The following is a 121,896-nucleotide window of genomic DNA, read 5'->3' on the forward strand; positions in this document are numbered from 1 at the left end:
GCCCCAACGCTGCCCTATATTGCAGCCACCAGGAATCAGCCAGGCTCAGCAGGCCAAGATGTACCAGGGTCAAGATAACACAGGGGAGATAACAAACTCTGGGGGCTGAACGTGACAAATGCCAGGAACATAAACTATGGCAGGCTGTTCTGATGGGGTGTTTGCCTGTGACTCCTGTCTTTGACTAACTCATGATGAAAAGGCCAGCTAGGGATGAGAGGTCAGAAGAGTTTCTTCAAGGTGCTGTGCCCACCGTTCTCCCAGGAGATCTTTACTCAGATCACCGGCCATCTGAATAAAGCTGCTTCTTAGAGATACATTTCCTGTCTGTCCTCACTGGCATCTGTAGTGCCAGGCTGGTGCCCCTGGACCCTGGTCATTTCCGATAAGAGCACATTCGTTGTTCACCAAGGAAGCTCCTATTATGTGGTCACCATGCATGATTCATGCCCTGGCAGGAAAGAGTGTCCTCAGGAAAATGGCAATATCTAGTCAGCCTAAAATCACCAATTGTCATTTTGGTTTTTAAATCAGCATATTGGGGATTTAGTTCATGTGCTAAGTTCAAGAATGCCCCCTCGCGACAGAAGCTTACAGTCTAATCCCAGAGCCCCTGCATATGTTCTCCTCACGACAAAGGGCATTTTTGCAGACGTGATTAAATTAGGATCTGGAGATGGAGATTCTCCAGGTGAGCTCAGCAACTCACAGTGGTCCTTGTAGGAGGGAAACAGCAGAACATGTGATCATGGACACCAGAGGGTCAGAAAGGACCGAAAAAGCTACAAGTTTGGCTTTGAAGACAGAGGAAGAGGCCAAGAGCCAAGGGACTGCAGATGACTTCTGGATTCTGGAAAGGCAAGGAAACCAATTCTCCCCCAGAGCCCCAGCAGGACTTAACCCTACAGATTCCTTGACTGTGGCTCAGAAAGACTGATTTTTGGACTTCTGATTTCCAGAACTCTAAGATAGTAAACCGGGGTGCTTTTAATCCACTACTCTTATGGTAATTTGTTATAGCAAGCAAAGATATTAATCATTAACAAGACTAACAGTCTTATAACCTCAGGGTGAACTAAAAAATTAGATTTTTAGAAGATGAAAACTGTGTCCTGGATCTAGGATCCTCATTTTCTATCTGCTGTCTCCTCTGCCTTCTCTCTCTCTCTCTCTCTCCATGATATATTCACAGCCTGAGAAAACAAAAAGTAGGAATTCATTCTAGAATTGTGTTCTTTACTTCGGGTATTCAGAAATAATAAACACATTATTTCTATAGAGTTCACCAAATATCATCAATTACCTATAATAAAAGAAAAAAGAGAAGTTCAGGATTTGAAAAATTCACCAAAACGGATGTCACACATTCCATTTACTAAATTTCCTCTGGTTGGCCCCTAGCAGAGTATCTCTCTGCCTAATTACTCTTATTAAATTTTAATAAGCCCAGTGAGCTGTCCACTCCATCTTAAAATCTGAAACCACAGACTGAAAGGGGGCATGCAGAGTGGCTGCTGAAAGAGATCTGGTATCAGCTGGAAGAAGCAAGAAAACATAACCAGATGCTATAAACGAGGTATTAATAACTCTTCTTAAAAAACACACCCCAGAATTTCGGAAGAAAATTTTAAAAGACAGCAGCAGCCTGGGGCCTTTCAGTGAAGAGTCTTTGATTCCTACACACCTGAGCACAGAAATGCATTAAATCACAATGCAGTAACTGAGGATTTTATGAGAAACCTAAGTTATTGATATGGCATTCAACTGTGGTTTTTACAAAGTCCTTTTATTTAATTATGTTTATTAAGGTAATGTTGGTTGATGATACTGTATATATTTTAGGGGTATACGCTCACACCTCTACAAGTGGATGCTGTCACAGCTCACCCTCCACCATCAAAACCTGTAATTGTAGAAAGAGACATACTTTCAGGTTTAATAGGATAAAATCCCTTAATAACTCACTTAGTAGGAAACCGCTCATTCCCAACTCTGCCAAATAAAATGAAGTGTTAAAATATTATCACATTAATTCCACTACCCTTGAGTCATACTGAGCAATCAGAATTTCTTTTATTTCCTATTTTACCTTTTTTTAATTCTTAAGAGTTACAAAGATTGAAGAAATCCTAACATGAAAGGCAAGAACCCCTTTAATTCATTGTGTCCTTCGTGGATCAGCCAACACGTGGGAAATGACTTGAAGAAGCAGCATCTGAGGCAGGATTTTACTTTTTTACTTCTCCCAGAACTTGGAGAGATTCCCTGGCAAAATCTGTGAAAGAGACTTGATCCTGCTTAAGAAAGGGAAGGAAGGCATAACAGAAAACACTGACCTCATCAGTTCTCCTTTCTTGAGACCCTCAAAGCCTGGCGCCCAGAGGTCATCAACACAGCATGCAGTCAGAGGTCACCTAAAGTCAAATTTCAAGAACTCACTTTAAAATTTCAGCCCTCAGTACAGACATTTTCCAAATGAAAGTTAAGACAATTTATGGTCCTCAGGATGACCTAATCCCTTTTAAAGGAGAAGGTGAAGTCATATTTTGGCATAACAGGTCTCTATCACCCCAGCCCTGAGTTTCTGCAGGTAAGGAAAAAGTTCATGAACTGAACTCGGGACTCGCTGGAGGTCAGCAGAGGGCTCGGCGATCAATCAGTAACAAGACCTGTTAGACAACACGGGCATGATTCCACAGCTGGGAGTCAAACCATGGTCATCTAGATTCTTATCTCTGAATTTTATCTCCTTGAGCATCACCAGTAAACCTGGTACAAGAAAACAGGTGAACTGTTTCCCAAGCTTCAAACCCGAATGAGAATAGGAGTGAAAATCAGATACCAACTTTGTGTGCAGATATGCAGGCATTTTATTACCCCTCCTTCTCGGGCTTACTGACCCCTCCCCATCATGTCAATCCCAAAGATGATGGTGGAGATCCCCTTATGTGTCCATTCACTCACAATCCATTCATACCATGCAACCTTTTAGGGATTCTTCTCTGTAACCAAAAGATCTGATCACTGAGAATACAACAGTGAATAAACTCCACTTGGTCTTTGCCCTCAAGTGACAGAAATATTGAATGAAGAGAGGAAATGACAATAAAATGGAAAATGTGCTCTGACAACTATAATATGAGCTTTAATGGGGGTTTCTAGAAGGGGCTGCATCCAATGTGGGCTGGGAAGCAGATGTGGGTGTTATCTACTGAAGTTGGAAGTTGGAGGCAGGGAATCTTAGGAAGACAAAATTGCAGGGGAAAAGCTAATTATGGGGTGTGCATGGGGTACTTATGTCAGTTCCCTTGCAGACCATGTGGGAGCTTATAGAGTTGATCCACAGAGCAATGAGGAGTCTTTGAAGGTTTTAAGTAGCCATGTGCTCTCAGCAGGGACACATTCAGAAAGCCAGCTCTGGCTGCAGCACAGGGCACTATGCAAAGCTTAAGACTTTCTAGAAGGCCGCAGAATCTCTCACAGAAATCCCTCACAGCATCAGGTTGATAGGTAAACCCACCCAGGTGGTCTGCTGACTTCGGAAGTAGGCTTGGTGATGCTGGGTCTAGACTACATTTTATATAGTCATCTGTTGCATAATGGGTATCTTAGGGTATCATTCTGATATATCCTTGCAAGTCAAACCCACTGATAAATGAATTTCCTTGGTCTGTATGGTGACTATTATTGCTAAACTTAGATGTCATTTCAAAGTAGGGCTTTCTCTATCTGCCATTTTTTTTTAAACATTATCCCAACTTACAAATTCATGTTACCAGCGTAGTAACTGTTGGCATTTGAGCTTGTGAACCTCTGAGATAAAACATCAAATTTTCTTTACATTTAAATCTATGAAATCATCATCAACTTTTGGAATTTCAGCCACCATCTTGGTGACAAACCTATCAGGTGCCAGGCAGACCTTTGGGGTTCAAAGGGGAGTGTAAAACATTATCCCAGTCCCAAACAAGGGTTCCCATTTTTTGGAGAAGACATAAAAACGTAATCAATGGAATGACATCAGAACAAAATGCTTCTGCAAATGAAATTACAAAGAAAATGAAAAGGCAACCTACTGAATTGTAGAAAATATTTGTAAATCCTATATCGCATAGGGGGTTTTAATATCCAAAATAGAGAAATAAGTTATACAACTCAATAGTAGAAACACAGACAATCTGATTTTAAAATGGGCAGAGAATCTGCATAGATGCTTTTCCAAAGAAGACATACAGATGGCCAACAGGCATAGGAAAAGATGTTCCATGTCACTAGTCATCAGAAAAATGTGAATCAAAACCACAGAGATATCACCTCTTACCTATCATAATATTATAATAGCTATTATCAAAAAGACAACACATAAGAAGTGATAGTGAGGATGTAAGAAAAGGGAAAACTTGTGCATTGTTGGTGGTATGTAAATTGCTGTAGTCACTATGATATCATTATCATATAATCCAGGAAATCCGTTTCTGGGTATTTGACAAAGGAAAATGAAAACACTGATTCAAAAGACATATGCACCCCCATGATTATGGCAGTATTTTTAACAATAGCAAAGATATATAAACAACTTAAGTATCCATTGTGGATGAATGAATAAATAAGTTGTGTTATACTGCCATGCACAACTAAATGTCAGGGAGATATTCCAAGAAATTCATCAGTTGGCCAACATCATAGATCGCACTTAAACAAATGTTATCAGGCCAACATCATAGAGTACATTTACACAAATCTGGATAGTTGTACATCCCACTACACAGCTGAGCTAGGTACAGGGATCACAGTCATATAGGAGGTCTGTTGTTGACCTAAACACCATTATGCAACAGATGACTGTATATAAAAGGGAATATTATTCACCCCTGAAAAAAAGAATGAAATTCTAGCATTTGCAACAACATGGGTGAAACCAGGGGACATAATGAGAAACAAAATAAGTCAGAGAAAGAAAAACAAAGATTGAATGATCTTACTTGTATGTGAAATCTAAAAAACAAGCTCTTCAATACAGAGAACAGATGGTAGTTGCTAAATGCAAGGGTTGAGGGAGGAAAATTGGTCAAAATATGTAAACTTCAAATTATAAAATAAGTCACAGAGATGTAGTATACAGCATGGTGTCTATAGTTATTAACACTATTGCATACTTGAAAGTTGATAAGAAAGTAGATCATCAATATCCTCGTTACAAGAAAAATCATTTTCGTGGCTATGTATGAAGATAAATGATAACTAGACTTACCGTGGTGATCATTCCTTACTATATACAAAGGTTGAATCATTATACTACATACCTGAAGCTGATGTAATGTCCTATGTCAATTAAATCTCAATTAAAAAAATTCTGCTAAAGAGTTGAGTAGATCATTTCACCAGTGAAGATATACCTTGTAAAGAGGCTCAACATCATTAGTCATCACAGAAAAGCAAATGAAAGCCAAGATGAAGTTCCATTTCACACCCACTAGGATGGCTGCAATTAAAAAGACAATAACAAATGTTGATGGGGAGGATGTGAAAAAACTGGAACCTTCACACGTTGCTGGAGGAAGTCATATGGTTCAACCACTTTGGAAAACAGATTGGCTGGTTCTTTAAAAGTTAAACATAAGGTTATATGCTGCAATTCCCCCTTTGGAAATTATCCAAGAGAAATAAAATCTTAAGGGCACATGGATGCTCCTAGTCGCATTGTTCATAACAACCAGACAATGGAACCAAATGACCACTAGCTGGTAAATGGATAAACAAAATGTGGGGTAGCCATACCATGGAATGCTGAGCTGCAACACAAATGAACAGTGTGTACCATGCCTCGAGACCTCAACAGTGTGTACACGCGTTTAGTGAATGCATCAGTCTCAAAAGGTATCGTGCATGATTCCATTTCTGTGCAAAGCCTGGAAAACAGCAAATGCATAGAGATAGAAAATTGGTCATTAGTTGCCTGGGGCTAGGAGTAGCCACAGGGGGTACCTGCGAATGGACACATGGGGCTTGGGAGGTAGTAAATATATTCTTTCACTATTCTACAACTTACCAAAAATGATTTAATTGTAAAAATGAGTTAAGTTTTATGAAATTTAAAATATACCTCAATAAAGCTGTTTAGAATAATCACAGAGTGGAACTTGATTGAAAGTCAAATCAATGGTTTTAAAAAATGGTTTCCAGACTTTAGCATCAAGTCATCATACACCCCTTATTAAAAATGTATTCATCCTCAGTGTATGTGCCCTTATTTCATTACAACTAGCACGAACTAGCACATTATTATATAAACCATAAATATACCTCAAAAATAAAATTAAAAGAATAGGAGTTTTAAAATACATAAATAGGTATGTCCATACAAATGTACTGATTTGATCTCAAGGTCCTTAAGAATAAAGGACTCCAGGGGTTAGAATCAGTGAATTTGTAATAGACAACAATATGGGAAGCTGCCAGCGCTAACAAGGGATTGTGCTCTGGACAAGACCACCCACGCATAATGAACGCTTGGAATATTCATCAGTTTGAAAATCATGTCCAAAGTGACGCTGTGCTTGCATGATGAACAATGGGACATCATTCAAAACAAACCCAGCTGTTCCAAGAATGGCAAATATTCAGGAACATGGGACTGCAGACAAACTCTACAATAAATGTCAACGAGGAGCATTCAAAAGGGAAGGACAGAAAAAGGGAAGTTGAAGCAAGGAGTGATATGAAGGGGACGCTTCCTACGCCAATGTGGTCTTTTGCTTCCATTTGGAACTTGGTCCCACTCATCACCTACTGCGTCTAAAGAATTAACTGGAAGAAAGATTGTGCCAGATTATGTGGAATCATAACTATTAAATCTCTAAATCAGTTTGCTCGACCACTGATGTTCAGCCTCACCTTTTCCACCTGAAGTTTCCAATTACAAAAGCAATTTCTGTTGGCTTTGATGTTTACAGTGTGATGCTTGCAGAGAAATCCAAGCAATAAATGAATCTAAGTACAAGAGTTCTTAACAGTGAATTTTAAGAGACAGATGAAGGTGGATGAGGAATTTAGGGTGAGATCCTGAAGAGACGTAAAGCAAAATGATGGAGTTTGGACCTTTTCTGAGTAGCCATCATAGGGACAATGGCATGTTTTGTGGTTCGAGGCAATTGGGACTGCCTGGCTCTGGGGGGAATTAACAGAGCCCCACACACAGGTGAACCAGTGTGGAGAAAGATGAGAGGCAGTATTCGAACTGGCTAGAATTCCACCAGAACACATAGGCAGTGCTGGCTGGAGCTGAGGTCCTAGACCAGGAGGGACAGCAGAAAGTGAAGACTTTATAGAGCCGATGGTGACACAGGAGTTTGTAAATCTTGCTGCCAAAAATTGTCCAACACAAGGCCACAGGGCAAGCTCAGCTGAAGTGAAGGAGATGATCTACCTGCTAATGCACCAATGGGCTTCCATGGGTTAGATGGCCCGGGGTGATCTGGAGCTGTCCCAAGACCAGAAGGTGCTGTCTTCTTTAGTTCAAGAAGCCACCCGCCTCTCCTGCCCACTTCACTGCTCTCAGCAGAGCTTTTAAAAACACAGGGGAAGATGTTGTAGGACATGTTACCAATTTTTTTTGAAATGATGGAATGATCCCACTCTGGAAACATCCTCTATCTATATTTGAAGACTTTTGTAAACATTTAAAGGTCCATTGACTCCATATCCAGGGATTTGAACTCCAGCAGCCTATGGCTGACAATCATCTTCCTCCACTCTGGAAGAAACAAGACTAGGTTATTTTCAGGGCAGGATACCTTGTTCTGTCCATGCATGAAGTAGTGTGCAAGTGACCAAAAGAGATATGATAATAGAAAATAGAACGCTAATTTTCTATTGTGTTCCTGTTGTCACTATGGAATCACTCGGAAGGATATGGGCTTGGAAATCTGTCCTAATATTCCCTTTCCTTATTTGACTCTATAAAATTCTGAAGGTTTGAATTTTATTGGTAAACCAAACTGGGAAAAAAAGCACAAAGAAGAATGTTTTCTATATTACCTGGAAATACTATTTAAAATTTGAAGATGCATTTAACTACCAGATTTATTCTTCACCTCTAATACCTTTATATTTTCAGTTAGTTAATGGTGATGACCACTCAGTCCAATTGGAGACCTTGCATCTCCAAACATCTGGCATCTTACAGTCTTTACTATAGATCACGACCATAAATGTCACCTTTATCTTTCACTTTCCTTTTGTGGGTCTCTTTGTGGATAAATAGAAATATTGATACTTCCCTGCTCTAAAAGTTAAGATCATAAACCACACCACAAACATAATGGAATACTACTCAGCTATTAAAAAACATTAAATCTTGTCATTTGCAACAACATGAATGGAACTGGAAGGAAATTTTCTAGACAAAATAAGTTATAAGAAGAAAGACAAATGCAGGATGATTTCATTCATATGTAGAATATAAAGAAACAAAGAAACAGACAAGACTAAACAAAAGCAGAAAAAAAGAAACTCTATCTTCTGATTATTAGTGGAGTCATGATTTAGCTTCCTGGTTTGGAATGAGCAAAACATTCCTTTCTGGACAATATGTAATCTCAATCACTGCAAGAAAACCAAGCATTTGGCACATAATTAGATGAAGCCAATGACTGTTCAGCATTTTTGGTGACATTAAATAGAAAATCTTGACATGAAAGTCTTTATATCATTATTCTACACTTTCAAGACAGGAAATTAAACTCAGCTCTTGAAACTGTTTTTCACTACAAGACAGTTGACCATCTTCTTCCTTGAATATCCTCCCCTCTGATGTTAATAATCTATGGGATACCTCTCTCTGGCAATATGATCACCATACTACAAGTGTCCTCCAAATGCAAACCTGGAAATTCTGAAAAGTGAGCCAGTTCCAAAATGGCAGCATTCTGAGGGCTTTGCTGAGCCCTGGGAAGCAATAAAGTCCAACTCTGGTCCAATTTTGGAATCTAATAGGAGACGCTTTACCTACTGCTGAGATCCAACAGTAAACAAAATCTTTTTCATGCATAAAATGAGACCAAATGAAACAATTACATACCTATCTCAAACTTGGTATTGGATGATAAAAAAGAAACATCCTTTAAGACTTGGTAATGGCAGTCTGCCCCTTCTATAGCCTAAATGTGATCTGGGTCATCTGAACAGAGGATTGGATTAAAGCAATCTCAGTTTTGTTACAAGGAGTAGCAAGATCATATCCTCTCTGGAGGATCTCAGGTTTAAAGCACATCTCAAAGAATTCTCACTAATAAATTTCTTAGAAAATGAGCAGCTCTTATTAAAAAATCAGGAAACACACACTTTAGTGAGGATCTTAATGAGGATAATTGAAAATAAAAAAACAGTTGATAAGAACATTTTAGATATTAGAATTACTAGACACAATATAATCATTATTGAATAGATTTTAACAGACATGGTTCAAAATATTTTAAAATAGGAGCAGTAAAGAGGCACATTTTTCAAAGAAAACAATTTCTCAAAATGAAAAATATGATCATTGAATTAAAAACTCAGTAAGGATAAATATTTGATAATATTAATTATTGCTAATGATTTTAAGCTTAATAATGAAACACTGGAGAATGTCCTTATTTTGAAGAGAGGCATGATAAATCAAAGCTCATGATATTGTATCTTATTTTCATAAGTATCTAAAAGGAAAATGGAAAGAGATCAATGGATGGATGGATGGATGGAATAGGATGACTAAATCAAGACATGGAGATAGATAAATGAACAAAGGTGGATAGACGGATGGGAAAATAGATGAATAAAGCAAATATAGGGAAATATTAATGAGTTAGTTGCTTAATCTAACTGGGTGGATAGATATGTGTTCATTGAACTGTTCTTTCAACACTTCTGTATCTGAAAATTTTTCATAACAAAACTTGCCAGAAATCATATTTATAAATATATTGAGGAAATACCTCTTCTCAGTCTTTGAGTTATTTTTTTCTCCCCAAGCTCCCCATCTTGCCGTTTCTTTTCACATAGTGCTGCCTTATTCTTCTCTTCCCCAACAGCAAGAGAGAAACATTCCTTCCCACCTGCTCAGTGAGTACTGTTTGAAAGCTGCTCTTGATGGGGGGGAAAAGAACTAGGTCTTTCATCTTTGACAAAACTTATTAATAATCAACCATGAGGGGCCTCCCCGAGGGCACAGTGGGTTGAGCGCAGTGCTGTGAAGCTGTCCACAGCCTCTGCAGTGCTGGTTCGATTCCTGGCTGACCAGGGAGATTCCCACATGGGGCAGCAGACCTCTGCTGTCGTGCCTGCTGCTCCCCTCAGCAGTGCTTTCGGTCAGTCTGCCTGTTCTGTTCCCCACTCTGCCTCTGGTGAATCCTCTCACCCTCCCGCGCCTCTGGCCTGTACCCCAGTCCTTGCATAAATAAATAAATCTTTAAAAAAAATCAACCATGACTTTGACTGAAATATAGACCTCCTTTGTATTTTTTGCCAGCTGAGATTTTCATGATGCTCATCCTACACTAGCTAGTACTGAGTGTAGAACCCCGCCAGTCTCTGCCTCCTTGTACACAGGCAGATGTGCTCACACACGCTCCAGTTTCCCAGATACAGCAAATCAAAACCCAGTTGATCCTGTTAAAATGGAACAGTGAGGTGTCAAAACAGACCTCACCAGCACACGAGGACCAGATCCTTGGAAGGAATGGAGAACTCATTCACTTCTCCCCAGGGAAAAGCAAAGTAAAATTATGTCATTCTCAAACGCTCGCATAATTAAATTAATGTAAAATTAAAATCAAAATGAAATATTCCTCTTCATATTAAAAGGAGTTCACTGAAGTCATCCACGTACAAGTGGATGCTGCAGCACATTATTAAATGATTTAAAAGATTAACACAAATCACAATTTCAGTGGCCATTATGCTAGTGGAAGCAAATAAGCATACTGCCCAGAGAACAGCTCGTTGATGCTGTGCAAGGGGTAAGAAGAGGGCCACAGGAGTACCGGGCCACTCCCAGCCGCCCCTGGTGGTATGTGTGTGTGTGTTTAATTCATGAAATATGAGGAGAGGGCCATTTTCAGGAAGTGAGAGTGAGGGCTCTAGATGAGACCTATAACCTCATCTAGAATGACAACCTAAACCACAAATATTCACTTCAACAATTTGCAGCCATCTACCATGGAGGCACTAAAGCCTTGGCAGCAGGACTAAGTGGAGCAGGTCCGTCTTCCGCCCCCACAGCACAGCCTTTTCTGCCAAAACCAGATCCCTAAGCAAATGCTAAGTAAATATATGCCCCAGACTCTGAAATAAAAATGTGAATGCAAACTATAGGAGAATAATGCTCTCCAGAGCAGATACTGTAAACCTGGTTTGCATATGGAAATTATTGCTTTGCTTCTCTGCACAGCATTATGCCAAAACCGAGGTGAATAACCTCTTCCTCCCTGAGTTCCACCACTAGACAGGAGGCAAGATGGCCTCCCAAGGAGAAAGGGAGAGAGTGGTAGTGATGGAGCAGCAGGAAAGAGGAACAAAGGATTCACAGCAGGGGTTAGCAAGCTCTTTGCCTGAAGGGTCAGCTAGCAAATTATTAGGTTGGGAAAGCATGAGGGCCATCTGGACTCTGGAGCAGCTACCCCTACTCTTAACAGGGTCAGAGCAACCAGAGATGACCTGTGAGCGGGACAGCGGGACACGTTCAGACAATGCTGCATTTATAGGCAGACCTCAAAACCCGAGTTTTTGACAATTTTTATAGATCATAAAATAGCATTCACCTTAAAAAAATATTTAAGATATACAGAAACATTCTTTGTGACCAGCAGTACAATGTCAGGCGCCAGGCTGGAGGTGGCATGGAGCGTAGTTCACAGACCTCTGCTCCAGAGCATTGAGTTTCACACTTGGGCAAGAGTCAAATATCCTCAAGGATGAGTCAAAACAGATCTCAGGCCCCACCCCAGAGGTTTTGAGCCCACAGGATTAGAGGAGGAGTTGACCAATTGCCTGTCTCACACATTGCATGGAATGCTAAGCCCCCCAGACCACATATGGAGAACCACCATTTAGAAACAAGACTAAGAAGGGGGCAAAGGCCAATGGCCAGGCTAGGCAAGCAATAGTCACTGAGGTGAAACCTATGCAAATTTTGTTCACACATGAGGAGTCAGAAAATGAGGAGCATCATTGAGTTTCGATCATCAATAACTACATCTCTGTCTCTGCCTAGAAAGTCCTAGCTTCAGACATCTACAAGATATATACCTCACTTCCTGCATCTCTTTGTTCAAAGGAGACCTTCTCTGCAAGACCTGTTACCCCAATCACGTGCTAACATTGTGATCTGCCCCTGCTCCCCACGCCTACCCCCAGCCCTGCTCGCTCATTTCTCAACACCTGTCTCCTCTAGGCTACTGTGTAACACACCTGGTTGTTACGTGGATTATTTATGATCTGGTTTCCTCCCCCTCTCCCTGTTCCTATATCCATAGACTCTAAGCTCGTAATGGCAAGAAAACAGAAAAGTATGTGTTATGGACAAATACGTGTCCACCACGATGAGGTTGGTTAAGAAAATGAGACATCATTTAGGAACAGAGTTTGTGAGAAAAAGTTAATGTCTGTTTGCTCTAGAAGTAAAAACTGGTGCTTGCATTTTTGCTCATCTTTTAGTCTCATTTTTCTGGCCATTTATTTAGTTGCATTTTACAGAAGTGACAGTCCAGGATGGATATGGAAATAAAAAACAAATGAACAAACATGTTTTCCCCAGAGAATTTGAAAAACACTAGCTTGAATGACTAGAAGTGCAAGTGTATTTAATTCCATGTGATCTGGAGTCCAATTTTTTTTTAATAGAAGCTTCCACCTATGCAGTTAATGCAGCTTCCACCTATCCAGGCCATGGCACAAGAACCCCCCTTATCATGGAAACGCCATTCAAAGCCCTTGAAATAAAAAATCATTATAGATGTTTTCCCAATGTTTGTTTCTCAGCCCTTCATATTCCCCTGCACTCTGACTGCATGAATATCACATGGCAATATTTTCAATTTCATGAAAAATGAAACTTGGACCTTTGCCTGTTCCACTCCAGACGCCATACTTTTTTCTCATTGTTAACATTTAAAACTACTCATTCATCCCAACAGATTGTACATGATCTCATGGCTTTATTTAGATCAGGGTTTCTCAGAAAAGTTGGCATCAGAATCACCTGGGGGGCTTTATGAAAGCAGAGTGCTGCCCCATAAAGTCTGGCTTAGAGGTTGACATGCGGCCCAGGAACTAGCATTTCTAACAAGTTCCCTGGTGGATGTGCAAACCGTATTTTGAGAAGCACGGAAACCACCAATTACTTTGTGAATTCCATCAAAATATTGATTCGTTCAACTATTTTTTGAATGACACCTATTCTAAAATATAGTTTCACAATTTAAAAATATTTTTAAACAGATTCAGAGTAACATCCAAGCTATTTGAGAAAAGGCAACTCTTAAAGATGACTGATGCAAAGGAGGAATCTGATCTACTTCTGGCATCTCACACATCCTGGCTGTTCCATGGGTGTTGGCAGGAAAGACAGGAAGTTGGGATGACAGAGAGGGAATGAGGCCTCACCTAGCTGGAACTACGATTATTTGCGATCATGCATGGTTTAACCTATTCTAGCATAACCATGAAAATAAAGTTGGACTGTACTTTGCCAAATATTGGGTTCCCTTAATCTGAATCCTCCCCCAACTCAAAAAATATTGCTGAGGATTCAGAGCACAAAAACCTGAGCACGGTAATTTTAAGCTTTTCCATCCTCTAGCTCCCCTCTTTCCCGTGCATCTTCCCCAGAACACACCTTTGTGTTTCCCTACCCCCACTTGCATGAGCAAGAATTCGCTTTTAGACTGTATCGAACCTAAAACAAAACCAAGAGTCAGGGGCCTCCCTGGTGGTGCAAGGGGTGGAGACATAGCACTATGAAGCTATCGGCAGCCACTGCAGCTCGAGTTCAATCCCTGGCCAGGGAGGTGAGCCACATGGCACAGCAGACCTCTCCTGACTCGCCCGTTGCTCCCCTCTGCAGAGTATTTCAGTACATCTGCCTGTTCTGCTCCCCACTCTGTCTCCTGTGAGTCCTCTCACTCCTCACACCTCTGGTCTGTACCCCAATTCTTGTTTGCATAAATAAATAAATCTTAAAAAAAAACAAACAAACAAACCAAGAGTCAGGCATGTTAACTTTCACAAAAGACCCTTATTTTTTTACTTACATATTATTTATACAAATATTCTTATTTTTTACAAATGTTCCCACCCCCTCAGTGAAATGATGCTGATACACACGTGGAAGTGTGAAGCTGTACTCTCGAAATTTATATAGGGCTATAAATCAATAAAATTGTATTTAAAAAAACAAATATGTTCTACCCCCGCAGACAATGAGATTGTAAATTACCTGCAAAGAAATGGAACTAAGAAATGTAACAGCAAACTCCTCTATATTCTTTCATCTTTCCCCTGCTTGGTTATTTGTTCATTGTAGTTTCATATACTCTTAGAGAGGTTTCATTCAATTATGAAGGTATCAGCTTCCATAGAAATTGATTAGAATTCTTGACAAAATGAAACAGCTCAAAGTTTTAATACAGTTAAACCCCAAAATACCCATTTATTTTAAAAGGAAATTTTGGTTGTCAGATTGGCTTATATATGATGGAAACCCTGGATGGAAGGCTTGGAGATGGGGCGGGGGGCAGGTCTAATTGCACCTTCTGGTAGCTCATATTGTAGGGGCCAGACAGATCTGTTTCCTTAGTCCAAGGAGAGGTTTTATTAAAAACAGCTTGCATCATATAAACATCAACGAATAGCCCTTCCTTCAGAGTTGATTTGCATTGGCATAGATGCATGAAACAGTATATCCAAGGTGCCTTTTGCAGACACACATGAGTCAAACACTCAAGAAGATGGGGTGTCATGATCCATCTTAGTGAGTAAAATCCCAGGTTGAGTACATTAGCTTTTCCCATCCAAGCAACACTTATTTAGCTGGGAGTAAATAATAAGTCACCTGCAAGAGCTCACTTCCTCCAAATCCTATCACTTAATCCATCCATGGAACTGTAGGATTCTTGAGAGCTGGACATCCTCCATCTTAGGGAAGAGCTGAAACAAACGCTATCGGCATAGACACACAAGCTAACCAGGATTCCTGCACATGCAGATTTCAAATACTCCTGGGACGTGGCTTGACACAGGTGGAATCTGGCACCTTTCTAAAGGAACTACCCCGCCTGTGGTTGTTCACACCCATCTGAACAGCCCTCACACGTCACTGTCAACCTCCAGAGTTGTCTGTTACAACCACTCACCTCTGATTGTTCCCCTCAATTCAGTTTCCTTATCTTTCCACTTACAAAATTCTCAGATGGGCATGATCAGAGAAGACATGATTTCAGTACAGGTGGTTGTGCTTGGAGCTTTTGCAGGAAGACCAGTGTTGGTTTCTTCTTTCCTAAACTGTTTGATATTTCCATCTGATTGCCTTTGGGTGATCCTATCTACTGCTCCAGACTAATGCAGTGATCTCGACAGTCCTGAAGAGGGAAATCAACTCAGTGGTTAGAGTTTAATTCCATTTATTCCTAATGTTTAGTCTAGGGGTGTTTTCTGCTGCAAAATGAAGGGGATCCAGTTACTAGGTTTGTGGCAGTTTGTTTTGTAAGGTGCACAGATGATGAAATGCTAGAACCCTGTCCTTACGTGACTGATTTGGTCTTTAATTCAATCAACAGTCGCAGCATCCGATCTGTCAATCTTCCAATAGAGAAAGGTCTTGCCGGTTAATGCAATTCATGAGTTTATGAGGGAGTCTTCAACCTAGCAAGCAGGCATCTTTATTACCTTTATGACTTGATAATATGCAAAATACTTCCCAGTTAAATGTTTTATCTTAGGCTATCTCAGACTTACCATTAATCTAAGACCTTTATTACAATCCTTCCGCTACCACTTGCATGTCCTTGCAAGTAAATAAACATTCAGTTCATGTTAACATAGGGTCAATTTAATAATGTGCCACCTCTGAGTCATCTGTGCTGTCTGACCCTCATTCTTCCTCATATCTATGAATTACAACTCAAACAGGGGTTCCAGCAATGAAGCCGAGAGGTTACATTTCCATATTTTATAGGCTATAAATTGAGACCTAGAAAATTTATCCAATTTGCACATTGAAACAGTGGTTGCAAGGATTATAACCCAGCCCTCATTCTCATTCAACTTATTTGATCAAATCATATTAAATATTCAGCCAGAGTTTTTGTAGGTAGGAGAAGGAAAGAGTGGAAATAAATTCTAGTCCCAGGAAGAGAGAAAAAATATATAATATCCCCATGCCTGACCTGTGTCTATTAAAACATGTATTAAGGACAAAGATATAGTCGAAGAAGACAATTCTTCCAGCTGGATCACAATGGATCTATAACGTGGATCACAACACGTTATAGACTATCACATAATAATAGTACTATATTATAATAACATAACCCTGAACAACAATATTTTACTAAAAGAACTACATAGGCTCTTTAGTCATAAAAAGCATATTAAGGAAAGGAAAACTTAGACATCATTTTACATATATACATGTATGTATATAGAGTTGCAAGGATTATAACCCAATATGTACAACATATTGAGCAATGGAGCAGACCAGGAATGCTTGTTCAGGGGAGACACAGGAGAAGACTTCACAGAACAGACAAATGGGGGCAGATACTAATCTTAATTCTGTACATTTCATCGAAGATGACAGTCTTACATCATAGATGGAGAGCTCCTGCTGGCTGATAAACCTACAACTAGGTAAGACTGTCCAAACGCCATTCTTCCAGCTACTCAGGGAGGGCAAAGGACTCAGGAAGATCAGAGGTTTCTCCTAGTCTGAGGGATCTCACAGCTTTCAACCCACAACCACCTGCATTCTTTAAACAATGGTAACTCACCTCCTGAGGCTACAGGCCCTGGTTGACCTCTAGTTCCCAGACCAAGGTGACAGGAGACCTGCTTTGAACCCTTTTGGGGACACCAATCCCACAAAACAAAATATAAGAGAAAGTTACAAATAGTAAAGAAAAATTATTCATATTTCAAAGAATACAGAAAGAAGGAAAGAAAATTAGAGCCAGAGAACAAGGCAGAAGTGTTCCCAAAGGGAACAAGAACTATGAGCAAGAAATTAGTCAGATATTGGCCACATTTATACAATGACCTTTAGACTTTTTAAAAATTTGAGTCCATTTTTGTTTTCCTGCAAAACAATATGTGTCCCAGAGTATGTACTCAATAAACGTTTGCTGAATTGAATTTAAATTACTTTAGTTTGGCAAGATTATTTCTTTTTCATAGTGTTCAGAGGGAAAAATCATTAAATGGATTTTTGCCCTGGCTTTCATAAATGTCTGTATGGTGTTGACCCTGCTGGGGTTTTTCCTTTGCAAGTTTATGCTCCCTTCCCTGCTCTCCTATTAAAAACTGCAAGTCAGAGGGTCTGCCAGTTTCTACTGGCAAATTGCAAAGATGTTAGCAAACCTGTTAGCTTTCTTGAAATCAACCACCTTCTTCAAGGAGCCAGTTGAACCCTGATTTTTGTTTGCAAGATATGGCTTATTTTCCATTCCAGACACCCCACACAGAGAACAGAAATCTTCCTTGGAAATCCTTCAATTTCATGTTTGTATTTATGTTTAGAGTTGGCAAATGCCTTGCACATTTTCATAAACAAGAAAAATCTTGGGGAACTCTAGAACGCCAGTGGCAGAAACAGTGATCTGATCTGTCACTGGTGGGAAGGTTTAAGGCTCTATTTAAGATCCCATCAACCTTGAGAATTTCTTTTTAAATAGAGTGTTATATTTCCTTGAAAAGTTTACATCAATAAGTCAAATAAGTCATAGGTTGCGTCTTAACCCCTTGCGCCACCAGGGAGTGGCGCAGCATTTTCCATCAACAGGGAGGCCCTCTAGCACTTTTCACCAACAGATATACATCTGTTTGATGATTTCCCTTCCAATTGGCTATTATCTCTATGAGAGTGGAAATTATTATTAAATTATTATTATTAAATTATTATTAAATTATTACATATTCAAGCACTCACCACTTTTCCAAATAAGGACTGATGTCTTAAAAGACTTAGAATATATCCTAGAATTCATTCTTTCCCACTTTTTGCAGAATTACACCAAGCAGGAAAATTTCACCTTTGGAAGAGACTTCCTTCTGTGTTCTGCCTCTTTGGACATGTCACATGACCAGGGTGGGGAGAGCAGAGTTTACCTGAGAAGTTTCCCTCCAGGTTGATTTCAAGTTCTTTAAATGCAGAGCCCTGTTTTCCTTTACCAGACAAGTGTGCATTGTAATTAAAGTTTAGCAACAGTCAGAAGGGCCATCTCATCCAACTTTTAAATTTACTGATGAGAAAATCAAGGCCCAGAGAGATTAGAATCCTCTCCTGAGATGCCACAGAACCGGAATTTTAAATGAACTCTAACGACTCCAGAGGAGGGTTGGTAGCTGGTGATAGCAGGTGTTCTGCATCTTAATTAACTTTCTGTTTACCTGGGTCTCATTTTACCAACTTGTTTTTAGTTTAATCCCAGCACCCAATGAGCACCATCTCTCTGCTAGTCATCCTCCTACATCTTGGAGTAAAAGATAAATGAGTCTCCTATTCTGCCTTCAAGAACTTGATGGTTTATGGCACCCATGAACCGTATTAATATTCAAGAAAATCAAGACCCAGTGCTGATGTTCATTCATGCATTTATCCACATAAATTTCCACTCTCATAGAGATAATGGCCAACTGGAAGGGAAATCATCAAACAGATGTATATTTGTTGGTGAAAAGTGCTAGAGGACCTCCCTGTTGGTGGAAAGTGCTGCGCCACTCCCTGGTGGTGCAAGGGGTTAAGACGCAACCTATGAAGCTATCCGCAGCCACTGCAGCATGAGTTTGATCCATGGCTGGCCAGGGGCAACCCACATGGCACAGCAGACCTCTCCTGACTTGCCCGCTGCTCCCCTCAGCAGTGTATATTAGTCGATCTGCCTGTTCTGTTCCCCACTCTGTCTCTGGTGAATCCTCTCACCTCCCCTGCACCTCTGGCCTACACCCAAGTTCTTGTATGCATAAATAAATAAATCTTTTTAAAAAAGAAAAGAACAGTGCTACAGAGAAAAAGGATGAGAGGCATGCACGTGGCCAGGGCACTATTCCCGCTGGGCAGCAAGGCCTTGCTGACAAGTTGACCTTTGAACAGAGACCTGAAGTGGGTCTATGAGAAGGTAAAGTTGTGAGTTTAATGGGTATAGAGAATGAAAGTCCTATGGTGATTGAAAAGGTGTTTGAAAAGCCTCCACCATGATGAAAAACCAAAATCCTCGGAAAATGGTAGTTGCTATTATCAATAACAATTAAAAGATGACAGAGCTGAATGTAAATTTCAGAAGCATTGTTCCCACCTGGGAGCAGTGGGGGCTACAGCCTCGTGGAGAGCCAAGCACTCCCCAGTTTACCCTACAACCCCTCGCATACCTCAGACACTTCACAAGGGTGAGAGAAATTGCCTGGATGTTTCCCCACGTTTGTGTTATTTATCTGCCATATCTATCAAATATTCACTAGTCCCCAATTTGCCACTGGGCATGATCTGGGTTTTGCCCTGAAGTTACACAAACCTGGTTATGGAAACAAATGGAAAGAGATTGTTGTGTTTCTGAGGCATGAAACTAATCTCTAATTTATTTATTTAACTCACCACTGTTGACATCATTGTCTGAAGCGAAATCAAGCAGGTCTGATCCCAGCGTGTTTGCTGCCCAAAGTCAACACCATTTAAATCAATAGTGACAATAATATATTCCATTAGTATCTAGAGCCAAATATCTGTTCACATATCACTTGACACTCATTTGAAGGGTGAGGATTTTGGAGACACACTAAGTTCAGGAAGCCTTAGGGCACTTCAGTCTTTGGGGGACTTGTTTGGTATCTCTGAGTACACCCCTGGCCTCCTCTACTTCCACACTATATTGAGGTTGTTTTATCTCACCCTATGAACTTCGCCAAAGGTTGCAAGACTTAACCTGTATTTATATTTACCTAACCTGGTCAATTTAGTAGAAGTGATTATGAGTTGTTCAAGGCACAACTAATTTAAGGCCATATTTAAATGTCTAATATCAATTATGCCTTCTTTTTTATTTCAACTAAGGATCCTTCATTTATTTATTACAATACTAATCACATCAATGAGAGATCACTCTGATGACTGAGCTAATACTGAGATCCATTGTTCTAGCAAATGCTAATTTAATATCCTCCCAGAACTGGCAGTTTTAAGAAAGACATATTTTCTTAAGCAAACAAAATAGTTCTCTTCCCATTGAATAAGATCCTTATTCATATATTTGCACTTAGGACTCTCCCATTTACAGAAAGGAATCCTAGCTCTGTTTTTAGCCACTGTATCATTGTATACCTTTTTGCTCATCAGCGTGCAGACTAGAGGAAGCTTTCAAAAGTTAGACCATCTTGAGTCTCTTATAGTCTTGAGTCTCTTGAGTCTCTCACTATAAGAGAAACACAACAGGAGCCCTTCAGTACCGCAGAGCTGATTGACCCAACTGAGTTATGGTCACGACTTAGGCCAAACTCCAAAGAAAACATACACCATTATTAGTAAAAAGTCTCTACAGGAAAAGCTATTTCCCAACTTTGAGGCCTGTTGCTGTTGACTCAGTAAACTATTTGATACAGACAAACACAGGGTCTCTGGGACACTGGGCTCATGCTGCCAGCCACCTTCCCCCAGATGATTCCTAAGAGCAATCTTCGACCTCAGCTCCCTGGTCACTGACGTGGTGTTCTTAAATGAATATGGAAATAAGGAGGTCTCAGTTCACCCTACTTGCTGAGCAAATGGGTTCAATATATTCCCTTCCTAGAACCCAAAAATTCAGAGAACAGGTAATGGTCAGTATTATCAAGACAGTCCAAAATATTTCATCCTTTATTTGCAAGTACTGAATAGATTGTTCTGGAACAAAGAACAATCATTTTGTAAGAAGTAGCCATTTTCCTTTATTTCATACCTGTTGCCTGTGTTTTTCCCCTCCACTGGACACTAAATGTTTTAGGAAAGAAACTATATCTTGTTTGTTGCTGTGTCTGTACCAGCTAGCATGCTGCCTAGTTCTGTAATAATTTCTAGAACTGCTTGTTTCCTTACAATGAACCAGGAAGGGACTGATCATGAGATAAATAAATAAGGGGAAATGGAGGCTCCGCTGCTAAAAGTAACTACTTCTCAACAGAGTATTTTGCACAGAGGCAACCCCTGTCCCCTCACATCTTTTGTCAAAGGCATCCTTCCCCTCCCCTGAGAGTGAAATGGAGCGGGCCTGGTTGAGAAAGGAAAGTCTTTCCCAACTGCTGTCTCCACGGTGCATAACGTACAAACTCAGGCCATCATGTCCTGTATTGGTTTCTCTGTGGAACTGAGGTTTGTCAATGTCCCGGTGCCTTTCTGGGAAATAAAAAGAATAATATTTTCTTCAGTGCAAGAGGCTTTGTTAAGAACCCTGCACTGCAAAGGTACGATGTCTGAGGCAGAGAATGCTGCTGAGAGAACTGATGTCATATCACACCCATCCTCCAGCCATTCTCTGGCTGTTCTTTCAGACCAGCCTGTAGGCAGCCCAGTCCCTTGGGGCCCACTGAGAATGGAGTAGGGCCGTGGAGAAAGGACACAGGCCATCCTGCGCCAGGGAGCTTGCCAAGGGGGGTGGGGGTGCGCGGTGGAGCAGCGTCCTTGGAGTACGTACCATGTGTCTTAAGATGTGCTACAGCATAAAGAAAACTAAGGGGGAAAGAAAATAAGAAAGAACAATGAAGGAAAGACGCGAGGGGAATAAGGATGAAGGAAAAGGAGCAGAGGCGAGAGGGGAGAGGAAGAAAGAAGAGGAGGGAGAGCAAGATCTGCACAGAGCTGGTACTTCAGAGCCCGTATAAAGATGGCGACACAGGCTCCAAGGGCTATAGAGGAAACAGCCTCAGAAAAGTTGTCTGGTCTAAATCTCACAGGTACTGGAACTGAGACTTGAACCCAAGGCCTCTGACTCCTGGTCTTGTGGTGCTTATCTGCTACAGATACTACAGCATCTTTTTCATTTTTTTTTCCATTTGCCTTAGTTGTGCCTACTTAAAATTTCTAAGAAAGGTTTGTTGACATATGGAAGAAATGGTATGGGACAGCCACTGCTGTGATTTCTATTATCAAAAAGTTTGCAAGTTCATCAAGAGGGTCATGATTAAATACATGACAGCAGGTGTTTCCCGCAGGCACGAGCAGCTGCAGCGCCCTGCCTGGGCACAGCCTCCAAGGTATATTGTCAAGGGTAAGATAAGTGCCTCACATGCAGCCTGCACAGCTTAACCCATCGTCCCCAGGGGTGATGGCTTCGGAGCCAAGGGAGGGAAAATAGAATTGTTTCTGCGTGCCTGGTTGGATCCTGGTTGCTCTCAGCCCCAGCCTCCAGCCCAGCTTGGGCACAAGATATGAAAATCATTTGGGAATGCTCTGAGACCTCCATCTGTAAGAGGCTAGGCTGTCTCTCAAGAATGAGAGCCTGCTACATAGAACTACACAGAAGGCATCCAAAGAGAGTATGTTCCTGGAGGGAGCCATGTATTCCATGTAAACACCAGAGAATAGTAACAAACACAGAGGACTTCTCGGCAAGGAGACCAGGTGGCAGATAAGTAGCCCAGAGTCATAAGACTGAGCTGAGAAAAGTCAGTACCTTGTGGATTCCTGCTGAAATGCGGGGCAGCAGTGAGATCTCAGAGACCAGTTCTAACTATTTAAGAACGGTAGTGCTGATGGGAAACTTGATGCCAGTGGCTCAAAGACCATCCGACTGCTCAACTATGATCTTTGTAAGTTTGCATCTGAGCAATGGTGGATTCTTTGCAATACCCAGAGTTGCAAGATTCATATAGATGTAAAGGGCCAAGCCTGGGAGGGGTTCAAGGATAAGCCATAAAAGTATGTGCACCGAGAGCAATGGGCCTCTCTGGAGAGGACCTCGCCAGGTGCCAGGATTAGAGCTGTTGCGTTGAAAACACTTCAGTGACAAACAGGAGTCGTGGAGCAAACTGTATGATGTGGGATGCCTCCCGAAGAACCAGAACGTGCCCTTTTTATTGATAGAAGAATTATCCAGCATCAGTTTTAAGAGGAAGGGGAGGGGTGAAACTAAAAAATGTGCTTTGTCAGCTGTAGTTTCAGGGGTCAAGAGTCTGCCCCCAGGCACTTCTCATCTGCTCAATGACACAGTATTGTAATTGAAATTTAGCCTTAGATCTTCAGCCAAGATTTCACTGTTATCAACAAGGTGTTCCACTGATCAGCTTCTGGTGTCCCTTGCTGTACATCAGTCAACAGCCCCCCCCAGGGTGTTCCCTGTCATACCTCACAATCCATACCATCCCCAGGGTGATCAAGCTTTCTGCTCTTGATATTGAAAGGCACCTACCTGACCAGGCAGTTCTGACCTTGTATAGGAATGCAGAACCGTTGGTAACAAAAATGGTGGCCTAACAGGCTGCTTAGGATTAGCAGACCCACAAGGGCTCTGAAGACCACAATCGTGGAGGGGGTGAGGGTCTTCAGGATCATGGGGGTGGGAGTGGTGTTTGACATCTAAGGAATGAGGAGTTCTGGTTTCCTTCCCTTGTCTCAATCTGTATAATGAAGCTAGATTGGCATAAAGCGTGTGCCACAAGGTCAATTTAAAGCTCATAAAAGATCCCAAAATAACATCAGCCTGAGAGTTTTATTACCCAAGGCTAAATTTGGGGGTTTTGAGGCATATATCAGAGGAGATAAAACAAAGCTATAGTAACAGGGATGACTATGTGACTATATCAGTGTTTATCGTAGCCAAGAACTTTAGAAGGGGTTCGTGTAACAGCTGGACGAATTCATATTTATCAACAGAAATGGTTGATAGAAAGACCAAATAAAAATTTCAACAAAATGCCCTCGTGAATGATTTAATCCATTCTGACTGTCTGATTTCCATGATTTGATTTCAATGTGTGTTTGTCGTACTGTCGACACAACTATAATTACATTTTACTTAATCGGAATTCTATTCCTACCATCATAACTTTCCCCCAGGCTACATCTTAATCGTTTTGAGCTCTTACAACTCTTCAAGAATATTAACTCCAGCTTTCTTTTCTTCTATCATGGATTCACATTATTAAGAATAAATTATGTATAAGTTTTCTTCCCCTTCATATGCTGCTTATGACTAAAGAGTATTTGTAATTCTTTAAGGAAATGTTTTGTTGTCTAGGGCTATATTATTGTAATAGTCTATGATTATTGTGGACTTTGCTCAAAGCAAAGTCTTCATATATATCTTTGTCCTTAATACATGTTTTATTCGACACAGGTCAGGCTTAGGGATACATTTCAAAGATAGATGAGCCAGAGATGACAAACTTAAATCTATGGGTCAAATTTGTCCCGTAAACTGTGATGTTTTCCCAGATATTTGTAATTATTCCATTAAGTGACATAAAAATTCTGAAATGTCAAATAAAAATCCAAATTGAGGGCTTTTTTTGGGAAGAGTCGGCCGACTCTGGTCTGTATCACTTACAGCAATCATCTGCAGGAGCTCAGCAGCAGCCAGTCCCACAGCAATTTGCCCCAGTCGCCACCCAGCTCTATATGACTCTTGCAGGCCTATGAATTTGCAACCCCTGGCTTTTTAACTGCTGAGTTTACAACCGCTGAGATAAAGAATGAAGCTTATATTTGGGAGTAAGGAAGGGTGAATGAAGGACACAGTAATGAGAGTTGTGATAGCAGGAGAGCAGTAAAGTCCAGTCCGTCTGCATATGTAGGTATATTCTGTGCAAAGCACAGTGATTTTACAATTTGATATGACACCGGAATGTTCTGCTTAATGTCAACAACCATGTGGGGCTTTGCAATGACATCTACAGCCATAAAGACAGATCCAAGGGGGAAGACAAAGGCACTCTTCAGAAGAACATAACCAAGGAGAGGTTATTATGTGTCTTCTGGGTAAACCGGTGACTGGTGGGTGAAATGAAACTGACCACTGCATGACATCAAGCACACTTTAAGCTTTCTTTGCACTTTGGTTGTCTTGCTGCAAACAGATATTTTACTATGCACTGTGGTGTGAGGGTGCTATCAAGAGCCCTTGAGATCTGTTACTGGAGATTCTTTAGATTCTCCTTTAATTCTTCTGTTTTTATCACCTCACTATCATATAATTCTTTTAAGTTCACATTTAAGTGGCAGGGGATGCAGTTCCTGAGATGTGGTTCTATCCTGCTTGGCCCTGTTTGGTAGACCAGGCCACAAATCTTCCACCCACTTTTTATAGTTTTTCTGTCTTCTCTCTCTGCAGCCAGCCATTACTGTGCAATTTGCACCATGTGATCTTTACAAGATACAGCCTTTTGTTGGTTAAAAGAAAAAGTATTTCTTTAAAACAAAAGCTGATTTTTACTGTTGGAAATGCACTGGGGTGTAGCGACCAAAATGCTGGAGCTCATGGCTGTTTATGATTTTTTTCCCTCCAAATATTTACTTACAAAGGATGCCCCCCCCCCATTTATGACTGATCCAAGATAAATATATTTTTCTCAACAGCTAGAAAATTTATAATAAAAGTGACTTTGGAAGGCCCAATCTTATTTCCACTCTTGGGTTCCTCACTGGTTTTATAGAAAAATGTAAACCAGTTTTTCAAAAATCACCATTTATTAGCAGTAGTTCTATACTCTGCCAGCTCAAGAAAGCAGGGAGGGTGGACAGCAATGTCACTCTTTCTGCCCTACTCTGTCAGTCAATGACACTGACAGCAGAGGCTCTCTGATGTCTCGTGGGCACCATGATCTCTGTCCATGCTTCCATCTCTTTATCTCCCACATACAGACATGCACACACAGATGAACGAACATATACAGACATGTCTCCAGCGCTTGTCACTTGTTTGTCCACATATAAGCCTAATACAGTCTCAAGTTAATATTGAATCTGCACTATCTCAGCCTTTCCTCTTTCTATCTCCAATAAATATGGCATATCAAGCACACCCTTTTCTGAATCTTTTATCTATAACTAATAGCCCCTCCCAAACCACATTAGTACTTCTCCAGGAATGTTGCCCTTTTAGAGTCTGATTAACTAGACAAACAGGCCACAGAACTCCAGCAATCTTTCTAAAATGAAAAAAGAGACTTTTGTTTGAAATTATTTTTTTTCCCAGTAAAAAAACAGTGCATTTAATTGATGGTGACCAAAGTATAATCCATCAAAGCAATAACTGAGTAATATCTCTCTCATTCGGGAAGTCAGACTGTTGAAAAGTGTGGCATCTTGGCCACAGTTATCAGTGCAGAAATAAGTGGACATTGGTGTGAAAAACCCAGATAATGATTAAGTCAGATATAGGCCCAATGCTTAGCCAGGTGCTTGGTGGGCTTACAACAAGCATGTTTATGCTCAGTGCTTTCTGTGTCTCCCTTGCAATAATTCAGACAAAAGAAAAATTACTTTGAAATAAAATGGCAGTTCAATCAAGTACAAGTAAGGCTTTAAAGCAGATTTAAACTAAGTCGCTAGTCATAAATCCACAGAAAGGCAGGATGTTAGAAAACAGCAATATAAAAGGGGTTGGATGCTGTCAAACACCCATTAGAGACAGATTTTTATACAGTAAGAAAAAAATAGCAATACTGTGTGCAGTATTGGCTAAGGCCTGGCACTATTTTTTTTTTAAGATTTACTTATGCACTCAAGAGCTGGGGTACAAGCCAGAGGTTCAGGGCAGGGAGGGGAAAGGACTCACCAGAGACAGAGTGGGGAGCAGAACAGGCAGACTGACTGAAATACACTGCTGAGGGGAGCAGTGGGCGAGACAGGAGAGGTCTGCTGCACCATGTGGGTTTCTCCCTGGCCGGTCGGGGATCGAACTCGTGCTGCAGAGGCTGCGGATTGCTTCATAGTGCGGTGCTTAAGCCCTTGCGCCACCAGGGAGACCCAAGTCCTGACACTATTAAACCCACTGATCTCCATAGAACCGCATGGGGTAGGTACATTATGCCCATTTTACAGATGAGGTAAGTAACTCAGCCCAGATTATGACTAGATGTCACACCCAGTAAACTAGAGAAATGTTGTCTTTTCATTAGTTGATGTGACTATTTGTAAGGACTTAGAAATGTTAAATTATGGCACGTGGTACCTTTCACAGTCACACTTGGGGCTCTACCTCTAGATGTTATATTTGTAGAGGGGTCAGTGGTCTCTCTGCTATTGAACACTTGAACAAAGCAATTTAACACTGGACTTGGACTCAGACCAGGACTCAGACTCAGAGTTGGACATGGATTTGCCCTGGGGGTTCGCAAGGTATACCAGGGGGGTGGAGAAGAGAGGGATCCTGAACACCACTGATCCTCTGTCTGCTGAGCAGCAACAGTCCAGGGCGCCTTCCCCCAAGGAGACACCCACAGAAATAGGCCCCTGTGGTATGGGAAAGCATAACCCTTGCTCAGTAAAACTCATATCACTCTACTGACCCTCCACGACATTCTCTCCTGAACACAGTTGTTAGCCTGGGACATGCTGCATCCTTCCTGCGTCCAGCGTGGTAAGGGCCCGCATCCACCCTGCCCTCTCAGAGCTGCTGGTTTTTGTAAACATTTTCAGATTTTTTTTCTAGACCCTTGTCTATATTCAGCTTTCCCTGCCCTGCCCATCTTCCACGTCTTCTCCCCTCCTTCAATAAGGAGAATCAGCTGGAGGTGTCTGTGTCTGCGTGAGTCACATGCTTAATTCAGTTTTAGCATTGGACGAGCAATCCAAGAGGATGATCACAGCATACCAAAAAGCTGATGTTTATTCCAAAAAACTTCCATATTGACTCTGGATTATTTTTATTTTGGTGTTTTTTTTTTCTTTTTGTGCAACTGTTGGATCATCAGTAAAATCTAGGATTAGTAAGACCAATTTAGATTTAACATCTTTGTTAGTTCATTGATTTTTTTTTTAATTTCTACTTAGGTAATATTGGTGGATATAATTAAAAAGGGGGAAGAAAATCACCAAACGAAAACCAAAAAAAAAGAAAGAAAAAGGCAATTGCCAACACATCGTCCAGATTAAATTTTTGAGTTTTCAACATCACTTATTACCATTTAACTCCCTTGTATGTGTTTAGTGTTCACTGAGAATATAGCATGATTCCTATATATTATATGTAATAGCATATCTTTTATAAATTTTATATAATACTTTATCATATATAATAAATATGCTATATATAATGTGTCCTGTCTCCCTATATATATCAGATGTATCAGATGGAAGCTCATCCAACTCCTACCAAGTATCCACATATGACCCAGATTTTCCCCTTCTTACTTGTCACAATAACAGCACCCCCCACATACACCTGTGAATGACTGATACCTGTTCACATTAACTGCTTTAAGGACCTCACTCATTTATTTCTTTCTCTCTCAATCCACCCCTTCCCTCTCTACTACCTTTATCCCATTAGCATTTACGTATTGTCCAGTGTCTCCTGTCTGGAAATTGAATGAACTCTCTCCTCTTTATGCCTCTAGTTATTGTCTATTCTCTTCCCATTTAAGAACTGAGCTCCTTTGAGAGCTGCAGTCTGTATTAATCTTCACTATGTAAACTCCTCGTGGCTCCTGTGCCTTCTGGAATCTGGCTTCTGCCTTCCCCAGGCCTCGGAAACTCCTCTCATTTTTCTGCACCATTTCAGTGTTGGTCAATCAATTCCTTCAAGGAAAGGAAAGAGGCAGGCAGGAAGGGAGGAGGCAGGGAGTGTAGACAGTGACTTATCCATTTAGAATACAATTATCTCAATTTAATTAGAAGACAGGATAAGAAAGACAAGACAGAGACAACAATAAGGAAGAGAGGAAATAAAAGAGGAAGAAGTTTTAATGAAGTTCTGACTGGCACCAGAGATGTCACTGCTTTTTGATGTGTTCTAATGAGTTTGTCTTTTGTGTTGGTTGTTTTTGGGGTTGGTTGGTTTTGGTTTTGTTGTTTTTACCAGCTTGCATATGTGTGTTTAGTTTGAAAAGGTAGAATTTGCTCTGAATATCAAGGCAATTTCAGCTTCTGCAAGAGAAAGCTGCTGAATAGGTAGCCAGAAAAATATAGTCTCTATTATCCTCAATTAAAAAAAAAAAAAAAGTCACCCTCTGGGGATTTGCATACGAGTCAGACTTGGTGCTGAGGTGGGTGGTTCCGGCTGAGAGGCAGCGCTATTCTTAGGCGTCTGCGCTGAGACGAGCGCGGTGGAAATTGCTCTCTGCTGCCCTAGGACCCCAGAATCAGTTCTTGTAACGGGGAGCCCCTGTCTGGTCCAATTTCCCAAACCTGCGTGAGAAGATCCGATCATCAGACCTGCCCGCCTGCTTCTCACGGCCGATCACACACGCTGCTTCTGTCGGTCTGGAAAAGAATTGCCTTTTTAGGGAATAGAGACTTTGGGGGGGTTTCATTTGTTGATTTCATTTTCCTTGCCCACTCTTTTGTTCACCCAAGTGTTATTAGTGGATACATTTTTTTCAAAGTAAAACTGGTGCCTTTTCCATTCGCGTAATCACATGATGGAACTGAGTTTCTGGTCGTAGGCTCTAGAATGCAATCGAAGCCACATTAAGGATGAATTCATCCAATTCTGAGAGGAGTCTTCGGTGCCTGGTTAAACATAGTTACTATAAATTTGTAACTTGAAACATCGAAAGCTTTTATTAATAAGCCTTTGTAAGATTGGAACTGTTAAGATTTTTTTTTAATTTATCAGACTATGTAAGTTTTGAAAAAACACATTTATTTTTAAGCTTTCATATGGATTCCTACAGTCACAATTTCAGAGAAACCTGTAGCATAATGATGTTTTGCTCTCATTATTGAAACTACTTTAGAATTAGTGGAACAGGTGAGATCACATTCAAGAGGAGAATTCCCCTCAAAGTAGCATTTTTATTGAGACCCTTTTCCTGTTAGTATCTCAAGTCCTGGACTGTGTAAGCAAAACATATGTGAAGAAAGTAGATATGAATGTTCTTAAATTGTTCTAAATTGGTGCATATTGCTCCATCATTTTGTCATTTGACCATTTAACACAAAGAACTCAGGATAGAAAAGAGATGGGTATCTTATGTAAGGCTAGTGAATTTATAAATGAATGATAGAGATGAATTTTCCTAGGCATGGAGGTAAACTCAAGGGAAATATTAAGCCACTCTCAAAGAAAACAAAGTGAGAATATATTTGGGCATTAAAAAATATGAAGGCCGAGTATATATGAGATATATATGGTATTATTTGATTTTTCTACTTCAATATGTACAGCTGCACTTGAGAATTTCTTTTAAAAAACCATAGCTTTTTCAAAAAAGATGATCTCTCTAGGATTATTTATATATGTATATGAACAGAGGCATACATGTTCTGAATAAAAATTGCTCCTAAAATGAAAACAGAAAAATTTGGAGACATGAACTACGCCATCAGTTCCTGGACTTGGAGATTTCGTAGATTAATGTTTTATCTTTAAAAACAAATGAAGCATATAGGCTCATAAGGAATGGCTTTTTTTATAGCAAAGACATTACACCTTTATCAAAAACTCCCTACACTGCCTTTCTATTTTTCCCATAAGCAAAGGGTAACAAAGTTATGAAGCCCGTCATTGTAATCTCTGAGCTAAATAGTTAAAATATTAACTACTTGGCAGACTAAAAGAAGTGCCAATTATAAATCAGGTTTTTTGCCTCCTTTTCTAAGGATGCATATAAAATCTTGTGTGATTAATCCCACAACTATTAGTGGCATATTCTTAAAATTACCTTCTGAACCTCAAGATTTCATTATTGCGCAAATCAGCTTAAAAATAAATCTCAAAGTAACTGCATTGTTACTCTCTCAAAGCAAAATAGAGAAAAAAAGGGTGGCAATTAATCTCATTAATCCTGAGACAAGAAATTGGGTAACACCAAAACAGCACATTTTATGGTTTTCCCATAAATGAAATTTGACTGAAATTTGCTATATGGCAGTCTTCTATCTGTAAAGAAGCAAATTAAGATGTGTGGCCAAAAAGCCAGCTCTAGTGGTGGACATTCAATATGTCGGATGCCTGTTACAATGAAGATAATGTTCTACTGTCACATGACAGAACACTTCTTAAAAATTCAGATTTTAGGATGCTTTAACAAAAGCAAACTTCATGGAGCTATTGGCCCCTAATAAATTACCCAACTTAGGCAGCTAAAGAATGTCCAGATCTTGTCAGCATCAAACATGTACCAACCAATTCCTTGATGTTTACTAGACCTACCTGGGCATTGACCCCCAAAAATGGAGAATGCAATTCTATCCTGGAGCAAGGTCAAGTGTGTGACCTCTGCCTCCACACCCAGGAGCAGGCTGAAGATGGTCTTCTCGAGGGGCTACCTTGGGGTGCATGGTGCACTGCAGTTCTTGGGGACTTGGGTCCATTCCCATCACTAAGAGACAGTGTCAGCTATTGACAAGATCTTCAAGGCTGAGACAAACGTGGCAACCATGGACAAGTTCACTTCCATGCTTCTTTCCTCCTTGCAGTGCATGGTAGCTAACAATTGTTAGTCCTTGGGCCCCTACATTTTTCAGATAGGTTGTATACATTTTAGTGAGTTCCTGAATAGTGCTGCCTGTCTCAAGCACAATCTATATATTGGCTTCTCTTTGTTTTAGATCATTCATGGGGAGGCAACAATCTAGGTTATTCCAAAATTCACATGGATCCTTCCTGACCGAGCCAATCACTCCCACATCCCACAGGTGGCAAGTCTCTCCTGAGTGCACAATTTCACACCACATCGTAAATGAACGCCATGACCCATGTTTAGGTTAACATTCTGATTTATATATTGTGATCACCACATTTCTGATATTCTTAATTGTCTACCTATAGAGTTAGAAATTTTATGAGCTCAGATCTTAATTCTCCTATAGAGGTATGCCTATGCCTGTACCTGACAACTTTAACTGAGAAAAAGTTTTCACTGCTTTCATTTATCACTAAATAGTAACTTACAGCAATAAACACTAATCCAAGTGGGGGTGAGGGGCTGATTTGCCTGTTCAAATCACCAAAGAACATAGTGATTTTTTTTAATTAAGGGGAGAAAAGAAAGCAAAAATATACCATATTACTTCCACCAAACAGATCTATCTGCAAGGAATGCATTGTAGTTAATATTGGTAACCACATAAATACCCTCTGTGGTTCAATGAATCTGCTATCTCACCCTCCACCTCCCTGCCCCCAAGTTATTTTACATATCCTAGGACACATTGGTGATAAATTGGGCATTCTTCTGTTTTTCTTACCTAAAATAGTTGTTTGGTGGTTAATTTGATTACACACTTCTTGCATGCTGTGCTTTCAAGCATTAAGAATTTAAATTTATTTCACTATAGAAACATGAACCAAAAGTACCAAAAGGTGATCATGGATAAGAATTGAGCCCAACAGGTAAATTAACCTAATAATGTTTCAACATTTCTTTTGCCCCAGCGTTACCCACTCACTGCAACATTTAGGTGGGTTGCAGACGATAGATCAATCAGGCGGATTTTTCTCCTTTTTACTTTAACCATGTGTAGTCTAACACATGAGAATCCAGAAAGTTCCCTATACACTGTATTTCTAATGTTTCTTTGGGAATTTCAGTATTTTGGCCCTTCACAAATTTTAGAGAAAACTTCCTGTTAAGAGGAGGAAATTGTGCTTATTATCACACATTTAACTGATTTAAATAACACAGTTAACTGATTCAAGCATGAGAAATCATGGCGGTGGCTAGTGGTATGTTCATTTTAAAAATGTTTATAGTTGGATTTAATTTCATAATATCCAGTTGGAAAAAGATCACCAAATTACTATCAAGAGATCTGAGAATTCCTTTCTTTCTTACATTAAAGAATTGATTCCTATTGTTTGGCCACTCCATAAAAACACTGCTTACATCAACTCCCAAACCCTTCCTCATCTACGGAATATGTGGAAACTGAGGGTTTGCGTAAGAAATCTAAGGGATGGGTGTGACATCCTCATCTACTGATGCATGCCCATAACCCATCATAATGTAAAATTGTCAACCAGGCAGGTACACAAAATTAAGATCAGGCCTCCCTTGGTGGTGCAGAGGTTGAGCGCTGGGCTGCGAGGCTGCCCGCAGCCTCTGCAGCACCGGTTCGATCCCCGGCCACCGGAGAGGGTCCCACATGGGGAGTAGACCTCTCCTGCCGCCCACTGCTCCCCTCAGCAGTGTATTTCGTCAGTCTGCCTGTTATGCTCTCCACTCTGTCTCTGGTTAATTCTCTCACCTTCCCGCATTTCTGACTCTACCCAGTGCTTGAATAAATAAATCTTTGGAAAAAAAAAAAAGATCTTTCCATGGAGATCATAAGTTTGTACCGTCTTATAGGTACACAAATAGGCCTGGGGTTTAGAAGTGACATAGAAGTCATACAAGTCAGTGGTGACAAAACCAAGCCAGGAATGCCATTCCCATTAAGGCCAGTTCCCCTTCTGCCTTCACCTTGCAGCCTCCTGTCACCTGTGCACGGTGCTCTGGTCCCTGGACAGGCTCCATCGCCAAGATGAGAAATAAAGGGAGAAGGCAGCACGATCAGCAGTGGTTCCCCAACTTAGACACATACGATGTTTCTACAATATCTTATAATTGCCTTCTTCCCAGTCTTCAAGCTCAAATCCATTGTTCATCAAGGTGTTTTACTCAAATAACTCTTAAGTAAATTAACTACACCCCCATTTTTATAGGGTTCATAGCTGTCGCCACATTAAGTTTTCAGTCTAGCCTCTTCCAAAATGATTGGACAGTTACAGCTGATTCTTTTTAGACAAATTAGGTCTATAAAAAAGTGAGATCCCCTCCCTCTACCCAAGTATCTCCAAGGAAAAAGGTCGATAGGGTGTTCTTCTCAAGGTAGGCCATTACCCAAGAGGGGGAGGTGGTAAAGGAAAACCAACGGTCTTTATCACTTCTTTTTAATTGTTTAACTTTATTACTGTTGCACCATTTATACAATTACATATAATTTCAATGCATCCATTGTACATTTTTTTGTTTTTTTTTTATTTTTATTATTTCCATTTTCCAATGAGTGGTGTGTTGGTGTCTGTGACACAGAATGGAAGAGAAGCTGCAACTGCAATGAACGCAGACTTTTTTTTTTTTTCATTTCCACTGACCAATAAACAGAACTACAGGTGCACCCAACCACGGACATGCATTAACTCGTCATGAGAAATCTAGGGAGGCTAAGTAGGATGAGAGAATGTTTGTTTACTCCCAAAAATACCTGGGGAGGAAGAATGGAGTATTGGCATCGAGATACATGTGGACACGCTAAGTGGGCTGTCTGAAAGTTGGCATTCATCCAGGACATTAAAAAAAATATCAAAATAAGAAAGGCTGTAACTGAAAAGGAGAACACAGAAAATACTGCTTTCGTGAAGATGTGATTGCCTTGGCACAGGCCCTGTGGGCAAGAATCGAACACCTCACTCCTCGCTCCCCCGAGAAGCCCGGGGGTTCGGCTCGGAGTGGCGGCGTGCAGGTCGCAGCAGTTCGGGTACAAGGATGTACGGACTTTCAGACATGGAGCTCTCGAATCCAGGACGGATGGGCAGAGTTGACTGAAGGTATATTAGATATTTCCCCACAAAAATACTATTTGGATTCTCCCCACCCCCTCCCTCCCTTGATGGGACATCCTCTTTTTTAATTTTTCCTTTTTCTTGGGCAATACATATCATGACTTCCAATTCGAAACAAGTTAGTATAGGAGAGAGAGAGACAGAGAGAGAGAGACAGAGAGAGAGAGACGGGTGCTGGGCCGCTGGTTTCCCCTCAGGCTGTCCTTGTTACTCCTTCACGGCCACGGTTTGCTCCGAGTTAGCGGCCGGGGCCTCGGCGGCCTTAAGCTCGTCCGCGGGCGCCGCGGGGGCCTGGGCCTTGGCCGTGGAACTGGGCGCCTCCGAGGCTGCCGGGGCCTCCTTGGCGGCGGCGGCGGCCTCGGCGCTGCCGGGTTTTGAGTCTGAAGCCGCGGCCCCATCGCTTTTCGCCTCCGGCGCGGCGGGGGCCTCAGTCTTTGTGGGTTCCCCGCCCTCCTGGCTCTGCTCCTCCGCCTTGGGCGCCGCGGGCTCGGCCGCGGCCTCCGCTTCCGGGGCCTGAGGCGCGTCTCCCGCCGCGGCCGGGCCCGAGGCCGCCGGCTCCGGCGCGGGCTCCTTCGCGGGCTCCGGCTTCCCCTCAGCGGCGCCCTCGGCCGCCTCGGGCTCGGCCTTCGGGGCTTCTTCCTTGGCGGCCGCCGGGTCTTTGTCGCCTTCCTTCTCCTCAGGCGCTTTGGCGGCCTCCGGGGCCGCCTTGTCCGGCTTCTCCCCCTTGGCCTCCTTCGCCTCCGCGGGCTCGGCCGCCGCCGGGGCCTCGTTCTCCTTCGGGGTTCCCTCCTCCTCCGTGCCCGCGCCCTCCGCCTTCTTGTCCTTGTCCTTGGCCTTCTCGTCGTTCACATTGTACCCCTTCTTCTTCTTGCTCAGCTTGCCGCCCATCTTGGAGCTCTGCAACAGCACAAAACGAGACAAAACAAAGAGAGTGACTCGTGGGTCCACACTGCGTGTTTGTGTGACTGAATTCATAGTCACTTTCGGAAATCCTAACCTTTGGGTCATGGCGTGGGGGGCGGGGGTTGAAGCCTTTTGGGGGGGGGTTAGGTCATGAAGGGGAGACTTCAAAAAGGCCCGTGGAATAGGGACCCCCAGAACCCCACTAGGCCCCTTCCCCAAGTGGGAGAAGTGAGTTTTCTACTCGGCAAAAACGATCCTCGTCAGACACAGAACTGAGAGAAATTTCTGTTGTTTATAAACTACTCAGTCTGTGGTAATTTGTTAGCGTAGCTCCAACTGGAAGATACTTGTTGAGTATGAAAATTAAGAGAGGTTTCCATTTACAAAGTTAAGATTTTAGAACGCTACACTTTAGTCAACGATTTTGTCACAATTGAAAAAACAAGGGAATCATTACAAACATGTGAAGAGCTAGGTGAGAGAATGTCTAATTACAAGTTAAGGAAATAATAAAGTGAGCTTAAATAGCCAGTGACTGCAGAATAACTTATCAAGCCTACAAAGGTGGAGTGCTATGTTTGTTATCTGCCTTCCCAGGTACAACTCAAACACTAAGTAGTGAACACTTGTGGACAAAATGGCAGTGGCGGCCATTTTAGATCCATAGTACAGCTAGTTAAAACTCTTCATAATTTTAAAATGCTTTCCTGAGCTGTAGTAAAACACAAACCACACATTTCTAGAAGGGGGAAAAAAAAAACAAAAAACTAACTCCTTTCATACTCTGTTATTCGTCTATATGTTCAGCATATATATATTCAGGACAAAGGCAATTAGGATTTGGTTTATCTTCTTGTTAAGCAAAATGAGAAGTGCAATATCTCCAGTTAGGAATGGTTTGTTCATTATGTTATACTTATTCATTCCTTTTCAAGTTGTTTTTGGCAGAAAGAAATAGCTTCATAGTAATATAAAACTGTTCTTCATAATCAATTTCCTGATGAGACATCAACTAGATATGCAAAGTTAATGATTATTAGCAGTTCCTTTCATTCAAAGTGAAGTCTCCAACTTTTGGAGGCCCACACTGATTCTGGCATAAGAACCTCCAAATGTACTTGAATCCTGAGTTTTCTTCTCTGGAACAAAGCATGAGCCCAAATAAATAACTATCTGCAAATAATAGTTCAGTGAACAGTTGCCACAACTGAACAGACACTGCATTTTTTTAAAGTGCATTTTTATGAATCCGCTATCAGGGAGTACCCACTGAACTCTAGCTCTTTAGAGAAAAATTAGTTGCTTTTCCTCAATGAAGCCTGACAAAAACAGCACACCCGTTAGTCCCCACAAGTATAAGTCCAGTGAAAAGTAAGGGCCTTACTTGGGCCCCTGTAGAGATTAGAAAGGCCACCTAATTGGGAGAATTGAAAGCACTCCTTGACTATGCATATTTTTTTTAAATATCTCCATTTACAACAGAAATTGTTGTTTATTCATTATACTCCTTGGCATCCTGATTTGTAACAGTAAAATAACCTACATTTATCTTATTTAAAAATCAGCTGTTGGGTAAGAGAGCACTGTTCTCCAGTCAAAATTTGTCTCACTTGAGCCTCCCTGGTGGTGCTGGGGTTAAGTCTCAGCACTATCCAGCTATCACCAGCCACTGCTGCAAGAGTTGGATCCTGACCAGGGAACTGACCCACAGGGCACAGCAGACCTCTCCTGTCTGACCCACTGCTCCCCTCAGCAGTGTATTTCAGTAGATCTGCTGGTTCTGCTCCCCCACTCTATCTCTGGTGAATCCTCTCAACAACCCCCCCAAACCCTCACACCTCTGACCTACACCCAGTATGCCTAAATAAAATAATAAATCTTAAAAAAAAATTATCTCACTCTATTTGCTAATTTCATACCTGAAATGACTTAATCATTTGGGTAGAAAAAAAGCAGTAACCTGAAAGACGGCTAAAATACGATCCCTATTCTCAAAGAAATTTTTTATTAGGTTACTAAAGAATTTTTCTTCCATGTCTTTTTTTTCTTTAAAGGTGTTTTTTGGTGATGACCCACTTCAGACATCCAATGGGCTCTATTTTACTTAATTTTTCGTTATCTCTCCCTCAGAAGTGGTAGCAAATTCATTTAATCAAAATGCAATCAAATACAATTTAAAAGCAATAAATGAAAATATAAATAAACTGCCCATTCTTTTAAATTATAGTCTATAGCTCCTTCTTTGAATACTTAGCCAGGATGCACTATGGTCTGTATCAAATATAATTTCAGCTATGATATTTCAAGACACACTTTGGTACATCAAGTGAAAGCCAAGAAACAGAAAATCTGACAGGTCTGGCTTTCAAATTTCCTCCCAGATGTATAATAGAAACCCACATACCAACTTAGAAATTACAGAATAGAAGACAGAGTATAAGTGAACTTCAATCTGTGCCGTGAACATGGCCCTGGAGAGCCACTTTTGGACACCAACACATGAAATTCTATATCGCTACCTCCAGAGACTTAAAGTCTTGTTGGCTGACAAACTTAAAATCTAGGTTACTAAAATTGATTTTCTGAGACACAGTTTGGAATCACTTGCTATTCTTTATTTGAAACCCAGCTGCAATTCGTTTCTGGGTAGAAAATGAATGTATATAATCAAGAAGAAAATATGTCTCCATTCTGTTCATCATTCAAACAAAGTTAACAAACAACCCTATTCTGGCTAATCTACTTGTGCTAGTGAGGTATCAGAGGGAAGCTTATAGAATCTACTAGAACCCTGGAAGAGCAAGGTAATTATTTCCCCAGAGGATATGCATACATACACCCAGAGGTAAATTCAAATTACAATTTAAAATCTATTAACTGAGTGCTGGGCAGTCTTGATTCCAAAGACATTACTGAATTATTTCATTTGATCTTCTCAAAGTTCCACAAGGTAGTATACCTTCTCTTTTACAAAAGGAAATTCTAAAATTTTATCAAAAGGAAATTCATGTAGCACTACTTTAAGCAAAAGACCAACTCCAACAAAGTAGGTAAGGCTGGAAGGCACAGCTACAAGGTCACAGGGAACCTTATGGATCTGTTGCCCAGAGCTTTCATCCCAACCTGGGATGATCCAGAACTCCAGAGGTGGGCAGAATATGGAAGAAATTCACTCTTTCAAGTACTCTGTGGAAAGCCTCTAAATGTTTCATTCCCCACCCCCTTTGCTAGTGGAGCTTTGTATCAAGATCTTTGGAAATAAGAGAGATGGGCATTATTTTAATTATTCTTTTCATTTTGATTACATCTGAGTCTGAAAGAAATCATTTGGTGTAGAACGTTGGATTTCCACATTAAAAAAAAAACAAAACAAAACAGCAGTTTAACAAAATACAACTGGTAATCTATCCTGGAAGTCACTCAAACTACATCTATGCAACAGTGATGGTGCTAAGACTATCTTTGCATTTCTCCACATTTGGGATACTCACTAGCCACTTAGTGTCCAGATAAGAAACTCAGACCCTTGCTGACACACTTAACTCCATGTGTAGAAACAATGACCAGACACTAAAGCTGACCTCCAAGGAAAGCAACCCTTTAAAATTACAAGAGGGTCCTCCGTGGTGACACAGGTGTTAAGGTCTCGGCACTATCAAGCCATCGCCATTCACTGCAGCACGAGTTCGATCCCTGGCCGGGGAGCTGACCCACATAACGCAGCAGACCTCTCCTGTCTTACCCACTGCTCCCCTCAGCAGTGTATTTCAATAGATCTGCCTATTTTGCTCCCTACTCTGTCTCTGGAGAATCCTCTCAACCCCTCCGCCCCCCACTGCACCCTCTTGGCCTGCACCCTAGTTCTTGAATGCATAAATAAATTTAAAAGAATAGAATAAAATTACAAGAGAATTCTATGTCACAAGGGGCATACTGGATTTATAGCTTGAAATTGACAGAGAAAATGACTTAATCAACAGCAGCGGAGAGAAGAACATGGGTGTATTTAATATGGAAAATTCTGGAAAAGAATTGTCTCAGGGTATCTTTGCACACAGGGGCACGCAACATTTTAAAATATGCTATAAAATGTCAAAAAAAGGTTTTTGGCATTTGTGTTATAAGCTTGTGCCTCTTGGCTGGTTATATATATGGGAAAGAGGTTTTAAAAGTTATCTGCTGTCATCACAGTACTAATATTAAAATTAGTCTACATCTTGATCTGAATGTTTTATGAACTAAAGATTCTCAAAATGTACCCGAGTCTCTCATATATTAACAATCTCTTACACCATGAACTCATTTTCCAGACAGAAGTCAAAATTACAGATCAGTTATCAAATCCAGTTTCTCTGAACTTGAGCTGCAACTGGAACAAAATATCAGTTCATCTTCCCACTACTTCACTTGTCTGAGGAAACAAGCGAAAATTCCATTTCAGTCAACAGAATGACTAGCTTCCAGTTAACTGCCTCAATTTATGTTTATGAGACAAACATTCGATCTACATCTTATCTCAGCTAATAAGATAAACAAGATATTTGAGGGAAGACAATACTGATCAATGCTAAAGTTTTTTCTCTTATAAGCAACTTATAGTTTGATACTTTAAGAGGATTAACATACAGTGTTTCTAAATCACACACAATACCTTGGAACCTAGCCCCCCATTTGATAAAACCAAGTCTCTACCTAGTCAATAATCCCAGTTGGCTAGAAACAAATATTCCAGAAGATAATGGAAACTGGAATCTTGGGAATATTACATAAATATTCCGCTTTTTGGCAAAGAGAGGAGACTACCATTCTAGCAGAGTTAGCTGATCAAAGCAAGTTGGGGTGAGAGGTGGGAATACCGGTGGGAGGCCATGAAAGGTGAAGGGGGGATCAGCAGCACTTCTTGTTGGATTTAGCACCTGTCAGGGAGCCCAGACAGGGTTTGCATCCATGTAATATACACCCCCACACCCCAAGGCTGATGGCATAGGATGTTGTCAGTTAACACCACACATCCATTCCTGGCACTACTTTCCTTTTTTAATCGGCAGCAGATTCTTTTCCTAATAAATGAAAGTGTGTTTTTATGAACATTCACGAAACTTTGAAAGTGTGTTTCTCAGACGTCTTCAAGCCTCCAAGTAGAAGAACAACTTCCTAGTTGGACAGGTTCAGCACGGCGGTGATTATCTTCAGAGACAACTACATAAAGTAATAAATAGCTTAGAAATTAGGTTTTAATTCTTTCTCTAAAGAAAATATTCAGATGCTTCTGCTGAGTCTTGGCACTGGCAAGTGTTGTGTTTCTTATAAAAGCAAATCCTGTTTACAAGTTATTGTTCGACTATGAAATGGAATATGACAGGAGAAAATGTGAGCTGACCCGTTGCCATTAGAGCAAACCTAATACAATTGACTCTTACTATGGGGAGCTTAAATTTTATATATAAAAAATTTCCTTGGGGGCATACGGAGCAAGAAATAATTTGTCATAATCAAAATAGTCTAGTAGACAGAGACCCCTGAACAAAATTGCAATTCTTTGTCCCTTTTGCTGCAGGAAGCCAATCAGAGGACATGAAGAAGCTCCCCAGTCATTCAAATCACCTAAGTTGTGTTCATTTCATGTCCACAGGACACACCAGGCCAAATCTCCTCTGCGCAAACTAAATTAGCACAGAATTTCATTAAACAATCACAGTTCTTGCAAACCATATCATGATTTGGTTGCTGACAGGATGAACTCATTGAGAATGTTCCAAGTATGCATTTAAAATCTGTTCTGAAAATAAACCAACCGATCCCTATAACCTACTGAATTTTATTTTAGTTCAATAAAGGTGGACAGCAGATGATAATAACGTCATTTAGGGAAAAGGGGGAATCAATTACAGACCCCCCCTCCCCAGATCTCCTATTTTCTAATATTAAAACAAAAATTATTTAAAGTTCATTCTCTTTCTGAAAAAAAAAAAAAAAAATGACAGCAATTTTATATTTTATAGCATATATACATTTATATATTTTTCACTGTAGATATATACGCACACAAACTTATTCTATGAATTCTTGTGGAATTAAACAACTAAACAAAATGTTATGTGTGGGGGAAAAAAGGTGATGTGATCAACATTATGATCTGAATATTTGTGTCCCTCAAAATTCTTATGTCAAAAATCCCCATCCCCCAGCCTAAGGTGCCATGAGGAGGGGGAAGCATTCAGGAGGTGACTGGGTCATGAGGGCAGAACTTCACGAATGGGCTAGAGTCCTGATAAGAGACCCCAAAGAGGCCCCAAGTTCCACCATGTGAGGACACAGCAAGAAATAAGCAGTCTGCCCCTGTGGAAATAGCCTTCGGACCTCACAGCCACCTAGATACACAGATGACAATCAGGGAAGTTCTATGCTCCTGCTAATTATGATCATAAAAACTCACACCATCTTGCACCCTGAAGATTAAATTGACACCCGTTTGGTTTATTGGGATGACCAGGTATCATTGGACATTATTTCAACACATGTGAAGCTTATGAAAAATTAGAATAAAAATTTGTAAAACAGCATGCAAATAGTCATTGAAAAAACAGATGTTTTAAATGTTGGCAAGGCCATTTAGGAAGTCTTCAGATTAATGTTCCAGCCCTGTAAATAATGAATGATTAGGGACGGACCTGAACACTGAAAACATCTCGGATGAAGATACAACTGTCAGAAAAATTCAATTTCATTAGCTGTGCTCATGCAGAATTATTGCGTCTTATTCTGTCTAGACAATAAGCTTTCAGCTGTTTCCCTTTTACCACTTTTGATGGGCATCTACCAACCAAAGGTGGTGACGCTGCTTGGCAAGATTTGCCCAATGTCCAAACATCCTGAGAAAGAGCACTTCAACAGTCAAGTTTTCCATTTTAGGCAATGCGGAAAGCCTTTTACAACTAGCATTTCCAAAATAGTCTTAGTCATTCTCAGGTGGTCCCATCACAAGTCTTACAGACTAACATGAGATTTCATTGAACATCTTGTAGAGATGTTGGGAAAAGCCAAATGGGAAGAGTTCTTAGGTCCGACATTCTAGAACACCATACCCACCTAACACGCTTTAAAAAAATAAATGAAAGTCAGGAACTTTTAAATAGAAACAAAGTGAAAACAATTGCCAAGCCTGAAAAACTAAATTACAACACTCTCCTTTGCACCCTGTGTCTCGTAAGGGCCATGTGAATATATAAGTTCTGTGTTGCACAATCTAAGACGAATTAGGTCATCTGCTTCCTGTCCATAAAAAGCACTTATTTTCTTGCCACCACCATCTCCACCACGTCAGCCAGAATTAGTTCATATTGTGGTCCATGTTACTCCCCCAAGAACACGAGTCAGAGCAGATGGAAGACTAGACTTCTTTCTAGAGCAGACTGTTCTTAGGACACCAGCACTGACTGAATGCATCACCTGATGTCTTTCGTTGCCGGAAGCACACTTTAACCCACATGCCACTGGTGAGAAATATCATCTTAGTAGGTCCTAGAGTCACTTCTTCTCAATAAAGGCTAGAATTCTCATGTTACTATCATTTAGATGCCTTAGAACCCAAGAGTTTGCAAGGGATATTTAAAGTATTGATACACGGGGTGACTTTGCTTATACCTAGGTTAACCTTCTCAGGGGATAAAAATGATCGAGTATCCTGAATTTTATGAAGGACATTAAATTCCTCAGACAGAATAAATATTAAGATGGTCTAGTACTACAAAAAAGGTTCTCCATCTTGATCAAGCTGGAGGTTTTTGCTGTGGACTCATTCTTTTTTCCTTTTCTTTTGACAAGTCTGAAGACTAGCACCAGCAAATAATACCATTTACTTTGAGACAAACCATATTTTGGGTTTTTTTTTTTTTTTTGAGTCCAGAAATATCTTCTATTTCCTATACGAAAATAAATTCAATATGTTCATAAAGACCCATGACTTTTTGTGGATTCTCTTATACCTTTTATCTAAGAAATGTATTGAACTGCTTCTTTTCAGAGTCAAGGGATAATCCATTTCTACTTTCCTTGTAATGGAAAAGCTACACAAAACAAAGCAAGGACACATCATCTTTACAGGGATATTGTAATATTTTAGATTTTGTTTGGAGCTTATGAGTTGGAGAAGCATCCAAGCCAGTTATGGGCCAGTTAAAATACCAACAGTTCTGCTTTGGGGAACACAAGCACGAGGTCATGGTTATGGAAGTTGTTCCATGGCTTGCCAATAAAATATGATGTCTGAGAGGTATTATTTACTGTTACCTTTTTCTGGTCCTTTAAATAAAACACTTATTAAAGAGTTGGGTTGGGAGTAGGTAAAGGATAAAAGGAGAAATATTGGATCAAAGAGAGTTTTGAGTAGAACAACAGCATTGTCATTACCAACTTTGAGATTTGTGATCTAAATGAGAGCAAATCCTAGAAGAACCCCTTCAGAGACCTGGTGCATCCAAGTGGCTTTCAAGCACCCTCTGCATCTTGGTGGCAAGAAAAATCACTGAAAATTAAGTCTTAATGTTTATCTCAGCCCACTCACTGAATCTTAGATGCTTTGATATGCAGATGATCACCTTTGTAACTGTTGGGTCTGCACTTTGGTAGCATTTTGTTGGTTTAATCCATTCCTTAGCATTGCCCAAGTCTTTGGATGAAAACTGCAACCCCAATTATAGCATGGTCCCTCTTCAGAAAATTCAACCTTGCATAATAACATGGTTTCCAGGCATTCACTCTCCCAAACCATGGAGATTACATGCACTGTGTTCTTCCTGCAATTACTACACACTCCATGACACCTCCCAGATCTACTTCTCGTTAGCATATTTACTTTTTCTCACTCCATCAATGAACATCATGGGTCTGTGACAGTGAAATTCACTGGCCTGCATTAACTGGTGCACATAACAAAACCAAAAAATGACATATAGAATTTCTCGATAGGATCTGGAAGTTACTATACGCCTCCACACGTCTCTCTGTCTTCTGTGTCTGCACTAATAATATCTAGGTACTTCCTACATACGACAGCTTGAATCATACAAAGGTCCCATCCATTGCCAATTTCTATTTTGAAAATACAAATTAGGGTTAATGAACCACTTCCTCTAGAACAAGGAGAAAAGAGTTCTTAGGGATGACATCAAACCGACTACAATGAAGACAACCCCAGTACAGCAAAACCAACACGAATATGGAAGTGTGTGTCAGAGACTAAAGTGTTCTTTCTGATTTGATTGCTGCTGCCTGATGTGATCAAGACAAGAAACAGTCTCCTTTTGCTTCCACTTCCACCTTATAATCAGAAGAAAATATATTTGCCTCAAAATGATGTTGAGAAAGTTAAATGGGTGCCTGCAATATGTTCCTGAACAAGCAATTGTCACTACAGATACAGGCTACAGGCGTCCCACTGGGTTATACACAAGGCAACGCATTATTAAATTTTAAGGTAATACATAAACTTAGAGCTGACTCATGGTTCCATCTGCAGACAAACTTATTACCAGACTAACTGGGTTTATAACTACTTTGGCAGAAAGAATCCAAGTCACCGGTCAAAGTTAGTTTTAGCAAATGTTGAGAAAGAGAAAGGAAAAAAATTTTACCTTAAGTAATTTGCCAAGAATGAAAACAGATTCAAAAAATTTTTCAATACGCATAGAGGGAAAAAAACTTCTCTATGTCCAACATTTTATATTTTCAACTAACAACTGGTCCTTTTCTTTTAAAATGGTCAAATTTTATTCTAAAAGAGGACAATGAAATAATGTATATTTTTAGTATTCCTACTAGGTTGTGCTCCATCACAAAGATTTGCTGTCAAGTTTTATCAACGTCTAGCAGTCATTTCTATGGTTGGAGATACTACTGTCGTGTCTGAGTCAGTCAAAGCATCTATTCAGCAATTGTAACATCACCAACACTTACGGGATGGCAGTGTCCTCTGGGGAGAGGAAACGATAGTTAAGAATTATCAACTCATGTCTAAGTTTTAAGACAAACCTATTAAATACCATGAGTAAAATTTTAGAGCAAACCTTTTAAAGACAATTTATTCCCCTGGTGCAATAAAAACTTTTGGCATTGTAAAGTGTATTATAAAAATGTGCAAGAAATATTTTGGGGGGAAGTACACACACACACATGTGCACACACGTGCCTTCATCCCAGTTTTCCTGAAGAGATGATTAAGATGAGTTGGATATACAAAGTCAGAAAACCCTCCAGTATAAAAGAAAATCAATCAATGATCCCCCCTCCCCCATTATTCTCCTGAAATAAATCCCAGGCAGCCCAATGAAAGCATCCTCAAAGCATTTTGGGGGAATCACTCCTCAAAAATTCAACATGCAGGTTTCAAGAACTTTAGAATTATCTATGTTCAGAATTATTCTAGAAAAATAGAATAGATCTTAGAGGGAAAAGTCTTTTTTGAAGTGGATAATGCCCACTATAATCTAGCAGGAGGGATGAGACAGAAAGAGAATTGAAATAAGTGGTACAGAGAGTGAAAAGCAATCATTTCCCCAGAAATGAGAAGACCTTTATTTGGAGTCAGGATATCAGGGAAGGTTTATAGAGACAGTGGAGTTTGACGTAGTCAAAATATCAAAGGTACAGGGTACATGTACTATTCCTCGGCAGAGGACTGATTTACTATTTGATCTTTCCTATATTAACTGTTTCATGAGTCCTATGTGGACATGATCATTATTATCTCCACTCTACCGTGAGGATCATTATTATCTCCACTGTACCAGCAATCGAAGGCATGCTGGAGGCAAATAACTCACCCAAGATCATACAACTAGTAGTTTGGAGATGTATAAACTCCGACACTCTGGATGTCAATTGAGGTCTCTTAGCCGTCATGATTAACTGATGTGAACGGTGGCTAAGCTATCTACAGATGAAGATAGCGAAGCAGACAGTGTTATGAGACCAATGGGAAGTAGTCCAGATGATAAGAGAAGCTTATTCACACTTTGGAGACAGAAGAGGGCTTACTTATCCCTGGAGTGAAGGATGCTGGAATCTACTGTAAAGGTTGTGTAGTAGGGAGACTATCTATACTCCGCTGGCTGAGAGCAACAGAAATGACAATGGAAAAACCCAGCTCTTAAAGGAAGTACAAAAGAAAGAAGTCTCAGAAATCAAGAGCGAATTTTGGGAAGCTGCAAAATGGTTAAGGGAGATAAGAGCAAAAATTGTGCAATATGATCTGGTGATGTGTCGTCTGCTATTGACCTGGAGTAACTCGGGCAGAAGAGTGAAGAAATGTGCCTGTTTGGAAGAGCCCACCCAGGGAGCTTCTGGGGAGCAGAAGGAAGGATTTCTCCCATGGCTGACACCAAACAGGCAAAGCAAGAACTTGCAATTTTGTCGAGACTGAGTTTTGTTTCTAAGGATTGGAAGAACTGAATATATAAATGGGAAGATGGGCTAAAATGAAGAATAGAGATAGTAAAGTAGAAAGAAATTAGGAAACTAATGTGGAAGGAAAAATAAGGGATAGGGCGGGATTCAGATAGGGTAAGACTCAGAAAGGTAAAGTCAAGATTGAGTAAGAGAACACGTACTCTACAGGTGAGGGAGGGACAGAAAAGTAGTAAATTCCTAATTCTGTGGTTTCTCTAGACGCATCATTACATTACTCTCTTTATGATCAAATCAGAATTATTGCAGGCCAAAGACTGCATGAGATCTCGCTATAGTAAACATCAGGCTTTTGAGAAAGTCCTTTATCATTCAGTATTTAGGTTATTATCTGTCCGGTCACTTAGCTTCTCACAGTTTCTTCAGACCACGCTTGGGATTTCTCAAGTAATAGGAGGAAGAGACATTTCATCAACCAAAAACTTGAAGAGGCCTTCTTACTTAACAATTTGATGTGCAAAAGGAAAGCATTATTTATATCTTAGTTAAGGAACCAGAGTTGGTGTGTAGGTAAGTATTCCCCATCTAAATAATTCTTAAGAACACCTTTACTTCTCTTGTTCTTTTCTTATTCTTGTCTTTAGATGAGTCACCCACATTGGTTATTTATCTTTGTCATCACTGTTTAACTCTTTAATATTCCATTGCGCTGTGTTGGAAGTCTGAGCAATAAAACAGATGTGGCCTCACTTAAACATGACTTAAAGTCTTTCTTCAGATTTATTCAACATTTATCTGATGACCTTAGAACAAAAATGTTTTTTAGGATTGTTAATGCAGGATAGGTACTTGATAAATAGTACAGACTCAACATATACTGAAACATACAATTTTCAAATTATAAACTTGCAAAATGAAAAATACTACCACGACTATAAACTGAGTTACAGAAATACAGGTTTCACTTAGCAGCAGAAATAAGTATGGTAAATTATAAGTGAATTTTCTATTCCTTATGAGACAAAGCCAAGTTTCAAGGATTGTGGATGATGGCAAACTCTAAGACTCAAAGACCCATCACATAAATAAAGATGAGAGTGCAGAAATCACTGCAGTCATGTCGACAAGACAGTCTTCTTTTAAGATACCATGGGCATATTATAGACAAATTCTTCAAAGGACATCTCCTAATGGTTCTACCAGTTTTAACCATAAAACTCAACTGATGACGTGGCTAGAAAGATGGCCGACGATAGTTAAACTTGTCTGAATATAAAGATTGACTGAATGCAGACTTTATGCGGAGGGTTTTTTCCCTTTTAAAATATCCTGCCACATGCAGCAAGCCTCATCAGAAAACATGTATTATTCATCCTTATCAATAGTCTGGTGTGCTTTTAGAGGCAGCTGTGCATTCACAGTTATTTATTTGCACTTAACGGGTGGTCCTTTAAAAAGCCCTGGTGATGCATTCTAACATGACTTTATATGAATCACCTGCTCTTTTAGTCAATAAAGCTAGTAAGTGAACCACGAACAGCTCAGGAAATGTAAGCCACTGAGATCACCCTGAACCTCTACTCTCTGTCACAGACTCAGGAAACGAGTGTGTCCTTTCACCACAACTAATGCGGAACCCTCAAGACAGAATTAAAATAAAGCACAGGGGAAAAAACTTCTAGCAGTTGAGATATTTTTGCTGCTTATTAATAGAAAGACCATCATGGGCTTGGAGCCATCACATGCTCACTCAATGTAGCACCAGACAGAGACAAGCTATGGTGACCAAGGAGACGAGAGAAGGTCCACCCCCACCAGGAACAACTAATTTTATTTCCAGTAATTTCTATCTCTAATCATAAGAGGTGGTGGTGGTTTAGGTGGTCTGTTCTAACCACCTAAAATGGTCACATATTGACATTTTAATGTATCCTTTTTTCCTGGCACCAACAGCAAATGTATTATTTGTGGTGCTAAAGCTATTTTTTAAATCATTTTCAATGAAAATTATTCTAAAATTCTTTGTGTCCTTAGTTTTTAAAGAATTAGTTTCTCAGGCCACCTTGGTGCCACAGGGGTTACCATCTCAGCACTATCAAGCTATCACCAGTCACTGCAACATGAGTTCGATCCCCGGGCAGGGAGCAACGCACATAGCACAGCAGACCTCTCCTGTCTCACCTGTTGCTCCCTTCAGCAGTGTATTTCAGTAGATCCACCTGCTGTGCTCCCCATTCTGTGTCTGGTGAATCCTCTTACCCCTAGCCCCCACACCTTTGGCCTACACCCCAGTTCTTGTATGCATAAATAAATCAAATCTTAAAAAAAAAAAAAAGGATTTGCTCTCTCTTGGTGTTATGCCTAGCACAAATAAATATTCTCTAAATTTAGGAGCAATGTATTAAATTCACAGATGAATGGAGTGTGTTGTGTCTTCAAGAAGCTACTGCAACCTTGAGTGGAAAAACAGTATAACATTTTTAATGTCATTTGTAATCCAACCCTGCTTTGCAAATCCAAATCTATTTTCCAGAACTCTTCAACCCAACATTCCACCCCAAACCATCCATGTTCACATCTCCCTCCATGCCTTAGCCTTCTTCAAATTTGAGCCTCTTGGCTACTTAATGAGGCAGAGAGCAATGAAGGAATGTTGAAACTTTGAGCCCCAAAGTGTTATTATGAGGGTTTTAAAACTTACCTGAGGATATTCCTTACTAACCAGGCAACTTCTGTATCTATGATAAAAACTCAATACATAATCGTCCAATGAACAAACGGAAATAAATTCTAAATGAAACAAATAGAACTTAATACATTTTGTCCCTAAGTCATGATGTGATTCAGAGCAAAATCACTCAAATTTTCTTATTTGTTGATGTTTCAACAATCTTGCGTGTGGAACAGCAGTAGTAGTAGCTGCTACCCGGTAATCACCCGAGGAGCTGGGTGCAAATGCAGGTCAAGAGTCTTGCGACAGGTTACTCAGTAGATCCACACTATTAAAAACTATTTTTTAACAACTAGACCAGGTGGATTTGGGGGGCCACTTGTTGAGAAACACAGATTCATGAAATGTGAGGTGACACTGAGTCAGACGATACTTCTGCATCACGTGTAAAGTTTATAATGTGAAAATCCCAAAGTCCAACGAAATTACTGGTTACAAAGCAGAAAACTCACGGGCAGAACAACTAGCAGGAGAACAAGTTGGCTCCAAAGAAATCTCATCAACTACTGAGCCTTTCTGCAACAGGAATCACACATAAGCTAGAATTATCTGGGTTTATTCTCCCTTCCAGAAACCCCAGCAGCTAATTGCTCCCTCGGGCCTCCTCACCATTCTTTCTGGGGGTCCCCTCACTGGCACCATTTTGAGCACCTGAGTTAAGGGCAGTTCTACCAGTTGCCGGGAGGCCCCCATGGCTACACCAGGCCTTTGACTACTCCAACAACTTCTGTCCATGGTGGGGAGGCAGAGCTCATTGCTATTCTACAAACTCTGTCAACTCCCTTCTTATATAATGTGAGGCTTCAATTGTTGATCAAGGCTTACAGGCCGCCCTGTGAGACAATACTGTTTTCAGAAGCATCCATTTTATGTAATTAGAGTTCACGTTTCAGCAAACAGGTTTTTCTTTTTGAGCTCAAATGGAACTTTGATGGTTTGCCAATGGGTCTGCGCCCTAATCCACTGTCCTCCGTGGGAGAAAACATATGGGCTGTGGGGTCAGGGGCCAGGTTCAGCTATGTGGACCTGGGCAGGCAAGTTAGCTCAGCAAAGCCAACCTCATGTATAGAATAAAAAAGAAGGGGAGCAGGTTGGTAATAGCAATAAGCATAAGCAGAGTATTTGCAGGGAAGGAGACAGTTTAGCTCATGATATAGAGTAGGTAATCAGGAAGAATATTTGTTTATGTCCCTTTACTTAAACCTCAGCCCTGCTAATATGCAGCAGGGAGCAACCTTGAATTTCAAGCTAAAGTACAACATGTGGAACAAATTAAGCAAAACAAGCAAATGAATGGAAATGGATTCAATTATAAATCTAATCACATTCCTTCACATTTAAATTCTAGATTAAGGCCTATGATATATATTATATCATCTGCAGAGTCAGGAATGACACTGAGCAGGTTTTCTGATCCCATGCAGACCGGGTAAAGGAGGAGTCAGAGTCCTCAGTGGTTTTTTGCAGGTCTTTTATTGGGATTACCAGGTACACGGCAGGCAGGGGTGCTGGCCTCCCAGCTCCCAGCAAGTCTTCACTCTATCTGGGCTCTCCGGCCTTCTCTGCTTCTTTCTCGGCTTCTGTTCGTTCTCGGTTTCTTGGCTTCTGCTGGCGTCCCCATGACGCCGCCCTTAAAAGCCCAGTCTTAGCCCAGGTGAATCCCATCTATCTAGGCCCACACCCTACTCCAAGTGCCCGCCATCAGGCCTGCATTCAGGACCGCAAGGATCCATCATCTATCCTGATGGTGGGAGGGCAGAAAAGCCTGACATTTTTCCTTACCCTGCACATCTGTACATTTTAAGAGAAATTAAATATTACTAAATGGGCAAAATCTTAGAGAAGATAAAAACAAAGAGCACATGATGGGAAATACATATTCTAACCAGCAATCCCAAGTGGCCAGTGAGTCCAAAATATGCAGAAGGCAAGCCAGGGGCAGTGCACCTTAAAATCTGCCCTAAAGCCACAGGGGAAAGAGAGGGGCTTTTCCAGAGGACAGTCCCATCTTTCTTGCTTAAGTGGCTTGAGAGTGGTAGCGAGGGCCACGCATATTTCTCTATTTTGCATATTTCACCTGTTTGGAGCTCAATGGTAGTGTAAAAATGGAAATATCAATACATCTTATCACTAGGAATATTTTATTTTCCTTCTACAGCTATAAAACAATATATACAAATATGAAAGAAAGAATTCCAGATAGCCCTTATCTTATATATTTTTTCTTAAAACTTAGAAAAAGCAGGTTAAGAAACTTGATTGCTCAAATCTACGAGCAGGTGGAGAGAGGGAGACGAGCCACCGGGGAAACTGGCATTGCCTTCCAAGCCACACCAGTAGCGGCAGGTACTCAGCAGTGGGCTGAGGGCTAACAATCACCCAACAGGTAGAACCTAAAATAGGTGCCTGGAGTTCAAGTCAGTTACTCACCTGCACCACTGTGCTATAGAAATAACAGCCACCACTCACTGCACATAGCTTTGTGAACTTGAATCTTTAAACATCTGTTCAACTTGGGCTCCTGTCGCACTCTGGCCACTACTAGTTGCTAATGTTAAACTTGCCACTTAAAACTCCCTACAGCTTGATTCTTTCAACTGTCATATTAAAGACTCAAATCCTCAGGTCTATACTTTTTAGACTTTTTAATGGACGTAACAATTTACAACATCGTATGTGATTCAGAGGTAAAGGATGAGACCTCTTCAGATAAATGTCACCCCACCACACCCCACCCCACCCACCACCAGGGCACCCAGAGTCCTACATAGGCATGAACAGCCCAGTCCATTGTGCTGCCTCCCCACTTTGCTCTCCTCCATAACCCTCGCCATCTGTCTTGTAGCCTCGAATCCACATCAGATTTCTAGGGCTACTGTTTTGTTTTTTGGGGTTTTATTTTTTTTGGCTTTGTCTGACCCCTTGGGTTTTTTTGTTCATATTTCACACACGAGTGACACCATCAAGTGTTTGTCTTTTTTCCCCCTGACTTATTTCACTCAGCATCATCCCCTCCAGTTCCACCCATGTTGTTGCAAATTGTAAGCGTTCATCTTTTTCACAGCTGAGTAGTATTCCATTGCATACATATACCACATTTTTCTAATCCACCCCTCTGTTCTTGGGCACTTTATTTCCATAACTTGGTTATTATAAATAGTGCTACAATTAACATAGGAGTGTATATATCTCTGAATTATCTTTTGTATTATTCAGGTAGGTAGATACTGAGGAGTGGAATTGCTGGATCATATAATAGATCTGGTTTTATTTTTTTTTTTTAAAGCTAAGGCCATTTTTTTTTTTTTTAAATAGAGGCATGTTTTATTTATTTATTTATTTGTTCGTTTTGTTTTGTTTATACATGCACTGGGTACAGTCAGAAGCACGAGAGGGTGAAAGAATTCACCAGAGCCAGAGCGGGGAGCAGAGCAGGCAGAAGGACCGAAGTACACTGCTGAGGGGAGCAGCGGGCGGCAGGAGAGGTCTGCGCGCCATGTGGGACCCTCCTCCAGTGGCCGGGGAGCAGCCGGGGATGGAACCGGCGCCGCAGAGGCCGCGGGCAGCTTCGCAACCCAGCGCTCAACCGCTGCGCCACCGGGAAGGCCCTAGATCTGGTTTTAAGAGATTAAGAAGCCTCCATACTGTTTTCCATAGGGCCAAGTCCAGTATCTATTCCCACCAACAGTGTGCAAGGATTCCTTTCTCTCCACGTCCTCATCAATACTTGCTGTTTCTGGTCTTTTTGATATGGGCCATTCTCACAGGTGCAAGGGGCTATTTCACTCTGGTTTTTACATCTTGGACATCAGCCCTTTGTCAGAGGTATCATATGCAAATATTTTCTCCCATTCAGTAGAGTATCTTATTGTTCTACTGATAGTTTCTTTTACTGTTCAAAAAGAAGCTTTTTAGTTTGATGTAGTACCATTTGCTAATATTCAATTCTGTTTCTCTTGCTTACAATTTTCAGTCTTTACACCCAAATGTGCAGTTATAATTTATATATTTAAGTAGATTATTTTGAGTTATCAAATACGTATGCACATATATTTCAGAAACGCCACAAACCGCCAGGTACTGTGCTTTATACAGGTCAATTCCACCTCCCATAGATATTTAAGTCTAGATCACAGGAAAACTCTGCCTCTTGTAAGCGTTAAAGCAAATGCTAATCTATGAGCTGGATTCTGGCAGAGTGGCTAAAACAATGTTTACAAGTAAACAAGATAAAATACATTTATTTGGCAAGAGGCAGAAGAGAAAACACAGAGGCCGGGGTCCATATTTTTCCTAATGATGCATTCTGGGCTCTCCTTGGCTGTCCTTCAAATTCCTTGTGCAAGGTCTGAAATGCAGACCAAGGCGGGAGCTGCTAAAAGTGGGGTGCAGAAAGGCAAGGATAGGAACTCCTCCTAAAGTGAGACAAATGGGGAACAGGTGAAAGCTCAGATATCATCAACAACAGACACCTCCAGATTCACTCAACGGAGGCCCACATTCCCTGTGATCAGCAAAGTGTCCTATCCTGTGTACGCAACCTACGTCTCCTGCATGTGGGTGCTGGTATGCCCTGGTGTGCCCTGGTGTGCCCTGTCTATAAAGCTTCTTCAGTCTGTGGGATATTGCTAAATAAAATATACCCATGACAGTCTTAAGCCATCCTGAAATTGTAGCAGATATATTTAGAGAGAGAATACTGTCTTAATAAGTCAAAGGCAAACATACCGTGCATTTAAAACAGAAGGTGGAAAGGATAGCGAAGATGTAGGTAATTTGACCAAATCTATCTAGCTTACTCAAGCTGGTAAAACTTTTAAAGATTTATTTATTTATTATTTATACAAGCACTGGGTACAGTCAGAAGCGCAAGAGGGTGAGAGGATTCACCAGAGCCAGAGGGGAGAGCAGAGCAGGCAGAAGGACCGAAGTACACTGCTGAGGGGAGCAGCGGGCGGCAGGAGAGGTCTGCGCGCCATGCGGGACCCTCCTCCGGTGGCCGGGGAGCAGCCGGGGATCAAACTGGCGCTGCAGAGGCCGCGGGCAGCTTCGCAACCCAGCGCTCAACCGCTGCGCCACCAGGGAGGCCCTCAAGCTGGTAAAACTTGACCTCAGTAAATATTCTGAGTCTTCTACCATTCATTCCCACCCCAATGTTGCACTCCCACCGCTTCCTACCCTACAACACCTTCCAAGAGTAGTGGGTTACAAATTACATTTCCTGATTGGCACTAGGGATCAATGCCGGGCAAGAGACGTCAACACAGCAGCCTTAGATTGGCACGAGTACCAGATTCCATACGACACCGAGATGCAAGGACAATATAGAATAAAAGCTTGGAAGATAAGACTAAGCTATGACTCATGAGTCTGTGTTAAAGGGGGAAATACTAGTGAATTTATTATAGTATTAAGTGGGTAGATTATTTTACTATGTCATGAACATGAGACCTAAAATAGATTAAGTGAAACCAAAGGAAAAGGAGAATCTTTGTTAGAACAGCATTCCTCAGCTCTTATGACTATACACCTGCCCCTCACCTCAGGACCTGCAAGTTTTTTCTATAAAACAAAGAAAAATTACATGTGATTCAAAATTACATGTGATTCAAAAGACTAATTATACGTGATTCAAAAGACTAATGCAATAAATACCAATATGGAATAATGTGTAGGGGCCTCCCTGGCAGTGCAAGGAGTTAAGCACAGCACTATGAAGCTATCCACTGCAACTGCAGCACCAGTTCGATCCCCGGCCAGGGAGGTAACCCACATGGCTCAGCAGAACTCTCCTGTCTTGCCTGCGGCTCCCCTCAGCAGTATGTTTCAGTATGTTTCAGTGGACCCACCTGTCCTGCTCCCCACTCTGTCTCTGGTGAATCCTCTCACCCCCTGCACCTCTGGCCTACCTCCCAGTTCTTGTATGCATGAATAAATAAATCCTTTTTAAAAAAGTAAGAAAAATGTGTATGTTCCAAACTGTTTGTACGTTTGAAACAATGGGAAGTAAGGAAGGTTGGTTGATAGCTAGAATTATCTTGTTAGAGGAAATAAAAGCAAAGCTATACCTTCCATCCGTTGGAGTTGTTAAAAAGAAGCAGAGTGCATTGAACTTACCTAAGAACACCCACAAAAGAGAGGGAGAATCTACTAATAAAGATCAGGGTCAGACACTGTTACTTCCTTCGGTGGCAACTAAAATACACGATCTAATGTATTATCAATTGAAATAAGGGTCACCAACACTGATGGTGTTTTTTATTCCCCCCAATTTTATATAGGAGTTTTTATCTAATTTAAGCCCAAAATTATATGCCAAACATGGTATATAGTAAAAATTCATTATTTTAGAACACATGATTCATATTTAACGGTGACTAAAAAATGGGATTTGTGATTCTTAATTAAAATCTGAGAAACAAATTTAGTTATTCAAAACCATCATTAAATTCTCCATTACGCACTAAAGACCCTCCAAATTTGAACATTTTTAGCAACACATCTCACTTTACTTATTAGGTTTTAACACAGCTTTGAAGACAGACTCTACCAAAATCCGGCCCATTCTGTAAGTCAGAAAACATGGCTCCTTGGACTTGGGGCAACTGAACTTCAAAGGTAGTAACAGACTCAGGATCCTGCAAACACATCAAGTTCCCCCACCTCTCCCAGTCACTTCCCAGTTCCGCCAGATCTGTCACAGGAGAAATACTTCCTGCAAGCCACAAAGAGACTTAAAGGCCAAAAACAGTGGATAGCACGGAGAGGGAACTTGGCTCAGAAGCATCCCGTGTGGCTGCAAGACACGCCATCAGCCTGGGAATGAAAGGACACTCTGAACCACAAAGGATCCACTGCTATCATTTGAGCAGAAATTTGCTTTCTTAATTACAAATAAGTGAGGCCTAACTACTAAAAACAAGAGAATACCTGCTTGTAATTCTTTGGCAAATGATTTATGTCATTTGTTATCACCAGCACTCATCTGCATCCTGGAAGCTAAAGTCTTCCCACTTTATTCTTTTCCTGAGAAAAAGATATTTCCCTTGAAAATCCAGCCTAGTTGAAATTACCAAAAGATCTCAATCATGGCATATGCAGATTTATAATTTGAACATATTTAAACACTAGCACATAGTTGATACAAATTCCAGTCACAGTACAAATAAATACCATCAGACACAGTAACTCACGTTCAAGGACAGTTCTGTACCTTGAAGTCTTCTGAACGTACAGTGGTCTTATCCTCAGAGAGTGAAATACATGGAAATCTGCCAATAAATGCAAGTCTCTGAGCTTTCTCTCCTTCACAGATTCCAGTCTGTAAGTTCACAGATATTGGGGTGCACACAGATAGTAATCAAAGCAACTCAAAGGTCTCAGCCTGGTAATCAAGACTCCCCCATGATTTAGGATGTTGGCATGAAGGATATGGACTGGGCCTCCCTGGTGGCGCAAGGGGTTGCGCACAGCACTATGAAGCTATCCGCCGCCTCTGCAGCACGAGTTCCATCCCTGGCTGGCCACGAAGCTAACCCACATGGCGCAGCAGCCCTCTCCTGTTCTGACACTCCCCTCAGCAGCGTATTTCAGTCAGTCTGCCACTGCTCCCCACTCTGTCTCTGGTGAATCCTCTCACCCCCCACACCTCTGACCTGTACCCCAGTTCTTGTATGCACAAATAAATAAATCTTAAAACGATATACATATTGAAAAAAAGAGATGGACTATTGAGATATCTGGAAGGACCTTGTAACTCAGAACCCCATCAAGACTACTCCAGTGAAAATGAAAGACAGAATAAAGGGAATTGAATTTCCTACATTGCATCTGCTCTCCCCAAACTGCCATTACACTTATAAATGATCATTATAGAGATAAGTCAATTTAAAAACAAAAATTAGCTAAGCGTTTGGAGTCCTGGAAATGAAAAAGAACAATGGGCTACATTCACAATTTTGTGGGATGATTTTACTTGCAGGATTAAATGCTGAAATACTAGAATTCAACAGGAGTCAGCAAAGTGGGCTTGTTTTTCGAAGGCTGTTGATCTACAACACAGCACGCCCACTCATTGACATATCATTGCTTTCATGCTCTGCCGTGACAGAAATCATACAGCTTACAACGCCTAAGATATTTATTATCTGGTCCTTCAAGAAGTACACTGACATCTATCTAGAGTCTTAGATGAAATTCTTAACCAGCACCTCAGTTCCTATTATCAGATGAGAGTGTGACTAAATTGAAAAGAAGCTGTGAAGATTAACCAGCTCTTTTCGGTTTGTGATAATTATCAGTGGAGAAGAACATCACAATGTTTTAAGACCGAGGCATGGGGCAGTGTTTTTTTTCTACAACTCATCACCTCATTCTGTGTGTTCTGTCTGCCTGGGTGGTCGGATGAACACAGCACTTCCTGCGTCCAAACCTGCAGATGAGTCAGTGGCCCTCCAGGAAGCAGGAGGTAACAACACAAAATCCAGACCAGGCCACACCCACTCCACTTAGTCGGGTTCCAAGGCTGGGTGGGCCCTGACATTCTGTGCTACGACAGTGAATCGCATAACCTCTGTGAGTGTTTTTTTTTTATCCTGTGCATAAATTGGGAAAACCTTCAGGTGAGAGGATGTAGCACAGTGGAATAAGATAACAGGGACTTCAGTGCTCCCCCCGAACAGAAGCTTGGTCTTGAAGCACCCTTCAGATGCTATCATGCCTGGACGCTTCTGAAGTTCAAGTGTTCGTCTTTGTGATGCTTCCTTAACATCAAACAACAGTCCGAAGTGAAAGTGAAGCCACAGGAAACACGGCTGTTGCTTGGGTCATACGCGTCTTTCTTATCTTGAAACCCAGCCTCAGCTCCTCTCTTCTGCACATGATTTCCTTCAAAGGGCACCACTTTTGATCCCCATCAATTCAGTCGCCTGGCTTTTCCTGGGACACTCACTTAATTGTAGTTTCTAGAGACTTCCAGGATGCCGAGGATTCCTCTATCTGGAGTCTCCAGCTGGCTGTTTGTTACTTTCTGAGCATCAGATTTACCCCAATAGTGGCATAACACAGACTCAACATGGATGACAAACTCCCCAGAGAGTACACTGATACCGTCACACCTACATAAACACCCTTTACCTAGCTCCCCATCCAAGAGGCTAGAAATACCACCCACCACATTGCCCAGGCAGAACTATGGGGATCTTTCTGGAACACACAACCTCCAGCACTCACTACACTTACATCAGTTACTGGCATCCTTCAGCTAAAATCTGGCATCCTTCAGCTAAAATCTGTTCACAATTCTACTGCTAGCAGCTCGAGAGCAAAAGATGAGCTAAAGTGTTATCTGTGCTTCTGAAAAAAGATGGCTGGCGCTCCAGCAGCCATTTTGGACCATGAGGACAGAAACCAATACTAAGAATGGTAGAAATGGAGTATGGGAGCCTGGCATCTTCATTACACCACTTACCTGCCTCATTGGTGCTGAAGCCCATTTCTGGAATTCTGAATAAGAGAATGAAACCTCTTTCTTATTTAAGTCTTTAGAATTTTGGATTCTCTGTCCTAAGCAAAATCTAATTCCAGCAGAGTATAGATTTCTTAACATTACTTCACAAGGATCAAAAACTCAAGTTAAAATATCTCAATACATCTGGCAATAAATCATTTGTATAACTCCTTGCCCTCTACCACACCACCTCTCAGACACAGACATTTCTCAATGGGTAGTGTCCAGACTATGTTCTCACTTGAAAATACCAAGTCTCCTCAATGATTTGACACCTCCCTTTCCTTCTTCCGCCTCCTGATCTTCCCAGCCCAGGTGTCCGTACATATAGGCGCACATGCCAAGCTCTCTGGCTGCCCCGGCCAAGTGTCCATGATCACACGCGCATGCCATGATTACAAGCACCATGTGCTCACACTTGATGGCCATACATAGGTGCGCATGCCCTGTGCTCAAGCTCCCCCGCGCCTTTTGCAGTAACATGTTATCACGTGTGGTGATGAAAACTGGGAGGAAAGCAAGGCCAAGGCCGCAGGTGGCAGCTGTAGAGGCTGGCAGTGGGAAGGCAAAGGAGCCCTGTGCTGCTCCATTTTCCTGCAGTCACAAAAAATTACTTAGATTTTTAACAGTTACTATAAAATCAAGGCAGGTAATGTCAAAAAAGAGTAGACAAGTCCATCAAGACAAGTTCATCAACACTTGCTATACAGTCCAAAATTTTTTGTCAAGGCCAAGGGATTTTTTATGACCTGTGGAACTTCAGCAGATCACAACAGTTGTAGCTGAGTACAGGTGTTGCCACAGCACCATTAAGACAGTGGAGTCCCAGCAGTAAGTGCAAACAAAGGAGCACCCTAACAACACAGTCCAATGAATGGCCTCTGAGATAATTAAGAAACCCCTCGATGAGGGGGTGGGTTGAAGAAAAAGGAAGTTGGAAGGTGCAAACAAGCCGAGCCAGAGAAATGTTAGTGTGGGTGAGAACCTTCTATGGAAAACATGATTGAAATTGAATCTACATTGAAGCATAAAAACATACGAAGGCTGGATGCAGAAAATGCTTTTTTATTTAATCTTTATTTCTTTTAAGATTTATTTATTTATGCATACAAGAGCTGGGGTACAGGCCAGAGGTGTGGTGGGTGAGAGGATTCACCAGAGACGGAGTGGGGAGCAGAACACACAGATCTACTGAAATCCACTGCTGAGGGGAGCAGCGGGCGAGGCAGGAGCTGTCTGCTGCGCCATGTGGGTAGCTCCCTGGCCGGGGATCGAATTCATGCTGCAGCAGCTGCGGAGCGCTTCACAGGTTGCATCTTAACCCCTTGCACCACCAGGAAGGCCCAGAAAATGCTTTTAAATAGCTTTTGAAAAACAGAAGCTGGGAATGGGTGCTGACTGACTAGGAAGTAGTAAGTGAATCTCACCTTTCAAATTCCCAGTCATTGAATCATATCCATCTTGATTTTGCAAGCTCCACAGCTGGGAGGGAATAAACACAAAGTATATTCTGAATATTGCAAGGCAGGGGATGAGACCTCTGGCTTGCTACTAGGGGCAAGCGCGAGAGGAGCAGATGGCTTCTCACCTCTGACCAAGTTTTCTTCTGGTGAAAACAAGTCTTCAGAAAGTCTGACATTATCGCCCTCCTTCCCCTCCCCCCAGTCATGTCCACTCACAAGAGGTGAAGCAAAGCAAAGACAAAGCCTGTCACGGGGCTGGTTTCTGCATCTGGCCCCTCAGGACCAGGGCAAGGATGTCTGAGCGCCCAACGGCCTCGGTGGGCCGAAAAAAATCAAACGGTGCCTCCAAATTACAACTAACTAAATAAACAAACCCACCAGGGCCTCCCTGGTGGCGCAGGCGGTTGAGCGCCACACTGTGAAGCTGTCCACAGCCTCTGCAGCGCGGGTTCGATCCCGGCCAGCCAGCGAGAACGCCACATGGCGCAGCAGATCTCTCCTGTCTCGCCCGCTTCCCCCCTCAGCAGTGTACTTCAGTGGATCTGCCTGTTCTGCTCCCGGTTCTGTCTCTGGTTGATCCTCTCCCCCTCCCATGCATCTGGCCTGTACCCGGTTCTTATTTAATAATAAAAAATCTTTTTAAAAATTAAAAATAAACGAACCCACCAGGTTTGAAGTGCTTTTGTTGCTATAGACGTGAATACAGGAGGCGCTCTGTCTCCAGGATTCATAGGCTAAAACCTGGTGCCCCAGTGGGGTGGTATTTGGGTGGGGCCTTTGTAAGGCATCAAGTCTGGTGGGCAGAGCCCTGATGAATGAATGGGGTTCCTCCAGCTTGTAAAATGACAGCAAGATGGCAGCCCACGAGCCCAGATGTCAGTCCTCACCGGACACCAATTCTGCCAACACCTTGATCCTGGGGCCTCTGTCTCCACAGCTGAAATGAATGATTCCTGTTTCATCCACCCAGGCTGTGGTGTTTTGTTCAAGCTGCCCAGGGACTAAGACAAATGTCTACAATAAAGTTAAGCTACCGTGTTGCTCCAACTCAACGCCTACAGATTGATAGCTCTGCAAATTATATCTAATTGGGGATGTGAGTGTTTCAATGTTTAATAGGATGCGGGAGGAAGGCCTCTATACTTAAGAGATGCTCGCGCCCGTGGGATGGAAGAATGTGAACAGAAAAAGGTAACCAAGGATTCCTTAAAACCAGAACAATATGTGAAGGTGCTTTCAAAGCTATAAAAAAAAAGCACAACTGTGATGTGGCAAATCTTTTTACCCAGGAATCACGGTGTTCCAAGAGTTCTAGTTTACGGCCATAAACATGCTATGTGGGGGGCGCAGTATGATTTATCCCGCGTCAGGTTAGAAGTTACTTATGTCCCACAGTGAACAAATGCCTCCTTCCTCTCCCCGGTTTCATATTTCAGTATCTAAACTTGATTTTTATCAATTCTCAAGCTTGTGCAATGAGAATGTCCAATCCTAAATAAATATCAAGCCATGCTTTTAGAGTGATCATTGTTCAAAAGCACCATGGCCCCGAGCAGTGCAAACTTAAGCCGAAGCAGATAATTTTTCATCATTCTGCTGAAGTGAGCTTCCACTTAAGTCAACACGGCTCCATCCACAATAGAATAATCCATACCTATTCCACATATACACCAACATTTGGAAAGAAATTTTAGTTACCAAATCCTTACCCACTGCAAACAGCAATAGCATGTAGTGGAAAAACAATCTTTAATTTTAAAGTATGACATAATTGTTTTCATATCCAATCACCAGATGAAGGTCACAGTAGAAGCTGCTCTGAAGTGCAGGCTATCGGCCACATCCTCCAGATAACACTACTGGAGATGAACTTGGTCAATGCCACAGTTTACAAACAAGACGTTAAATTTAAGTGTGTGCCAAAGAGATTGTTGCCTTTATAGCGAAAGTGAGAATTCTGACAATGTGACTACAGGGAACCATCTTAAAAATATTTACTATGATGTTGACTGCATGAAACCATCTCTCCACTGCCCCAGATCTGGAACGCATGTTTAAACTGAAATAATCATTAGCAACTGAGAACAAGACAGAGGAAGTCACTGGACCCTGAGGCTATTGGCCAGTCCATTCCTAAAACAGCTTCATGGTGGCCCGGATGCAAGAGGCTCAATTTCTCTGATCACTAATGCCCCCTTTCCAGGAAAGGGTAAGGCGCTGCTAAAGAGACCACAAAAATGCAAAATATTTTTCCAAGTTCTCTGCATGCATTTGCGCCCTGAATCTCCTAACACAAAGCCTATGGATTCATTGAAGTGAAATCTGGGACACGGAGGTCCACAGGACTTGTAGAGCTGCATTTAAGTACTTCATTCCTGCCAGTCTCTTATGCAGAAAAGGACAGTTTCTAAAATCAAATGGAGGGGTTTTTCCATCAAAGGCAGGCTGAAGTGCTAGCCCAGGAACTTGACCACATCAAAGCTGATTCCCAGTCACCATTGCCAATGGCAGAAGCAGCATTTGTGATGAAACTTAGAGCATCAGATGGACCCACATAGCCCACTGGACCCACACAGGCCCTGGGCAGTGTAGAATTCGGTGGGCTTCTTCTGCAGTTGAATCAAGACACAGTAAGATTCATATCTCATCATTTCATCCTCTAAACTGAACAAGAACATCACAAAGTAGAGTTGTGTGTATGAAGTCGGGATCCTCATCCTTTAGAGAATCCCACAGGACATATTCCCAGGTCCTGGGTACTAGAGCAAACCTCCTCCGAAGCAGTGGCCAGTACTGTGTTCAGAGTTTTAATCTGGGTAGGAATCCAACATTCAGAAACCCAAATGACTTCTAGAAGGTGCTGGAAGAGAACTGACAGAGACAGGTCCATTCTACAAACTGGCCACAGCCAAAGAGTCCAGATGCCCCAGAGGGGGCAAAATTGCAATTTTGAGTAAGATATTTTACACAAGGCTTTGTAAAGCAAATTGGGAATGTAGGCAGTTAAGGAATGATTTCTCCAAGTTATGGTCTTCTAAGTCCTTGTCTCATTGCAGATGTCAGTCAACCCCAAGCCTGGCAACAATTCTCTAGGAATGAGTGTATTTAGCAAAGTCTGAATTAAATACCAACAACAGAAGTGGTAAATGCGACCCCTTCCTAAATCCTAAAATTCCCTCTCAATCAAGTTTACTAGCTCCATGTCTTTCAGCCCCAACACATGAATTCCTTTCCCTTTCCCGTCTACCACCACCAGGCACTGAAAAGCCGTATAGCTGGTAGCTGGTGCTGCTCCATTAACTACTGTTCATGCCCTGATGCCCTATCAGACGCCTGGCTCCTTGGTCATCATGCAGAGTTACACTTTCAAGCTCATTGTCAGGGTAGCCCCTGTGTTCTAGAATCTTTTTTCCCAAGGTCTCTTACAGGAAGTGTTCTGTTCTGATCAAGACAGTGATGATGATGGGTCAAGGTAGTTTAGGGGTTCGGACAAATGTACACCTTGATGGGGACTACTGATAATGGGTGAGCTCATGTACATGCAGGGGTCTATGGGAAATCCGTGGCTTCTGCTCAATTTTGCTACAAACCCAAAGAGTCTGTGATAAAAGAGACCAATTCACGGGCGCATCCTCTTGCCCACCGGTTACTGGGTCTGGATGTATACTTATATTCTTCTGTTCCTTGCTTCTTGTAGCAACAACTGAGTCACTGACAAAACCTAAAAGAAAAAGGAGCTAGGAACTCCCCTGCAGTTGACAGTCATTGCTGAAACTGAATGGTGCATCAAAGACTGCTGCTCCGATTCCAGGGAACAGAAAATGACCCAGCACCTGACTGTGATGTCTCTCTTCTCCCTGTCACTCCAGAAAGCAGCCAGAAAGTGAACCACCGAGGGAGGGGCTCCTCAGAAGAGAACTCTTGTCCTTAAAATGCAGCACCTGTTGAATTTTGGGGGTGACTACAGCATGATTCAGTATCTCACTTAAGAGCTCCCAGATTTAATTTTTTTTTTGTTTAGGTTTGAGTTTGAGTGTCAGAAATCCCCCAGTTTGCACACAGGCCCCAGTTACTATTTTGGTAACCATGTCCCCAATTCCCTCCTCTTGGTCAGTTTGTCCAGAGCCTCCACTTTGTTTTGGTGAGATGTTCCACTGGCCTGACTCCTGCCCAGCACTGTCAGGGGGCTGGAAGAAGAGGCCTCGGAGACAAAGTTGGCCCCAGAGGCTCCTGGGCAACACCGTGCAATGCTGGCTCCATCCCTGCCCCGGAAGAGACCTATGAAAGCTTCAAATTCTTTTTTATTTCCAACCACTGCAACTAATGAGTGGTCTTTGTTTTAAAAAGCCAAAGAAAATCACCCAAATTGAAAGCAACAAATTAAGTATTTTTATTGACTAGGAACACTTCTGGCAAACTAAAGAGCATAGAATTTGGACCTTGAAGTGCTGGCTAACGCCGGCTATGTGAGTGACCTGTTACCGCTCTGTGCCTCAGTTTCCTCATTTGACCAATGGGAGTAACAAGGGACCTACCTCATGTGGTTGGTGTCTCTTAATATGCTCATCTTTGCAAAATTTGGAACACTGCCTGCTTGGCACATGGTAACCCTGTGTTCAGGAGACTACAAGGTTTTATTCTGCAATGTCATAATTAAGAGATTATAAAATGTTGTAAGATGCCATTTAAAAAAAAAAAAACCAATCTTATATAGCTCTGCCTTCCCTGTAATGATGGCTTTATGTTATCAGCTTATACTCAAAATCACCACAACCCAATCTTTTTATTAAGTAGAGTCTTTGAAATCACTTCTCTATAAACACTTGCAACGACAAGGCCACAGAATGAAACAGAAAAAGCAAACAGGACCACATTGCTGGGTGACATTCCCGAAGATTCCAGTACCACCCTGGTAGTTACCAGGAAAGAGGATTTTTGAGTAAGTACAAATAAACAGATTTGGGGGGGAATCCAGCCTAGAAGAGTTTCGCTTCACTAATTGAAGTTTTTCAACCTTAAAAGGACATTATCCAATGCAAATATACCACACATATCTCATTTCCTAACTGGGTGCTGACTAGGATCTGTCTTACTATGGAAGACTCTGGAAGGAAGAGATTGATGCCCTGAGCTATAGAAACATATCCGCCAAGCCCCCAGGACCCAAGGAGAGGATGGGATCAATGATTATCAGCAAATCTACAGTCTTCTCTTACATGTGCTAATACAGACCTATTGTATTTGGACCCTGAGTTTGGTGCCTTCAAAAATGGTTTGCCAAGAAAAACTGCAATGAATAAGGAGACGTTTCCCTTTTTTCCAGAAAAAAGCTAAGGGCAGTGCGTAATATTGAGTAAAGTGTCAGCTGATTATTCAGGCCAAGGGACGGAGCTGTGTGGCTTTATCGGAACATTCTATTGAAGGAAGCCTGCTAACCGGCTTCTTACACAATCAAAATGAACACACACAAAACCCAAACCTCCTTGCCGATGTGTTTGTCAGATAGCTGGGCAGCCCTCCTCGGAGTAGGAAGATACTTAATTTTACCAAAGGTAACGCAAGTTAAATAGAAAGCAGGTGATTCATAAGAGTTTATGCTCAAAAAGAAATTTGTACATCTTCCTTGAAAAGTCATTGTCCTATTAATGCTTAAATCCAGTTCCTCCTGAGTCATGTTACACTGTCATATCATTTATGCCCCACTTCAGATATTTATCTGCAATCATGAGCAGTTCATGGTGCTGGGAAAAAGCAACAGGAGGTAGCATGAGGCAAGAAGAACTAGCTGGACATGGAGCCGAGGGCAGCTCCACGTATCAATGGTGTGTCTGTGTGCTCAGCCTGACTGTCTGAAGCCCAGGCAAGCAAGCATTTTTACTCCTAACCTCCATGGGTTCCACAGAAACCCACAGAAACCTACGACCATAGATTATCAAGGGTTCAACATAGACTATGAAAGGTTTCTACACCCTACATTAGTCTTTATTAACAGTTAACTACATGTTTCATCAAATAAACATCAAATTATTTCCAAGATAAACATCAGTAGGTGTTAGTTGAAAGTGAAAGAAGGGAGGCTCAGGCTTCGTTGGCTGCTTTGAAGTTTTATTTTGCTTTCAATAAAAACCCAGAAGTCCAGCTAGGTAAACTGAGTTGGATGAACATGGCAAGCACTTTTGCTTTATAAAGCTGAGATGATGAAGAGAAACAAATGGATCTGGTAAGATTTCAAGGAGAAGGTAAGTCCAGCACTATTCATTTCAATAAAGTCATTTTCATAAGGAAAAAAAGAAAGGCACCTAGACAGAATAGGTGTAATTTACAGAAATATTTCAAATCACAGACCCGATAAAAAGCCAGAAGTACCAAAGTATGATCCCCACCAAAGAATGTGACCAAGAAGTGGAAACGACCCCCATATAAGCCCTTATGTGGTCAAACAGCCTCTTACATCATATATGTCTGTACTGATTTGGTGGCCCTTCAAGTATGGACTTTAGGAAGCAACATCAGAGGACACCAGGCCAGAGCCAGATTACAGACCTCTCATTTAAGCACCTGAATTCCAGAGGTCTGCACCTGAAACGTCTGCATGTTCAACCACAGACTTAGGCACCTTCATCAAAATGCAATATATCCCAGGCCTCATGTGGAGAACAGACCTTTAGTCTGAGTTTTAGCACAAAAAAGCTTTCCAGATGAGCTCCAGGAGGGAGCCTTGTGTCCCTAATCAGCCTTATCAGTCTTCATTACAACACCTCCATGAAGAATGCTTAGCTGTTTACTGTGCAGTGAGCTGGAAGATTCCATCAACAAACTTTCAAGGTAATCAGAAAAATTCCAGCCTGCAGAAATTTCAGGGGAATTACACTGTAGCTTTCTACATCTGAAAAACTGTGGTTTATTTACATGAAGGCTGCCTATTAAGACTTTTGAAGGGATGGAGCTAACTAAAAGTGCTTACTGATGACATTTGAACTTCTCTATTTTTGCATATTGGGGTCTATGAGGATTTGACATAAATCTTTAATTCCTTTTTTAAACTACATTTTTTTAAACAATGACATTTAAACTAAGCTCTCAAGACACACTTTCAGAACACATTCAGTATCGATTTAACTATTTAGGAAAGAACATCCACATGGTGAAGAACTTGATTCCCATTTATCAACCAAGAAACTAGCTCTGAATCATTTGCCCAAGATCCCCACAAATGTACACACTGGCTTAAATACATGTGACTCTAAATCAGTTTTATTCTCCTCCAAGGTAGAATAATTCCAAGATTGATTTACAATGTGTAAAACCCTGGGCCAACTAATGCCTGAAGTTCTAGAAAAAACAGTCAAGCAGACAAGGCTCGTATATTCAAGGGGTTTCTCTGTGAGGTCGAGAAATAATCATGTATCAGTCAGTCACTATATACAAAGAAAGCCAAAGGAGTGGTAAGAGATTGGTTACCAACTGCCTCATTTTGTTGTAATTTTATATTTAATTAGGAGTCCCAGCTACCTCAGTAAGACATCTGAAAATTCACCAGCCAAGAGAAAAGAGCCTTCTAAGTCATCTGAAAATTAGATAGATGGGGAAGAAAAATTCCTATGACACAAAAGATTAATGGGAAAATGACCTGTTATCAACTTGATATTGCAAACATACCCAGTTCAAGAAACTCCGTAATTAACATTTTCCAAAGCAGGTTTTATCAAAATAAAACATTTTCTATGTATACAGATACCCTCGTAACACACATGTGATGTGAAAACTCAGTCACTCCCAAGCACAACTTGTGTTCCTAAAGATTACATCTCTGTGGAACAAAGGACAAATACCATTCATGCCTTGGATTCAAGAAGTCAAATCCCTAGAATGAAGATTTGAAGGATCTTACAAACTTCTGTGAGCTCTTTTCTAAGTCTTCAAGACAGGCCAAATGGCAATTCTCCCCTATTTGTCAAGCTCAGCGGCCAGTGTTAAGACAGTGAGGCTGGTAGGAGGGAGGGAGCACCTGCTGAGGACCCTCCCCAAGGGGTCCTTCAGGGACTATATAAGGGGGCCCTCAAAATCTAAACACAGTCTCAGTATGTTTTAAGAACTGTTTTTAGGCTTTTCCTGCCATTTCTAATCCCAGAGAAGTTTGTTTTTGATGGGCATTTAAGATATGTAAATGGTTCTTCTATTCAGTGAATAAAACCTTTGAAATAATTCTAATCAATCCTGAATTCCATATCCTCAAAAGTGGTATTTACATAAATATTCTTAAAGTACTAGCATATTGAACCTGGAGTATCTCACATGGCTTTATCAACTGAGAGGCAATCTACTGACAAACACTAGATAAAGGGCAGAGGTTAACAACTGACCCACGTTGTTAATTTAATGATAATCTGGGGATGAAATACCTGTGTACCTACAGAGCACTCTCGTGTCACTGCCACTGTTAGTGTTTTTGTTTGCTTTCACCATCTGTAAGCTCCTTAGAAGGAAAAGATCTTTGTATGTCCTAGTTCATTCCATAAACAGATACTAATAACGTGGTTTGTATTTTCCCACATTGTATTTAACAAAGCAGTAAACTCTTCATCAGTAGCTCACTTGAACAGCTTTTAAAAATCCTAAGCTGAGGAACAGGATTACAAATAATGAATTTATCTTTAAATAATGAATTTATCACAAAGCAATACCTCTACCTTATAATGAAATCACCTTTTCTTTAACTTAGGATTTCAAATGTGTAATACATCACGTGCATGGAACCCAGTAACATACTTAGAACAAAATGGAAGCATCTTCACGCTGCTGACTGAGGCGCCTGTGGAATGCGTGTTCCAAGATGGCGGACACACCAGTCATGCCCAGGCTCCCAGCAGCTTTTCTGCTTTTATTCTCCAATTTCAAAACCAAATGACACCTGCACCCTAGCAAGTCACAGAGGGTTAAAGAGGGGCAGGGGTGGGGGTGGGGAAGGAAAACATCTATTTAAACCACTGGAAATACACATCAAAAGGCCTATCAGTCACTCGATTACTCATTTATGTCATAAAGGGCTGCTCCACCATTGATACCATGTCATTCCAGCTAATTACATATTTCAAGTACATAATATACAACCTGGGCCAAGGCTTCCAAACAAAACATGAGAAATCAGAGGCAGTAAGGTGAGAAATCAGAGGCAGTAAGGTGGGTTAGGGATGCCAGGCAGTGAAGAAGGTAAAAAAAATTAACTGCAAAGAGTTGTCACTGCCTTTCCTATTACACTACCCACTTTAAACCAAAACGGCCCAGGGATTAGGTGATCCCTACTGAGGTCTCCTACTCCAGTAGCTGGCTCCTTTAGATCTATGTATGTTGGGGGGAGTAGGCACTAGAGGAAAGGGGCGGGGGAAATAATGGGGTCACAGCTGGCTAATGTAAAAACTGAATTCATTTAAAATGAGACCATTTTAAGACAAACTATTAATAGTAAAATTAGCAAGTATTTATGGCATAAATCCTATCAATGTTATGAGAAAGTCTTGTGCCCTAAACTCAGCTCACAGATGCAGGCAATGGAGACCCTGCAATCACCTCAACTATAACTATACTTTCAACATGCAAAAAGGCCTATTAAATTTAAAATTTTACAAATAAAGTGTCAGTATCTAGAAATGTTTTAGGGGAGTAAACCACATGGCTGGATTAGACTGGCTTGCTGGAGACCTGCCTGGTTACTTCTTGACTACTGGTTACTTACAAGTCAATTTCCTATCATAAAAACCTACATTTTTTTTTTTTATTTAGTACAAATTCCATCAACAAGAATCAGTTTTAGAAAAGTAGACACTGACTTGTCAGAGTACTCAGGTGGATAGGAAAATATTTATTTCCAATAATCTTAGTGCAAACTACGACCAATGCCATTCAAAGATGAGACAATGGGAGTGAAGACTAACCTCAAGGAATACATGAAAATTGTGAGCGCGCGCACGTGCGTGCGTGCGTGTGTGTGTGTGTGTGTGTGTGTACTATCACAGTTGCTATCTTGATTGTGTCCCAAAATGAAAACACTGTTGGTTGCTAAAGGCTCATGACAAGTGAGTTTCAGGACACGAAAATAAAGCGAAGGGCAGCATCCTGGACTAGGCCGTACTGACACAGCATGACATCAAGAGGCCAAGCCTGGTGCCTCTTGTGCATCCTGCCATTTTACAGAACACAGGACAGGTTCTGTGCTAGAAACTGACATCCGAAGATGCAGCAAGCAGAGTCCTGGGCCAGAGCAATTCACAATTTTGACAAGTGGACATAACACACACACAACCATGGCTACATTTATTTGTACTTGACTTAACCAATGGATAAAGATTTAAAACCACATGCTCATCTTGGGGCTAATCACCCAACTTCACAAGGTATTGGTTAAGTTGCTCACTAAGGAATTGAGCCGGATCTATGGCATCCATGATTTGGAAGAAAAGAAGAGAAAAATGCATCTAAAATCTGCCTGGGTTTTTATTCGTGGTTTGTTTCTGAAAAGACCCCAGGATGAAATAATTTTTGCTCCTCACAAATAATATACAATTTCATTCTTCCTTTGAGACTCTACCTTAGGAGGAAGTTTAGAAGCACGAACCATTAGTACTAATTACTCGTAATGTCTCAGGGCTTTAGAACAATTACTAACTAAGGTTACTGCCTGGAAACAGTAATTACACTAATTGGAGTTCATCAGATAGTCATCTTCAGAGTAAGCACAACTGATTAAGTGAAATTCAGTGTCCAGATGTGGGAGTCACCTCAGCTGGCAAAAGTGAGGTGCTCTCCACGATCATGAGGTTCCGCCTGCCTTTGACCTTTGACACTGGACAAAGGATGGATGCACCTTGTGCGTCACAACTGTTAGCACGGCTAAGGGCCAAACCCCACACATTCCTGTCTCCCGAGTTTTCAGTCTGGGGAGCAGAGACATTCAAGAATCAAATCAGTTTTGATAAATGCACGGACAAAAATGCAAGAGCAGGGAAAGCCATGGGAAAAGGCATCTCAGCTTAAGGAGTACCTGAGAGTGGGAGAGAATACTCCACGGAAGATAGGGTGAGAGTATAAGGGAGGTTGAAGAGGAAAATAGGAGATAAGAACAGAGAGGAACTTGCAGATCGACTGCGGATTTTGAAGACTGAGACCATCCTTAGATTTAGCAGAGTATTAGAGCAGTCAGTCATGAAGGAAAGGGGTAGAAGCTCCCACTGTTCTTGGCTTACAGTAGAGGAAAATGGACACTGGCGGCTCCTTATTGGCAGGTGAGCCCAGTTCTCTGGAATGAATGGAAGAGTTCCTGCCTAAGAGAGCATGAAAAAAGGACCATGGACATTGACTTGAAAAATAAATGCTGCATAAATTCGAGAGTTAATATTAAAAATCCTCCAAAACTCACACCACAAATTTCATGCAAAAAATTTAGTTAAAAGTATTAGAAGATATTAAACTCCAACAACTTTCAATAACTTGAGGAACAATGGTTCATCGGATGTAGTAAAATTGAATTGTTATATTCCATTTCACTGTGGATTGCTGAGATATTTTTATTGTCATTGAAAACATAACAGGACATGACCTGAAATCAAAAATCAATGACACTCAAGAGGGACCCCTCAAAAGTTGTTCATTGCTTTTTTAAAGGAAGAGCTTCTCAGAGGTATAAAGGAAGAACATCCACCTACATGCACATCTGCTAGGAATGTCCCTCAAAAATTCCTTAAGTATCACTATTTATTGCTTGGAAAGGCCCCAGAATTCACAAGCCTTGGTTTCTGTAGTCATCAAAGACTTCCAGGGATGGCTGGCATTTCTCACTCCCCACCTTCCTGCTCCACTGTTTCAGAGCCTACCAGAACACCAAGTACCGTCCCCACCCTTGCTTTGGCGGGTCTCGGCGTCCATGGTCTTCAGCTTCAAGTCCACCCACTAAAACCTGCCACATCACAAGATGCCATCTGGAAAATGCCCACCAATAAGCACAGATGCTAGGATAGGATTTTAAGATGGCCCTGGGCATCTGGTCAGCTCTTCTGCCTACAGCAACCAGGGCTACCTACCACTGCCACGCTGCTTGGTGGTATTCAATGGGCTTTTTCAGAATTAGTCCATTTTAATTTATTCAGGACTAAGCGGTTCTTGACGTGACAGGCACTAGTAATGCTTCTTCTCTTCCTGTATCCGCTCTCTTGTAGTTGCTGGGTATACGGGACAGCTCCGGACAGCATTACATCACACAGTGCTAGGACCCAACACAGGTCTGACCCGCATGAAGCTGACTGGTGCCAACTGCCCAGAGGACTGTGTTAAGAAGGATCCAGAGGTCTCGTACATGTAGCCACATCTATCCTGCCTACACCCTCTGCCATCCCCAGTACACGAGGCCACAGAAACCTGAGCCCAAATCTCACACAGGCTCCGACTTTTCTAGCAATGGGAGTGGGGAGGGTGGATTAACTTCTCTGTATTTCACGTGTCAGACTCATATGCTGGCTCCACCTGGACTCACACGGGCTCCCGTGCTGTCAACTCTCCCCAGTCACTCCTGCCTGAGTCAGGGACAGGGGACACGGCATTTTCCCAGGAGTTTCAAACGCTCTTCACTGTAAGACCACTTCCCCAACACAGGCTGAGCTGTATCATCTCAAGATTCCTAGGTTGCAGCCCCAACCGCCAGCAACTCAAAAGATGACCACACTTGGAGATGGGGCCTTGAAGGAGGTGATGAAATTAAAACAAGGACGTGAGAGTGGGCAGGTTCACCCTGATGGGGCCTTATAATAAGAGGCCAGGACACTCTGGGGCAGCAGGAGGGAGTCATCCGAGCCAAGGCCACATGAGGACGCGGCAAAGGCAGCCACCCGCACTTCAACTTCTCAACTTCAGAGAACCCTCACCTGCCCACACTTGGATTCTGAGCTTCCAGCCTCCAGAAAAACTGAGAAAATCAATTTAAAAACAGCACGTCTACCTTCTGTCTATGCGGGAGACACCCGTAAAGACCCTTAACTCCCCACCTAGCTTCAGACGCCCGTTAATCTCAGCTGTAACGAGGGGGGGCAGGTGGGGAGCCTGAGGAGAGGTGATGGGGAAGGCACACCAAACCAAGTTAGGGCTGATGTGCCCATTTCAATTCGGCCTCCTCCGATGCAGGAGATGCCCTTAGGGGCACAGATTTTCCTTTGCACATGTAAATGTCTTTCAGGAAGCAACCTCCACCCAGGCTGCAGAGCCCCTCTCATTAAATGAACCTTTCGCCAAAAACAGAAAGACTATTTGGAGTAGATCTTTTTGCTTCCCCTATATCAATTTCTATCGAAGTCACCAGTCTATTTTATTTGGCAGCCTCAGCAAACCAATGGGGGTTGGGGGGGGCAGTAAACATGAGTGCTTTGAACCCCTTCTATTACTATAAGGGCATCTCCCCAGCCACCCCCTCTCCCTTCCTCCCCACAGGTCTATTCTCCTTTGCACTTGCACACACTAGAAAGAGGGCACAATGGAGCTCAGACCCCTGGCCTAGAGCAAGGCAGTCTAGCTTACTGTGCTGTACTTACCACAAATCCTGCCCACGTGAGAATTCGGACACCCCCTCTGAACAGAAGTGCTCCCCTCTCCATCCAGGAACATGGCTGCAAAACTACATGCTGAAACTTCCCCCAAGTGCAGACATTTCCTCCTTTTCAGAAGGGTTTCACGAACCTCAACATTAAACAAGAAATGCAGTTGCTCAAAATGCTTCTCCCTTTCTCAAGATCTAACCGTTTTATTAGCTGGAGAGGTGGCAAAGGTATTAGCAAAACAGGCCAAATGGAAGTGTTCCCCAGCCCAACAACCCCCACGCTAACCACCACCCGCCCTGGGGTTCTGAAACATTTGTCCTAGTGGCTAGGTATTCTTTCTTCCAGGTAAACTATGTCAACAGTTGCCAACGTGCCAGAGCCTGCTAGTTTACAGGTCTGTGGCTAACATCAGCAGCTGTCTAAACACCCTCGGGCTGGGGTTTGTTTTCTCTTACAGCTCTATCCCCCCCACCCCCCACACCACTACCTTATACCCTCTTCCACCAGGAATCAGGCTCAACTGCAAACTGGCCTGGTTTGTTTGGTTTTGACCCCCATTAGAAACAGCAGTAACAACTTACTTATTTTTTTGCTGTATGACATCATTCTGCATTCCTTTGCCCTTTCTCTGAGATTCTTGATGATAGAAATGACACAGGGCCCTCCTGGCATCTGCTAGTATGACTCGCCCCTGGGCATCTATACTGGGATGAAATTCCAAGAAGTAACTCCAGGTCTAGAGAAGGCAGCAGAGGCTCCCAATTTGCCAACCATCCCATCTAACTATCACTTCCTTTTGCTTTAACATACATCATTCGTATCTGGAACAAGGATGTGGTCAAAGAAAATGTCACCGACAGCATTCAAGAAGTTTGAAGTGCAACCAAATCTTGTGTGTGTGCGTGTGTTTTTTTTTAAGCAAGAAGGCCCAATTCACATTACTGGATAAGGAGAGGAGACGTAAAGTCTGTTGACATTTCAATTCACTTCTTTGCTAAATTCACTTTTCGTTGTATTCTCTGTATTCAGAATAAGTCATAAATTAAACATACAATGCTAGAAATATTAATAGAATTCCTTTCCCATTGAGTGGATTCCACTGAAAATGCCAAGTCTTACCTTAGAGAAACTATGGGTGGGCATCATCCCATAACGTAGTTATCTCTCTGTGTCCTGTGACCAGTTGCATCCACTTAGGATGACCCCTTAGGTCATCACCTAGGATGACTCACCCAACAAGACAGATAAGATAAAGCTAAGCCTCTAAATGCTGGAAACAAAAGCAGTTAGAATAGAAAAGGCAGAGGTGCAGAGTGATCATGGACTCCTGATGAGACTTCATTAGTCAACCATTGGGTAGGATGAGGGGCAAAGGAGCATTCAGATGGAGAAACAAAGAAACCTGGAAAGCCATTGTCAATCTTGTATTAACAACCTTCTTGAGAACATCCGTACAAACACTTGTCTGAAAGCAAACACTGAAAGCTCTGGAACCAGGTTTCGAAAAGTCCAGTTGGGTGAGGCCTGGGAAGTCAAAGCTTGAGTTCTCCACAAAACATCACCAAGGCTACTTGGTGACCCTACAGCCTCAGAAATCTCAGGGCAATAAGGTGGTATGATCATGAATATTCCAAGAGCTACTGTCACCAACAATTGTTAATTGACATTCAATTTCTTTAGGAAAATGAATCGTTCATTCAGAGAAGATTCCAGAACACCTCATTTAATTATATTAATGCCTTTATTAAATACCCAAGTGATCACATACTTTGTCTATCTTCTTGGTGAAATTCAGGATAGAGGACAGAAAGTCAACTTAACTCCCCCCATCTATAAATTGGTGAGTTCTCCAGATTTTCCTCTCCGCCCCCCATCTTAAAAACTAAGGCAAACACAGACAGTGTTATCCTCTACTGAAACGGTTGAGAACATTTGTAAAGGTCAAAGACAGCTACTATTCCCACAGCCTCTATTTTCCAAGATAAGCTCAGGGAAGCTTAAGACACTAGTCAAGGATGACCCCAACAATTTTCTCTAAATACTTCTCTCTATCCTCAGGAAATAGGGAAGTTCTCACAGCTATGAGGTGGTTGCTGCTATTTTTCTCACAGCTGTGAGGTGGTTACTGCTGTTCAAACAGTCCAGTTACATTTTGCTACTATTTATCTTGGCTATTATCTCAGTCCTGTGGTAATGGTACCTGAACCACAGTCAACAGGTAAATGATGCCTTTTCAAAATCACTTTGCTATGCCATCCAGTAAACTTGTACTTTAGAGGGGCCTTCCTGGTGGTGCAAGGGGTTAAGCACCGCACTATGAAGCAATCCGCAGCCTCTGCAGCATGAGTTCGATCCCCGGCCAGGGAGCAACCCACATGGCGCAGCAGACCTCTCCTGTCTTGCCTACCACTCCCCTCAGCAGTGTATTTCAATCAGTCTGCCTGTTCTTTTCCCCACTCTGTCTCTGGTGAATCCTCTTACCCTCCGCATCTCTGGCCTGTACCCCTGCTCATGTATGCATAAATAAATAAATCTTTAAAAAAAAAAAACAACTTGTACTTTAGAAAGCTCAACCATAAAAAGCATTGTCTTACATCTCTTTCTTCATAGACTTGAAAAGGCAGTTTTAACTTAATTTTAGGAATAGATCCCTCTGCAGACTATAATTAAAAGCCTAAAAACTTGTTATGCATTTATTGCATGCTTTGTGGGGGAAAAATACAAATTCATCAGTTTATTCTTTAGCTTAGATCCTCTTAAATATGAAATGAAAATTTCATAATACTAAACTTACCAATTTAACCAAAATGAAATGCACATAAACAGTTTACATTGCTAAAACCATACCTGCTTGTATTGCACTTCCCTTTATTGTGCTTCATAGATAGCCCTTTTTTAAAACTTATGAAATTTTTTTTATTTTTTTTTTTTACAAATTCAAGTTTTGCAGCAACCCAATGCCAAGCAAGTCCACTGGGGCCATTTTCCCAACAGCGCATGCTCACTGCCCACCTGTGTCACATTTAATTAAGGTGGGTACTCTTGTAGACATAATGCTATTGCACACTTAATAGACTATACTATATATAAACATAACTTTTATATGCCCTGGGAAACCCAAAAAATGCACGTGACTGGTTTTATTGTGATATTCTCTTTATTGCAGTGGTCTGGAACTGAATCTGCAATCCCTCCATGGAATGCCTATACTAAGCTTTATAAAGTGTTTTAACGACTTAAGTAGTAAAATTCCATATTTATAATGACTACTTTAGAAACTTACAGCACTTTTAAATCCCCTAAATTGGTCCAAATACCATAAATGATCATGCTAAAGGAAAAGACTAAACTTCATGTTTTCTTCAAATCTGAAATCGATAAGCCAGAAAAACCCAGTAATCGACAGAAAAAGCTCACGCCCATCCACTGTCCACATCACTGTGTGCGTGCAGATCTTTCAAGATACTCCTGGGTATATCTAGGGCATGATGCTCAACAGCCTCCACATTAGTCTGGAAACAATTGACTTTCTTTTCAAACATGCACCCTCCCACAGCCACTGCTCCCCAACTCTGCACCACTTTCATTTTGGAAGGAAAACAAAGATAGGACACTAAAATGCAGTTTTTATGAGCCAAGTTATTTTAATGCATCCCATATGTTCTTTGGCATTTGGAAAAAAATCACGTGCCAATAATGTAAGTAGGGGGAGGTAAGCGTGGGGAAAGATGGCAGAGAGATAAAGCAGTAGCGGGTAACTGGAGACCAGGACAGAAACTGCTGTATCAAAAGGCAGGAGGGGCTTTCTCAGCGGGAAGGGGAAAGAGCCTAGGGAGAGACACACAGGGTTGGAACAGGAACTTCAAAAAATCATACCAGGGTAAAAGAAGGGTAAGAATTTTTTCCTACTCTAAGAGTTTGACTCAACTACTCAGAAAAGAGGAACAGCAAGGTTGAGGTTTTATTGTAAATAACCTAGGTTTCCACTCAGCTACTGCCCAGCTCATGGGGCCCTGGGCAAGCCACTTAGCTTTTCTAAGATCCTTTTGCATTCCAAAGATACGCATTTTCTTTTTTATTTCAGTCATGATCTTTCAACCCATCTGCTCCTGCGACGTAAGCATGTACGGAGGGCTGAGGTTGTCGCGAGGATAGTATTTAAAAGCAGCCAGTGAATTTCTGTAAATGAATCCCACATGGAGGCAGAATAAAAACAGGTTAATTGATTCTGGACGTGGTTTATACTAATCAGACAACCCAACTACACAGCTGGAACAGAGCCTGCTGCTGGCTCTGCCTAGTGTCTGCAAGTCAGCACGACAGGCGAGGCACTGAGTACACGCTCCCACCTGAAGTGTGAGGAGGACCATGAAGGGGCCACCAGGTCCATATCCTCTGAGATTCACAGTGAGACCTGCCGGCGACATCACCAGACTGGAGAAGGTGGCAGGATATTAGTCCATGTCCACCGTGTGAAAAGCCCTTTTATCTCGATAGAGGTTACTTAATGTATGTGCTGATTAGGTATTTATTCTACACTGTATCTCTTCTGTGATGAAAATTTTGCATCAAAGAACTTAGTATAACTCTGTCTAAACAAATGTTGAAAATGCGAACTGACCCTCAGGGGTCCACGACATTGGATCAAATGGCCAAGTTTATGGGAAGGACCATGGAGAACAGGTGCATGAAGCAGGGCCATCAGATGACCCTACCATCTATTAGCTCTACACGCTTGGGTGCATTATGGAAGCCTCTATTTTTCATTTATTCATAGGCAAATGCATCTCACCATTTGAGGGGATGAAATTCAATTAGAGCACATGACATATAATGAATTGTCAATAAGCTTCCAATTTCATCTGCTCACATCTTCAGATTTAAAAAAAAAAATGGATAGAGGAAATTTTTCAAAAGATATATCCACCATATCCAAAACTTCTTTCCTTACAATGAAACCTCACAGATTAAGTACATTTTCCCTCCTGAATCCCTAAGACCCAAAAAGCTGTTTAATGAAACTATTAAAACAGTAATTTATTTACTTTCATTCAAACCGTAAATTTCAGTGTCCAGCAGACCAAAAGAATGAGCCAGGAGGAAAGATCCCTTAATTAAGTGCCTGAAAGGTTTAAACTGCTTCCAAGATGATCAATCAGATATCCCAAATGTCTGAAATGCCAAAGAACTCCCTACCTGTTTTAACAGCGAAGGAGGTCTCCACGGGGAGAAATGTTTTAAAAGATAACACCACCTTTACAAGACATGTAGGAAAGTGAAGGGGGATACATATCCTTAGAATCTGAAATATTCGGGTTGCTTTATACTAATGAGCAAGACACTCCCTTCAAGGGTAATGAAAGGATCTTCGCTGAGGACACAAGAAGTCCAGGGATTTCGGCACCTGGAATGAATTTTGTCTATACCCAAGGTCATACAGTTGAGTTCAATTCTCAACATTTCAGAACAGGAGCCTCTGAAAGTCTCTGAAGTTCCAAGGACTTCCACTTTTTTTTCCCCCACTTTAATACTAATTTGAGATGGAGGCTAGAGTTGGAGTAATCCATCCACTTTCGAGTTTTGCAACTAGTGCAAGTGTCCTCCCAATACCCAAATCCCTGGAGGATTTTTCTAAATCATTGACTTCTATGTCCTACCGACCACTGCCCTCCGAGGCACCCTCGCCAGCCTGTCTCAAAATAATGATCTCTTTGAAACAAACACACGAACTATGGCAGACACAGAGGATGAAGAAAGCTAGTCCCATCACCACGGTAGGGTAATGGGTATTGAAAGATCCACTGAAAATCGTGCGGGCTCCTGTCCTAAGTGTTAGACCACATTTCATTTAAAACTCCATACTGTCATCCCTGTGTTACAGGTGAGGATTAAGCACAGAGAAGCTAAGCCAGTTGCCAAAAGTCACACAGCTAGTAAATGGCTGAGACATGCTTCTTAACCCAGGGAACCTCATTCCAAAGTCCAGCTCCACCACACCTAGCTCTTCAGCTCATGCTTTCTAAAGTCACACCCCCTACACAACGTACAGTGGCTGTAATATATATTTTAAAGAGAAGTTAAAAAAAAAAAACCAATGAAGCCCATTCTTTCACCCTCATTGAAATAACTAGAAGAAAAACTTTCAATATACAAATTAATAAAATGTTTGAGTGTTACAGGGAAGACAAGGCTTTGCTCCCCCCATGCCATGTTCCTATATTAACTTGAAACGCTCCTTTATGCCCCGTGCCCTGTTCTGTTTGCAGATGGTTTTTATTTCTAAATCTCGAAAGCTTTCAGGAATTTATTCCTAGGCTTCAAAGCCTGCTCAATGGCAACCTCTCCTCACCGATGGCCTTGGCCAGCCCAAAAAACAAAAAAACACCCCGGATTTCCTGGTTTGTGTTCAAAAAATAGCTACTGCCTTCGGGAAGTCTAATTTCTTAGGTACCTAAATACTTAAGTGCAGAAACAGGAAAACACACTATGAGAATCTCTCTGCCTCGCATCTCATTCCTTTTCTGATTTCCAGAGGGAAAAAGAAAATGGTGCTTCATTACAGCTTCGCAGACCGTGTTTCCCCAAAAGGACACTGCAACTATGCCCTGGTGAGGATGTGATTCCATGTGACTATCTTTTATTCTGGCGAAGGTTCACTGGACAACTATTCTCACGTGACTTACCCAAAGGCCTTTCTTAATAGCTGTGGAGGGAACGGCATTAACAAAACCCTTCCTTTGGCAGGTTGAGAACTGCTGTGGTTTTAAGACTACCCCTGTAGGAATCTAGAAAACTTAAATAAGGGATCAGGAAAATGAATAACTATAAGAAAGTGAAAATCAAAATCAACAAAAAACTATGAACCAGAGACACTTTTTGGGGGGTGGGGGCCGGGAGGGGAGGGATTGGGGTCAGAATGGGGCATGTGCAGTTGTATGGGGGAATATAAAAATAAAATTTATTATTTAATAAAAAAAAAGTAAATAAACCCTAATGAAATTAAAAAAAAAAAAAAAAAAGACTACCCCTGTATTTTCTCCAAGAGACATTCATGCTATCTCTTGAGTTACATAAGCAGCTGTGAGAAATTCGGGGAGGCTGGCTACCCTGAGGCACACCCCCAAATAAAATGTACGTACAAGAAGTCAGTAGACAGAATTCTGGAATGCCAGCATCTTTGAGACTGAGGTATTTTGTTTCTGATTAAATACACCCAAAAGCCCCAGGTCATGGAACAGAAACACAACTCAATATAGAGAAGTTAATTAGTGATGTCAATCACATCAAGCTGTGTCAAAAATGTGAGAGGTTGAGGGGACCCTAAGAGACTTTGCTATTTTTGTACTTCTTAAACATATTTGGGGTCCTTATTACTGGCCCCAATTAGGAATTATTATCCCATCTTTGCAGTTGGAAAAAGTAAAATCCAGAGAGGTTTGAAGTGATTTATCCAAAGTGGCTTAGCAATACCCAGAGATCTCCCAACCCAGTTTCTTTCCACCAGGCATGAGGAAAAAGCTCCCCACGAAAGGTCTCCCCAAAATACATCAAGAGTATTTTCTGTTTTAAAAAAATTCAGACCATTCATGACCTCAAATTTAATTCCACCATCATTAAGCCAAAGAGCAAAGTTCATGTCAAAAGTTATCCAAAGTCTTGAGATAGAATAAATGGAAAGGAGACAGTTGAAAAATCACGATAAAACAACAAATTCACACCCATTTCCCCAAGAACATTCAACTTGTGTATACACTGCTTTCCTCCAATTACTTGATTTCCAGTTTATGAGCTAAGATAATCATTAAGAAACTGTTCACCTTTTGACAAATGTAGCTACATTTAAGATAAAGGCCTAAGCAAATCAAAGCATTTCTTTCAACAGAATCAGACACCAAAGGCAACTGCTTTTAACAAGTGGCAACAATTGACAGGTCTATTTTGGATATTTTTCAAACCAAAATTTTACAAACGATCACAAACATAACAGAGAACTTTTGTAAATTCTTTATTTAGTAAGTATTGTTTATGACAGCTTTTAAAGGTCAGGAGTGCTTAAGGTGAGTTTTTAAAGGCTTGCAAATGAGCATTTTCATCTAAAATGTTTGATGCAATCCTTTTATTTAAGAGTACACTGACAGAAATTGGAAATAAGCGTCTTGGACTGCCTAAGCTCTCCCTTTTACACACATGCTTAGAAAAGCAAAAGATCAATTATTTTCCAAAGGCAACTACGAAGCGCTATAAAATATTCTAAACCAACTAATTCAGTTTCATATCATTGAAAGATTTTATATTATAGTAAGTGTACATATACAATACATGTATATATATTAGTATAAGTGTGTACACATTTGTGTATTTAACTGCTTTTAAAAAATTTTCAAATTGCATTTTGCAAATTTTTTTTAACCTAACTACAGGGGATAACACACATACCTATTTTACAATGATCAAATCTCTCCTAACAGTGTTTCCCCTGATACCAAACCCCACCTATCTTGACCATAGGATGACTTGAAGTTCCCCAATGCTTTTTTTTTAAAAACACACAACAACTAAAGGTGCAGAACAAAAAACATCTTGGTGGAGAACATGGCTTGTTCTGGTGAGTCCAGGAAGTTATAAAGCTTCCTCCTCCCAAGATAAGAGCCAACACCCTGAGGATCTCCCCCTGGCAGTGAAATGTGGGTGCTCTGGGGCAGGGAAGCCTGTGGAACAGGAAACAGTGAAACCAGGGGCACCTCTTAAGAACACAACCAAGATTGTCTATTGGGTCACTGGCAGTGTGCCTTTGTAAAAGGCTCAATTAGCTCCATCTCTCCACCTGCCAGGGCTTGCCAAAAAATTAGCTGCCTAACATTAGGAATAAGGTAATTTTTTTTAAAGTTCACTTTAATTGTTTTCTTAGTAAAAAAACCTAAGACACACTAAACTGGGGGATTAATGGTCCATATCTGCTACTGAATTTGGTCTGAATTTCAACTCACCCCTCCATCAAAAACACAACCTGAAAGGAAAAAAAAAAAGAGATAGAGGTTTCTGAATCCCAATACACCAAGAAATACCACCGAATAGAGAAGAGAACAGGCGGCTGCCTTCCCAATGGCACAGGCCGATATACTCAGCTTGACCAAGATCAAGTTTTTATTTAAAGGAACAAAAGAGATGATTTCCATTTTCCTGCCACGTGTTGTCCTACCAAAGTGCATAGAAAACACATAAGCTCCTTTTAAGCATAAACGCGAACCACTGCAAAAATAGATTTAGCTCCTATTTCAGATAGACACTGTCTTCTTTTGGATGGTAGAACAAGCTAGCCCAAAAAGAATCCATAGAGCATCACCTGGATTATACATCACTGGAAAGAAAAGCAGCCAAAGATGTACGTATATCATGGCTTCTGTGAGATGTTGCAAAAAGAAAGGAAGCATTAGGAACTTAATCTGCAGGCTTCACCCCATCAACCCCCCAGCAGCGCCGGCTGCTTCTTTCTCCCCCATCAGTGGATTTCCATCTCCATGGGATTCGCCTTTGGGATTCCTAATGCAACAATGAGACAGGAGTTAAGAGGAAACAGAAAGGGTTAGGATCCTGGCAAGGTAACCATTTTCTCCGCTGTAGGCTCTGCAGGCCATCTTGTTCCTACAAACGCCAAGATGTCTTAGGATTTCCCAGGCCGCATCTCTGCAGTCAATACCTACCCACGGTCGTTCTGGGGACCAGTGTCCCTTAATCAAGTGGCCAGCAGCAAAGATCTGTCAGACAAACGGTTAATGGATGCAAATGAAGAGCCGCCATCACTGCAGTGCAATGTTACAGAACAGGAACAATGGGCAGCGCTGGGGAGCGCAGGGGCGTGTGCGCCCAAGAAACATTTATCCAGTTGGCCCTCATCAGAGGCTAATCTCATTTTTTGTGCGTCCAAATCCCCAAGAAAGCAAAAGATGAGAGATGGTCTCGAAAAAGAACAGGCTGGGGGGTGGGGGGTGGGGAACTGTCACTTGTGTCCAAGGGCGCATCGCGCCTGAGACAACATTTAGGGCAAACGCCTTTGTTCGTCTGATTTGGAAGGGGGTGGGTGGGTGAGTGCGTGATGGGGAGATCAGGGTGATCAGAAGGGGTTGCCCCGGCCCTCCACACCCTGCTCTCCGGCGCATGCGCGAGGCCAAGACAAAGGAATAGGTAATTACAGTCCCGATTCATTCATTTTGCCCGCAGTACCGGGGACGTCAGCCCCCCACTGTGATCCCGGGGCGGGGGGGGGGCGGGGGGCGACCCCGCGGGCCTGACGGCCACCTCCAAGCTGGTGTCGGATGTTAACCCGCCACGCACTGCCCGGTGGCCTCGCGGGAGGCCGAGGTGCGTCGACCCTGCTCTGCGCACTGGAGAGGCACCCATGTGGCCGCGCTCCCTCCAGCAGCGTGGACACCTCGCGGGCACAGGCTGGCCCGGGGCTCGTGTCCAGGCGGAAAGGTCTCCCTCTCCCGGGGAGCAGTCGGGGAGCCCCGCCAGGCGTTCGATGAATATTCATGACAAGAATGCGGTCTGTGCCGCGCACCGAGTGCGCAGGCGGATCCAGGGGTTCTGCAGTTTTTATTTTCTGGCAGGAGGTGGGGAGCGGAGCGGAAGGAGCCCGAGTGTCATTTCGCGGTTAGCGCTCGAGGCAAGACCTGCCCAGCCCCCGTCGGCGCCCGCGCCGGGCTGTCAGCCTCCAGCCCGCGCCCGCCTAGCCCCAGCCCCGGCGGCGCGCGCGGGGCGCCCTCGGAGCCCAAGACGCGCGGAGATCGAGCGCCCAGAGCGGGCCCGCGGGGGGCAGGGCGGCCCCCCGGGGCTGGGCGCGGGGCTCCGGGGCTCGCGGGCGCGCCCCCCTCGCGGTCCTCGGCCGCCCCCGCCGGGGTCCAGGCGTCCCGCGGATCCAGGCGCCCCATTCGCTAAGCCAAAGAGGCACCTCCTTCCTCCGATCAGACCAGATTCCCCGTTTCTTTCTCCCCCTCACGCGGCCCCACCCACCCCCATCCTCCATCTTCAGCCGCTGCGCCCCCAGCACCGAGCGCTCCACCCGGCAGCGCGCACGGCGACAAGAGACGCGCTCCCCCGGCCCCCCAGAGCCGTCCCGGGACCCCGAGCTCCCCGGCCCCCCCGAGCCGTCCCGGGACCCGCGATCCCCCGGCCCCCCAGAGCCGTCCCGGAACCCGCGCGCCCCCGGCCCCCCAGAGCCGTCACGAGACCCCGAGCTCCCCCGGCCCCCAGAGCCGTCCCGGAACCCGCGCGCCCCCGGCCCCCCAGAGCCGTCCCGGGGCCCCGCGCGCCCCCGGCCCCCCAGAGCCGTCCCGGGACCGCGCGCTCCCGCCTGGCGACTTCCTTCTGCACAGGCAGCGTCCCTCGCCCCCGCCCCCCAGCTCCGGGACCAGGATCGCCGCCCCCCACCTCCCCCTTCGGGTGACTGAAGCCCCCACTTCGGGCCTCCCCCCAAATCACACCCGCTCCCCGAGGTGCCCAGGAGCCCTCTGGAGGGACGCCGCGCCCGGCACCGTCCAGTCCGGCCGCGCCCCCGCGCCCCGGCTGCAGCGCCGGGAGAAAGGCAGGGCCCGGGGCGCGGCGGGGCGCGGGGGGCGCGGCGGGCGGCGCCGGGGTCGGGCCCGGCGGGGCCAGGGGCGCGCTCCTTACCCGCCGGGGTGCCTGTGCCGCCGGGGTGAGCGCGCTGCCGCGAGGGCCCGGGCGCGGGCGTGTCCGGCCGCTGCCTGCGGCGCGCGGAGGTCTCCGGCTCGACGGCGGGCCCGGGCGCGGGAGCGAGGGGAGCGCAGCCGCCGCCGCCGACGCCGAAGCCGCTACTGCCGCCGCCGCGCTGCGCCTCTGCACCTCGCGCCTCCCTCCCGCCCTCCCCCCGCTCCCCTCCCCGCCCAGCGCCCTCCCCCGGCGCGTCCGCCCGCCCCGCCTCGCTCCGGCGCGGACCCCGCCCGCCGCGCCCCGCCCGCCTCCCTGCGGCTCGGCTGCAGCCCGGGCGGCGCCCCCTCCCCTCCAGCCCGCCGGCCCCCCGGCCCCTCCCCTCCAGCCCGCGCCCCTCGCCCCTCCTCCTCGGGCCTCCGCGCCGCTCCCAGCCCCTCCCCAGCCCCTGCGCTCCGCGGGGCCCCGCGCCCCCCCAGCTCCCCTCCCCGCGCGCCGCGGCCGTCCGTGGGCACCTCGCTCCCTCTCGCGTATTTGGAACGGGTGGGTTACAAGTGTTCGGGCTCTCGCTCAGACTTGAGGAGTAGCCTCGAAGGGAAGAAAGACGCCCCCTGCCACCTGCCGCCCCGCTCGCCACCCCAAGCCTGTCCGCCCGCGACGTCCGCCTGAGATGCTGCTAGCCCGGCAGGCAGTGAGGTTGGGGCTACCTCGTGGCTCCCCTCGGCCTTCAGGACAGACGTCCGCCGCTTGGAGGGTGGCCCCCAGCGGCAGGCGCGTCTGGACTGCGCCGGGGCGCAGAGGGCGCACCCCGGGCCGGCGGTTCCCGCACCCGCGGGACTGGGCGAGCCGGGGAGGCGGCTGCGGGCGAGCGCGACGGCTGAGGTCCAGCTGCTGGGCAGGCGGCGTGGCCCGCGAGGATGCTCTGGCGACTCAGGAGAGAGAGGAGAGAGACAGGAGCCCGAGGAAGGGGGCGTCGGGTTTTCTGGGTGTCTGCGCCTTGATGGAGACAGCTGCTTCTCCGAGGCTGGGTTCACCCAGGCAACCCGCTCAGAAGCGCGCGGGGCCGAGCTGTGGCCAACTGCGGGGTGCCAGGGTGTCCTGGGGGCCCGCCGCTCTATTTAACACCCGTACCCAAAATAATCACCAGGCTGGAGGGGTGGGGTGGCGTTGCTCATCTTGCTTACCTATTTGGCGAGAAGCAAATGCAAAATAATAACCTGACAGAGCTGACAATGGAAGCTCTTTCATTAGACAAAAGCCAATTTTACCTTCCCGCAAAACCCTCTAAGCCCATGGAGATTTTATTTGCGGCATTGTGGCGCCCTCTGGCTGTTTGGGTGGCTTCGGTGCGCACCTGCATCCCAGCACAGAAAACCATGCAGTTGCGGGTTCTCCTCCAGGGTGGACCCCCCCATCCTGGCCTGGGTTTGGATAGGATTGTCCTTCAAGATCAGAGCGACAAAATGTAACCTAATTTAGAGGAAAGACACCAAAGGCAAGAGCATTCGCTCTCAACTGGGGAAAGGTAAGTCCATTTTCCATTAACAGATAAAAAATAAACTGATGAGAACTGAACTATATTTAAATTAAGCCTAGTGGCAATGTCATCCCTTTGTGCCATGCTGGAAGCTTTGTACTTGACTACCCGAGTGACAAGCATTTGCAGTTTGTATGTGGCGTCACCAAATTCCATCAAAGCTTGCAAGCTGGAAATGTTTGCATTTCAACTAAAAGCCTGTCAGAAAAAAAAAAAAAGGGGGATTCGTAAATGAAATGGCAAAGAAATAAATATGGTAGAAGGACAAGGAAGCAAATTATCAATAAGGTTGCCTCCAAAACTTCTTGCTTATTAGCACATAAATGTTCAATAATTCAACATGTTGGTTCAGTTCAGTTCGGTGTGCTCACCCCGGCACTCTAAGAGACTAGGTCCGGTTTCTCAAACTCCCTCTTGGAGCAGATAATTGTCTGTTGGGGGGTCTGTCTTGTGCATCTTAGTAGGTTCGTTAGGGGGAAAAGGCTGTCCTAAAGCTAATTCCATACAGGCTTTGTGGACTCCACCCCCACCCCAGGCCAAAGCCAAAGACACTGGGAACTCCACATCCCATCCCCACCCAAGGGAAGGTGGCTGGGACCTGAGGGTGGGGTTCAGCAGCCAGGTTGGTATAAAGCCAGACACGTGGGCTTTGGAGGGGTCCCCCATTTTGGCTCTCCGCCAGCTCGCAGCGTCCGGCCAGCTCTGAGAGGGCCTTTGGGTTTCCAGGTCGTCGGATCAGGTAGGACGCATTAAAGACTTTATTTCCCTATTTTCTCCCTGAGTTGTACATTTTCCTTATTTCCTTTTCCCTTGTAAATACACCTTTTATGAACCTTTTGTGTGTGCCTGCAGTGGAGTATTCATAAGTCCCTTTTAAGCGCGCGGGTGAGGACCCACAGCCAGGCAACCCGTTCAGTATCGGGGCTGCTCTATAACAGGTTTAGCATTGCTGCTCTCCTCTATCCATCCATTACCAGTGTCACCCATACACAGCAACTACTACTACTGTCACACACCGCCAATTGTGACAACCAAAACATCTCCAGACATTGCTAAATGATCCCTGGGAGGCAACATCACTCCAGGTTAAAAACTGCTATAAAACTTGGCAGCAAGTCTCTAAGTTTTTACTCCATGAAACTAGATGAGCCTTTGCAATTTTATGCTCAAGGTACTTGCTCTGCGTCGCTATTTTATTTGGTATTCAGGCTTTAGCCTTGTCATCTCTCAGGTTTGTAAATCCCCGGAGGTTAGTAAATATGTCGTTGCTATTGCATGTGCATGATAAATCTATGGACATTTTCTTCTTTCTATTTTCTGTTTTCCTAATTTTTCAAAAAACAAGATAAAATTAATGTTCGGTATCTTCAGAGCTTCCAGCTAGAATTTCATGATGCAGAAAACAAGCCTTTCCAAAGTGTGATTGGAATACAGATCACAGGTTACCTTAGAAACAGGAGGCAGGAGCAGAGCCCAGTGAGACATATGGCATCCTCAGCCTTGCATCCATCAGGTGCCGTTGTTCTCTTAAAGGAACTTTTTAAAGAATTCTTTAGTGAAATAATGATGTAACTGACCACGCTATTACTTTTATGAATGGAAGCTTTTCCAGGATGGAGGGGCACACGTAAAATGAGAGTCAAAACGTCACATCTCAGTACACTCCTATATAAAATCCCATGTGGATGTTTTCAGCTTCGTTTTTAGTTGTTCATCTACCCTCTTACATTTTTCAGGTGTAGACTCTTGAAAAATCTTTTGGGGAAAAAAACACTTGGGGAGCTAATGAATAAGCATTTGAAGCCCTGGAATTTAGAAACTTGTTAATATTAACGTAAGTGGCTATTGCTAGCTGTTTAGGTTGTAAACTAATGGACTTGAGAACATGTGTTAATGGTACAACTTTTGGCAAATTCGATGAACTTTCCATGTTATGCATGAAAATGAAAAACTAGTTCTTTACTCTTTAAATGAAATGAGTCTTTTCAATAAACAAAGCTAGTCTTCTTGGGGTATAAAGCGAACTGTTTTCGTGTTTAATTGCCTACATAACTTGCTTCAGTGAAGCATAACCTGCCTTATGAAAACATTTATCAAAAAGATAATTTGGTGACTACTGATTTTTGCTTAAAGGTTTGTCACTGAATAGCTTGCAAGATAAATATTTGTAAATAAATATAAATTTCTAGTTCACAAAAATTTCGATGTGAGTTTAGCTTTCAAATCATGACATACTCCGTCCGATGGGAAAACCACAATCGGTTATTAGACAGACCTCATCTCTCCTCTGAACCTCACCTGTGACCCATGGGTGCACCTCCTATCTCCCCCATGAGGTCTGGCCTCTTCCTCAGTCCCCTCTTCTCCCTCCACAATAAAAAAAAAGAGAATTGAGGTCCCAAATTAAAAGGTATAGACCAATATGAATGAAGCAAAAGCATGGTGACTGTCACCCTCTGCCTGACATCTTTTTAACCCACACCCTCAGGGACATGTGTGCAGAATAGGAAATGAATGGGTGGCGACCCACCTGCTATCATTCTGCCACAACATCTGGAGTACAAATCACAAGCATTCTGCACATGGCCATCAGTATGAGTTCTTTTTCCATACAGTATACTGTAAGGAAATATAGTATATGTTTCTCAGTATACAGATTTTTTCCTTAAATGTATTTATGATTTTGAGTCAAAGGAAAATATTGAAACCTGTGTATTTACTTCTTTCTTCCCTCTTCCCTCCTCACCCCATTACTACAGCCTTGCCCTTCAGGTAGCCAAGAGATACAACCTTTTTCCTTCCTTCCAATCACTGGTTCTCCCCTGGGTTGGGGGGGGGGTGTCTTCTGCTCACCAAGGGTATTTGGCAATATCTGGAGGCATCGGGGGAAGGGTAGGATAGGCACCTCTGGAATCTTGCTCCAAGCTCTCAAGAATGATGAGCTCGAGAACCCCTGGTTTGTATGGGTTGCAAGTTGGAAAAACCTTGATTTTTTTTTTTTTTTTTTTTTGAGAGCACAGCTGCTGGGGAAGTGGGGTCTTGATGTATTTCAGGGTGTCTTTCAGCAGGTTTGGAGGTACAATAGTTAACAGATTTTCCTCTCCGCAGGAGCCTGCAGTGTGGTGGGGGTCCCTCCGCGGAACAGGCCTCTGGGCTGACACTTGCAGAGCCCAAGATGAAAGCCAGGGGTGTGAACTGCACTCTCTGTTACCACACGCTGAGAAACTGGAGGAGAACAGCTTCGCCTCCCTTCCTGATTCACGTTCCCTTTCTGCTCTGTGAAAGGAGAGCTGGGAAACCTGAGCGCACCTGCGTTTACAACAAAGCACCGGACTTGAGGCGGAAGGAACAACCTGGCCTGGACACCCTCGGTATGTTGGGCCCCATCAAAGGTGAATAAAAAACCATCTTCCACTCGACCTGAGTTCTCCTTCCCAGCTCCCTCCTCTTTTTCACAGACCACAGTACTCCACCTCGCCTTTCCACCGCAGAGTCCTTTTTCTATTCACCAGCATTTTCTATTAAGAAAATACATCAAAACAATGGGGAAAGGGTGTTGTGTCACTCCTGGGAGGCTTTGTCCAGGCTTTATGCCAACCTGTTCCTCCAGACACAGGGTGGGGGTTAGAGCAGAGGGACCTCAGCCTTGGGGAGACTCACTGTCATTCTTTGGGGGTCCTTCCCCCATAATCATCCCTTAAATCCTGCAAAGAACGATCTGCTTAATGGTGGCATAAAGAATGTCGAAGGACAATTTTTTACTTGGTCCCACTTTTAAATAAACGAGACTGTGGAGGTTCCAGGGTTCATAGCGTGGGCTTGACCCATCTCCTCCCGCCTGCTCCTACTCTCAGATCAGCTCCTCCTGGCATTTAGCACATTTTTACTTTAACTCCAATGCAGGGAATGGTGCCCAGAATAAATTGGTAAGTGCAAAAGTAAAAACGGGCTGCTAAACAGACTACAGAGGCTGCACATTTCTCTTATAAATAAATTAACCAGAGGTTGCTGCTTTCTGACTTCTCCAAATGCAAATACTATCCACATTCCATCATCTACCTAACTCTGCTCTTTGGACAGACTCCCAAGCAGAAACCATCACCTTCTTGCTGCTAAAGCCCAAGAATCTGAGATCAGCTCAACTCAATGTCAGAAAGAATGATCTCTCCCTAAACAAAAAAAAAGCTAAGAAATGAGAATGACTAACATTTACTAAGGAGAAAGCTGCACTGACCTTTGAGGCAACCCAAAAACCAGAAGACAACTTTGTTTCAGTCATTTGAGGAGGAGCCCATCTGTCATGTGTGAAAAGAGGTAGAGACTCCCAGCCATGGGCCAGGGTATTTGACACGACAAGAAAATCATGGTCTTGGAACACCAGCGTTCTGGAAGGCTTAAAACAAAAATGAAAAGCAATTTCATGGCAATTAACATGTTCATTTCATCACAGTCAAACGCAAGGAAAGGTGTTGAACACAACTTCTTAATTGCCTATAACAAGTCGCTGGATGGAATATCGAGCACTGGCCCATATGATGCAAATAAACGCCTGGTGAAGTGTCTAGGATTTTCATCCAAACTGTCGACAGTATCTTACAAAGAAAATCAGTGTCATTTCAGAGGTGAGGTGGACAGTGGCTTGGCTTTCTAATACCATGTTTTAAAATCTTTTGCCAAGGCAGTGTTTTTGCAATGACCATTCATTACTTGGGTGTCAGGATATATGATTTTGTACATTTTCTAGATCTAAGGACTCACTCCTTGGAAACTGCCTTCACATCAGCTACTACACTCTGTGTTTTAACATCACATATTGCTTCTAGCATCTTCTGCTTCTTCACCTTTGCTTTTCCTATTTCTATCCAAGCGGTCCATTTTTATTCAAGCAAGATTGCTTCTCAGGTTTCAGGAATCCAGCATCATAATTCAATGTCTTCATATATAACATTGTGATCACCCCAAAGGTCTAGTTTCCACCACCATACAATTGACCTCCTTTGCCCAATGTGCATACCCTGTCCCTTCATACCTTTAAATGAGTGGCTTTGTTGGATGAAGAATGTAGCACAATGCTGATGTCTCCCCCTTGACTGCTGCCCGGATCTGCACGGTGCCCCACTCCAGCCCACTTCCAATGCAAAAGACTGCCCCCAACCTGATCTTCGTAGATTGCAGGAGCAAGGAGATTTGCAGCCTGGAGCTAATTCCTACGGCTCCATCTGTATATTAATTCATGTTTGGCGTCCATGGACCCATAATCAACCCTACACAAAGTTGTAGGATTTCTATGTAACGTTGTCTTTTATGTCTTCCTCACTATGGCTTAATGATCTACTAGGCAACATTACTGCTGAATTGAAGTCCCTTGAGCGTTTTTATCTTCTACTGGAGGCTAATTCTCTTCCTCTCTGTTTTTTTTTTTTTTACTCCTAATAAGAGAGGACACAAAGTTCTCTCTTCTTTTGAAAGATTTTCTCAGTTTATGTTGCTAGAAATGGGATCCAATCATCAACATGATGTTGGATTTTATGGCCTTTGTCCTTCAAAAAATAATTAACTTTAGTGCAATAGAAAGAATCTATGAGAAACTCTCCCTGGAATGCTAATGCCACTGCATTGGACAGCTTTTCATACGGTAGAAGTTGGTTTTAAGTTGCATATGTTTAATTACCTGTAAGATTAGACTTTGCTTTTCCAATGTTGGTTCACTGCTTGGGTTTCATCTGTTGTAATAATCCTCATCTCTTTTGTAAGGGTTAATATCAAATTGATAGAAATTTCTAATTGCTCATCCTTTTCATCATTTTTTCAATGGGAAAGCTGGTTCAGTTCTTACAGACCAGTTCTCTTTGACATCTGCTGAACTCTGCTGGAATATGACTGGGGAGTACATTTTAGGGCTTGAGCAAACTCCCTACGTGGTTAGCCGGTAATGGGTTCGAATCCTAACTTTGATCCACTTCCTAGCTTTGTGAGTGTCGAGCAAATTCCTTCTTTCTTAGCCTTGGTCCTTTTCATCTGGAAAATTAGGATCTCTAACAACTTGATTGGGTTGTTCTGAGAATTTCATAAGAAAATGCACTGTGTCTTGAAAGCCCCTAGCTAATGCATTAAACACACTCGGATCATGTGTTCTGAAGAAGCTGATTATGTAACACTGCTGCCCAGAGCCTTAAGGAAGGGATAACAGAACATGAGGGTGAGTAAAGACAGACCAAGTCTGTCCTCAGGTGGGGTAGCAGGTGCATTCGGAGCAAGGACCATTGGAAATACATGTCCTCCCCCAGGGCTCTGATAGCTGCTCTTGGTCACGAGGAGAGATTTTCAACCTGGGGACCCAAGGCACCTATGGGATTTAGGGATATTCATACAGAGTTCCACACCCCCTCCTTAGATCCTTATTACTAAGTACCAGATGTTTTGATGTGAATGTCAAGCAAACACCATGGTATACAAATTGACTTTGCAAGTATTTTGAACAGAAAAATAAGAAGAAATATTTGTATTTTAAGGTTCTTCTTCCTCGCCCTCCTCTTTATCCTTCTTAAGCCAATGGCTTGCATTTTGGCCCAGGTGAGGGCTCCCCCCAGGGTGATGGGCCAGGAGCAGGCATTTTGTTGGCAGCTGCTTCTCATCTACTCAGGGGCCCATAATTGCCAGGTGGGTGTCCCTGAGGCTGTAGCGCTCAGTGGAGGAGGTAGCAGGTCTGGAGTGGTTGGCAGCAGTTTTACCCTATCAGCCAGGAGACCCAGCATGGGCGGTGCCAGCCTGACACCTGCTATGCAGACCCCCCTCCCAATAGGACAGGCTGAAGAACCCAAAGGAGGGTGGGTCTCCAGGAGCTGAGAAAAGAAAATGGGTCTAGAGGACAAATGTCACCGCTGGGAGAAAAGTTTAAAAATACCATCGACGGCATAGATTCTATTTTATACTCTTTCTTAAAGTTCCTGACTGGTCTGATATTTTGTTGTGTAAATGTAATTGACATACAACATTATCTTGGTGTAGGGCACAATATCATGACCTGACATTTGTATACATACATAGCCAAATAATCGATACATGAATCTATTTACCCTCCTTTCTTGCAACTTGCAAATCTGCCACCCCCTATTATTGATCACAGTCCCTACGTCTCCTTGACTTATTTTTTTACTGGAAGTTTGTGCCTCTTGATCTCCTTCCCTATTTTGAAGAGAAATTAAAACTAAGATTAAACCCAGAGTCAATTCTTGCCTTCAAAAACATACGATCCAAGAAGCTTATCAACTAGAGCAGGAGTTGGCAACCTTTTCCTGAAAGAACCAAATAGTGGGTATTTTGGATTTCACAAGCCATGTGATGTGTGATTTCCGTCACCAGTGCCAGGAGCCACTCTGGTAATAGGAGCACAGCCTGGATGATGGGGAAGGATTGGAGGTGGCTGTGCGTCACCAAACTGCCTTCAAGGAGCACGAGGCAGGTCAGCTCCCACCCAGGCTGCAGTTTACCCTCTCCTGGTCTAAATCATTACTAATTTCTTTTTTTTTTTTAAGATTGATTTATTTATGCATACAAGAGCTGGGGTGTAGGCCAGAGGTTTGGGGGCGGGTGAGAGGATTCAATAGAGACAGAGCGGGGAGCAGAACAGGCAGACTGACAGAAATCCACTGCTGAGGGGAGCAGCGGGCCAGGCGGGAGAGGTCTGCTGCACCATGTGGGTAGCTCCCTGGCCGTGGATCAAACTCATGCTGCTGTGGCTGCTGCTAGTGCCAAGACCCAACCCCTTGTGCCACCAGGGAGGCCCCTCTTTAGTAATTTCTCCTGCTAAAATCACCCACAGCCTATATTAGAGAAAGTTTGAAACTTCTTTGAAAATTTTAAATTTTCTTGATATGTGTTATTTTGTCATTCAAGTTATTCAGGGACAATGACTAACTGCAAAAATAGTCTAATTTTTTAGGCAAGCTACATACACAATTTCATGTGACTATTCTGTATTGTCAAGTTATTATCTTTCCTCTTACTAAGATAAACTCGACACATTGTTTTGAATCTTCAAATCCATTCAGTGGTTTTTTTATCCACTGGAATCAGCTATGACTGCCTGACATAATAGGTGATGAAAGTTTGCATTTAATCCCAATTTCCATTAAAAGGGTCTTACCTCCCTCCTGTGATTTGTCTTACTTCAATCTCATTAATTTCACACTTATCCCAGTAATTGCAATAGAGTTGGAGATATTTGCCAGCCTCATCTGGATTATCTCCTTGTGGAGAAGCAAAACGGGGGAGAGAAAGCAAGCAAAGTCAGCCAACTAAGCGAAGGAAAGATAACATATCTTAAAAGGAAATAAAATATTAAGCACAATAAATACCAGACTTAGTGCCGGACAGTTTTTCCAAAAGGAACATTTAAAAACATTATCCAACAAAATATGTTTCCTCATGATATCGGCTGTCAGATGAACGCTGGTTAAATACACAGATGCACATCCATTTCTATGTATCTCACATGGATTCCTAGAGATTATGGTTTATAATTTTAAGTCTGAGTTTAACTCTTACTTTATCACTAGGTGTTGAGAACTGTCAAAGCTTTAAGTCCAAATCTAAGATGCAATGGAAGCAACAATGCTTTGAGATTCTGTCCTTTGAAATCCCTGTTGGCACGAGGGCTAAAGGCGGCCATGTTGAACCGGTTCGCACAGCCCATGCCGCCTCCCTCAGGCATCAAGGAACACCAGCAAATCACAGGATTCTTTCCTGGCCAAATCAATCTTTGCAATACTATACCCAAGACACCCCTGCCAATGGGTCAGAACTCACCCCAAGACCTTCTCCATCGCAGTCCAATCCCTCAATTTACAAATGGGGAGCCCTAAAGTTAAAGGCTCTCCCCAAATGTTACCCACAATACTCCTAAGTTTAGTGCTCTTTCTACTTATCTTTTCCAAATACCAGAGATTACCCACAGACCAGGGTGAGGTGGCGTCTCCATTATTGCAACATGAAGTCTATGCAAGCTACCTTACTTACTGAACGCCTAGTAGATGCCAATCACTATGGCTGTTTGCTGGAACTCAGCAATACACTCAGTGTGGGCAAGGGATAAAAAGAATGGGCAGCTTCAAACAGTAACTCCTCTCTGGACAGGCAGTGGGTGGAGAGCCTGTTGATAGAATGGCCAGGGGACAGCGTTGCCTCTGAGCAGAGCCCTGGTGGAGGAAAGTCAATGCTGGAAAGATGGGCAGAATTTGGGGGAGAGGGAACAGTTTGCTCGGAGCGCTAAGGCATGCTGGGGGGAGAGTCCCCTATCAGTGTCTTGAATGCTAAGGCAGGTCAGAGAGAAACCCCAGGGGTCAGGTGGCCATGGGACCTTGACAAGACAGGGTCCAAAAGCAATGAGGATTCAAGTCCTGGATTAAAGCAAATGGACAAGAGCCAGAACGGTGACTACAGGCAAAACTTGAGAAATTTCGCTCTTACTGGACGCACAGAATTGCAGCATTAAATGGAGAAAAATTGGGATTAAGAAGAGAGTTTTTAAATGAAGCCATGGGATCATATGTGTACATTACAGGGGATGTACAAGGGGAAGGAAGTCTTTGAGGACATACACATAGAGAAAGAGGGGACAATTACAGGTGCAAAGTCTGAATCCTGAAGAAGGGAAGAGGTATTTGGATCCAGAGAATAGAAGGTGAGGTTTTTGCTAAACCTTGCGATGAATGTAAAACACAAGAGAATCCCCAACGTGAACAGGATTCCCTTTGAGACCACCGAAGTCGTCTGAAATCTAGACTTCAGAACCTGAATTTGGTTTGTGTGAGTGACATAGATTGGCCTTTTATAAAGAAACCTCGGGCTGTTATTCCACTTAGATAATCTTAAGCAGTGGTATTTCACTGACATACAGCAGGAAGAATGGTAGGGATGGCGAGCAGGTGTGTGAGTAAGATATGAACAGAATTATGTAGCAGATATTTCCAAATATTAATTTACATATGCAAGTCCTTGTGCTATAAAACATAAGCTCCTGGGGGGCAGGTATTCCAGTCCATTTCATTCCCAGGAATGAAAGTAGTGAGCTCCTTACCTAGAGCAGAATTTATCCACATTTGGTGCTCAAAAAATATTTATTGAAAGGAAAGAACTGCAGGTTTGCCAAGTCTGGTTTTCCAAAGAGCCACAAGGTGGCGGTCTCATACAAGAGAAGAGTGTCACCTGCTTGCTGGTTTTCATGTGTCAAATGCTAAGCCAGAGCAGCAGTGGCCATTTAATAACCCTCAATGAGAAAACAAATTTGTCGCCTTGCGATCTAATGAAATAGAAAAAGAATAGCAGCATTGGGATATATATTACTTAATTGTCTTGTGGAAGACAAGATTTATGTAACCATGAGAAAGGTTATACAATGCAAAGACTGGCTAGGTACCCAAGAGTTTAAGATACACTTCCAGGGGTGGGGCATTATTTCCTCTTAAAATTACTTTCCCTTAAGACAATAACACTTACTGCCTCTCGATTATTTCTTACATATGCTAAATTTCAAAGCCACACGATGAATGTAAAACACCAAGAGAATCCCTAACATGAAGCAGGGTCCCCTTTGAGACCACCGATGTTGTCTGAAATCTAGACTTCAAAACCTGAATTTGGTTTGTATGAGTGACATAGATTGACCTTTTAGAAAGAAACTTTGGACTGTTATTCTGCTTAGATAATCCTAAGGCTTTGTTTTACCTTCCTAACTGCACCATGGAATAATAACACTTGGGTAAAAATTTATTCTTTCTTTTTTAAAAAGTTGGCATGCCAGTGGCCTGTGGAGCAGGTTGATGAATGCTTTGGTGGAGGGTGTAGTATCCCTAGGTCATAAACAGTGTTGTCAACCAACATTACCTTGATAAAAAGAAGTACTTAAATACAAATTAAAAAATAAAACATCAAGGTGACTAGAACTTACAAAAACAAACACAATTAATTGCATTTCTTGAGGAAAAAGAGTGGCATTTAGGGTTTGATTCTAATTTTTCTGCACTGTGTTTTTTTATTTTGTTTTACTGGTTTTGTTTTGTCCGTGGTAGGTTGTATTATTCAAAATATGTACATTCCTGGGGCCTCCCTGGTGGCACAGGGGTTAAAAACACAGCTATCAAGCTATCACCAGCCACTGCAGCATGCGTTTGATCCCCGGCCAGGGAGTTGACCCACATGATGCAGCAGACCTCTCCTGTCTCACGACAACTGCTCCTCTCAGCAGTGTACTTCAGTCGATCTGCCTGTTCTGTTTCCCACTCTGTCTCTGGTGAATCCTCTCACCCCCCCTCCCCCAACACCTCTGGCCTGCACCACAGTTCTTGTATGAATAAATAAATAAATCTTTAAAAAAAAAAAAAAAGAATAGAGGCATGAAACAAACATCAGAGAATAAGAGAGATTTCTCGGGAGTTAAAAATATATAACTAAAATAAAAATTTCAATGAGTTAGAACATCATATGAAATAAATCTAAAAAATAAAACATAAATATCAAGAAATGGAAAATAGGAAAGAAAAGAAAAAATATGTTTTCAGAATAAGAAATCCAACATTTCTAAAAATCTAGAGAGAGAGCATAAAGAGAGAAATTAATAGAGAAAAAATTTCCCCAGAACTGAGGAGCACAAGTCTCCAAATTTAAAAGTCACACGGTATATCAAACACAATGAATGAAAAGATCACAACAAAGCATGCTCTGTGGAAATTTCAGAACCGCAGAAATAACCAGAAGATGCTAGAGCCTTCCAGAAAGGAAACAAACAAATGGAGTCGGGAATCAGAACGGGAACCACAAAAGAGGACAGGACTTTATTGTTCTCAGTGTAGGATTTTGTACCCAGCCAATTTATTCACCAAAAGTAAATGCAGAATAGACACTTATGAACCACATCAGAATGAGGGTCAACACCAAGGAGTGAGACTTGGGAACGCAAATGAAAGGTGTCCAGCCCAGGGAAGGTCACAGTGTAACAACACTGCCACTAATTCGGACCACAGATACCCAGACTTAAGCAAGTGAAACAAGCCTAGGAGGAGGCTCTCCCAGCAAAACCTGGATTGAAAGGTTTTATGGGAGTTTGGAAAATAACACTAAAAATAATACTGGAGTTCTGTGAGAGCATCATAATAGATCAAACCTAATAGTAGTTTCAGAGACAATAAAACAAATGAGAAAATATAATAACTTCAGGGAAAACAAAAGTATGTACAAAGAAATGAGCTAAAATGCCCTTCCTGGCTCAGTGGTAAGCTGTAATTACATCATCATAGTAAATCAAATACTAATAATTTAACATCAAATTGTGACATATTATGAGAATGAGGGATGAAAAGGAGCAAGGAAAGTTGGGAGAAGGCTAGCACCCTATATTCTTTAACAGAAACTCAAGCATGCAGTTCAAGAACTAGAGAAGGAGCATAAATTATGGAGCAAATTGCCAGGAGATCCAACTAAAATGGGAATGGAAGGCCCATAAGGAAAGTGATTTAAAAAAATGGGAACAAGCAGAAGAATAGTGTTTTTCATTACAAGCCTTTTTGCACTAGTAATATTTAAAATTATGTGCAAATATTACCTTTGTTTATTTTTTTAGTTAAAACCCAAAGGACCCAGAAACATTAATTCAAAAGGGCACCTGCACCCCTATGTTTATAGCAGCACTATTTACAACAGCTAAGCTTTGGAAACAGCCCAAATGCCCAAAAATAGATGACTGGATCAAGAAGATGTGGTCCATATACACCATGGAATATTACTCAGCATTCAAAAAAGATAAACACATGCCGTTTGCAGCAACATGGATGGCGCTGGAAGGGATCATGCTCAGCGAAATAAGCCAGAAAGAAAAAGAAAAATACTGGATGGTCTCACTCACAGCAGGAATTTAGAAAACCTAAATTAGGAAAAAGACTAATTATAATAAAGTAAAAATCAAAATCAACAAGCAACTATACACCAGAGACACACTACAGCGGGGGGAGGAGGGAGTAGGATCAAAACAAGGGGGGTGGGAATTGTTTGGGGACTATAACCAAGATGAAAATGCATACATTGTGCAAAAATGAAAAATGATGTAAAAAATATATAAAATTAAAAAATAATAAATAAAATAAATAAATAAAAATAAAATGAATAATGCATCTTCAAGGAATTGCCAATCGCGGTGGGGAGAAAAGACACAAAATGTACAACATGTAAACATAGGATAACAATGATGATGATGATGATAACTGTGAAAAACAATAATAGAAAATAACTCACCAGGCAGTTTGGGTCTGCAGAGTCCAAGAGAGTTGCTCTCACAGCATCCTTGAGGGGTCAAGGCAAGACAGCAGTGGGGTGACACCTGGCCAGAGTTTTCTGGAAAAGATGGGGCTCTCTGCTTAAACATGGGGAGAACCATCCAAGAACCTCTTTAAAGGTAAGAAAAAGGCAAACCCGGGGCGGGAGGAGCGGGGAGGGGTGGGGGGAATAGACACAGAACACAGAGCGATCCCTTTACACTGAGGTCTACTGCGAGGCCCAGTTTGGGTCCGTGTAGGGGGCACCCTACCATTTGAGACTCTCCAGGCGCTGGAGAGTCTTGGAAGTTGGGCTAAAAGTTTGAACTTTAGCTACCGAAGATGTTCCCCCAAAGATGCAAGTGCACCCTGAAGTTGCACAAAATGGAGGCAAAAAGAATCTATCAGGCCTTCTCCATGGTCAGTATTAAACCCAGAAATGGACACTAAGTTCTCACCCAGCCTGTCCCTCAGATGCCAGTGTCCAAGGGTCCACTGAGACCTGAGCTCATCTCAAAGTGGGGAGGTAATGAAGGGAGGGACTCTCCCCACAACTTCACTTGCCAGTTTATCGCCTTGTTTGGCAAGGCAGCTGGCTCATATCTCAGCTGAATTAACCCTCAAAAGACAGTGGCCTAAAACTTTTTCTGGGAAGAAATGGCATGTGGAACAAAGTGTTACTGACGACAGCATGGAGAAGCAACGAGAAAATAGCAAAGGGGGCTATATACTTCAGCCTGAGGCAAAGGCAGTCTAATCAAATCACCTCTGAAAATAAGCTGGGTAAAAGTTTAAAGTGACCGGAGGACACATTGGGATGAGGTTTGCATCCACCGTTACTGAAAGGACCCTCGCCCTGAACAGAAAGCTTGTTTTTCCACGCAGCTGAGACCAGGATTATCTCCCATGCTTAGTAAACACCTAAAAATACATCAGATTTCAGTTCAATTCGTCTTTTAAAACTTTCTGTTGCCAGGTGCTTTACCATGATCACACAGTTAGGATCTACTATTTGCATTTTATCTGCGTGCAGTGTGCCCATCCCCCCACCACACACTGTATGCAGGATTAAAAGAGCTTCCAGATGACTGTTGCAGATAAGGGGAATTTGATAAGGTTTGGGAGCTCCAGAGCCTGTGCTCAGAATTCTGCAGGAGGGAAAGGCTTAGTTTGTCATGAGGACATGAATTCCATGAATATTTATAACAGCGCAGGCGTGAATTACCAAGGAACTCGATGAGATTAATCTATTAGGCCCAGAATTGAAATGATGGCATGAATTTGATAAATCCTGCAAAGAATCAAGGAAAGAGACAAAGCGGATGTTGCTGTGAGACGGGGGGTGCTTGTCATTATGCTGGCTGGTAAATACGGTTCTCACCAGTGTGAAGCCCCAATTAACAGATTGACAGGTTAACTCTTCTTGTTCACCTGAATACGGATCATGCATAAAACCCTGTAAAAATCAAAATCAACAAGCAACTATAAACCAGAGACACACTACAGGGGTTGGGGGGGGGGAAGCAGGGAGAGGAAGGATTGGGGTCAAAATAAGGGGGGTGCAATTGTAAGGGAAATATAACCAAAATAAAAATGCATACATTGTGCAAAAATGAAAAATGATGTAAGAATTATATAAAATAAAATATTTTTTTAAAAAGCAAGGGAATTATATTCCACATTAAAAGAAATAAATAATATAATTATAAAAAAAAAAAAACACAACCCTGTCCTTGGGGTTCCACAGGGTGAAGTACCAGAGACCACATTCTTAAAGCTCTTAGCCCATGGGAATACTTTCAGGTTGTGAAGACTCAGTCAATTCCCATCTGTAAAGGTGCTTTCACCTTAATTGGATATTTAAAGCATAAACACTGCAGGGCTCAGAATCCTTCTGGTGTTGTTCTAAGAACTAGATGTATATTATCTCATATGATGCTCACCAGAACCCCCATAAAATTGGTACAATTATTATACCCACTTGACAGATGAGGAAACTGAGGCCCATAGAAAATACATAACTTGCTAGCAATGCGCTGATTAAGCTGGATTCCTATCTAAGGGAGTCTAACCCCAAAACACACATCAACTAGGACAAGTGTAGACTTACAGTCACTGCTCAAAAATACCTTCACAGATTCAAATTTCCTTTGTATGGCAAACCATTCAATTCTCTACATTCTTCGGATTTTTGCCTCGAAGTTTGTGATTTAGAAATAAACCAACTGATTTCCTGTTGACTGGCAGAGAAACTAAAGCCCTAATTGTAAATGTGGTTCAAAAATCAACAAATAAAAAAGACAATGATTAAAATGCACAGAATGACTGGGATCAGACACATAAAAGGTGGGGTAAAATGCTGGACACTGAAAAATGACATTAAATATGGGAATCATGACCCACTCAACTGTATAGGAAATGCGTGGAATGTGGTCTTAGGAGATTCACGGGATCTTTTGGAGGTCTGGGCACACGCACGATGTGGTCGCGTATTTAAGTAAAATCTAGTTTAAAAAAACCCAAGAAACAAAGTATGAACCCATTTTAGAAAACAACGGCTTTATTACAATACAGTCTCAGATTTCTGCAGAAATGGATCTAGCTCAGCCGTGCAGGGTGAGAGAGTGTCCACGGGGGGGCACCGCCGTCCAGGCGACCAGGAATCCACTCACCTCGGGTAAACTCAGGTCATTGCATCAGTAATTGTCAAAAGTGAAGTGTTTTCACAGAATTGGGAGCCCAGGGTGTTCCAGATTTGATTCGGCAAAAGTTGGCACGAGGCCCTTTCTGCTGAAGGGAAAGAAAACCTATTCTCTGGCAGCAAAAGTTAAAAAATAGCCGACTGTGACTTCCAGAGTGGGCCGGCTGCTGAGGTCAACACACACGTGGTCAGGAAACCTGAGCCATGAGGAGAATGTGCTGCAAGGCCAGGCCAGAGATAACGCGGGGCCTGTCGGGGTCACACTGGACTCGCTCTCTCTGCCCAAAGTGTCCTCGGGCCTTCCCCTGCGTTCCCGTCCCACGCGTGCCTGCGAGTCCCAGAAGGGGGGTGCAGGCGACCCCTAAACTCTTTACTACAGGGCTGGGCGTCAGGCCTTTAACTGCATCACGCATGTAAAATCGCCAGCTGACTCCAGCCAGGGCTGGAGGGAGACGCGATGTTCATGTCCCTACCCGAGAGGCAGGAAAACGAAGAGGGCTAAAAGGTTTACCTCTTCTGATGTATTTTTTTTAACTTTTGAATTTTTTTCATTAAACAAAGTCCACTTTTTATAAGCACTTATTTTTCGGCTAAAGATTTAATTATGAGGGCCTCCCTGGTGGCACAAGGGGTTAAGAGGCAACCTATGAAGCTGTCTGCAGACTCTGTGGCAAGAGTTCCATCCCCAGCCAGGGAGCTACCCACATGGCGCAGCAGACCTCTCCTGTCGCCCTGCTGCTCCCCTCAGCAGTGTATTTCAGTGGATCTGCCTGTTCTGTTCCCTGCTCTGTCTCTGGTGAATCCTCTCACCCCCCACCCCACACACACACCTCTGGCCTGTACCTCAGCTCTTGTATGCATAAATAAATGAATCTTAAAAAAAATTAAGTTTTAATTATGTGGACTGCGAGTTGAAAAGTGACCGAGGAAGGGGGACTAGGAGTGGGCATGATAGAAACCAGGGGAGAAGCTCCAGCAAAGGCATCTCTCGCATTTACAGCTCAGGTCAGGTCCCTGCAGCCTGGTGCCTGAGCTTCCTGTCTGCGTTGAACACCCTGAGAGGCCTCGCCCACACAGAGAAGGTGCCAGACCTGGGTCTCCCGGGCCCAGTAGAGATTTCTTTTTATTTGGTCATTATCATGGATTGAGTTTTGTCCCCTTAAAATATGTTGAAGCCCTAGCCCCTCCACCTACCTCCCACATCGGAAGGTGACCTTAGTTGGAATGGCGTCATCAAATTAAGATGGCATCATCAAATTAAGATGGCATCATCAGCTTGGGCCATAAAGCCACATGGCTACTGTCCTTCTGAGAGGACGTTTTCACATGCATAGGTGCAGTGAAATGCTTATGATCACAGAGGCAGAGAGGCAGAGATGGGGGGCAGGGAGGGATGTGTCTACCAACCAAGGGCCCCAAGGACTGCCCAGAATCTGATGACCAGAGAGAAGGATCTACTGGATTCTCCCTCAGAGCCTCTAAGAAACGTGCCCCACTCACACACTGACTGCAGAAATTCCAGGTCCAAAATTGTGAGACAATACATTTGTGGGGTTAAGCCACCAATTTGTGGTACATGTCACTGTATCCCTAGGAAGTTATTAATGACCACATGAGGAAAATGAAGTGTAATTCCAAGAATGCAATGAAGAGATACTTAACTGATGAAGCACAGGGTTCCAAAGAATGTTTTCTCGCCTTCTGTCTACACAGCCCCTATGTTCTCATTTCTTAAATATAAAAGATTGGTTTTAATTATCTGCAGTTGCACAACTCTTAGTGTTTTCTGGAAATGTGGCCCTTTTTTTCCCAGTGCATTTTGCAGGTTCCTAAAATACCTCAAAACTTCACCGTCCAGTAGGCATTGTTAAAGCACTTTGATCTCTTGAGTTGCTCAAAGGATTTGACATAAATGTTCCCTTGTTCCTCACAATCTCATGAAGGGAAAAACAATTTTCACCTTCAGGAACTATAGAGTCAAGTTAAGTATCTTACCCTAAATCATGAAGTTTTTTAGTGAATAAGTAGGATTTGAGTAGGATCTTTGAACTTATAGAGCCTCTTACAAACATCACAAAATTACATTTTGTTCTAAATTATCCAAGGAAGAGTGACAAAACTTCCAAGTCACAGTCACTTAAAAGTTGTCCTTTAGGAAGATTTTTTTCCCATATTTTTAGATAGAAACATCTTGGATGCTCTTGGAGTCATGAAACCTCAAAGCAAAAGGCCCAAGTAGAGGTTCAAGTTCTAATTTCCCCTGAATCCAACAGTTTCGCTCTTCCTGCTCATGCCATGCTGAGAAAGCCCCCCCACCCCTTCTCGGAATATGGGAAAGAGCAGACACAGGTCGAGCTGAAACTTCTCCCCGTGTTTCCTGCCCCCACACATCTCTGGGACAGGAGACAATGGCGCTGACCTTGTGCTCAAGGTCATTCACATGCCCTGGGTCTGACCCTGCCGGCCACATCCGCCTCCTAAAAGGAGCACACCCTAACAGTCTGAGGCAACAGCCTGGCCCTTGCAGCACCTCAGCAGGGTTGCAACAGACAGAAATTTCCAAATTAAAAATGGCGAGAAATCAAGGAAAATCACAGAAGCTTAGAAACAGCTAAGCTCGTCTCCTAGTCAGCAGTCCTGCCCCCTTCGCTGCCACCTCATACTCCACTCAGATGATGAAGCCCTCCTCCTGGTCCCCGTACGGCATCATTGCCCTGTAATGGGTGTCATGGGGCCTTCCTACCTAGCCAGGGTCCTCCACACTGGACACCTCTTCCCCCCAAGAGGGAGGCCCCACCTTCAGATGGAAGGAGGCCCCTGAGATCCTTCATGCGCTCTCTGGCCTGTGGAGGGCAGCAGAGAGTAGTTTAGTGCCATCATGATTCTTCTAATGGAGGCGTGTGAACATGTAACCACAGCACACAAGATATTCATGGGGGATGATGCCCTATGCATTGAGTCTGTGTCGATGACAGTGAGTCATCCACCAAGGCGGGACAGCTCCCGGCCAGCGCCAGAGAGGACAAGGATAGGGCGGCTGAGGAGGAAGTGACACCAGCAGGAAGAAGGCCCCAAGTCATGTGGACCAAGGAAGTAGGCAGGTAGTGGAGACGCATGTGCTGGTGGTAAAGAAGGCAGGGATCCCTAGGCGGCAACAGTGTGTAGATCAGAAGACTGGAGTCTCCCCAGAGGATGGTGACCACACGTTCTACGTAGCAGTCATTCAGCCATGCCAGCAATGGGCCCTTCCTTTCGAGTTAATCCTCACAAAATCCAGTGCTATAAAAACCATTGTCACCTGCTTTTTGTCAAAGAGATAGCAACCCTAAAAGTATTCAGGAACGTAACCAAAGTCATACAAACTAGTGAGTGCAAAGCCACAATGAGAATCCAGGTCATCGGCTACTGAAGCCAGGGTCTTCACACACACGCACACACACACGCACACACACTCCTGTCTCGGTCGAGTTGGAGAGACGGGAGGCCAGTCTCTGGGAGACCCTGAGGGGACGGGAGGAGGAATCACAAAAATCCACTCAACAGAAAAGGCCAAGGGAGGAGTAATAGGCTACAAGCCCATAGGAGCTGCTTCATGCAGAGCCCCCAGCCCAGCGGAGGCAATGTGGGAAGCGCTAACCACCAGGCTAGTCTGCAGAGAGCTGGGTTCCTGAGGGAGCATCCCTGAGGGCCCAGTGCTGAGGACACCAAAGGGCTGCAGGCCCATGGAACCAGACCCTAGGCAGTCCAGCGCGGGGGCAGGGGTCGGGGGTTGGCCCAGGAGCACCTGAGCGTCAGGAGCCTGTGAGAAAGGCCCACCGAGTAGGGGGTGCCAACTACAGCGGGACACAGATCACCGCAGGGGCCAGACCAGGGTAATCCCTGGAGACGACAGAATGACAGCAGGACGGGACTCGCAGGCCTCCAGGGTCCCCGTGCGTCACCAGGGTCCTGGAGCACTCGGTGGTCGGGAAGGGGGATCTTCAGGGCCCCAGCTGTGGTGGGGGAGTAGGGAGCCCTGGTTCTCCAGGCTGAAGGCCAGCAGCTGCTCGGCCTCAGAGGAGGAGAATCAGCAGGTCTCGGAAGCTTACCCTGGATTGACGGAGGAAGGTAAAATAATCTGCCTCGTATACATTCCTTTTTCCACTGGAAAATCTGAAACAGAACAACTTGCTCTGGGCAAGGCTGGGCCTTCTGCGGGTCTGGCAGGGGTGGGGCAGGGAGTTAGACAGAGGAGGAAGAGTTGCCAGTCGTTATAATGAGGAAGAACCAAAACAGGAGGAGGCTGTGCAAGCCCCAGAATCAGTGGCTGATGTCAGATGAGGGGCTTCGGCCCAGTTTTCTAATCCCCTGACTACTGGGTCACATTTCTATTTGGAAACCATCTCAACCAGCCACGAACCCTGTCAGAGGCTCCCTCTACGGTCTGGGGCTCCTGCCGTCTCCAATGCCTGCCAGGCTGGATCACGAGAAAACAGCTTATGAGTGCTTTTAAGATCCCACGAAAATACTAAAAAGGAAAAAATTTCTCCTTAGAAGATGCACTTGAGCTAAAGGTGATTGTGCTTCTGCTCAGCGCCCTCAGTGGCACTTTAGCAGAGAACAGCTGACTCTGAAAGCCACATCCTGTCTCTGGACCAGTGTTTCCTTTTTCTTTTTTTTTTTTTTAAAGATTTATTTATTTATGATTACAAGACCTGAGGTACAGGCCAGAGGTGTGGGAGGTGAGAGGATTCACCAGAGACAGAGCAGGGAACAGAACAGGCAGACTAACCGAAATACACTGCTGAGGGGAGCAGCGGGGAGAGAGGAGAGGTCTGCTGCACCATGTGGGTAGCTCCTTGGCCAGCCAGGGATCAAATTCGTGCTGGAAAGGCTGCGAACAGCTTCACAGTGCTGTACTTAACCCCTTACGCCACCAGTTGTTATAATGAGGAAGAACCAAAACAGGAGGAGGCTGTGTAAGCCCCAGAATCCTTTTCTTTTTTATTGCGGAAAGTTTGAAAAATGTACAACAACATAGAAAAGAGGACCGTGAGGCACTCTGTGCCCCTCACCCAGATGCATCAAGTGTTGACTCATTTCGGTTTCTGTGTTCAGCAGATGATATGCCAGGAGACAGGGAGGGAAGGCGAGATGAGGTGGAGCAGGAGGGGAGAAAGGTACATTAAAAGGCTGCACAAAATTCCGGGCCCCTTCCCTGCTCCCTCCGGATTTCCTGAGCGCCGGAGTCCAGGTAGCAATGCCGGCAGCCCAGCCGCGGGCCATCGGGCTTTGCAGCCTCTCCCTCGATGCTGAATGTCAGCGCGATTTCAGGGGAGTCATTAGGTTACAGGTAGGAGGAGCCTCCTTAACAAGGAATTAAGTTCATTGGAACTATTCTGAGTGTGACTCTAAAACAAAAGTGGTTATTTATGCCAAGTTCACAGTTTACTTGGGAAGTTTAACCACAAGCAGCAAATTCCAGTAAGAAGCTTAAAAAATTTCCCAGTGAAAGATGCTGGTGATGGCAAGATGGGGTGGTGGGCAGGGAGCAGGGGAGAGTGGGGTACAAGGAACACTTGATTTCTGAGAGCCCCAGCCAAGGCATTCAAGTTTATGCCTCTGGCTATTTAAAGAAAGAGCCCCTGGGGATCCGTTTAGGGTGAGTCAGTGGAGATCGTTCTGGAGTCAGAACTGCCCACAGTTGCTGAGCGAGGAGATGGTGGCTGCCTCTGGAGATGCTTCCAAAGTCGCTTATGATTTCCTTCCTTCTTCCTTCTTCCTTCCTTTTCTATTCCCTCCTGTTCCCTCTCTTTGTTTTTTATAAATATCACGGCTTTATTGAAAAAAAAAAAAAAGAATTTTCATCATTCGTATCAGCAGTCACAGAGTCACTCAACAAACTCCGCTGCTTTCTGTCAGCAGGTGAAAGGAAAAGGAACAGCCATGAGCTGCAGGCCCCGCCCGAACCCCGGATCCAGCCTTGGCGCTGGGACTAGTCATTTGCACCCTCGCCTTGTGGGTTCGGGGACTCCAGGGACCCCCGATACTGGGCACATCTGTAGGCCAGCAGACAGTGCGGCCTGGATGACAAGGGCTGACGACGCGCTGCCCCCAAGACAAGTGTTTCACGCCGCGCTCGGCTTCTACACACACTCGCCCGCATGTGTAGAAACGAGGAGACCCAGACTTTGGGGCCATCGAGGTCCTGGGAGGCTCCTCACCTTCCATCACACAACTGGAGGTGAAAGAGCTTTTCGGGGCCCCAGAGGTGACTGCACCCACGAGGGCCACGCTGCCCCCTTCTGGACCCTCTGCAGAGACAAGGGGCGAAAACTGTCCTCAAGAGAGTCCTGCCAGGGCTGGGACCACTCTGCACTTTAGGGTTCGCACCACTTTTTCTCCAGCCTGGGTCAAAAGGGGAGCAGAGGCTCAGCGGTGTCTGAAGGCCCGAGGCACCTCAAACACGGGCCCAAGGCAGCTCGAAGCGCAGAGCAAACCCTGAGCGGCGTGGGCTTGGCGTCTGCTGCAGCGGTCAAACCTCTCTCTCCACATGGCCACGCTGCGTGACCACTGCAAGGTCACTTGGCTTCAAGCGACAGGATTACCTGTGCCACCGGGTGTCGTCAGGATGGACTGTGTGGACACCTGCGCACACAGACATCGCGTCCTGCCCTCCCTCCTGAAGTGCTATGGTTTCAAACATCCAGGCATCTGGGAAGCCTGCCCTGCTGGAACACAGCTGGACGATTCGGTCCAAAATCTTTCCCACTATAACTTACTACTCACTGGAGCATGTAAAGTCTACAAATCTGGGTCAGCTCTGCTGGAAAGGACTCGCGAGATAGTATTGCCTCTTCCGTGCCTTCGCGAGATGCCTCGGATAGTGTTTTTCTCATTTATTCCGAGTTATTGAGAAATTCAAGAAATGGTGTCTATTAAGCCACTCTGGGAAAGCCACGGCTTGCAAGGTTTCTACTCGTAATTAAGTTAAGGTTTCTAGCAGATCCAGGGCAAATGACTGAGTTCAACAAAATATTTCCTTTGATCTCAAGATTTTTTGACTTCAAAGAATAACCAGCAGGATTTTGCAGGCAACTGCCAGTGAACCCCACCTTTTCCTCCTGCAAGGGGCTCATGGGGTAACAACTTTTGAGGGTCTGCTTAGAGCATGTCAGCACCTGCTGCAGTTGGCCCTGCCCAGGCCAGACCCAGATGGACGCGTCTTGGAGGAAAACAGCAGAGTCAGAGGTTAAGTGTTCAAGCCTCCGGACGGCCACTCACCTGTGTCCGATGAGCAAGTGGTTTGAGCTCAGTCCTCATGATCTCACGGCCCCCTCATACCTCATACCTGAGCTCCTGGCCTGTATGTTTGGATAGAAAAATAATGTTGGGGGGCCTCCCTGGTGGAGCAAGGGGTTAAGACACAACTATGAAGCTGCCTGCAGCCACTGCAGCATGAGTTCAATCCCTGGCGAGGGAGCTACCCACATGGCGCAGCAGACCTCTCCTGTCTCCCCGCTGCTCCCCTCAGCAGTGTATGTCAGTAGATCCTCCTGTTCTGCTCCCCACTCTGTCTCTGGTGAATCCTCTCGTACCCCACACCTCTGGCCTATACCCCAGTTCTTGTATGCATAAATAAATAAATCTTAAAAAAAAAATAATGTTGGGTCTTTGGATGCACCAAATGCTGAAATAAGATTCCAAAAGAGACCCATTGAGGGCTTTTATGATTTCCCTGTCCTTGCAGGAAGAGCGCTCCCCATTACACCGCGAGTGTTAGTAGAAACAAGTGCTCAGTGAGCTGCTGCTGGACCAGGGGGGAGACAAACGAGGTCTGTGGGGAAGGGATCCCGGGACTCTGCCACTGAGGTCTGTTCTTCCCTCCTCTTGCGTCACCCCAATATTCTGCCATCACAGCCCTGCTCTACTCAATTCTAGATGGTAATAAAAGAGAAAGCTCGGGGTGGGGCGGGAAAAGACACCGGAGAGGGTGGGGGAGAGCTAGGAAGGGCCACTCAGCAGCAGAGAAGGAGGAAGTTCGGCTTTGGGGACGGGAGGGGTTTCTTGCAGCGCCTGTGAGTGGAGCGTAGGGTAAATGGTTTTCAGGCTTTTCTGTCCTCCCATCATTAGGGTTGCCCTGCCTGATGGGGTGCCCGCGGTTGTTACATTGTTCTGAGCTGTCATGTGTACTTCTGTGGGCCCTGGGCGCAGCAGTGTTGAAATACTTGCTAAGAGAAGCAGAGGCAGGAGACAGAAGCAAGAGAGAAAAGGGGAGAGCGAAGCCAGGGAAGCCCAGAGTGAAGACTTGCCGGGGCTTGGAGACCTACCGGCCTCCTGGCCCCTCAGCACCCCGGCCTGCCGCGTACCTGGTTGCGGCACTCCATGTGAAAGCTCAATAAAAGCCTGAGAAAGCCACGCAGGGCTCCAGCGCTCTCCTGACCCAGGTCAGCTCGGATCATAGGAAACCTGCTCAGTGGCCCACCTGCCCCTACAGGAGGCTTGCTTTGGCCTCAGGCGGTGCGTGGGGTGTTGGGGCCGGGGACAAGGCATTCTCCTGTTGTCTTGGCACTGAGTGGACTGAACATTCACCTATTTCCAAATTTTCATCAGCCTGAGAGACACGAGCCCACCTCTCAGTGCAGCACAGCGGCAAGCCAGTGGGAACTCTTAGTCACAAAAGAGCACTGGGGGACTGGGGGGTGCAGATGCTGACTTCATGGTGAGAGGACAGTGAGTCACAGGAGAGGAGGCAGGCAGGACCTGTGCCGCAGGCTTTGGAAGATGTCCTGAGCCTCCCCACCTCTGAGGCCCTTGTTTTCACACCTTTGGGCTGACTTCATTCACCAGGAAATGGGCAGCTCTTGTAAGCTCCAGGGCAGGACATGGCCGGGCATCCCCTGCGGGGGTCTCCATCTAGGTGTTTCGACACCCATGCCCCCGGGGCTTAGAGGGATGGCGCTTCCTCTGAGTGGGGCTGTTTTCCTAATCCTGGTCCCTGTGACTCAGCCCTTGTGGAGCTGTGATTCAGCGGAGCATCGGAGCATTGTGGTCACTTGCTCGGGATAAAGGAGCCCCACTCAGAGATACGGAGTCAGGACGCGCGAGTCTGCAAGTGACAAGAGACCAGCCCAAAATGGTTTTTAACTCGAGTCCTATTGTTAAGGGGAAAGGATGTCCTGAGCGAATTCCATACAGGCTTTGTGGATGCCGCCCCCACTCCATCAAGACACTGGGAACTACAAATCCCATGATCCCCTAAGGGAAGTTGCGAGGCTCTAAGGACGAAGTTAAGCAGCCATTTTCTCTGTTTGTAAATAAAACCAGCCATGTTAGTGGGGTCAGGGGCAGTTGACTCGTGCTCTCGGCCAGGCAGGTTTGGTCTTGGAGGGTCATTTGGGATTCCAGGTCGGCGGAACAGGTAGGACACATTTAGGACTTTATGTCCCTCTTTTCTCCCTAAGTTGTACAGTTCCTCATTCCCCTTCCCTTGTAAATAAACCTTTTGTTAACCTGTTGTGTGTCCCTGCGGTGTAAGTCCCTTTTAAGCATGTGGGTGAGGACCCACAGTCAGGCAACCCGTTTTAGAGCAGGGTTGCCCTGTAACACTACCTGTAGACTTGCTTGATGTCTAGAGGTAGGTGGTCCCGAGGCCATGCAGCCCTCCTGGTTCTGGAAAGGCACTAGGGTACAGGTGTTTAGTAAGTGTATGTTTAATTTTATACAAAAATGCTAAATCTTTTTCCAGAGTAGTTGTGCCATCTTACATTCCCAGTCATGATAGATGAGACTTAACTGGTTTTTAATATTCTGCCATCCTTTTTATTTCTTACCTGGCATTTTTCCAGGAGGAAAAATTCACTTCTCATCAACTTGAGATGAGCTGCATAGTTCTTGTTATAAAGGCATAACAACTGCTAGTTCTTTCACTTAATTACTAATTTTCAGAGTAGAGTTTTTCTAGTAGTCTTCTCCTGTAACATAAGTGAGACTTTTTTTTCCTTCTGTTTCTCTTTTCTCTAGCTATGAACCTATGAGTTCTTATTTATTCCATATTTTATAATTAATAACACTTATTCTTTTTAATACTCAAATCTGCCTGGTGGGAATGCTGGCAAAGTGGTCCTATGAGCTTTTGACACAACTTCATCAGTCTTTAATAAGTCTTTTCTTCTCTGGCACAATGAACTTCTCATTCTCACCATGTTTCCTTGAGCTATGCCTAGGATTGAGCATTTCTCCAAGAGAACTGGTTCCTTTGAATGATGTTTAGAAACCGAGTCTGTATAGTATGTGACTCATGTGAGAAACAGACAAGATAACAAAGTTGTGTGTGTTAAATCTCCCTGTCCATACCCCAATAGTCACCCCTAGTGTCTATGAAGGTGTTACCTGCTCCCCAAGAGGCAATGCCAGCAGAGAAGGGAGGAGCTCTGGCTTCTAGAAATCTGACTCCATTTTCTTCTATGTCTGAAAGCTGAACAAAAATTGGTTCCATCTGGAAGAGACAGAAAATGATCTGGAGCTCATTCCTAGCTCTTAGGCACTCTGAGGTTGGTAACTCTAAGGGAAGAAAATAGGCTTGATGAAAACAATGAAGGCGGACAGAGCCAGCTGTCCTAAAATGTCTTCTCTGAGCACCTTCCTGAAACAGCTCTTCAATTTGCACCTTCTTGCAAAATGCAGATATTACTAGAAGGAAAAAACAACAACTGGAAGTGCTTTTTAAAAATCTGTCCTCTTGTGTTTCAGGAACTTTCTCGTGACACTGAATCTCTGCTGCTGATCTGGACCCTGGTACAGATAGATGCTGCCCAGCTCTGGGATCTCCACCCAAACCAACTCACATCTCATAGTCAAAGGAGATGTCTTTGTGGTCACTGCCAGGGGATTTGAAGGCTCATTGGAAGCAGTTTTATGCTAAGGGTATTTATTTCTACATGCCATTAGTGTAGTTGGGATGAAAACAATAAAAAAAAAATCCATTCAAAACAAAGGTGCTTTGTAATAACAGTGTTTGAAGTTAGGATTTTGTTTCTTCCCTTCGCCTGCCTTATCTTAAGCCATATGTCAGTGTAAATTAAAAGGAAAGGTCATTTGAACCAAATGGTGTCTCTGCATAGCATTAATCCCTCCAGGAGAAGTTTGTGGCAAAAGCTAAAGATTGTGGCTATTGACTTTTAAGCCCAACCAAGTTAAACATCTGACCTATTTCTGCTGTCTCTGAAATATTAAGAAGTAACACATTTGTGGTATTTGTTGACATTTGTTATACTTCTGATGAACAATTAGCCCACAAGAATATTAACAGGAAATTCCATTCGTGAGATAAGCAGCTGTTCCTGCAAGTTTCAGCCAGATCATGAGACCGAAAATCTTCTTTGTGCAACTACTGTTTGCTGAATAGTCAGCATTCCTTAGGTATCCGAAGGAAATGCTTTGAAAATAGCTTTTATGGCTAATTTGGACTCCTACATTTTCCTAAGGAGAAAATAACTTTTATGATTAATGCTGGCTCTTATCCTTACAATTTGTAACATGTGAATATTCACTGAAGTCCTTAATCACACTATAAATTTCAAATAGCAGGCACCAATACATAACTAACCCCCATAATTAATTTCCAACTTGTAATGCATAAACAACAGGCCTCTTAACAACCCTGATTCCACAGCCAGTCACAGTAAGTGCATGGTGATTTCACTCTTGAAGCAAAATATTGAGTGCCCACCTGTATGGAACCCTCGCTTATACAAAAATGAGTATCTCTTCCACTTTGAAATATTGAAACATTTAATAAAATATCTACATTGCAATGTGTGTTGCTTTTTTTTTTTATCTTTTTATTGAAGTGACATTAGTTTACAACACAGTACAGGTTTCAGGTCTGCAATTTCTTAACTCTGCAACTATTTATATCGTACCATGCCCACCACCAGCTGATGGTGATTGACGGTTTGTGAGTGAATCAGATAAGACCCTTGCTCTCAGAGAAGAATGTATCGCTTTTCTAGGTCTTCTACAGGACTGTTATCCTTTCTGTGATGGCATCATTATCTAGTTATTTAGCAGTCATTTTACTATCATCTTTTGGAGCTGAATTCCTAGAAGTCGCCACTGTCCAGCACAACCTGTCAGTCTTCTACCTACACCACTCCCCTTCTGGTAACCAGAATTCTGGTACTGTCAGAATCTAAGGACTTGTTTTTGATTTTGTTTTCTTTGCTTGCTTTTTTTCCCTTTATACTCCACAAATGAGTGAAATCACACAGTCTTTGTCTTTCCTTTCTGACTTATTCCACTCAGCATTACCCTTTTGAGGTCCTTCCATAATATGATATTACATATGGCAAGATTTCATCTTTTGTATGGCTAAGTAGTATTCCATTGTGTGTGTGTTTAAGTGTATATATATATATATATATATATATATATATATATATATAAATCACATCTTCTTTATCCATTCATCCACCATCAGGCACTTGGATTTTGTGCATAATGCTGCAATGAAAATGGGAGTATATGTCTTTTTGATTTAGTGTTTTCATATTCCTCAGATAAATATCCAGAAATGGGATTACCCAATAGAATCATATGATAATTCTATTTTTAAATTTTGGAGTAATCTTCATACAATGTTCATACAGTTCATAGAACTGTACCAGTTCACTACAAGTGTTCTTTTTGCTCCTCATTCTCAACAACACATATTACCTTGACTTTTTGGTAACATTCATTCTAACCAGAGTGAGGCAAAAGCTCATTGGGATTTTAACTTGCATTTCTCTAATGATAAGCTTTGTAGAACATCTTTTCCTGAGCCTGTTGACTATCTGTATGTCTTCTTTGATTAAATGCCTATTTAGGTCCTCTGTCATTTTTAAATGGGGATGTATGCCCTTTTGTATCGATGGAAAGTTTATTTAGCATTCAGCAAATTTCGAGGAATTTAGTTCCAAAAGATGGAAGGAAAATGAATAGTAAATAATTAGTTAGATTACAGAGCCATAACAGAAATGAACAGAGTCCTGTGGCATTACTAGAAAAGCAATACTTTTTCTTCATTGAGACAAGGATTTTCACTCACAAACCATCAATCACCAAATTCTAATCATCGTTCCCTTCCACATCTTCCACTTAATCACAATTGCCTAGTCACCTCTTCCTTTCTAGCCCATAATGAATAAGAGAAGAAATCCTGAGACACCTTGGGTTTACTTTAAAGTAAAAGAAAGACCATTGTTTAGTCTCAGCAGTGAAAACATTTCAAGCAGGCATTCCCAATATGTGTATGTTCTTATGTACATTATACACATAGGCTGCTCTGTGGTGTATCAAATACCAGGAAAGTTAAGTATCTTTCTTATTTTTTTCCAGATTAAAGAGTCTGTAAAAGTAAATAGGTATCTGTTTCAGCAAAGTAGACCCCACACTTCATCCCTACTCTTCATTCCTCTTATATGCAGCCCTTTGCTCTGGCAAAATTGGTAAGTGTCCCAAAAGGTGCAAACTTCCAGTTATAAAATCAGTAAGTCATGCTGATGTAAGTTACAGCCTGGTGACTACAGAGAAAATACTATATTGTATATTTGCAAGTTGCTAACAGCATAGATCTCAAAAGTTCTCATCACAAGAAAACATGTTGTTTGATGGATATTAAGTAAATTTATTGTGGCAATCATTTCACTATGTATGTGCTGTAGACACATATACATGTAATTTTATGTTGTACGCATAAAACTAATCTAATGTTACATGATATCCTATGTAGCTACTTTTCCAAGCTACATGATTCTGTAAAGGTTTGTTTGCATCTTTGAATTGTCTTTGAATTATTTTACAACTCTGTAAGTTGCAGAAAAAATGAAAGTAATGAAGCAAGTGATTCTTGTGCACAGTAATGCAAAAGAATTGCAATCAGTGGAAAAAAGGGATAAGATCACCCTGTGGTCATTGACCCATTTTAAATCTATTTTTAGACGCATTCCTGATTGTCTGCATGTGTGCAAAAGGATTGCGTTTCCTTTGAGCTGGTTGCGACATCTCTGTTTGATGTGTTCATTTTCCTGAGTGTCATGATTTTACCTTTTTAATAAAATATGTCCTTTAACACCACAAAAAAAACATGAAAATATGACACTTGCCCCCTTATCAGAAGTGTGTTATCTGGAAGGACAAGGAAAGAATTAAAAGGAATTTTCCTCCCATCATTTTTCTGTTCTCTAGGTAAACAGAGGTGCAGTTCTGAGGGTTAGAAGGGCTTCAACGACTTCTTTGGAAGAAGTGAACTCTGTCTGGCTTTTGTTCTGTGGTCTAGAATTTGCAAAAATTCTCTGTTAACCATAAAATAAATAAGAACCCCAATTGAGACTTTGACCTTCAAATATACCATGCGTTATCAGAAATTCCTCTCCCAGATTTCCTGCCCTTCTGCCTCTGGGATCCTTTTCTCCATCTACACAGAGCATTTAACTTCACTCCGTAGGCTGCTCCCTCCGTGTGGAAAGGGGCAGGGAATCTCCTTCCTTTCTCCCTTCAAGACCCTGCTAAATGATCTTCTCCTGTGACAAGGTCCAAACACATTGTAAGGTAAATGAATTAAAAATCAGGCTTTTTCCACCCTCGCCATTAGCATCTATGAGTGCACCTGCAGCCTGCACGAGGCACCTGTAATTATAGACACCTGGGCACAGAGATCATGGGACATGCATATACATAGGTAAATGGGACACCTGTGGCGAGGGGCTGTAAGGGTGGCGTCACTTCTGAGGCAGGCGGACAAGGAGAGGAGCCAGCCAGAGAAATGCTGAGCTAGAAAGCCGGTCTGTCCTTGCTCGGGCATTAAAGGCCTGTACAAATCTACCGGAGGCTCCAAAATTCTCTTTTGCACTGCAAGAACTGAAGATGAACTAAGTGGCCTGGGCTGGTGGCAAAAAATACGAGCAGGCAAGGCCAGCTACCGCGCTCCACGTTTCACAGAAGGTGAACAAATCTCCACTCTTAGATGCTAACGCTCAGTCTGTTGGCGTGAGTGTCCAGGTAAGAAAGCTCATTCCCAGTTACCTCTGGCTGTTCTCTTTGGGACTGGAACTGTTCGTGTAAGAAAATACTCGCTGCTCAGTAGGGGTAGAAGGGAGTCCCTGAGGGTGCAATTTGAAAGCAAATTGCAAAAGATCATTAAACCCCCTGCTGAGTTAATCAAAGCGAATTAGACAGATGGAGTAAGTGAGCTAGTGGAGAGCAGAGGAGGGAGGCAGAGGGGAAAGAAGGAGAAGGAAGGAAAAGAACAAAAATGGGTTTCAGGACAGAGTGGAGGGGTGCCGTTGCAGTCGGTGAAAATGCTCGGAATATTTTGGGAAACAGGGGAGTCTGTTGTTCAGTTTAGTTTTTTTTTTTTAACTTGCCATTGACCTTTTTCAATTATAAATCAACGGTTCCATGACTGCAATGTAACCTTCCTTGTCATTAAATTGCTAGTAAAAGCCCATTGCCTACGGCTGCAGCCCGAGTGTCGTCTTGTGATGGAAGGACACACGGTCAAGGTCAAGGGTTGTGTCCCATGTTTGGGCTCACTCCAAGGAAAAGATAAAAGAACAGCTGCAAGTCATAGAGCAGAGCACAGAAGTCCAGCAGAGGGTGGAAGGTGGAAGCAGAGGGGAACTGGGAGTGTGACCCCCGGAGCGTATGGCGGTTTTGACATGGGCCTCGAACTTTTCCATTGTGTGGCTAACAGTGAGCTAGAGCAGACCTGACCCAGGAGGGCGTGGGGGAGGGGCTGAGGGCGGTAGTCTGGCTGGTATCTAAATGTATGAGCCCACAGCTTTTGAGATCCTAAACTAGGAACTCCTTGAGGTCAGGAGGATGAAGACTTCATTTCCTCCACCAAAGTGTCTGCTTCATAATAGGTAATGAAAGAAGATTAATGTGGACCTCCGTGATGTTTCAGGGACAGTGCTATCAGTCCCCTGCAGGGCCAGGGAGCTACCCACAGCAGATCTGTGGGTAGCAGCAGGCCTCTCCTGCCTCACCCGCTGCTCCCCTCAGCAGTGCATTTCAGTAGATCTGCCTATTCTGCTCCCCACTTTCTCTGGTGAATCCTCTCACCTTCCATACCTCTGGTCTGCACCCCAGTTCTTATATGCATAAATAAATAAATCTCTAACAAAGAGAAAGAAAGAAAGAAGATTAATGCATCACATTCCAAGTTTTAACTAATTAGTGAGTTGTGACATTCATTGATCACGCTTGGTGGTCTAAGCTTCTATCATTGCTAACTAAGCTATTTGTGATCTAAATACAGTTATTATCTAAAGCTATTTATTAGGTAAAGGGTCTAAATTTATTAGATAATAATAGGCTATCATATTTTATTTATATTTCTGTACTAGTTTTTTCTGAGATTGAAACACCCTTATTCTTTGGTGGTCAGCATGTCCACCCCTCCAGGCTGCTGTAGTTCTTCAGTGTTGCCATAAATTTCCTGATGAAGTTCAGATCTCAAGTTCCTACCAGAGGTCTCAAGATGACCAGTCCCGTAAGAACCCTACACAATAAATAATGTCCCCTCCCACCCCCCACCACCCTTTCATATTTTGAAGTCCTATTTCCCAGGATATCAAAATAGGACTACTTTTGGAGATAGCTTCTTTAAAGAAAGGTCGAATGAGGCCGTATTTGTGGACCCAACCCAACCTGGCTGGTGTTCTTCTAGTAAGAGGGAATTAGGCCACAGATGTAAATGCACACAAAGAAAGACCTGTGAAGGCCCAGTGAGGAGAGCCCTCCACAGCAGAGAAGGGAGGCCATGGGAGAAACCAGCCCCACTGACACCTTGTTTTTGCACTTGTAGCTTCCAAACTGTGTGAAAAACCATTTTTCTTGTTTAAGTCACCTAGTCCATGCGACTTTGCTATGGAAACCCTAAAAAAAGAAAAGTTTCCAAACTAATGATGAGAACATGTGGCTTGACCAATACAAGTGATTTATAGACTCAATTGCCTTCCATTTAAAACCAGCCGTACCCAACCCATAGCCTCATTTCCAAGTAGGACTTAACTCTAGAGAAAGACTTTGACTCAATTCTTTATTACATCTTAGAAAAGCGGGTTCTGTTACCACTGGAAACGTGCCAAGTTCCAATCCTGAAGATGAAGTTTTACCACACATGTCACTTTGACTCCATTTATAAAACAAACCAAATTAATTTAGAATGAGGGGCAGAACCATGCACTTTCCATCCCTAACATGCAAGTGTAGGCTAAGTCACTGTAAAGGCACAATGTCCTGTTTTTAGGAGAAAGAAATACGAGAACCCTGAATGCCTTCAGAAAGACAAATCCTGTACGAGGAGTACCCTAGGCCTGAGTGTGCAGACTCTTTGGCCAACCAGCTACATAATTAGAAAACACCTGGGGAGTCGGGTGGGGAGGAATTATTTTAAACTAATCTAAGTCAAGGAATAAATTGGAATCTGGTCATAGTTGTTGATACATTGAGGATTAAACACAAAGCCCATTTTTTTCCCTTAGAGCTAAAATTAAAAAAAAAACAACTTGTTTTATTAATATGTGCCACACAAAAATGCTAACATATCTATGTTTAAAAGCCCATTGGGGATCCAAAGAAAATAATGAAGCATGTGGAATCCTCGTCAAATGCAAGCCAGGTAGGAATTTTTTTCTTGTCCTTCATTCCTCTGGAGTTAACACAGCAACTCAGCATACGTATATCCCACACACTGCATTCCCCGGAAAAAGTCAGACTCATAGACCTCCTATTATACTCCCCATTTCCATTCTCTCTACAGGTTAGAGAAAATCAGTAAGAAGAGAAATTAAATAATGAATATTTCTAGAAATAGTTATTTGACTTCTGGGAGAAGATGCCAAAGAGTAAGCAAATTATGGATTTGCTCAATTCACAAAAGCATAGCTGGAAAAAATATATCAACTGTCCTTAAACAAATGAGATTAGAAACCCATATTAAATCTTTAAAAAAACACTACCCAGAAAAATCTGTATATTTCCAAAGATGGGAAGGTTGCTTCTAGCTTCCCATCCCCCAGAAGGTCCCCAAACAAAAAGATGTGTAGGTAAAATGTTAAGAGGAAATCTCCCTAATTCTCCCCAGTTTAAAGAGAAGCAGCCTGGGCCTTCCTGGTGGCGCAGCAGTTGAGTGCTGGGCTGCGAAGCTGCCTGCAG

At 43.0% G+C, this 121,896-nt stretch overlaps 1 protein-coding gene across 5 annotated transcripts; it reads right to left on the reverse strand.

Annotated features, from left to right (window-relative positions):
• Positions 1-34,202: 34,202 nt before the first annotated feature.
• BASP1 (brain abundant membrane attached signal protein 1) lies at positions 34,203-107,824 on the reverse strand. Of its 5 annotated transcripts, none has more exons than XM_054687889.1 (2): positions 107,802-107,824; positions 34,203-35,819 (listed from the first exon to the last, which is right to left on the reverse strand). In XM_054687889.1, exon 2 carries the CDS (start codon positions 35,808-35,810, stop codon positions 35,130-35,132), a length of 681 nt encoding a protein of 226 aa, XP_054543864.1. In that variant the 5' UTR covers positions 35,811-35,819; positions 107,802-107,824; the 3' UTR covers positions 34,203-35,129. The 5 variants fall into 5 exon arrangements, with proteins under 5 accessions (XP_054543864.1, XP_037384973.1, XP_037384971.1 ...); XM_037529076.2 differs by lacking the exon at positions 107,802-107,824 and adding an exon at positions 84,209-84,757; XM_037529074.2 differs by lacking the exon at positions 107,802-107,824 and adding an exon at positions 74,502-74,969.
• Between the last annotated feature and the right edge of the window lie 14,072 nt (positions 107,825-121,896).

Source organism: Talpa occidentalis, unplaced genomic scaffold (assembly GCF_014898055.3).
Source record: "Talpa occidentalis isolate TD23 unplaced genomic scaffold, MPIMG_talOcc4v2.1 talOcc4.6, whole genome shotgun sequence".
Lineage (NCBI taxonomy): Eukaryota > Metazoa > Chordata > Mammalia > Eulipotyphla > Talpidae > Talpa > Talpa occidentalis.

Bases quoted from the DNA above. Each gene is read 5' to 3' on its own strand.
- BASP1 (XM_037529074.2), bottom strand. From the start codon at position 74,564: ATGGAGAGGGGAGCACTTCTGTTCAGAGGGGGTGTCCGAATTCTCACG. The intron at 35,820-74,501 runs GTAAGTACAGCA...GTGCTGTTGCAG, and splicing joins TCACGTGGGCAGGATTTGTG to AGCTCCAAGATGGGCGGCAA.